Here is a 144,179-nt window from a genome sequence, read left to right on the forward strand (position 1 = left end):
ATTATTGCTGCCCAGTACATGCTTGTAAGCTTTGGGAGGCCATAGGCTGAATATTGTCAATCTCTGTGTTCCTAGCTCAATTCCCTGATATCAACAATTGCTGTTGTGGAATAGAAGAATAAGTGGATCAAATTGACAAACTATCCTTGTGATGAAAATAATCAGGACTGAAAATGACCTATCTGGCAATTTTGATAATAATAACTGCATTGGACTGTTGTTTTGGCAACTTAGTTCATTAAAAAACTTTTTTTTTTAAGTTTTATGTTTCACTGAAGTCAAATTACCCATCTTAGGTCTGTTATATGGATCTCCAAATATGTCTTACTTATACCAGGCAATACTGTAGGACTCTTTTATGTCCTTTTCCTTAACATTATTTTTCAGTTAAATATTTCATTAATTCAGACTAATGCTTTTCTCATTCTCAAGATTGATGTAATCAGCTTTCCTTTTCACGTGTATATGCTTTGGATGATGACAATAACTCAAATGTAGTGGGTATACTGTGCTAAGCAATTTATTATTTTGGTACTATAATTGTCCCCATTTTGCAGATAAGAAAACTAAGACTTAAAGAGGGACAGTAACTTTCCTAAGTTCTTGCAAAAACAGAGTGAGCAAATAGCTACAAGCTGGGATGCAAACCCAGCCACATGCCTGTCTGACTCCAGATCCAAATGTACACACTCCAACTGCCTCTGTCAATGAAGAGTGTAATTTTAGCTCATGCACTTTTCAGGAACTTCATAATTATAATTAGAAGCCTTGGGGGTATTTTCTTGGATAACAGCTATGGGAAAGGCTTGGGCATGAAAAAAACATCAAATATTAACAAAACACAAATTACATCAGAAAACATTCATTATGCATCTTAGTATCTTGGGGACATAGGAAGTAGTCACATTAGGTAAATGTGAATGTGGCAATGCAATAGGCTTTGAATATATGCACTGTCATTAACTGTCATTATTTTATTTAAATCACCTTTAGTAGCACTCCAAATCATCTGTAGAATGAGAGAGTTTAGCTTTCAGCTGGGCTTTGGTGAGAAACACAAGAGTCTACGTACCATTGCTGCATTCAGTCTTTGCACGCACTTCCCAAATGTCTAATGAGATTCCTCTTCTGAACCTGGAGAGGAGGCCCGTTTCATTTCAGGGGACTTCAGAATCAGCTTCTCTGCTCCTGTCCCGATCGCCTCTCATCTTTCTGTTTATATCCAAATATTCTTTGACATACATTCTACAGTTAGAGACAAAATAATTGGAAATTTGCTTCCAGGCAACATATTGGGATGAATCATTTCAGTTCAACCCATAAACAACTGTCAATGACAAGTTCCTTGCCTGGAAAGGTAACCAACAGGAGGGAAAAGAAAAGTACAGGAGAGCAGGTGAAAAGTGAACTTTAAACACTTTACAACTTTGTTTAAGGTCCGATCTGTTTACTTTCTCCTAGGCAGGGCACACGGAAGGAAATGACACATGCCAGACAACTGCCACTAAATTCCTGCTGTACCTTCTTAAGTTGGAGCCTCACCATTTACCAGTGAAATATGCATTATTATTATTTTTCCTCATTTTCCTCATGAACAAGCAGATTCTGGAAGGTTAAGTGAATTGTTCAAGATCTCACTGAGTTAGGATCAATCTCAGATTGAACCGAATGCAAAACTCACACTCTTTTCCAGCACAATGTCCCCCTAGCACAGAACAAAATCAAGTGTCTCTAGTGGTAACTAGGCAGCCCTGTTTCAGATTAGTTATGCCAAGGTTCTTTCTTCTTTTTTCCTTCTTTTTCTTCTTTTCTACAGGATAGACTTTGTATAAAACAGCGTGATTTCCTGGAGGCTTGTTAATTTTAGCATCACGGAATTTTTTTAGTCAATGTGATGGCTTGTTTATCGATATACCCTTCCTTTTCCTGGCAAAAGGAAGGCACTCGGCAGCATTTGTTGATTGAAAGACTAGCTGTGATAGTATTACTTTTGTCTGTTTTCTAAGTAGGTATTCTGGGTCTTCAGATATGCATGGAATTTTCTGTAGAATCATAAGATGCAGAGGCTGGAAGAAGCCTCAAAGAATATTTGAGCAATCCCTCATTGATAGATAAAAAACTGAGACCCAGAAAGGCTAAGAGAACCATCCAAGATCACATGCATGCTTATCACATTGTTGGGACAGCTACCCAGTGCTCTTTTCTGGCCTGCTCTTCAGAGCATCACTGTACAACCTCTTCTTTTGGCATTTTCCTTGATGAGGTGAGTTCTAAAATAGTGTACAACTCCATTTTTTCATCCTGTATTGTCCCATGTGTTCTCATTTGTCCTTCTGATGGAGTATAGTTGAATGGTGGCCCCCTAAAATACACATCCACATCCTAATCTCTAGAACCTGTGAACATCAATTGATTTGGAAGAAAGGTATTTGAAGTTGTAGTTAAGTTGAGATCTGGATATGATGAGGTCATCCTGGATTAGCTGGGCAGATCTAGAGCCAGTGGCAAGTCTCTTTATCTCAAGGGCAGAAGCTGACTGAAGAGAACGCAAAGGGGAAGACGAGGTGAAGATGGAGGTGGAGATTGGGACGGTGTGGCCACAAGCCAAAGAAGGCAGGCAGTGCAGACCACCACCAGAAGCTAGAAGAGGCAAGAGAAGATTCAAGAGCCCCTGGAGAAGGTGTAACACCTTGACATCTGACTTCTGGCCTCTCAGACTGTGCTAGAATAGATTTCTGTGTTCAGTGACCCAGTCTGTGATAATTTGTTGGAGCAGCCGCAGGAAATACACGGGGAAGAGCTGATATTCCAGCACTGGCATTATATAAATAACATCATAGGATGGATGTCCTTTCTATCATTCCCGACTAGACACACGCCAAGGGATGTGGGTTTCTGCTGGTGGGAGGAGACAGCTGAAGGGCCTCAGGGAAAGATGAATGTTTTTGTGTGTAATACAGACAAGCAATAATGATCTTTCCACAAAAAACAGGGATTTTATTTAAAAAAAAAAAATCCCCCAAAGAAAAGTTGGGAACATGAGGTCAAATGAAGTGAAGGACTGAGAGAAGGAGAGACCATTCCTTGCTTTGTGTTCAGTCCCTTTGAACTTGGTGTCCTCACACGGCTTACTGGCTACCAGTGAGCCCTTCTCATTGAGCTCCTCCCCTCACTTGTCCTAATTCTTCTCCAACCTCTGTCTCACCTCTTCAGGGCTTATTCCCTAGGCCTAACTCCCACCCCCAGATTAATTTGTTGCAAGGAGAAAAGGCTCATTATAACTCTCTGTTGTGTGTGTGTGTGCTCAGCCGCGTCTGACACTTTGTGACCCCATGGACTGTAGCCCGCCAGGCTCCTGTGTCTGTGGAATTTTCCTTGGCAAGAATATTGCAGCAGGTTGCCGTTTCCCACTCCCTCCGTACCCAGGGATTGAACCAGTTTCTCTTGTGTCTCCTGCACTGGCAGGTGGATTCTTTACCCCTGTGCCACCTGGGAAGCTCCTAACTCATCATTTCTCTGTTTTAGTAATATTAATCCCCACCCCACTCCCCAACTGTTTGTTTTATTTTTGACTGCACTGTAGGCCACGAGGGGTCTCTGACCAGAAGTCAAACCCATACCCCTGCAGTGGAAGCTTGGAGTCTTAGCCACTTGACCACCAGGGAAGTCCCAATAACACTTATCTTTTGCTACTCATCTTAGGTCTTAACTTCAGGAAAAAAGTCAGTGGGGATTTCATGCAGGTTCCATGAAATGGGGGAGACCTTAGGAGAGAGGAACATTCCTCCTTTCCTTCCTGTCATACTCCATCAAGTTCAGCCAAGTTCATGAGCAGCATTCTGTGTAGGTATTTTCCTAAAGTCCGAGATGTATTGGGAGAAGAAATCCTAAAAATAGAAGGAAAGAAACTCTTCCATCATGGCTGCATTTTTCTCATGAGTTCTATAAGTGGTATAATGTTGCTTTACTTCCTGTAGAGCCTTCTACTAATAGTTGGACATGATTTTCTTTTCTCTCATTCCATTACTTAACCTTTCTGTGCCTCAATTTCCTCTACTGGAAAGTAAGTAATAATAGTACTTTCCTCATAAATTTGTTGTGAGAGTGAAATGTGTTAATCTGAGTAAAGCTTTTAGAGCAGTGCATGAGACACAATGATAACTCAATAAACGTTGATGTTATTAAGTTGCTAAGTCATGTCCGACTCTCTGCGACCCCTCAGACTGTAGCCTGCCAAGTTTCTCTTTCCATGGGATTTCCCAGGCAAGAATACTGAAGTAGGTTGTCATTTCTTTCTCCAGGGAATCATCTCAACCCAGGGATTGAACCCACACCTCTTACATTGACAGGTGGATTCTTTACCACTGAGCCTTAAGGGAAGCTTGGACTATGAATGTTAGCTATCATTATTTATTAGAAAGAAATGTCTCTGGTTCTTGACTTCTATGAGGATGGATCACCCCTACATATGCCCAAACTTTTGATCAATTTCTTAATTCTTTTGGTGGTATCTTTGCCTAGTGACAGCCATTATTCCAGTTTCCTTGATTGTGGGGAGCTAGACTATGAAAAATACATGGGCATGAAGGATGTGGTATCTTCCTCACACTCCCATTAGAGAAATGGAGACACTGACTTGGGTAAGTATGTCTGCCTTGTGGTCTCAAACTTCCCCTCAAGTGAGCTGGTCTGAGGACTAGACTGGATGTCAGGAGGGAGCAAGCCAGTTTTGATTCTCCCAGTAAGCTCAGTCCTCTAACCTAGTCTGGGTCACTAATAAAGTTGATAGCTTTGTTTATTGGTTGACCCTTTTGTCTTCTTATTGATTCAATACTTCTTATTTGTTGAAGACCCTTGAAAACATCAACATGGCTATCATTGTTCAGGAAAACCTAGGGCAGAATGGATGGAATGTTTTATTTATTCCTTTGTTTAGCAGTACACAGGATCTTCCCTGAGGCCCACAGTATCTAGTTCCCTGACCAGGAATGGAACCCAAGGTCCCTGCATTGAGAGCATGGAGTCTCAACCACTGGACCACCAGGCAAGTCACTGGAGTCTTACTTAAGGAAAAAAAAACTCTGTCTAAGTATGTACCTCAAGTGCTTCTTGGTGTTGGAAGCAGAGTACAAGGTTAGAACCCATGCTCCCCTCTACGTCTAATTCACCCACTGAACTAACTTGCTCTCTTGTCTTTCGAAAACTTTATAAAGTCAATCAGTGATGAAAGAACATCAGAAGTCACTTCTTCAAACCAATGTGCTCACCGGACAGAAGGCTTTAAGTATGTACCAACGATTCCTTACTGCAGAAAAAGAAAGTTGTGCAGCGGAAGGATCATAAACAGATTTTTATTCTTGAGCAAGCAAAATGAAAATTCAGCAAACAAGTTGAAGAATCAAGATAAAGACCTCAGAGATGAAATGGGGACACAAACTGTATAACAATGAACATATAACAAAATCCTCCCAACATTCAGGCAGTTGCCCTGGTCCTGTGGTGAGTCAGAGTGAGCAAAATTCTCCTTTAAAAGAAAGTGTTCATGCTTGTAGGAATACGAACATCTTGCATCTACGTACTACTTTATACTGCACAAAATGCCTTCACATCCGTTTCCTTATGTGAGTTTTATATGAACTATATGATGTTTGTAAAGGATTATAACAAATGTTGGGAAAGGACACTCTGAGAGGTGAAAAAAAAATCATCTGACTTATAACTGGCCAGATGATAGGTGTCTAATCCAATAACAATTGACAGTTCTCTGTCTTTTATCACATTACTCTTTCTACCACTTTTGGTGATGGTTGGAAAAATACTTAAGCTACTTTTTTTTTTTTAACTGTCTTGGAGACTATGACTGCCAACTCTTATGACATTGATAAAAAAAAACTTTTCATTGTTTACCATTTTTGAAAACACATGAATTCTTCTACCAGTGCCTAAATTCAAAGGACTTCCTTCTATTGGTTTATTAATGAGAGACTTGATTTACTCCTTTTTATATAGTGGTTCAGAATAGGAGGATTGTCTGCTTAATTATACTCAAGGGTGTTATAAAGAATGGTTCCATTGTTAAGGGTAGAAAATGTATGACTAGAAACATAAAACTTGAAGGCTTAAAATGAATTAGCTGTGGGTTTTATCACAGAAATAATCTTGTTTTTAGGATTTACACTGGAGTCCTCAGGTGTGGGTTAGTAAAGAAATTAACACAGTACTTACATCACAAATGTACATGTATTTTAGAAAGTAGTGGTCAATGCTTACCTCATTGTTGGTAAATGGATGTCACCAGCAGGTTGGGCTGGAACTTCACCTATCAAAATATTGAGACATGTTTCCCCCACTTAGTATTTGACTATTATCTTCTGCTTGCTTGCTCCCTGGGGCAAAATTCCAGAGGATACAGTGTTCTGTGGTAGTGGCTGGCAGTATCTGACAAGGGTTTTCTGAATCTGTCCTTGGTAAAGTCATCTGACAGTTTATCGTTCTTCTGCTCAGGTCTTTCATTTCTGAATTTCTTTTTCTTAGCTTTCTGGTCTCTAATAGCGAGTTGGGGCAACTGATTTTTAAGGCTTGTTTCCTGGTCTCATTTCTATAATCTCTATTTCCTAGACCTAAGTTTCCTTCCCTATCTTCATATTGCATTAATATATCTACTCTAGTCAAGGTTGTGGTCTGTAATTGTCTCTGAAAGTTATCACTACAGCAACTCCTGAAGCATTTCTTCGTTCCATCAGCTCAGCTGAGATGCTCTCTGATCACCACCGACTCATCTTAAGTTTTCGTTCGTTCTTTTTTTTTTTAAATTTTATTTTATTTTTAAACTTTACACTACTGTATTGGTTTTGCCAAATATCAAAATAAATCTGCCACAGGTATACATGTGTTCCCCATCCTGAACACTCCTCCCTCCTCCCTCCCCATACCATCCCTCTAAGTTTTCGTTCTTTCTGAATGGCTGTTCTTTTGCCACATTTGGAGGTGAAATGGACTGCTCAATTCCTGCTGAAATGAAAGCTGGTGATGCTTATCTGTTTCCATCCCCAACCTCCCAAGCCTACTCGTTTCCTTCTTCTAGATGCAGTCTGCTATTACTCAAATCATGCTCCTTTGCTTTTGTGGCACCTTCCATTCATAACATTTTTTAAGAATAAGGTGAAAGTGAAAGTTGCTCAATCATGTCTGACTCTTTGTGACCCCATGGACTATAATCCATGAAATTCTCTAGGTCAGAATACTGGACTAAGTAGCCTTTTCCTCCTTTAGGGGATCTTACCAACCCAGAAATCTAACCAGGTCTCCTGCGTTGCAGGCAGATTCTTTACTAGCTGAACCACAAGTGAAACCTAAGAATACTGGAGTGGGAAGCCTATCCCTTCTCGAGTGGATCTTCCTGACCCAGGAATCCAACCGGCATCTCCTGCACTGCAGGCATATTCTTTACCAACTGAGCTATCAGGGAAGCCCTTTTAGAGCAACTTCAATGATAAGATACCATGGGATTTTATCTTAATAATAGCTTAGCAATCAAGGGTATTGATAAGACTTTGTAATAGTCAATGAATGTAATAACTTTTTAACTGGTACATTTGGTACAGACATCACAGAAAAAAGTCCTGGAAGATTATTTTGCCCTTGGGGCACAGATGTTTAGGTATACTTCAGTATTATTTTCCACTTCTTCAGCAATAGAATTCTCGAATTTTAGTCAGGCAAATGGCTGCCCAAAATAAAAACTGTAAAACTGTAATTCCCAGCTTCTCTTGCAGCTAGGTTTGCTATACACTTTGATTTGCCAAATTCTGGGCAATGGGATGTAAATGGTAGTAGTGTGAAACATTTCTGGGAAGTTTTGCTAAAGAAAGAGGATATACTCTTTTCCTTATTTTTTTTTACCTTCCAGATGGCTGGAATGCAGACGTGATGGCTGGAGATAGAGTAATTATGTTGGTTCATGAGGTAAGTTTAAGGATCAAGGGCACTTCTTACTAATAAGATAAAAGAAGTTTGGGTCCCTGACAACTTGGGGAACTAGATCAACATTGTCCTCTCTACTTGAGATTTGCCTTGACAAAAAAATAAGCTTTTCTTGTTTAAGCTACTATTATTTTGAGATTTATTTCTTTTGCAGCTAATCATAATATTAATAATGATGTTTACACAGGTGTAGTGGGTTGAATTATTATTGTTTAGTGGCTAAGTTGTGCCTGACTCTTTTGTGATCCCATAGACCAAGGGACCTGGCAGGCTACATGTCTGTGGGATTTCCCAGGCAAGAATACTGGAGTGGGTTGTCATTCCCTTCTCCAGAGGATCTTCCCAACCCAGGGATCGAACTCACAACTGCATTGGCAGGTGAATTCTTCACTGCTGAGCCACTAGGGAAGCCCAGTAGGTTGAACTGTATCCCCTCAAAAGATATTCATATATCCAAGTCCCACCCACAGTTCCTATGAATGTGACCTTATTTTGAAAATAGGGTTTTTGTAGATATAATCAAATTACAGATCTTGAGAAGAGATTGTTTTGGATTAAGTTGAGCCCTAAATCCCATGATGTGTCCTTATAAGAGAAAGGAGAGGAGACTTGGGACACAAAGACACAGGGAAGGGGGCCAGTACAGACAGAGGCAGACACTGGAGTTATACTGCCACAAGACAAGGAAAGCCAGGAGCCACTGGGAGCTGGAAGAGGCAAAAAGGATTTTCCCCTAGAGTCTGCTGATAGGGTGAGAATGCATTTCTGTTGTTTTAAGTTGCCAAATTTGTAGGATTTGTTATGACAGTCCTGAGAAATTAATACAAAGGACAAGGATTAAAAAAAATTGAATTCAATTTTATTTTTTGTTGAGGGACCACTGGTTTATAACATTATGTTTCATGCAATACATTTTTTTGAATGAACAAATTGGAGGTTCATCCAAGTCATAAAATGAAATTTAAACACAGACCTGATGATTTCTTCTTGAACACTGTGTTTATGCCAGACTTGAAAGAAGTCATTAAAACCATTAATCTGTCATTTAGAAAAAAGTCATTTTCTCCCTTAGTGTATTTATCCTTACTGGGATTCTTCCTATTAGCCCATCAAAAATCCATTGTACTTATATGTAGGTATAAGTGTGTCTTTGAAGAATTATCAACTGGCTAATGTTCATCAATGAAAATCAAATTAACAGCTTTCACTTAAAATGATACTGCCTTTTTTGGGCACTGGATGAAGTGTTTCACTCTCTTCAGAAGGAACTCAGGCTCTATAGTAACTAGAAACAACAGTTAGGTTTGGTAGTGAAGAGAATGGTTACGAATATCATGTATTAATTTTACAGGATGGCAAACACTATATGAAGAGTCAGTTATTAGAAGAAACAGGCTTTCCAGCTGGCGCAGTGGTAAAGAATCTGTCTGTCAATGCAGGAGACGCAGGTTTGATCCCTGGGTTAGGAAGATCCCCTGGAGTAGGAAATGGCAACCCCCTGCTCCAGTATTCTTGCCTGGAAAATTCCATGGACAGAGGAGCCTGGTGGGCCACAATCCATGGGGTTGCAAAGAGTTGGATATGACTGAGTGACTGAGCACAGACAGACTTTAAAAGAAACGGGATAGCTGAATACTAACATGCTAATAAGTATATTGAACTGATTTGCCACTGGTAGGGATGAAACTTAGGTGCTCTGTGTGCTTGTGTTTTACAAATACGTGCTTTGTTTTCATAAACACTTTATTATTCCACCAACTAGAGACTCAATAGTTTGTGAGAAGTCTACTCTCAAAGTGTCACCTGTAGGGTTAGGGAGGAAGACTTGCTCCCCTGTTAACTGGGATGAACTGCATCTCATAAACCTTTCTCTTCTCCTTTCCCCACTACCTGTGATTTCCTATGGCATTTAGTATATGTGTGTGTGTTAGTCCCTCAGTCATGTCTGACTCTGTGTGACCCATGGACTGTAGCCCGCCAGACTCCTTCATCCACGGGATTCTCCAGGCAAGAATACTGGAATTTAGTATGTATTAGATTATAATACATATTTTTTCAGTTGTACAGCAAAGTGATTCAGTTATATATATAAACATTCTATATATACTATATGTAATCAGATCAGATCAGATCAGTCGCTCAGTCGTGTCCGACTCTTTGCGACCCTATGAATCGCAGCACACCAGGCCTCCCTGTCCATCACCAACTCCCGGAGTTCACTGAGACTCACGTCCATTGAGTCAGTGATGCCATCCAGCCATCTCATCCTCTGTCGTCCCCTTCTCCTCCTGCCCCCAATCCCTCCCAGCATCAGAGTCTTTTCCAATGAGTCAGCTCTTCACATGAGGTGGCCAAAGTACTGGAGTTTCAGCTTTAGCATCATTCCTTCCAAAGAACACCCAGGGCTGATCTCCTCTAGAATGCACTGGTTGGATCTCCTTGTGGTCCAAGGGACTTTCAAGAGTCTTCTCCAACACCACAGTTCAAAAGCATCAATTCTTCTCGCTCAGCCTTCTTCACAGTCCAACTCTCACATCCATACATGACCACAGGAAAAACCATAGCCTTGACTAGACGGACCTTTGTTGGCAAAATAATGTCTCTGCTTAAATAAGTTAAACATAAGCTATATAGAAAACACATATATAAACTGAATATATATATATATATATATGTATGTATGCATATATGTGTGTGCATGCTCAGTAACTCAGTTGTGTCTGGCTCTTTGTGACCGCATGGATTGTAGCCTGCCAGGCTCCTCTGTCCATGGGATTTCCTAGGCAAGAATACTGGAGTGTGTTGCCGTTTCTTTCTCTAGGGCATCTTCCCAACTGGTATTGAACCCACATCTCCTGTTTCTCCTGCATTGGCAGGTGGATTCTTTACCACTTTGTTGCCTGGAAAGCCAAATATATATATATATATATATATATATATATTTGCAGCATTATATATATATATATATATATGCTGCTACTGCTGCTAAGTCGCTTCAGTCGTGTCTGACTCTGTGTGACCCCATAGATGACAGCCCACCAGGCTCCCCCATCCCTGGGATTCTCCAGGCAAGAACACTGGAGTGGGTTGCCATTTCCTTCTCCAATGCATGAAAGTGAAAAGTGAAAGTGAAGTCGCTCAGTCGTGTCCGACTCTTAGCGACCCCATGGACTGCAGCCTACCAGGCTCCTCCGTCCATGGAATTTTCCAGGCAAGAGTACTGGAGTGGGTTTGGGATAAAATAAATAACCTACAAGGACCTACTGTATAGCCCAGGGAACTCTGCTCAATATTTTGTAATAACCTATAAGGGAAAGAGATTCTTTTAAGAGATTCCCTTATAGGTTATTACAAAATATTGAGCAGAGTTCCCTGGGCTATACAGTAGGTCCTTGTTGGTTATTTATTTTATCTCAAACTCCTAATTTATCCCTCTCTGTCTTTCCCCTTTGATAATACAGTGTTGTAAACCAATGATACTTCAGCAACAGCAAAAAAACTGCAACCAAAGATAAGGTTATACAGGAACAGCAGCACCACGGGAAACACCCCCAGACTGGAAACTACCCAAATGCCTATCAACAGTAGAGTAGATGAATTAATTGTACATTCACACAACAAAACATGATATGGTAATGGGAATAAATAATCTATAACTACATACAACAATATGTGAAAACAGTTAAAAACAAGATACTTAATAAATGGAGCCATTCACACACACACACTCAAAGAATATAATATATGTTTTAAAATAAAACTTGAATGCTTCAATGATGTGACCCCTGTCTCTCAGCCTGACCCCTCTCTCCCACCCCAGGTTGCAGCAGTCATAAGCACCGTTCTTCAGGTCCCTGAACGAACCTGACTCTCTCCCATGCTGTTCCCTCTGCCTGGAACACTCTTTCTGGTGAGCTCCTATTTATCCTTTAAGTCTCAGCTTGTGTACAGTATCCTCACAGATAGGCATTTACTTCGTGGCACTTATTATAACTTCTAATAGTTTAGTTTACTTTTTAAATCGTCTTTGTTTTCTTGTTAAATGTTTGCTTTTTGCTTCATAATCTCCTTAAAAGAAGGGACTATGGCTCTTGGTCTGTATTCTTTACATCCCCTTTATATTAGCAGGCACTTAGCAAATGTTTGTTGAATGAATGAATGAAAACAACAGTTTTAACAAGGATTCTGGATATACCTTAATAGCTCAAACTGTAACTTTAGACCAAGGAAATAGCTGCAGTCATAATAAGAAAAATATAGGTTGATGATATAAGAAGAACCATGTTTCTCAGTTCTGGCTGGTCATTAAAATCACCTAAGGAACTTTGATAAAATGATGATGTCCAGACCCCATTCCAAGGGTCTGGAATGGGCTTGAACATCAATATTTTTACAAATTCTGATTCTGCTATGTGACCAAGGACAGAAAAACCACTGGTGCAGATTCTGGTAACTGGTAATAGGACATACTTTTTCTTCTGATATCTCGTTTCATTTTATTGCTATTAATAATTTCATTCTAAGTATTCTGAACAAATTTGACAATAATTGAAAGGAAGAAAGCTAAAATATAAATCATAATATTTGGTTAGTTATCTTGACGTAAATATCTGCAGTGCATTTTGTGCTGTGAAATATGATAACACCTTACCTTAAGAATTAATAACATTATACATTGGATTAAAAAAGAGTAACTTTGGTGACTGTTCTTATAAGCAGTAATGTAAGCCCAAACTCTGGGAAAACGAGGGTTAGAAAGGTCTACCTTATCTTTTGTTATTTATTCAAGAAACTAATGTCAGTTGGAGAAGGAAAATACCCAATTCTATCTTCCAATAAACAGAGCCTAAGGCATTTATTCCTACACAGTGAGATATTATTGATACCATGCAGGAACTTCCTAGCTCTCACTATACAGATGTTCTGGCGAAATAAACACGATGGTTAGGTAGGAAACATGCTGTGCTGAGAAAAGAGGAATGTGCTCTGGTGGAGAAATGTGAAAAATGAGGACTCTTCTGAGCAAGAAGCAAGAGTTCTGCCTAAGGGGCCCTATCTATCATATCCTCCCTGGCCTACAGTGGCCACTCATTTGCAATTTCTGAATAAATGGACTTTTGTGCCTGATAAACTTGACTTTCTGGCTCAATCCTAACTGTGACTTTGAAAAAATTCCTTTATCTCTTGAGTGATTATTTCTTCATCTGTCAGCTAGAAATAAACTTTTAAATTACAAGAGTGGTTGTATCAGCCGGTAGGGTAGATTGAATCATTGGCCTAATTTCTTCACCTCTCCGTATCCCCGCATCCTTTGCCCTGTAATCCTGCAGTTAGTTTCTCTCCATTTGAACTCAGTCATATGTCTGGCTTTGGTCTATGAGATGTGACATAAGCAGGGGCTAAAAAGGTGCTGATGCTCCTGTGTTGCCATCTTGCTTCTGTGCCGCTGATATGAAAAGAACTTCCCTCCGGTGGCTGCTGCTCCTTCAGCCTGAGTTCCAGGATTGCATGGATCCACGCAGATGACTGGAGCCGAGCCCGAGACATGGAGCTCAGCCTGGGCAGAACCACAGCTCTGGGCAGAGGCACCTCCTTAGCCCCACCCTGAAGTGAAGCTGCACTGTTTCCTGGCAAATCTGCGAGTCAAAATTCTATGCTGCGTATCCTATGCCGCCGAGATCCTATAGCTGTGTGATGCAGGAATACGTAACTAATATACCAAGTTTTACCAGAGAGCAGACAGACGGAAGCAAAAGTTCTAGTGTGGCCCCTTTTAAATAAAGAGACTTAATAACTTAGCACAATCTTAGGGAAACCGGAATGAGGGAACAGGTAGGGGAAGGAGGAAGCACAAACAATACACTTATAAGAGTGTATTTATATCATGATTATGTATGTATATCATGATTAATTAATGGTCATTATCATTATTTATATACTTTCAGGGGAACTGATGGAAATCTTTCAGTTTCAAAGATAATTCATGGAAAAGCAGGTCTTTACAGTCCGCTGTTTTCAAAAGTGAAAATCTTGCTTTGGGACATTAGGAAAGTGAGCACTGGCTGTTTTCTCTCTCTTCTTTTACTTTGAGGTATTCCAGTTTTTTTGCCTTGCTGATTTTGTAGATCTGTTTCTACATAAGGTCGCTGGAGGCTCTGCCAGCATTTTATAAGTGAAGCAGAAGCCTGATGTTTATATTGTACTATAACTGCAAAATGAAATATTTGACAAAGTAAGAACTTTGGGTGATGTTGGAAAGCTAATGTTTTCTCTCTTATCTCTGTACTGAAATTTAGTTGTTGTTGTTCAATCGCTCAGTCATGTCCAACTGTTTGCGACACCATGGACTGCAGCATGCCAAGCTTCCCTGTCCTTCATCATCTCCCAGAGCTTGCTCAAACTCATGTCCATTGAGTCGGTGATGCCATCCAACCATTTCATCTTCTGTCATTCCCTTCTCCTGACTTCAGTCTTTCCCAGCATCAGGGTCTTTTCCAATGAGTTGGTAATTTAGTAGAGGTGAGATTTAGGCTAGTGGTCGGAGATGAAGAATTGTATAGGTAATTTCTCCAGAGCACTAGAATTGGTGAACTTACAATTGGTACTTAGCAGAGTCACAATATCCAGGAATGTGATGATAAAACCAGGAAGAAGCTGGATGAAAATGTTTGTGGTAAAGAACACATTGATAAGCACACTTGTTTAGACTGAATATTCCTGCTGCTAAGGTAGATCTGGGCCTCCCTGGTGGCTCAGCAGTAAAGAATCTGCCTGCAATGCAGGAGACATGTGTTTGATACCTGGGTCAGGAAGATCCCCTGGAGAAGGAAATGGCAACCCACTCCAGTATTCTTGCCTGAAAAATCTCATGGACAGAGGAACATGGCAGGCTACAGTCCATGGGGTTGCAAAAGAGTTGGACATGACAGCAACTAAATAACAACAAAGGAAGATCTAATTTAGTGTTTCTTTCTCACTAGCAGGGTTTTGAATAAAGAAGGTGTTTGAAATACTAAAATCTGAATACATATGTTTGAAGACAAAGATGTCTGCTTTGGGGAAGAATTAACAATATTGCTGTGGGGCTGATTAACTAAAGAACAGATGTTACACAAGGCTAGAGTAAATGGGAGAAAATGAAGACATTTAAGGGCCAGATGGATGTTTGACCTGTATTGCTGGTCACACACCAGTTTCTTAAAAAGTCCCACCCCACAGTAAACTTTCCAATTGTTGAAAAACAAATGCAGTACAAGAGTGTTACATCTTGTATACCAAAGGATAAAGATAATACTTATTTACTGACATTTATGGATAATATAATCCTTAGAGTGCTTAAATTAAATGTTAAAGTTAATCCTTTTTACATAGTAAACCTTATCAGAATTGGATGAGAGGACTCAAGGCTAAAGCAAAGTCTTGGACACTAAATTAATATCATTTTCAAGAGTTTCTTAAAATGAATAACCTGAAAAAGGGAAATAAAACTTTCCACAGGATGCATGCCTCTGGGGCTTATTTTGAATAGAAATTCTTTATTAGCAGCTACTTGAGAAAGTATATAAAGTGTGCAAACTAGGTATTCATGTTTATTTGAATCCTTTTTTTCTTCAAAGATTTTAAAATGTCTTTTTTCTTTTATATTTATTCTGACTCACTGCTAATGTTATGAATAATTTAAGTCCTGGTAAAGCGCTAATTCCAGAGTGAGAAGGTAACTTGTAAAGAGCTGGGGCTTAGAGGTAGTTAGCTGATTAAATGTCAGTACAAAGTGGTGGCGAGTGAATGATCTTCAGGTCACCTCTGTGGAAATGTCCTACTGATGTGGACAAAACCACTGTTCTCCCTGCCAGCAAACTGGTAGGGACAGGGTTGCTCATCTGGGCTTTGGGGACCTGGGGCTGGGTGTGTGGGAGTGACTGTCCCAAAGTCGCAGGCCATGATGCCGTGGGACCCTGGGGTCAAGGGCGGAACAGGAAGTAAAGAACTGGTAAACTGGTAAAGCCGTCATGTAAGGGAGCTGGCAGAGAATGAAAACGCAGAGCTGCAGAGAATTGATGGGTGTGGATCCGACAACAGCAAAACTGAATAAACAAGTTTGAAAGGTCGGGGCTTGAAAAAAGTTTTTAGAGGCTGTGATTGTGGCTGAGCCTGCTTCAGGTAGTCAAGCAGGAGTGCTGGACTGCAAGGTGCCAACAAGCTTCCTCAAGCCTTCCTCTCTCTGTTGATTAGTCAAAAACACTTGGAAAGAAGGATGCGAATAGTCAATTAGGTGGCTACTCCCTGCTTCGAATCTGCAGCGCCCTTCATTGATAGACACACGCTTGCCTTGGGAGCAACTTTCTTTCAATATAGCCAAAGCAAATGTTTTGAAATAAGAGTGAAAATAGAGACTGTGAAAGATTTCACATTCAAATGCTAAAATTTGTGACTTTTATGAGTCCCCCATCTCCTCTCCAAGCTACTACATGCCTTTTTAAATCTTGCTCTGGAAGAAGAAGAGCCTGCAGTTTGGGGGTCCCTGATTCTCTCTAGTTAGGAGAGACGTGCAACCAGAGAAGCAAGGCTAGGGACTGTCAAAGCAAGCATGGCAGCAACTGTGACCACAATGACCCCTGTGCACGCTGCCAAGGCCAAAGTCACTGTTAGAACTAGGGCCTCATCCGAGGAATCTATCTTTGCTTTTTAAAAATGTGTATGTGTTTCAGCTCAGGGCATTTGATTTCAGAACAGAAATAGATTGATGTGAAGCTAAAATGGTAAACACTGTAGTAATGTGGTAAATCAGCTGAACTTTATTTCATCCCTTTGGAGTCATTTTGATGCCTAAACGGATGCAGGGGTGACATTCCAAATGCTCAGCAGAGTCTATGACGTGGGCACGGCTGTCAGAAGAGATTGCTGCTTGCGTCAGCAGGGCCCAGGGGCTCCCTGCTCTCCTGGCACTACCTCTGCAGGATGAAGATGGGGTGGGCAGGAGGGCTGGGGGCAGTGTCAGAGGTGCCCAGGGCAGGGAGATGACACTGTCGGGGCTCAGAGCGTCAACTGTTTACCAATCAATGTAGAAGTATTTCCAATTTGTATCAACAGGTTGGCTTTGCAGGCTGAGTATTAATTCTTCCTCTTGGAGGTGGCTTGCTGGCTTGTTTTCAGCTTGTGTCATTTTAATGACCTCCCTTGGCTCTTCAGGGGCTTCCCTTGTGGCTCAGCTGGTAAAGAATCTGCCTGCAATACGGGAGACCTGGGTTTGATCCCTGGGTTTGGAAGATCCCCTGGAGAAGGGAAAGGCTACCTACTCCAGTATTCTGGCCTGGAGAATTTCATGGACTATATAGCCCATGGGGTCACAAAGAGTCAGATGTGACTGAGCGATTTTCATTTTCACTTCCACTTTGGCTCTTCAGAATTGCCCTCATCTGGACTGGTTATGCCCCCATTGCCACAACTCGGGTTGTTTTTGTCGGCTTACGAATAGTGTTTCTTAATTTATTCTATGATTTTGGGATTGGTCAGGTTGACGCCTTGTAGTTAGTTGTAGAGAGGGTTGAAAAGCTAACATATCCAAAATGTTTTGAGATCTTCAGATGGTCATTTGGAACCAAATGTAAAGGGAAACTTTTCAAATTCGGATTCTTCTCACAAAGTCTAGCTCCCCACAGAGTGACTTTTGTGAGGAGCTGAGAGAGTGCTAACTGCCAACATGTGTTTCTGTTGAAATGTATTTGCTAATGTAAACAACTTATGCCTGCCTGTGACACCCAGGACCATCACGTGAGGCTTACATGCTCCTTGGAGAATGCTGCTCTCTCACAGAGATTAATACATGTAAATCTGTAACTCATATTTCTGTGCTTACATGTGTCTCATGCAATTAAAGCAAAAGACAACTTTGTTCATGAGGCCAGCACTCAGAAAACTTTAACATTTGATGGTTAGAAACAGAAGGGAAAAAAAATCCATGAAAAATAGGGGGAAAATTCGGAAAAGATGAATTAAATGATAAGGGTAATTTCTGATTCTTTTATTTTGAATCTATTTACTGTGACATTATTTTTTTAATGTAAAATTTGTTTTTCAAGGAGTAGCTTTGCTAATGCTAGGGAATGAAATGGCTTAGAAGCTCTTTTATTTTTTAATTTATTTTAATTAGGGGATAATTACTTAGCAATATTGTGATGTTTTTGCCATACATCAACATGAATCTGCCACAGTGAGTACATGTGTTCTGCCCCATCCTGAACCCCCCACCCACCTCCCCACCTCCACCCCACCACTCTAGGTTGTCCCAGAGCACTGGCTTTGGGTGCCCTGCTTCATCCATCGAACTCGAACTGATCGTCTATTTTACATATGGTAATGTATATGTTTCAAGGCTATTCTCTCTAATCATCCCACCCTTGCCTTCTCCCACTGAGTCCAAAAGTCTGTTCTAGGAGCTCTTTTAGATGCTTAACTAGATACATCTTAACTCTTGGACTAACAGAATGTTCTTAGGCAATGGTTCTCAAACTCCAGCGTTTGCCAGAATCACCGGGGAGCTTCCTAAGACACGGCTTGCTCGGCTTCCTTCACTGGGCTTTTGCTTTAGTAGATCTGGGGTAGGGTCTGAGGCTCTACATCTCTAACTAGTTCCTAGATAATGAGGTTGCTGCTGGTCTCCAGGACTGCACTTTGAGAACCAGTGAAAGGCAGAGGTTATCAAGCTCGATGCACAGCCGAATGACCTGGAAAGCTTTGAACCAAAGCTCAAGTTGGAGCTCCATTCCCAGGCCTTCTGATTTGATTAGTTTGGGGCGTGTCCTAGGGAAATGGTAATGTTTAGAAACTCTTCGGGGATGATAATGTTCAGCTGGTGCTGGAAACCACAGCCTAAAGATTAATCACTAGCATGCGGTTTGTTACTGGATGATTTTGCCAGAATATTCAATGATTTTGAATCTAGGAGTAATATTTGCACTCTACACATAACCAGCTAAACTTTTTTTTTTTTTGAAGCAACTATAAAATTTGGTGGAAGCCAAATTTATTTTCAAAATGTGTTACACTCACATCACAATTAGCAGCTCCTTTCAAATAATGACAGTTCCTTCTGAATTCAGGTGTGAGGAGAAGGGTTGAGCCTGGGGTCTTACTCCCTTTTGCTTACATCACCCCCTTCCGCCCCACCCTCATCTCCAGTTTCTGAGCTGCCTTCTATTTTTTCAACCTTTTGTTCAAAGGTCAGTAGGCGGACTGCTGGAGCTGTCCTCCAGATAGTAGGTGGTGTAACTAGGAAAAGCAAGAATGGCCACAAAGGAACTCGCAGGCACCCCCTAGGGGTGGGGGTGATTTATTTACGGGGCAGTGGTGTGGGAGTCAAATGACAAAGTTGAGATTCTTACCACTGTCTCAGCCTAATGGATCTGTGATCATTGGAAGATCATTTAATCCTATTAAACTTCACTTTTCTTAATTATAAAATAGGGAGAACATCTATCTCTTGTGAGTTTGTTTCAAGGATTAAATAAAATGGTAGGGACAGGACCTTGATCTCCTTGGCCACTGACACCAAAGCTGCTAAGATAATGCCTTCACATAGAAGGCACTTGATGAGTGGTGATCATATTAAAACAAACTTCTTAAAGTACAAAGTACTAAATAAAAAGAATTACCCTGAGGGAACATACTTTCTAGCCTCAAGCTCTCTGTTTTCCTTTGCTCTTTGGCCTACATCCTCTTTGGCCTGGATTCAGCTTTACAGGCATTGAGTGTTTACAGTCAGATGATGGAAGCAACAGTTGATATGAATGCATTCTTTCTTGTTGGAGTAAACATCTGATTATTATCACATTTCATTTCTCAAATATTCTTTCAATAAAGAGTACAAAATATAGCCTGTTGACACTGTTCCTTTTCCAGAACTTCAGAGGTAATTCTTTCTTTGGTTAGGAAAGAGTTGTTAGCTGAAGTTAGGAATGGAAGTTCTGGGTTTTATTTATTCCTAACAGTACTGTAGTACCTCATGCTTTATAAATAACCTTTATTAACTTAACATTGGCACGCCTCAGGTTACCAGTGATAATTATGCCAAAATACATCTTTCTCTCTTCTAATAACAATTTTTCTGTTTTGTTATACACAAGGGCGGATAGAGTAGGATCAATCTGATCAAACGAGTTAGGGTAGGAGTAGAGATGTCTCATTTGTTGAATTACGTGATTGTAAGAATGGAAGTGAGCTGGATTCGGTTGTCAGGGCAGCAGCCTTCGTGTGCTCAGCAAAGGACATCATTGACTATTTCGGTTGAACAAGTTTTACCACGGCATATAAAGTTCCTTGGTTAATGAAAACTTGTATAATATTATCAGAGCCAAGAAGATAGATGTGTGCATACATGTAAAATTTAGGAGAAAAAATCCTACTTATAATCTTACTTTATAAATTATTTCATAAGGCAGGTTATGTGTTGATGCCTTTGTGCAAAGCTGACATGTAGATTCCACCTCTTTACTTTTTCTAAGTAGTCAATATTAAATGAGAAATTATTACATCATAGTTACTTATAATTTTTACACAAAGTAGTTTTGAAAAGATAGAACGTTTCTATTATCATATAGGTAAATGCTATGACATGATATTTTCTTGTATTGGTACAAACAAACTCCTCCAAAAACAACTTGGAAAGGAAATCCAAGATTTTACAAAACAATTAGAAATTTCTAGCTTTCCCAAAGCAGGAAATCTCAGAGAAAGCTCCTTTCCCCTACCCTCAAGCCCCTCCACCCCCTCCTTCACCCAGTCTGGATTTCACAGGCAACAGCTTTTTTTTTTTTTTTTTTTTTTGCAGTTGTAAAGTTAGCCTTCAAATATAAACGGAGGTCCTGGGCTCCATTACTGTTTCTGGCCAGAAAACTAGAGTCAGTGTTATCTCTAAGTTTGTGAAATTCAGAAAAAAACAGCTCTGTGGTGGCAGGGCTAGAATTTTATAGCCCGGGTAAGGAATGCCATTGAAGTTGTCAGACTCATAAACTTAAAATGTTTAGATCTTTTGGAGGGAGGGAGCATGGTGTGATGGTGGAAGTAAGGAACGCCAAATGTACAGGACAATGTTTTATTCCTAAGACTCTCGAACATTTTTACACCTTAAGATCGTGTCTTCCAGCCTCAGTTTCTCCACTCACAAAATGAAATAATTATGAGAAATTAACATACCTTTGCTTAAGGTCTTAAGGTCTCAGATTAGATGCTACTTTCTCTTTGGACGCCACCTTCTTTGAACCTCTGATTTTTGGTTTGCTGCCTAATTTTTGAAAACCCAACCCCTGACATCCCTCCTTAAACTCAGAGATTGCTTACCACACGATTCCATGTTTGCTTTTTTACTTCTTTCCCTATTCCACCTCGTCAACAACACAACCATCCCCCATCCCCTCAGATTATAAACTCTGATCTAAAACTGAATTCTCACTGCTATCACTGCAATGCCTAACCCTGTGTCTAGACAGTGGGATACCCAGTGAATGTTTATTCACAGAATAAGGGGAAGAAAGGACAGATATTCTTCTTAGTGCCCAAGGACAAGTCTAATGATGTAATTGTTACAAGATTAAACAAATTCTTTTTTTGCATGTGTATGTTTGTGTGGGTGGCAAGTGAAACAGTCCTATTAGCATGGCTCCAGAAGAAAAGAGAAGGTCATGTTGGTGAATGGTGCTTAACAGCCAAAATGATTCATGGAGGTATGTATGCTTGGCACACACTTGCTGCTGGCATGATGGGCAGGGCACAGCTGCTGTGGGAAACTTTCTCCCTGCTGGATGGACAGGCCCTACTCATGAAAGGAGGGAAACTCTCTTCTGTTCTACATTCATACAGAAACACACTATATGGCATGAAGGGATTGAACAACTTGGGCTACTTTAAGTTAGCTGAGTTAGCCAGTCAATAATGCTAATGTTTATTGAGCATTTATTATGCACAGGTGCCAAGTTGCTTCAGTGGTGTCCAACTCTCTGCAGTCTTATGGACTGTAGCTCGATTCTCCAGACAAGAATACTAGAGTGGGTTGCCATGCGCTCCCGCAGGGGATCTTCCCAACCCAGGGATTGAACCTACGCCTCCTGCATTGGCAAGTGGGTTCTTTACCACTTGTGCCACCTGGGCTTCATTATATCCAGATACTTTACTAGGCACTTACATGATTAATTCAACTAACCCTCAGGACAGAGATTATTATGATGTCTCTTTTAGAGATTTTTTTAAGACACAAAGAGCTGATGTAAATTGCCTAAGTTCATCTAACCAGAAAATGCAAGAGGCAGGCTTCAAACTCAGATGGTCAGTCTCTGAAAGTGTGGTATCTTCTTGCAGTCCCAACTCTGGGGAACAGGGCTCTCAGCTTAGAGGCTAGGAGGGCCAGTTGTTCTATCAATCAACCAACCAAGCAGTCAGCCTCGGACTACATCCTGGTGCTGGCAGAATTATCAAAACAATGCGCGTCAAGCCCCTGCCCTAACAGCTTTGTGGTTATGTAATTCAGGAGCATTCTTAGAAAACATTTCAAGACAGGGTGTAATTATGTGCATATTTGCATGGTGTGAGGGGAATCTTCTTGCCCAGATACTGAGAATCACTGCTGCCCTTCTAGGGGTGAGTTCTGAGGGAAAAGCATTCTTTGACCTACACACATCCCTCATCTGAAACAAGCTGAATTGTGACCACCTAAGGCATCCCTTCTGCTCCTTTGAGGAAAAGGGCGCTGGCAGGACTGGCTTGATTATTCCTGAGGCAGAGGAGGGTGCTTTATGTGACGAGAAGGATCAAAATGATAATAATGACAACAGAGAAAACTAGCATTTATTGAACACGTGTGTGTCATGCGCTGCTCTAATATGTATCTACTCACTCACAGTCCTTGTAGGTACTGCTATTATTTATATTTTGCAAATGACCCAACTGTGGCACACACAGAGAAAGCGATTTTGGTATTACAAGGCAAAGTCTCAACTTATATTTGTTTTGCCTTAGCAGTCATATAGTTCTTACTGTGTGCCAGAGACTGTTTCAAACACTTCACATATATTAACACAGTCAGAGACTGTTTCAAGCCCTTCATATATATTAACACATTTAATCCTCCTGAGACACCTATTTCACACAAAAGGAAACTGAGGCAGAGGGTGATTAAGTCGTTTTGTTGAAAACACTCAACCTAGTGATCCTTTTTTTTAAACCTTTTTTTAAAAATTAACTTTTATAGGAGTATAGTTGCTTTATAACTTTGAGTTAGTTTCTACTGTACAGTAAAATGAATCAGCTATACGTGTACATTTATCCCCTCTTTTTTGGATTTTTTTTCTCATTTAGGTCACCACAGAGCATTAAGTAGAGTTCCCTGTGCTATAAAGTAAGTTCTTATTAATTACTTATTTTATATGCAGTACCAATAGTGCATACGTGTCAATCACAATCTCCCAATTCATCCGACCCCCTCTCTCCCCCTTGGCGTCCATGTGTTTTTTCTCTACCTCTGTGCCTTTATTTCTGTTTTGCAAATACACAACCTAGTTGTTCTAACCATCAGCCTGATTGATGTAAAAACCTGATCTTGTGACCATTATTCTCTTCAGCCTCTGCTGTATTTTCTTTCATGACTTCCCAAGACTGCCTGGGTTTTCTGATCTGAAGAACGACATCAACAGTAACACCTATCTTATAGGATTAAATGTGATGGCTTATGAGAAGCTTTAGCACTGGGCCCAGCACATTGGAAAAGTTCAATACATGTGAATTTAGAATGTGACCAGACTTTATACATTTTTATTTACTTTGGAATTAGAACGAGATTCCAGCATTTTTCTCTTATTAGCTGGGTAGCTTGGACAATGTACTGAACTTGTCTATACCTCAGTGTCCTCTTCTGCAGAATGGAGGAGATCATTTTATTTAATTTGTTATCCCAGAGATTGTTGTGAAGATGAAATGAGACAATCTTATTTAAAGGGCAGAGCTCTGTGGCAAGTGCTCAATTAGTGTTTGCATCTTATTAGGAGAAGGAAGGGGATGGAGCCAGGAGGGACACAAAGAATGTTTACTGTGGAGACTTCATGGCATCGTTAAATATGGGTGACTCAGTGTCAGGCCCCTGAGTGGGGTCAAGAGAACTGTTTGTCAGGAAGACCTGATCTGCCATCATCTTCTCAGGACACTGGGAAGCCTATGTGCAGGATCCTAAGCCACGCAGCCCTGGGTTCGAGTCTGCTTTGTGTGGCTCTGGCAAGTGATTTAATTGCTGTAAGCCTCCGATTCCTCATCTATGCAATGGGGATAATATCACTGCCCTCATGGAGTTGTCAGAAGGATTAACTGAGATATTGTATGTAATTTACTTGGCACAGTGCCTGGCAAATAATCAACTCCCTGTAAAGGTAACTATCAGCGCTACTAAAAGTTGTCATGGAGGGTGAAAAAACACAGCCTCATGACTTACACAATCGTGTAATCATTTCTGACTAATACGTGACTGCTCCCATGCTCCTAAGGACTTTTATTACGCGGTTAGGCCATTGGCTGTCCCTGCTACAAGTTTGGCCTTGTAGTCATAGTCAGGGGAATTTTAGAACTGGGAAAATAATGGGTAGAGTAGAAGAAAATTATAGAGATTGCTTGATTTGATTGTTTGCTTTAATAAATCAGAAAAGTGAGTTCATAGCTTTTAAGGGACATGTTCAAGATCAGAATGCTTTTCGGTCAGTAAGACCAGAACCTGTGTCTTCTGATCTCATACCTAAAAATCTCATTGAAGTTATCAAACCACCTTAAAGTTGCAAGTCACCTCAATTTTATATCGCTGTGGTAAGAGGTGCCAAATGCAGCTGTAATCTCTTTAAAAGGGTTAGGATGGCGAGTGAGGCATTGAGGAGAATCTGATTTCCTGAGTTTTTGTTTATTGAGGACTTATGATCCCACAAATGAAAATTTTATGTGTATGGTTAGGACAAATGTAGAGACCTCACTCAGGATATGTAAGACATCATTAACAGCAAACAATCAGAAACAAACAAAACCCCCCAGAGTCAACCAAAAACCATTTCAAAATAGCAGGAGATTCTCTTAGATTTGAATGCTGTTTTTACCAATCTCAAGAAAAAAGTTATACATTACCAAATGAACTATATCACTTGAAATTAGATAATGATTGTTTCTACATGGGAAATCTATGTCTTGCTTTCAATTTTTTTTTAATTCATAGAAAGTTTTATCAATTAGATAAGTTGATTCTTTCTGTGTTTAAAATAATTCAGAAATAGAGAATTGAGCAGATGATATATTAATTTATCTGGATTGAGTAGGTGTCATCTATGAGATGGGGCTTCCCAGGTTGCACTAGAGGTAAAGAACCTGCCAGCCAACGCAGGAGACACAGGTTCGATCCCTGGGTCAGGAAGATCCCTTGGAGGAGGTCACGGCAACCCACTCCAGTATTCTTGCCTGGAGAATCCCATGGACAGAGGAGCCCACTGGTGGGCTACAGTCCATAGAGTCGCAGAGTCAGACGCGACTGAAGTGACTAAGCACACTTGCATACATCTATGAGATAATTGCTAAGTCTAAAATTCGTTTTACTTTTTGAAATAAATATTTTTTTCACCAGTATTACTAATATTTCATCTATAGAGAAATCACATGGTATCTTGTACAGTAAAAGGAAGAATAATAAAATAGATAAGAAAAAGCCATGCAGCCATGCTCTCATGCAATGTCATTTAGAGTAATCCTTTATAGTTTAAATACCATGATTGTTTAGCTGAATGGTATGTGCCATTAACTGAAGAGCTTAACAGCATACAAATGAATTTTTCTCTCAAATAAGAGAAAAGTAGCTGTCCTCAGTAGAGTGTGCACCCTCAAAGTACCATCAGGGCCCAGACCCTATCATCCTGCCTTATCCTCTGTCCAGAGTCTGGCATCTGTTCATTAAAATCGGTTTCTCTTTTTCCATGGTCATAGAATTGCAGCTGAGATGTGGCTTTCTGGGTAGAGGCTGAATTTCCTGGTCTCTCTTGTGGCTGGACGTGGTCATGTGATGTAGCTCTTGCCAGTGAAAAGGGAGAAGCTATCCCCCCAGCGACCTAAGAGGGAGACTCTGATTCTGACCGTCCACCTTTCTCCCTTCCGGCTTTGTCTGGATGGGGATAGCTAGAGTGACTTTGGAAGCCACACAACAAAGATTACAGAGTCACCGTGAGCCCAAATCCTTGGCTGATTGGAGCAAAATAGCCCATCGACAAAGCCTTCACCTCAATCCATTACACAAGAGAGAAGTAATCTGCCTTCTAAGTCACCAAGTTTGGATTTTCTTTGTTGCAGCTTCTTAACCTCTCTCAGGGCCACCTTGTGGTCCAAGGTGGCTGCTTGGGTCATCTGTGTGTGGCAGTTCCAGTCGTTGCTAGGTAGGAAGAGGGAAGGCAGGATGACAAACCTGTCCCATCTTAGTCAGGTCCTTTCTGCAGGTTTCCACTTAGCCACTCACCAGGCAGAACTTTGCCCCTTGGTCATACCTAGTTGAAAGGATGCTGGGAAACATAATCTTTATTTGCTGGGGGTGGGGAGCAGGGGTGGGGAGGGGAGGGGGGAAATACGCCAGGTGAAAATCAGAGTTGTATTCTGAAGAAGGATATTGAGGATAAACAGCTTCCATTTTCTGCCACAGATGCATTTTTCATCTTCCAGTGAAAAGGTAGACTCTAATCACCCCACTGATCAGATGGCCTTAATTATTTGACTCTGGAAATTATCAATGAGCAATGTAATTATTCCGATTAGAAATTATGCTCTTCATAGTGATCGCTTGCTCTGTGTGAGGGTATGTGCGTGTGTGAGAGTATAAGCATTTGTGGGAAGAGAGATGGTGGGGTTTGGCAGTGGTAATAAAGCTGACAAGGCCCGTGCTCTCGCATGATGCTTTTTGTTCGCAGAGAAAATTACAGTTCCTCCAGGACTCAGAGAATGTCATCTTTCTCCCAGAGCTGGAGATGTTACAGATGCTACAGCTTACCCTTGGGACTTGGCCTGCCAAAGGGATCTTACTCAGTTGATGAAATATGTTTCTGGATGGCTGTTTGTAGTGTGTTACATTGTAGAGCAGTCGCTCTCTTCTTTTGCAATTTATATTGTTAAGCCCTCAAACAAACTCAGTGTAGGGATTTTCTAACTGGCTTCCAGACCCATATTTAATGTTGCCATATACAAGATGTTTGACAGTGCCCTTACAATGTAACATAGCTACTGGATGGTATGTATTCGTGCTCTGGACAGTGGCAAGAACCTCAAATTTCCCATCATGTAGGATGTCTTTCTTGGAATTGCTGTGAGTAATATTAATCCAAATAAATTCCTTGTATACATTCAGCCCAATTTTGATTAGAACTGGGTATGATTCATTTCAACCTCAGATTTAGTGTCCTCTCCCTTTATTACTATAGTGACAGCTTGAGATTGGTAAATGGAGAGAGAATTGAGAAATGTGCTCTTAACTGTTGCTTTCAAACTATCACTAAACAAGACAGTTTCATCATCTTTTCATATCTCCTAAGTATTAAAGTGGGAGAAGGCAATGGCACCCCACTCCAGTACTCTTGCCTGGAAAATCCTGTGGACAGAGGAGCCTGGTGGGCTGCAGTCCATGGGGTCGCTAAGAGTCGGACACGACTGAGCGACTTCACTCTCACTTTTCACTTTCATGCATTGGAGAAGGAAATGGCAACCCACTCCAGTGTTCTTGCCTGGAGAATCCCAGGGACAGGGGAGCCTGGTGGGCTACCATCTATGGGGTTGCCCAGAGTCGGACACGACTGAAGCGACTTAGCAGCAAGTATTAAAGTGACACACACTACTCTTAGTATGCCCAAGAGTGTGTGATTTCTCTAATGGGGGGCAGAGAACATTTCTGTTTCTCATGGAATGATATTTATTTATTAAAGGTAATGTTTCTTTTAATCACTAATTAGTTCTTAACACTTGTCTTAAGAGCAAGTGCTTGAAAAATATCAGTAATATATTCATGAGGCTAAGTCACTCTGGAAGAGTCTTCGTAAGCAAATTCTGAGCTTGCGGCTCCTATTGCTAGGATTGGCTGATGACTTAGTGGTTCAGAAATGGGGTTGCAGTTTTGGTGGAGCAAGAGCCTCATTATTACAGCAAAGTGTGAGAAAAGAGTTGTAGTTAAGTTGGGGGATGAAGGAGGAAGCTCTGTCAGAACTGACTCTTCAGGGCTGGATCTGTGGCCGAGAAAGCTGGCTGTCTTCCGACATCTGCTTTCCCTTGTTTCTGTAGTAGTAGCAGAACTTTTAGCTGGGCTTCCCTGGCAGCTAGGTGTGCATTGGTGATGGTGTTCTAGCCAGTAAGATATTAACAAGAGTGCTGTGTGCAACTTGGCGATTTATCCTTAAAGGGAGAGGCCACACCTTTTTCTCTTTCTCTCCCTGCTGGCTGCAGTGGGGTGGGGGGTCTGCAGGTGAAGCAGCTACAACTGAGCAACAGGCAAGAAGGAGCCAGGGTTCCTGGCACCAGGGACCTGTCACACCTGCTGGATCGCTGGGACTGGCAGTTGAGAGAAAAGTAAACATCCGTCTTGAGACACTGTTAGGTTAGGTCTGTCTACTACAAAATGCAGCCAATATACCAGGAATACAAGGAGTGTAGTCCTTCCACTGCTGCGCCCCCCACGCCTCATAGTCCAGTTCCAGGTTCAACCACTTTCAGTAGAGCTGAGCTTGCTTACTCCCTCCTTATTCCCACCAGAGACTTCCCCTGGGGTTGGCATCTCTTTCTGTCCAGTGGTGGGTGGTGTTGAGTCCTAGTCCACACCTGTATTTTCCTCCTGCTAACCAAGAGAAAGCCATCCCAGGTTTCTGGAGATGATGAGAAGATTTACAAGGCAAACATCTCTGGTCTCGAGTGGATTTCATAATCCCTTCCAAGACTGATATTTTCCTCCTCATAATCCCCTGAGTCTCTCTTAGTCTGTGGTAGAAAGTACTGACCTCCAGAACCTCTACTTTTTAACAAAGATGCTCTGCTCCTACTTTCGTTTTCCAAAGTTTATTCTTTCTCAGTGTGATATCTAGCACAGTAAAGAATCTACTCTAGTTATCACATGCGGGCATTGAAGACACAATGGAAAAAAGTTTAATGAGAAAAAAAAGACAGAAATTTTATTTGTATCACATGTACATGATGTGGTCACATCTACCTGATTGTTCTGACCACAAAGCCTGTTTCTGTACTGAAATTTCACTCTTTCTGTTTTTGCACACAGAGAAGTGCAAGAAGTTGTGTCTTGGTGGAAGGGGATTCAGGTCTCAGAAGACTGGAGAACTCATCTAGGCGGGCTGTTTACTGGTAGGACCCTCTGATTCTCAATTTTCCTGGTCAGATGGGACGTTAATATTTTCTGTGAGTGCCTCAGTATTCTCACTCTATGAGAAACCCATGGTGATAACATGGGTAAAAGGGCCTTGAAAATCATTAAATCCTATGTCACCGCGAGTTGGAACGAGTCTCCGTGAATTTGCTCTTGCTGGCCTCTGGTGGAGGTGTTTTGTTAATGCTCAACCACAGATGGGAACTTGGACTACATTTCCACAGACACTGTAAGCTCATCTCTCAATAATTCATACATGTTTATTCTCTTTCCTAGGTAATCTTCCACTTTCCCCATCCCCACCAGCAGGTGTCTAGACAATGTCTTCAAGCTACTTCTTAGTTTTGTCTATGGAAGAAGATCTTACAGATCCAGCTCTTCAAAAAGTGATAAACTTTAATCCAGTGGCACATCAGCATTATAGGCACTGATTTCTGGGGTTAAGTATAGTTACTGTCCTTTGAAGGCAAGCTTCTGTTTCCTTTGAAGAAAGCAGCTCGTGTTGGTCTGCTCCTCTGTGTCTGCATCCTTATTCCCTGCTTCCCTCTTTTACAGCACTGGTTACCTAGTACCGTCATTATGGGCTCACACTGAAGGGCAGCAGGTGTTAAGCTTTGTCTCTTGGTACTCAGTATCAGGTGGCTCAGCGGTAAAGAACCCACCTTCCAAGGCATCAGATGCAAGAGATGCAGTTTTGATCCCTGGGTCAGGAAGATCCCCTGGAAAAGGAAATGGCAAGCCACTCTAGTATTCTTGCCTGGGAAATCCCATAGACAGAGGAGCCTGGCGGGCCACAGTCCATGGGATTGCAAAGAGGCTAAAACGACTGAGTACCTGAGCACATACACACACTCAGTACTGTACCAGGAACACAGTAGTTTCTCATTCCATGGATATTGAATGAATAAAGGTAAATTGCTTAAGTATGTCAGGGGTGTAATAGGGGATGATGTTTGAATGTTTGGTGATTAAACGGCACTGAGTCAGTCTCACCTATATTGCTGCAATTGAGACCTTAGAAGTTTAGCATCATGGGAGAGGCATATGTGTTAGAGGAAAAAAGTAAATGAAATAAGTTGCTGTCCTTGGAGCAGAAAATATAGCATGGAGAACAGAGGTAAACGTCTGTGGAAAAGTAGTTTGGGAACTTGGAACGGGTCTGGTGTTGCCTCAAGCTTGCTGCTGCAGCTCTGGGAAATCTCTTGTTCAGAACCATACACTTCAGGCTCTGTAAATAAATCACTGAGAATTATTTATTCCTGCTGTGTCTGTAGGCCTTTTTTTTTTTTTTTTTTTGCCACCATATAGGAAGAGCAGACTCCTTTAGAAAAAGACATTCATATCTTTCTCAAATATTTTAACAAATGATCATCTCAGAAGAATTCATTTTTTTTTTTAACCAGACAAAACTTAGGATGCCTTATCTATTATAAGTTGCTTTGGGGATAATAATGTTGTGCTGTAACTTCCTTTATTTGATGATTCTTCCACGTAAGTCAAAGAAGAATGTTTAGGTGCCAAGTCATAAAAGAAAAACCCTTTCAAGCAGGGATCTCAGTGGGTACATGAAAGTGAACAACCAAGGGAAGCGTTCATTAAGGGTCATGTTCTAGTAGAATCAGAGAAAACTGGCTTTAATTCTTCTCTCCCCTCACCCAGTTCCACAGTGTCACCAGGTTGAAAAACACAGAGAAAGGGAGATTAATCATTAGTAAAAACACACCCTTTGGCCCATCCCCCGACCTTCTGAAATTTGAGTGAGTAAAAAATATGTTACATTTAATCAGAGTGGTTGATATTTTTCCATTAATGTACAACCCCCTTTTCCTTTCTCTGATGCCTTTTGAAGAGGGAAAAGGTAATTCTTTGACTCCAATCACATCTAGTCAACCTGTATCCTCTCTTTCCCTTCGCAATCTCTAGGGTGTATTTTGGAGGAGAATCGACCCCCACACACTGTTCAGGCATTCACTATATTCTTTACTTTTAGATACTATTGGCTTCAGAAACCAATCTCAATTATGACTCAGTTATGTTAGAAAGGACTGTACTATGGTTTAGATCTTTTTCAGGCTTCCTCCACAAACTTGCAAATGTAGGCTAAAGGATATGTTCTTTTTTTGTATTATTATTTTTTAAAATTTATTGGACAATAGTTGATTTACAATGTCAGTTAGTTTCTGCTTTGGACATTTTACTGTGCCATTTTTTTTTTAGTAGTTGATATCTAAATTGGCTAAAAGTTTCTTCATTCTAGTAAGGGTATTTAATTTGTTTTATCCCTCTCTCTGACTCGTTTCTTTGTTTCTTCCTTTCTACTTTCTTTTCTTCCTTCTTCCTTCATTTTCTCTCTTCTTTCTTTTCTTCCTCCATTGTTCTCCTCTCTTCAGATTCTCAGAACTTGTATTAGATGTTAGGAATTCAAAAACTGATAAGAAAAAAAAAATCCTACCTCTTAGGAAATGTGTAACTCTCCCTACATTGCTAATTCCCTGGCAGTGGGTGAGTGTCCTTGGGAGAGTGCAATAGTACCCGGGAAGGAAGACCAGAGAAAGCCTTACTGCCAGGGCTGGAGGTGGGAGGTTCCCTACAGAGGTAGAAGAACCTGAATCTGAAAGGAATTCTCTAGGAAGATTTTAAAAGGGTGAAATAGAAAAGATATTCCATGGAGAGGAAGCAGCAAACTCAAAGGTAAAAAAGAAAACGAGAAGTTTGGGAAAATGAAAATTGAAATAAACATGGAGGTTGGTGAGAGATGTGGGCCAGACGGTCTGGTAAGTTCTGCCAAGGAGTCTAGACTGTAAGCGTTTGGAGCCACTGATAACTTTTTGAAGTAGAGGGACCTGCCTGACTGGAGGGTTAAAGTTGAAGGGGAAAGGAAGAGAGGGGATAGAGTAAAACAGCAAAGGAATACTGTAATAGTCCAGGCAAACATTTACAAAGGCACAAAGGCAATGAGCAAAGGGGAAAACGAGGAGATGAACCTGCAGCACGTTTGCGGGCCACTGGACAGGGTGGGGGAGTGACGTGAAACTTGAGGGAGAGAGAGGAGTCTTCGCGTCTAGCCAGTTTTCTGTCTTGTAACCTGGCACTGTTCCTTGAGCTGGGTAACACCAGGGGTGGAAGTTTTGGGGGGAGGAAAGATGATGAATTCTTGGCACCAAGGCACCATTTTGCCAGTGGAAACTGATGTTAGGAAAATAAGGGAAGATAGTTAAATCAACGCAAAAATTCTGATTTGTTGGTGGGGAGGTCATTAGGTGGGAAAACCATACAGCCAAAAGTATCTTCATAGACTATGAGATGAGTAAGGGGCTCAGGGAAGGACAACAAATTCAGCGTTCAGGCAATGATAATCTAATTACAAAACTGACAAAAATTTCTGATACTGTTAAATGCTTCTGATACTGCAACTCAAAACTAATAGAAAAGAAACAACTGGAAATAACTCATCAGGAGCAGATTAGGAAAAGGAATTGTAAAAATGCATCTCTAGTCAGTGCTTTGTATCTGGGTGAAAGTATTCGTTAGGGATTAGAGTTAAAACAGCAACAGGATGAATTTTATTAATATATTTCAAAAATATTTTCAGAAGATAAGCAAGCTTTATGCCTTGAGTGCATGTGTGCATGCTAAGTCCCCTCAGTCGTGTCCAACTCTTTGCAACCTCATGGACTACAGCCCACCAGGCTCTTCCATCCATGGGATTCTCCAGACAAGAATACTGGAGTGGGATTCCATTTCCTTCTGTATTTTATGACCTACCTTCCCCAAATTAAATGAATTGTGCATTGCAAATCTCCTTTTTCTCTTGCCATTTCAACTACTAGAAAATGACTTGGTTCTATTGTCTTTAAACTTCATTTCAGGGGTAAAAAGAGCTCTTGATTTACAAAAGACTATGATTATTCAGAAAGAAATGGCAACCCACTCCAGTCTTCTCTCTTGGATAATCCCATGGACAGAAGGCCTTGGCAGGGCCAAGTCCATAGGGTCGCAGAGTCGGACACGACAGAAGCAACTTAGCACATGAGTACTGAAGATACAAAAACATATTAATAGTATTGTTACACCATCAGTAGCTGAGGACCTACAATCTACCCTTGAAAAACTCCAAAGAATTTTAGATTTGAGCACCTATAGGGCTGCATTCAGGCTAGAGGAATTATTTAACTAATTGGGCATCTCTCCAGAAGCTGGTTACCAAATTGCATTGGGTTCTTGCTGAACTAGCAGTTATTTCACAAGGATCTTCACTGGTGCTTATTTGCATGTGTGGAATTCCTGTTCAGAGGTTATTTTTCTGAGCTGGTTAGTTGCGTCAGATTACAAATTGACTCTGTTTGCTGTGAACAGAAACCTATTTACAATGCAAATCTTCCAAGGCACTTTACTGGTTAAATTAAATTATCCAATAATTGTTTTTTTCTATTCTTATATTAAAAAAAGGTCATGTCTATAAAGTATTTTCCTTTTTAGATTTCAAGTTGTGAAGTAACAATGCAGACTGCCTTGAAATCTTTGGAAGTTTAAATTTGTCTCTAGAAATTAAGTATAGAAATAAATATTACCAGAACTAATTTTAATTGATTTTTAAAAGAAATAAGATGTAATAAAAACCCATTTACATACCCAATAAGAAGCAGATTTATCTAAATAATGATTTTGATTCTTGTTAAATTAGGTCACTTTCTGATATTTTTGTTCATGGAATTTTTGCTTTTTCAATGAACAGAACTCCTTTTACATTAGGCATTAATATGAATTAAATATTACTTCATCATAGACATGCTAATGATTTTTTTTCTTTTGGCAAACAGACACCAGGTTTATTTCTTAGACTGTGCTATTAATTTTGTGTCATCATAGAAGGTAGCCCAGTTTTATTTTGAGATTGGTTTATTTTCCCTGGACATTTGGGATGAATAGCTCAGCATAACAAATTATTCTATATGCTCTAGTTTCAAGCATTTAAAGTGGAATCCAAGTTTTAGCATCAGGAACCAATTAAATGATAGTTAGATCTGACTGAAAAATTAATGGTCCAGAACAGAAACTGTGTAGTTTTTTTTTTCTTTTTTTTTCAGTCCCCCCCTCCCTTGGATTTCTGTTTTAAATAAAAATCTGGATGGTTCCCAATAAAACACAAAGCCTCAGTAGGAAAAAAAAAAAAAGAATGAATTGATATAAACTGAGCCACACCCAGGCTTAAAAATCACTTAATGATGATTACATTCTTAGTCTGCTATTAAACACAAGGTGTTTATCAGCCTTCATGGGCTGTTAAGACTTTGGCTATAAAACACACAGCAGTGTGATGAAGAAGTGAAACGGTCCTGTGGTTCTTTATGGCGAGTATGATTTGCTGTTTAGAAATGATTATTCTGTAGTTATGTCATCTGGTATGACTGCGGTTAACATTTGATTTTTGCCATAGAAATCAATCAGACTATGTTAATATTGTGTCCTAATGGTAAATAAATCAGGAGTCAAAAATGTTGATGTTCAGCCTGCTAACTTAAAACTTGTTAAAGTGCCTTGACAGAGCGGGGTGGCCTTGGACTATATGCTGGTGAGAGGGTTCAGTCTTGAACGTGTGGCTTCTGCTTCAAGCACCCTACACAGAAAGCCAGTGTGGCACCTTTAATCTGGCTCTAATTCAAATTTATCAGTAATCACTTAGCCGGCTCGACTTATCCTGTCAGTTGCGTTGCCAAAAAAGATTTCATGGGTAGCAGTATCAGAAGCATTTTTGTAATTAAATTATTGTCGCTTTACTGGAAAATCTCCTTACATTTGCAAGGGCTGGATTTGTTCTTGTTCCCCTCAGCCCCTACTTGACTCATAGTCTACCAGAGCGCTTTGGGCTGTGTGTCTTTCCAGCTTAATGGCCTCCTTACCACAATATTCATTTTGGTTGCGTTACTCTAGCCATCATTTTCCAGAGACAGTCAAAATCCCTCAAAGATGACAGAAGTCATTTGATCGTGGAGAGCAAGAAATAAAAAGAGCAACGATAATTTCTATAGGACCTTTTCATGGGTTTTTAAGAGAAGAGATTCTGCGATAGGAACAGAGTCTGCGTTTCCAATCCAAGATACACAGTTTTAACATATTTCCTGAGGGAATTAAAGAGCATATTTATGATATAAAAAGCGCCGTCCCCTGACCACCACTCCCTCCTCTGAGTTCTCATATATCTTATCACTTTTCACACACAGGATTGTAATTATGAGCTTACATATATGTCCTTTCCAAAACATCTTAGCTCCTTTGGGACTTACTGCGTTAGTTACATCTGCCCCAGTGAGAATTCCCTGACCCATAGCAGGCACTCACTCTGTATGCATTTTAGAAAATCATTTGGCCACGCTGCAAGGTGTGTGAGACCTTACTTCCTGGACCAGAGATTGAGCCTGTATCCTTTGCGCTAGCAGTGCTGAGTCTTAACCACTGGACTGTCAGTGAAGTCTCCATGTGCACGTTAACGAGTGGATGAAAATCCCCATTCTGGTCCTTGACTCCTATGCTGCAGATTCAGATCTATTCCTTGTCCTTCCTCAGCCCTGCTCTGCACCTCAGAGAAGCTAATCCCAGCAGGCTGCATCTCCAGCTCTCAAACTGTCTTCCTTCTGGCTTCAGATAGTGGCGGGAGCCTGGAGGGCAGGAGGAAGGGAGCAGACGGAGTATGTTCTGCAATGGGTGGCTGCCCAGCCTTTGGACTCCAGCCCCTGCTGCACAGGCTGCAGTGAGTCCAGCTTCTTCCGGGTGACGCCTACTTCAGGCCCCTGGTAATACAGCTGCTTCTTTTGTTCCTGCAGCTCATGGGGTGGCTTCCTGCTTTTTGCTCATTTCTGGGTTGTTTGACTTTCTCCAGTTTGGTTTGTCAGCAATTCCACCTGTGTAATTAATTCCTTGCATTAAATTCCCTCTGTTTTCAATCCTTAGAGTGTGTTCAGTACTGTACTCTGATGAAGAATTGAAATTATACTTCCTGACCTCAAAGCTGCTTAGTAAAGAAGGATTACCATGTACTCTAGAGGTGCATTACTGTCCAGGATCTTGGCTTACACTGCAGAGCCTCCAAAATGGGACTCCACCAAGGGGAGAGTCAGAGTTCCTATGGAATCTGATGCCCCTAATTTCTGAAAATGCCTGATCCTTGCATGTTTCTGTGATTCCCTGGCTTTTGCCTCCTACTTGGAGCTATTGCAGCACTTTGTGGCATATCCTTGGGCTTCCCAGGTAGCTCTAGTGGTAAAGAACCCACCTGTCAATCAGGAGATGTAAGAGAAGCTGGTTCGATCCCCAGGTTGGGAAGATGCCCTGGAGGAGGGCATGGCAACCCACTCCAGTATTCATACCTGGAGAATCTCATGGACAGAGGAGCCTGGCTGGCTACAGTCCACAGGGTCGCACGGAGTCAGACACGACTCAAGTGAGTTAGCACACATGCACACATGGCATATTTTTCCTCCCTGATGTGAAAGCACAACCCCAATTTAACTCAGTTACTTGGTAAAATAGGAGCAGGGCCATGGTTCCTAGAGCTACTGATAGCAGTTCTTATTTAGAGAGAAAAGACAAGAGATTCTGACAGGGTACTGTCTGACCTGGTTCTGAAGGTGGGAAAGGTTTGAATCTGTTTTACCATGCATCTTTTAATTTTTACCACACTCTAATTGGATAGCTACTGGGATAGGCAAATTGAGTGGCCAAATTCTCTTAGCATCTTCAGACTTTGGCGCTTTAAAATACCTTGCACGTTTTCACAGTGAGCTGGAGAATTCAAAGGTACATAGGTTCATTTTCTCCCTTCTCTCATCTTTATAACTCTTCTTTGATAGTACTTCACTGAGGGATGGGAAAGAAAGGGAATCTAGCTGACATCGAATTATGAATATTGGTTTAAGTTATTAACAAGCTTGTATTTCACATGCACAGCTCACCCATAAAAGCCACTGGATTTTCCAATGAGTTAGTTTCATATCTACAAGAATGAGGGATTTCATCAAGGATCTGTCCTTATTTTCTTCTATGGATTTGGCCTTGCAGCCAGGCAATGGTCAAATGATCAGCTGTCTATTGTTGGGAAGGAAGTCCTCTAATGTACAAATCAGTGAACTTCAGTAGCAAGTCTAATTTTTCCCAGACATTATCCTGTTTAGTCAGAACAGCAAAATACTTTTGAGGGGGAGAAAACTGTTATCTGTGAGTTTAATCGGGCCTAATAACAACAGCAAAAAATTTACCTAACTGGACTGAATACTTTCCACAAGAATTTAAAGACGCTAGAGCTAGAAAGGATCTCAGAAATCTTTTGATCCAATGTTTTTATTTTGCACATAAGAAAACTCAGGCTCAGACAGGTTAAGAACAGCTGGCGAGTAGCAGAATGGAGATTAAAATTTGAAATTGTTCTTGTCTTGTTACCTTTCAGCCAAATGTATTACCTGTCAGTTTGTATACCTTAGCTTTCAACCTGATTCTCCTTCTTGTATTTAGACATTAAAACTATCAGATCTGGCCCAGATGTATTATGAAAGACCGTCAAAAGTGCACATAGAATTTGAAGATGAGTTACAGGGCATGGATGTCCTTGACCATGGGAAGGAGGGAAGAAATGCAAAGGAAATGGGATAAGAGGGGGTGTTGAGGCCCTACTCTTTGCTAGACATGAGGGGACCACTTTATGTTATGGTAGGTGGTACTGTGATGGTGTGTGTGATCAGTGATGGTGGAGTGTGCAGAAGATGAGAGATACTTGGCAATCCGTAAATGAATAAGTGTTGCTCTGAAGTCGGGGCTGTGTTTAACAGGAATATAGGAATAGCCAAAGCAAACAATGACCAAGTTTGTTGTTCCTCATCTTGTCAAATAGCTATGTACCTTCTAGGGAAATATATTAACTCTCAGGTTGTTAAAATATCCTATTCTGTATACCTTCTCCAGCACTTAATATTATAACAATAATTTGTAATTATTTATGTTTGAATATCTTTTTATCCACTAACTTGATACATCTTCTCATTAGGGAAAGGCAATTTGTTATATGTATAAGGAAACAAATAAATGTTTGAGATAAAAGCTACTGCTATTGTTTCAGAGTAGTGTTTTGCTGTTTTTTTTTTTTTTTTAACATTAAAAACTCTAGTATTACCACATCATATGGTGAACTGTTTATGGTTAAATTTTCACATGTCTTTCTATGCTATAGGCCTATTAAGTATTCTATTCTCATTCAATCAAAGCTCTTCACTGAAAATAAATGTCATTATGTTATAATGAGTTTCAGTATCTGCTCACCTTATCTGGATTTTGGAGGGTGAGTTGGCTATGAAGGATTCAGTAACTCTTTATACTTCTCTTGAGACACTAATTACTCATTAAATTTTCTTTTTTATCCTTTTTGCTGTATTTTAAAAATTCCAAAGATGAAGATTTTTGAAAAATGAGAAATTAGTGGAAATGCCTGAGAGTATTTCTTTAAAGTGAATATTGCCTAGAGCCAAAGGTGGAGACAGATAACACAAACTTTTCTGTCTTTATTTCAACTGGTTGTAAGTAAGATCAGATTGAAATTGGGTATTCCAAGTTTCATCCCGAAGCAAATTTCTATAGTTGCGTTATAAGCCCCTGAAAAACGGGGTTTATGATGAAATGTTGAAAGACTCTCAACTTTAGGACAAGGCACAACTATAATTTTACAGGCATTAGGCGCCTAAAATAACTTTGTACGAAGATTACTCTGGGATTTGTCCCCCATTTTGTAGAAAATGCTTAATGTTGAACTATATTTTATGCACACAAAATGACTTATTTCATAAGACAAGGAGCTCAAGGATTTTCATTCCAATATTCAACAACACTATTACTAAAGGGACCTCTCCTTCTGCTCTCGTAATTGAGTGATCTTAAGTGATATTTAAAAGAAAATATCATTCTGCTAAACTTATATGCACAGTTGATATGTGGCAGAGTAATTTAAAATTTTCAAGTAGAATGTATTCTGACCATGTTTTCAGTATGTCATGGAACTGAATTAATGGATCATAATAATGTCTTAATAGTCTGTTCTATAGCAGCAAAAGAAACAAGTTTTTATTGTTGTTTTTGTGGAGCAATAATAGCTGAAGAGCTCACATTTGAGTGTACAGTGTAATGATAATAAAAACCTTTTTGTCAAATGGAAAATCCCTAGTGATGGACAGTCCTTGCCTATCTTCATTGTTAATTCATTATCTTTCTCCTTAAATGTAGATAAACCCAAGTCCTACTCCTGATATCTTTCCCTTCTTTCTTTGTATCTTCTCCTCCCACCTCTATGTAGATGACTTCAAATTCAGATTCCTAGTCCCATCTTCATCTCCAATTGCAGGACGCTTTCTTCTCTCTCTAGTCTTTATTTGGATGAATTGGGAATATTTAAAAATTCTTCTTGGAAATCCAACTCATCATTTCTCTTTATCTCTTTCCACTGACTTTTCCTTCAAGTTTACATATGTTAAATATACAACGTTTTAAAATAATTTTTTTAATGGCACCACCATCTTCCAAGTTGTCCCAAATCAAAACCCCACCATGTTTCTTGAGAGCCTCCTTTTATTCTTGCCCATCCCACAACCACCCCACTTCTGCCAATTAAATAAGTTTCAACATTTATATATTCACACCAAAATTTTATATTTATTTTCCTTTTTACTGCTAGTATTCATGTTGAGAAATGTACTGCTTCTTGTCTAGACTATTATAATAGCCTCTTCAACTCCAGTCTTCTCTCTTACTCTGCGGGCAAGTGACATGCACGCTCATATTATCTTGAGGATTGCCAGCTTCTGATTGAATTAGGTACCACTCACTCAGCCTGATTCCACAGGTCAGACCGAAAAAAAAAAAAAAAGCCCCCATTTGCATCATGATTTTACCTTATATTTCCCCAATGAAAATGGACTTGCTTTCATGACTTTACTTTCCTGTTCTCATTCTCTGGTTCACATTCTTTTCTCAGTGTGAAGCAACCTCCCTCCAACTTATCAAAATTGTACATCAGATGCTATTTCCTTCATAGAAGCTTTTTCAACTTCTTCTGACAGAATGGATGAAAATCAGCCTTTCTTAGAGCTCCCTATGGCCTTGAAATCTGCATGTCATATTTCATTTGGTTAAAGGTCATACTTTATATGATTTTAGTTCTCTCAAATGGGTTGAAAAATTTGTTTTAAGGCCCAGAGTATAATCTATTGTGGTTTAAAAATATGTTTTCTACTGTTGTTGATGATATTGTTCAAATTTTAAAAACTCTTACTGATTTTTTTGTCTACTAATTCTATAATCTTACTGAGAAAGGATTTTTGAAATCCCTAACCATACTTGTGGATTTTTCTATTTCTTCTTTCAGTCCTATCAGTTTTTGCCTGTGTATTTAAAGCTCTGTAATTAAATGCCTGCACATTCAGTGTTGCTCTTTCTTCTTGGTGTATTTTAACCTTTCAGCATTATTGACAGCTCCCCTTTATCTTAGTAATATTCCTTGTACCACCATCTACTTTGGCTCATTAGTATAACTGCCCCAGCATTCTTTTGATTAGTGTTTATATAGCTCTTCTCATTTTTTTACTTTTAAGAGGCATGGTTCTTTTACTGCACATCTTTTGGTCTTGCTTTTTAAAATCCCAATGTGACAATCTCTGTCTTTTATTTGTAATCTGTAGAGTATTTACATTTAATGCAGTCATCAATAAGCCTGAAATTAAATCTACTGTCTTGCTCTTTGTTTTATTGTTTCTATCTGTTGTTTGTTCTTTTTTCTCTTTTCTTTTGCATTGATTTTTTAAATGATTCTATTTTGACACAACTATTAGTAATATTGGCTTGTTACATATGCTTTTTTGTTTGTTTGTTTTAGAGACTGTTTTAGAGCTTACTGTATAGACATCCTACCAAAGTGTATCTCTACATAACATTTTGCTACTTCACATGGAACGTTAGGAACCTTGTAATGGTATATATTTGTTTCTTCCTTCCTATACTTTGTGCTATTGTCATAAATTTTATTTCTGCTCATGTTATAACTTCTAGAATGATTTTGCTTTAGAATGATTTTATCTTTATTTTAAAAGATAATGATTTGCATTATCTTTTAAAATGAATAAAAATAAGGAAATTTTCTTTTATATTTTTCCTAATTCTTCCTGTTTTGATTCTTTTAATTTCTTTGAAGATCCAAATTTCCATCAGATCTAATCGTAGCATATGCCTTTGCCTGGGAATGGTGTGTGGTGTTCTGTCTTCTCACAATAGAAGGTGGCTTTTCTTCTGCCTTCCTCCAGAAGCAGAGGGTCTTTGCCTGGGAGCGTGGCTTTTCTACTCCTTTCTCAGAGCCTTAGGCTTTTGCTTCATATGGGAGAAGGATCTGAGATACAGTAAGGCTTCATGCCTTTCCCTACCAAGAAGGGCTTTCTCAGATCCTCTGTTATGCTCCAATCTTTGTTATGAGGATGGAGATACATGGAAAAGATCTGGAGAATGAATGTGTGCTGTTTGGGTCTGGATCTCCCAAGCAGTTTAAATTATCCTTTTAGCACACCATTGACCTTTAAAAATTTGTAAACATTTGTGTTTTTCTTCCACATTTACATTGACAGATGCTTTTTTCCTCCTGTACTCTGCCAAAGATGAAGTGGTTCATGCATTCCAATTCTCTTCAGAGGAGCTTATCACTATTTCAAATTCAGTTCATCTGAGTGTCTTGTAACTTTGTGAATTTAGCTCTCTCCTGGGCTCAAGAAGAGTTATGGTATTGTAGGTTATCTGTGGTTTTTTTTTCTCTTGCTCTTAGAGAAGGCGTAATCTCATGTGGCTTTCTCAGTTCTAAGAGGAATACAACTCCTTGTCATGTGATTTTAGTATTTGAGTGTGGACTAGGAGTTAGCTTTCTTAGCAAACTTGAAGTACTAATATAAAAAATAAAGAGTCCTAAAATTATTTTTTTAAAAATACTGATTTGTACTGAAAGATCAGAATTGATACCCAATTCTATGAGTACTGGAGTATAAAACATATCTCTATAGTAATAAAACAATTCATTATGTTGTAATCATTTTCTCCTTTAACTAAAAGACCATACCTGGAATCTATAGTAACTTTTTTCAAGTTGATGAAGATTAAACCTATTAATGTCATGGAATATTTGATATGCTATCATTTACATTTAACACTTCCAATTAATTTGGAAGAATAGAAAATACTTGAAATTCAGAACAGCATTTACTGCTTAAATGATATTTGGTGATGAATTGTAATGCATGGATACAGGAGAACAGGATTTTTTCCCAAAGGCTTTAATTTGGTTTCTCCTTTACCTATAAGTAAGAGAACATTATTCATTGTGGTAAATTTTGAAATGGTCCCCCCAAATGATATTTATGTCTTAATCCCTAGAACCTGTAAATGTTACCTTTTTGGAAAAATTGTTTTTGTAGATGTGATTAGTTAAGGGTCTTGAAATGAGAAGATTATCCTGAATTATCTCAGTTGGCCCTAAGCATCATCACAAATGTTCTTATGAGAGAAGCAGAGGGAGATTAGACACACAGAAGAGAAGGTCATGTGAAGACTGAGGTAGAGAGTAGAGTGATACAGGATGGAATGGGAATCCTGGTGACCATCAGAAGCTGCAAGAGGCAAGCAGCAGATTCCCCCAGAGCTTTCAGAGGCCGGGAGGCCCTGCTGCATTTGATTTTAGCCCAATGAAATTGATTTTAGACTTCTTGCTTCCAGAACTCAAAGAGAATAAACTCCTGTTGTTTTAAGCCACCAAGTCTGGTAATTTCTTACAGTGACTGTCAGAAACTAATACATTCATCTTAGTCTTGTCTTCACAGAGGGAATTTTAACTTCTTCCCATCTTAGTATTTGAAATGTCATTTGATGAAAGTCAGCTGTAGGAGTATGTATTTACTATGATCTGCACTCAAAATTGCCATTGATTTTTAGCTTTCACGTGGTTAATTTTTTTTTAGTAATAAAGCAAAAAGAAATTTATACCTGGTCTGGGATGACGTTGTACAAATTTACAGATTACTTGACTGAGTTATTAGTTGGCAGATTTTTGGATGCTTCATCCATCTTGATTGGAATTCATGCTAGTGGTGATATAGTCACATATTTGAGGCGCCAAGCAAAAATGACCGAGCGGTTCCTCAGGTATTATTGATTGTCAAATAGTTTGATACCCCTTCTGGGGTACCCTGAGCTTCACCACAGGTGTGTGGTTGGGCTTTATTTACATGTTCAGATGTCTTTCAGTCAGTTTACAAGTCCATTCATGAGAGTGGAAGACAAAAAGTATTTGATTTTGCAGACTGTCCAATGAAAATGAAAGAATAAATGGAACTTTCTAGAAATGCATTAAAAGTTTGCCTAAGAAAATGATGAATTTATTGTATTTTTATTCTCCAAGACTTGTCTATGTGTTTCCATTGTAATTTCTAGCCTTTTATCCTGCTTTATTTATTTATTTTTTTGGTGCATAGTACTCATCATCTTCTATCACACTGTATAACCATTTTCCATTGTATCATTTATCTGTCTCCTCCAATTAGAATATAAGATCCAAGAGGGCAGGATGTTTTGTTCAATGATGTATCCAAGTGCCTAAAACAGTGTCTGGAACTTAGTAGGCCCTTAATAAATATTTGCATAGTGAATGAAGAAATGACTGGCTGTACAGCTAATAGTTTCATGCCAGATAGGTGTTAGATGCTAACCAAACATTTTAAAGAAATTCAAAGAAAATAGGAAAGTACTTTTTTTTTATTTTTTAAAAATACTCTCTTTAATCATCTATCTTCAGTTCCGTTCAGTTCAGTTGCTCAGTCGTGTCCGACTCTTGGCGACCCTATGAATCGCAGCACGCCAGGCCTCCCTGTCCATCACCAACTCCCGGAGTTCACTCAGACTCACGTCCATCGAGTCAGTGATGCCATCTAGCCATCTCATCCTCTGTCGACCCCTTCTCCTCCTGCCCCCAATCCCTCCCAGCATCAGAGTCTTTTCCAATGAGTCAACTCTTCGCATGAAATGGCCAAAGCACTGGAGTTTCAGCTTGAGCATCATTCCTTCCAAAGAACACCCAGGGCTGATCTCCTTCAGAATGGACTGGTTGGATCTCCTTGCAGTCCAAGGGACTCTCAAGAGTCTTCAGCACCACAGTTCAAAAGCATCAATTCTTCGGTGCTCAGCTTTCTTTATAGTCCAACTCTCACATCCATACATGACCACAGGAAAAACCATAGCCTTGACTAGACGGACCTTTGTTGGCAAAGAAATATCTCTGCTTTTGAATATGCTATCTAGGTTGGTCATAACTTTTCTTCCAAGGAGTAAGCGTCTTTTAATTTCATGGCTGCAGTCACCATCTGTAGTGATTTTGGAGCCCAAAAAAATAAAGTCTGACACTGTTTCCACTGTTTTCCCATCTATTTCCCATGAACTGATGGGAATCATTTATCTTAGAGTTTCAAAAAGTCTTCCTTGTCCCCAGTTTTTCCCGAGAAACTAAAATTCAGTTACCTATGGGATTCCCAGGATCTGACCTTTGTATACTTGTATGATAACTCCTCCTACCACTCTTGGCACACCTCACAATGCTTTAGCCACCTCCGTCTTCTTTCTGATCCCTTTTCCCACCTTAGAATGTTTGCCATTATCCATCCTTTGCCTTGATCCCAGATACTGAGCCTCCAGATCTTTCATGACTGTCCCTATCATGTCATACATCACCTCTTCAGAGAAGACCTCCTATGATCCCTTAAGGCTATAGTTCTTAACTGGGTGGTTTTGTTCCCCAAGAGACATTGGGCCATTTTGTTTGTCATAATTTGAGAGGACGGTTGTGCTATTGCCATCTAATGGGAAGATACTAGGATGTTGCCAATATTCTATGATGCACAGGACAGCCCCCTCCTCCCACACCCCTCACACACACACCTTTCCCCGCTCCACCCGCCAAGACACAACAGAAAGTTATTTGGACTACGCAGTTGAGTGTTCCAAGTTTAGGAACCACCCCCTACTCTCTCTAACATTAATTACTTTCTTGCCATCAATGTTGTGTTAATCCTCCTCATAGCAATTGCTGAGAGTCAAAATAACCTTATTAATTTATTCACTTTTTTTAAACCATCTGTTTACTCACCTAGAATGTGAGTTCTAGGAATGCAAGGTCCTTATTCACACAATATTCCCAATGCCTGGAACTAGCTTCTCATAGACAGCCACGTATTTATTCCCTAGGTGAATAAATAAGCATAGCTGTTTTCCTTCCCACTTCACATTATTGGTGTCTCTTAGCCAGTTGTCTTTTTATTTGCCTAAAATTTTGAGATGGCTGTACTTTTCAGTATGACCCCTCTTTCCCTGTAATTATAAGCATTTTCCTTAACATCTATGGAGGTCATATTGTGTGTTAGTCACTCAGTTATGTCTGACTCTGTGACCGCATGGACTGTAGCCCACCAAGCTCTTCTGTCCATGGGATTCTCCAGGCAAGAATACTGAAGTGGGTTGCCATGACCTTCTCTAGGGGATCTTCCTGACCCAGGGATTGAGTCCAGGTCTCTGGCACTGCAGGCGAATTCTTTACCATTTGAGCTACCTGGGAAGCCCATTTGAGCTACCTTGGAGGTCATATTGGATATAGTTAAAAATCACAGACTCTAAACTCAGAATACTTGGGCTCAATAGGCTTTTATTACATACTCGTTTTGTGCAAACCTACTTGGAAAAGTTACGTTATTAGCTCTTGGAAAAGTTATTTTATCTTTGTGGTCTTTGGGTTTCCTTCAACAGAAGATAATACCAGTGTCTCCTCATAGAGTTGCTTTGAAGATTAAGCAACTGGATAATTCACAGGAAGCACTTGGGACAGGAAGCACACATATATTTGTTGTTATTATTATTTTTATTATTTTGTGGTCAAACACATGAAATTTACCATTGCAACCATTTTAAAGTGTACAGTTCAATGGCATTAAGTACAGTCACATCGTTATACAACTGTTGTTATTATATTTATCCTCTGAACTTGTTTTTGATTTTTTTAGGCTTTTCTTTATGAATGGCTCCTACTTTAGTTCTAGTATGTGAAGATGGATCCTACTTATGTTGGTGTAATCAGTTCTCCTATGATTCTTAGTGTATGTATCATACACCTAACTGCTTTGTAAGCTTAATGGTGCACATTTGTGCATTGTATTCACCAAGTTATCTGCCAGGTATTCAGTCTTTCAAAGTACTTTCCTAGTAACATTACAAGAATTCTAGAACACGTTTTTTTCTTGAGTAAGGAGAATATCTGCAGTAAGTACGTGTAAATTTCTCACCACCTTCGAATTGATGGCAACAAGTCACAGAAGATGAATATCTGGTTTGATAATCCTAAAATAGAGGCTTAATAGCAAGTCCTGAAAGTAAAGATTTGATTATAGAGATTAGAAGAATAGAAATTGGGTTTTATAGCAATTGAGTAACTATTAAGAATACTTCAAACACCTTGAAAGAGTCCTTAAGATACCATAGTTTAAAACAAGATCTGGATATGGGCTGAGGATTTTTCCAAAGGAAAAAAAATCTCACTCACTTAATTAAGCAACTTTTAAAAATTGTCAGTACACCCTTTTAAATACAGTCTCTCAGGGTTGTAAAAGAACAAATTACATGGGCAAATTAGTGCTGAGGGCTACGCAGGAATGAAGGTGTTTCTCCACCATCATGTTTGGATTATATTAAAAATGCAATTCTAATCGCTGAACAATTTTTCAAAGGTTGTTGGTCGATTAGTGACCTTTAATGAAAGCTTTTCAAGAGGTTAGATTTGTTGGGAAACATTTATTAAGTGAAATTTTGCAATGTAAATTTTACGACCTCTATTCATGAAATGTCCTGAGGTAATTGAAAGGTTAGACATGTAGTTACCTGAATTACAGTTTTAAAAATGAGTGTGTGCAGCCTGGCAAGACATTTTTACACACGCAGGTTTGTTATGACCTTGGAACACAGGTGTGGCACATTTTAAAAAAAGCCTCATTAGGCTGGAACATATAGCTTCCAATGGAGAAATGAGTAGTAGTCTGTGAGAGAGTAGAAAATTCAACTGACAATTTACCCAAGGATCCACAGAGCGCTGGTGGCCAATCATAGCTGGATCCCAGGTCATCTGAACCCAAACCAATGACATATCCTTTTCCTCAGACCCTTCTCATCAGTTACCAGGATCCTGGGAGCCCAGACTTCTTGAAGTTGCAGACTGTCTTTCCTGCCAGCCTGTGACTGGCTGGTTGTAGCTTCAGGGCAACCAGTGACCTTTTGATGGAGCACACCTTGGTCCACCTGCCTGAGGATTTCTTCTTTTCAGTTTGATCTGTGGGAGAATTTTATGAGCTAAAAATCCATCAGTGTCTCCATTTACCAAGTTATTATTTGATGGTTCTACAATCTAACCGTCTCAAAATTGCCCTCAACTGAAACCTGGCACACATCTTGACAATCCCAGATGAAATTTTTTAATTGAAAATGGTTGCTGACTTTTGATTTACATGTGAAAAGAACAATGCACAAGCCCCATGATTCAGATCTTTGGCTTGCTTCTCAGATGACTGACTGTCAGTTATAACCACATGGTACTCCTGCTTTCTGCATGGCTAGTAAATATCATGGGTTCAGGGCACTTAGGGTCTGGGAGAAACCTTCCAAATGCAGTTTGGTTCATACTTCTGTTCAGCATTTCATAGGCAGATCTGAGACTCAAGTGGTATAGGATTATGTGATGGGAAAATGAGGATTAGTGTGTTGGCATAATAGGGGTGGATTTTTAAATGATTGAAGAATGTGAAGTGGAGATGGCAAAATAGGAGCTCACATTTCTTGGTATTATTGGCTGAACATTTGTTTAAGGACAATCTTGGACCTATACAGAAATATGAAGTAGAGAAAATTTGTTCTTCTTCCCCATTCCAAGCTTTTATATGTCCTTCCCTACTCCTTCCTGTCTTTCCTTTTTTCCTATCTCCTGTCCCCAGAGATTTCATGTTTGAGTCACTGTCATTAAGGAGTTTATTTTAACTTTGCAAGGAGCGAAGGATTTTAAGAATATTTTTGGTATGTTGAAGCACATATTTTATAGTCTTAGCATCTAGGGATAAGACAAATCTTGCCTAAGATGACCACTTTTTGAAAATGAAACTATCATTTCATTTTATCTAGCTTCCAACTGCAATGATGAGAAAAAGATAGTCATGAAACGTATACAAGTTTGTGAAATTAACAGAGTATTGAATTTTGCACTGAAAAACAGTATTGGTGGCTATATTTAAAATGCAACTTTGCATAGCATTTATAAAAATAGAAACCAATAATTAAATACATCATTTAAAAATTTAAGCCTAGTTTTAAACATTACATACCTTCAATGGAATATAACTGGGACAGACCAAAAAGATTTTTTTTCTTACTTTTAAAGTAACTTGGGACAGTTTTTAGAGGGTTTAGGATATGGCATGAATATTTTAGGAATCAAAAACATTAATATGAATTCTATCTTCTCTATCTTTTCTCTCCTGCCTTAGGAATGTGAACTATCTAAATGCAATGCTCAAAAGCAGAGAAAAAGTAAGAAAATTGTGCTTCTCCACCAGCAAAACCACCTTCCCCAAATAACTGAAGTTGTTACTATAGACAGGAAATATAAATGTCCAAGTGACTACTTTCTTGGTAAGATTGAAAGCTTTCTTTTTTCTTAAATACTACAAACATTTCTGGAAGATCAGTTAAAAATTAATTATCACTCATGTAAAAGTTTAGATTTAAGAAAAGTCATTCATTTGGGTTAGTAAAATTTCTTTTACTGATTCAATTAATTGGTAGATAGATGCCCACTTATTATGTTGCTCTAAAACAAACACTTATAAAATGTCAATTAGATACATGTCTATATTTTATACTCAATCTAGCCTCTCTTTAGTAAATAAAGCATGATTGAGATTTCATCAAAGTGGTAAATGGAGATTCTCTGTGGTCAATCTTATGTACCTATGTTTGCCAGGTTTTTCCCCTTGTTCCTGTTGCATCCTGCCTTTGAGAAACCATTTCTTCAGATTTAATTTCATGTCTGCCTAGGTGAGTGTTTTCTGGGACAATAGATTCTTGAGTGGCCTGGGGGCCCTCCATTAAATGCCACTTTGTAAGAGACTTTCTTTGGTCACTGGACTAGACTCTCGAGTTATTAAAGCCTGCAGATGGCTGGCTGGTGCAATGTAATTAAACTACAGCAAATTGAATGTAGGTGCTAAAGCTATGTTTGAAATTTATGGGTGTGCTTTTGCTTTATTTGTTTTTCAAGGAAGGTGGCTCACCCCTCCGGTGAATGCCTGGCTGGCCATTTTTGATGAGTCAGAATTACCCTTGACTGGTTCACCCCAAAGGAGAGTCTGGCTTCTCTGAACATGGTGAAAAGTAAATATGGTACTTAAAGTGAGATACCATCTTTCAGCCAAATCAAGATGCTTCTGTTTCTGAACAATTCATTGGATGTACACTTAGATGATAAAAACTTATTATAATGTGTCACTAAAAAGCTTATTTTAATATGTCACTAAAAGACAATTATGCTTATTTCACAAAATTTATATAATCTTGTGAACAGGACATTTAAAGTCCTGTCACTACATTCTTCCATTGATACTAATAACAGGTGGTGGATTCTATAAGGAATTTAATTTTCACACATTTGATGTATAGGGGTTTTTGGTGAATTTTACTAGGGGAATTTATCATCACTAACCAAAAGAAATTACAAGGGCTTTGGGGGTGAGTTCTATAGTTTAATGTATGCCGTGGTACAATGCAGATAGAACCTGAAAACTTAAACTCCAAGCCTAGTGGGTGTGAAAGCCTCGGGTCCAGTGGGCCAGTGGGCCAGCTTCGGCTTGCCTTCGCAGCAGATGAATGTTATGAGGAGAGTGCTCTCAAGTGCATAACAGCCACGCACAAGGAGGACATACAAGTGGTTATGGCACCCTTGAGAGGTGTGATCCTTGAGATGTGAGCCTGGGACTCGTCTTGGGTGTTGATTGCTCCTGGACCACTGGCGGGATGACTCTACTGGCAGTTGGAGCTCTTCTTGATGGTAGCCAAAAATAATTTCAGCTCACGAGGCAGGTTTATTTTGACCAGACGCTACAACCGGATGGTCAGCCGGGATGCCTACAGCTGTTCATCAGATGTACAGTAAGGGGGGAGAATGCTCTGATTTCCTAGGACCTTTTCTGTTCATAACTGCAAGAATGAGAGGAAGAATTGACCTCATAGTCATGGCACATTTATATGTTTGGAGTGTGAGAACTGCTTATGGGGGCAGATGGGTATATTACCTGACCTCTTCTCCTGAACCTGACAAAACTCCAAGAGGGACCTGTTTGAGAAGATAAGTGACATTGTTAAGATCACTTTAAAATGAATCTTTATGCTTGCCCCAAATTATTTCTTTCCAGGATGCTGAGAAAGCTGTCAATCCAGATTTTCTTGGAGTCTATGAAACTCCCTGCTCTTTTGATATTTTTGGAGGATAGATGCATTTCCTTATGCCCGTTGTATATTTTTTGGTTTGTAATTGACACTACCCTCAGCACCTCTGCTGTTCTTTTAGGCCGCATTAGATCTCGGTTCTTTATTTTTTGTGCTCTAGGGCAGAAATGCATCCACATAAAGCAGTATATTAGGAAGAGAAAGAAGCTAGCTCTTTCATTAAGTGATGCCTCTCTCTTGATGTTACCTTCTTTCATCTAATAACCAGATTTGGCAGTAGGCTAGTGTGGGTTAAAGTGCAGGTTTCTGTTGCTGCCTCCAAGTCTCTAACATACGGACTAGAGAAGTTACTTCAAAGCTCTAGATCTTGTCAGATTTCCATCAAGGCTGCAGAAGAAGCGTATAACTTTTTAAAACAAACTTTACTTTAGGATACTTTTAGATTTATAGGGAAATTATAAACATAGTATAGAAAATTCTCATATACCCCACATCCTGTTTTATCTATTATTAATATCTTATGTTACTATGGTATATTTGTTTCAATTAATGAGCCAATATTAATATTGGAGTATTAGCTAAACTCCATACTATATTTATAGTGAGAATGAAGTCGCTCAGTTGTGTCCAACTCTTTGCGACCCTATGGACTGTGTCCATCGGATTCTCCAGGCAAGAATACTGGAGTGGGTTGCCACTTCCTTCTCCAGGGGATCTTCCTGACCCAGAGATCGAACCCAGGTCTCCTGCATTGCAGGCAGACGCTTTCCCATCTGAGCCACCAGGGAAGTCTATACTATATTTAGGTTTTCTTAATTTTTACTGATACCCAATTGTCTTTTTTCCAGGATCCCAGCCAGCATACTACCTTACATTTAAGCATCATGTCTCCTGAGACTCCTCTTGGCTGTGACAGTTTTTGAGACGTTTCTTGTTTTTGATGACCTTGACGATTTTGAGGAATACTGGTAGGATATTTTGTAGAACGCTCCTCAGTGGGAATTTGTCTGAATATTTTCTTATGATTAGACTCGGACCATGAGTTTTTGGGATGACGATTACAGAGAAAAGTGCCATTTTCATCACATCATATCAAGGATACATACTGTCAACATGATTTGTCAAGTTTGTCAGGTTTGTTCGCAGTAAAATTACGAATTCCTCCCCTCCTGCTTTTCCTTACTGTATTGTTTGGAAGGAAGTCACTACACACATCTCATCTCAAGGAGATTGTCACCACAGACTAAGAAATTACAGATGTTTAAGGGTGAGTTTTATAGGCTTTATCCATGTCGCAGTATGATGCAGGAATGCGGAGTTATGCTACATCTCCTTGAGAATGGAGGATCTACATAATTTATTTGGCATTCTTCTGCTGAGAGGTTTACTTGTTCTCCCCAATTATTCATGTATTTATGTTAGTATAGGTTTATGGATCGGAGCAGGCAATGGCACCCCACTTCAGTACTCTTGCCTAGAAAATCCCATGGACAGAGGAGCCTGGTGGGCTCCAGTCCACGGGGTCACTAAGAGTCAGACACGGCTGAGTGACTTCACTTTCACTTTTCACTTTCATGCATTGGAGAAGGAAACGGCAACCCACTCCAGTGTTCTTGCCTGGAGAATCCCAGGGAAGGAGGAGCCTGGTGGGCTGCTGTCTATGGGGTCGCACGGAGTCGGACACGACTGAGGCGACTTAGCAGCAGCAGCAGGTTTATGGATATTTATTTTTAACTCTGGGTTATAATTTAAGACTACTTTACTTTGTTTCTTATAATTTTCTAGCTTTGACCGTAGGGGATTCTCTCCATGGGCTCCTGTGTCCCTTTGACATGCTCCTGTCTCTGCGTTGTTTTGAGCACTTCTTTACTTCCTAGAGCTATAAGATGCCCAGGCTCATTTTGCATATTTTCTGCTCCAGTCCTAGAATCAGTCATTTCTCCAAGCAGCGGCTTTTTAATGTATTTAGCACTCTTTCTTGTGTTTGGTGTTTGCAAATAGGTTAATGCTTTTTGCTTGATGGACATTGAAACAGATTTTCTTTTAATACAGAGAAGTTCAAACATACATAAATAGCATAATAAGTCCCCCTTCAGCCATCATTCAGCTTCAACATTATCAACTCATGGCCAATATTATTGTATTTGTATTTTGATCCACTCTCCTTACATTGCAATATCATATCATGTCACCTATAAATATTTAAGCAGTATCTCTAAGTAATAATAATTTAAAAAAATGATAGATAAAATAAAGTTAATGGTAATTTGGTTGGTAGTAGAGTAAAAATGGTGGATCAGACAGTAAAGAATCTGCCAGCAATATGGGAGACCTGAGTTCCATCCCTGAGTTGGGAAGATCCCCTGGAGGAGGGCATGGCAACCCACTCCAGTATTCTTGCCTGGAGAATCCCCATGGATCGAGGAGCCTGGCAGGCTCCTGTCTATGGGGTTGCAAAGAGTTGGACACAACTGAGTGACTAAGCACAGAGTGAAAACGGTAACAATGATTTGATTCTCCTCTGGCACTTGGTGAGGTCTAGGTCCCCTCCCCTTGAACTTGGACATGCTCTGCGGCTATCCTACCACATGGGAGATGCTGTAGCAGCTTCAGGGGCCAGGCTTCAGGCCCTTCACTTTCTGTCTCTTGGAACAATTTTTCTGGGAGTCTTGAACTTCATATAAGCAATTTAACTACCCTGAGACAGCTGTGGTAGAGAGGCATGTGTTAAGTACTCCCGTCCATGGTTCCAACTGAGCTCAGCCTTCTAGCCCTTTCTGCCAAGACACCAGACTTGACAGAAAGGGCAAGAAGTGCATGAAGTCTGGGACCCTCCAGAACAGCCCACCTGCCACTTCAATTGACAATATGTAGAGTAGATAAATCGTCCAGCCTACGTTCAGCTGCTGGATTTCCTAACTCAAAAAATTATGAGATATGATAAAAAGGTTATTGCTTAATGTACTAGGTTTTGAGATAGTTTTCTGGGCAGCAATAGATAACTGAAACCTAGGCTTTTAAAATTTGCACTCCCAGGGTTTATGAGCATCAATCTCCCTGGAGTGTGACTTACTCGTCCCTTAGAAGGTCTCTTTGAGGTTGTATTGATACACTTGTTATGTAAACAGTTTTGAATATTTCTTACCACTGTTTTTAATATAATGTATTTGATTATACACTTATATAATTTAAAAAAAAATGTTCTTTTTGGCTGTGCTGCACAGCATGTGTGGTCTAGTTCCCTGACCAGGGACGGAGCCTACACCTGCATTGGAAGCACAGAGTCTTAACTCCTGGACCAGGAAGTCCCTATAGTTTAAATTTGAATAATTACTATCACTCTCACAAGATTTCTGAAAATGTATCACTTGGTTTTCCCACCTTTGGAGTAATGGCTCCAGCACTTTATTGACTGATGACAGTCTCTTCTTGATGAGTTTGTGCTGATTCTTCCTCAATCCTGAGCACTGGTAGAACAATTAAGTCACCTGGCTCTGGAGTTAGAGTTGAGCTAAAATTTTGGCCTTGTGCCTTAGTGGTGTGACCTTGGGTAAGTCAACTTAATCTAATTCTGTTGCCTCTTATGCAAAATGAAGACGATCGTGGGTACCCTCAAGTGTTGCTGTGGAGGACTGAATTTGGGGAAACACGGACAGAACTTTGTACATTGTCAGCCCTAAGGTTATTAAAGTTATTTAGTTTTCCTGTAAAATATACGAACTCATTTTGGCAAAAGTGCTATTAAAATTCACAGCAATGGAAAGAAAGCCAGCCTCTCTTGGGAGGTGAGATTAGGGAGATTTTTCTGTCTTTGGTGCTTGTTGTGGCTATATTGGGGGCTCAGGGCTTTCATCTTTTAAGGTGAGGTGTGGAGGGTGTGGGGAGAGGCGCTGAGAAGGCTGGTGCATACCTGAAAAAGGATATCAGCAGAAGGAAGCACCGGCTTTCCTACCAGAAGGATGCTTGCCATGCCCATGCTTCTGTGAGGTGCTTGCGAGAGAATTATATGGTCTGCCTTTTGCAGACTGGCAAACTGAAGATGAAAGAGGTTACAACTTGCCCCAGGATCATAGTAGCAGGAATGGAAAAAGAATGGCAGAAATATTCAGCACAGCTTTTTGTTAATGGATTCACTCCAATACTCAGGCCATGCAGGTTCTTTAATTTCCCCCAAACCATGCCCTTAAATGAGGCCTATTTCAGGCAGAGACACTAATCCAGCCCCGAGGTAGAATAATTCCTCCTCAGCACCCTTCTTTGATGTGTAGCTGATACGGAACCGAGTGCCAACATATGTTTGTACAAATATATTGGCAAATGTAAGCAGTCTACTGCTAATTACTACATTCTGAAACTCATGTGAAGTTTGAATGATGCCTCAAGGAAGTGGAATCTAAGAAAATAATATATATATATTTTCAAATGTTCGAAAACATGGGTTAACTGCTTTGTGGTTGAAACTGGAAGACATTCATGAATTATCTTGTCATCTCAAATCTTGGCAATAATATTTTTACTTAAGGCATTCAGGTGAAACCCTTGCTAGCAGAGACTGAAGCGTTTTAGACACTTTTCCAATGAAAACGGGCAGCTTAAATTTAAAAACCTATGATTGCTTAGTATTTTAAAAATGAAAGCAAGAACAATATAGTTGAAACTGATTCTATACAAAACAGAGAATGACACAGAAGAGAAGTCACCAATTAAAAATCATTTATCAGCAAGGAACAAAGTTACCAGTTGCAAACAAAGAGTAGGAAATACTGTGGGAATTTCAGAGTAGCCTGTCCTGCTGAAACTATTCAAATTCAAATCATTTCTGAAGACAGTGCTGGCTTAGCAGAGTTGAGAAGGCCAGATCAGGCCTTTGCCCTCCAACGTGGTGACCCCTTGCTTTAACATTAGTTAAAAAGATGGTGTTGTTATAATTTCACTACATGTTTCAAGCTAAAACATTATTTTAAAATTTGAATTATATGAATACGCTTTAAAATTAATTTTGCTCATTTTAAAGGTTGATTTAATTGGCCATCAAAATATTATTTTCATTTTTAACAGTGGATGTATAGAATTCTTTTGATCAGCTTCTGAATGGCTCAGACTTCAAATAAAGAAATGTAAGACTATTTCCTTTTTATGAGTATGAAGTGTTTGCATTTTCTGGCGATATAGAAAAAACTGTCAGAAACTGAAATGGATATCGAAAGAGAGAAAGCCTAACTGCAAAGGGGGACTTAATCTCTCTTTCTGTGATGAACTGACTTTTGCTGGTCAATTGATATGATGGGGAAATTTAAAATATTTGATCATTGTGCCTAAGTGGAAGGAACAGGTAATGATGCAATTTGATATCCTTAAATCTAGCTTTTTGGATTAAAATTTTTAAATTTGGCTTAGTTCAATGAAGATATCTAAATTGAAAATATAGAAAAATGAAAGTAGTTCTATTTTTTAAAAAATGTAAACAAACTAGTAGAATAACTCTAAGTAATCAGCTAATTAGCCAACTGAGTAAATGGATAAAAACAGTGATTTAGTTTTTTACAAGACCTATATCACTGAAAAGAAATGATGGATTTATATTTAGTATTTAAATATTTGGATTTGCATGGTTGTTTCTACATTTCCCTAGTGTACTTGAATGTAGATTTTCCTCTTAAATGTTGTAAATAATTTTCTGAAACTGTAGTCTCTATTACATTTCCCTTTCTCTGTAGGCAAGGATAGTTAAATAAATGAATTATGTATGTCACTGTACACATACAAAATATTGTGAATGATGTTACCATCACTTTAAAAATGTTTAAATATTCCATTCTCTGACTCCCACCACTTCACTTATTTTTCCAGCTCAGTTGCTCAAGAACACCCACTGAAACAATTCTTCAATGTTGTGGAAACTTCCAATCCATCAAGCCTTCATGCCCTATCCATTAGTCTCCACCTCTCTTCCTCCATCCCCGTCTTCATTTCTTTTCTTGTCCAGCATAAATGTCATGGTCCATCATTATTATTGCTCTCTTGCTAATGCCCTAAACTCCCTTGCTCCTCTTTTTCCCCTTTACATTTGACTGGCAAAAGCTCATCCCTGATTAAACCCAACCATCCCCTTTTGCTGAACACTGGGGAAAAATATTCACGAGGTGAAGTTAACTTATTCAATTTTAAATTCTTGATCTCAAACTTCAAATGGGTTCAAACACAATTCAGAATTTTTTTTTTTCCCTGTTGTTGTTGGGTCCAAGTATTATGTGCTATTGCTTCGATTTGAAAAAAAAAAAAAAAGGATTATTTGTTTTCTGTAACTGATGTGATGTCCCCCTACTAGGTCTCACCTACTTGGTAGCAGAGGCCAAAGTTGGGGAGATGAGTAAGTTAGTAAGTTAGGGGAAACGTGGATATAAAATTTAATCATCTAGATTTCATTGTTTCGGGCAACAATTGGGTATTTGATCTTCCAAGTCTCTTTGCCCTCTAGCTCCTTTTCAAGATAATTCCAAGATATGTGGAACAGCATATTTGATTTTATGATGGAGGACAAGGACATCTCAGCCTCAAACTCTGGACCTCTGGGGAGGAGAGATGTCTTTCCTAGGGAGGAGAGATGTCTTATCTGTATTGATCCTTGGCCTTTTGCACTGGAACCCACTTAGGTACATCTGATCTCTTGTGGCATTTTGGAGATATTGTGTGTGCATCTGTTTGTGAAATCTATTGTTTTAGCTAATAATCTGATTGCCCAGATCTCATGCTTTGTGTTCTCTTTTTCTGTGGTGCCAGGTCTCTGATCAACCAGCCCTCTCAGCACCTTTATATCCACATCTATTTCACATAAACTTTAAGAAACCAGTAGCAATATGTGGAGGCTTCCCAGGCTCAGTCATAAAGAATCAGCCTGCCAATGCAGGAGATGCAGGAGATGTGGGTTCGATCTCTGGGTCTGGAAGATTTCCTGGAGAAAGAAATGCAGCCCACTCCAGGATTCTTGCCTGAGAAATCCCATGGACAGAGGAGCCTGGTGGGCTACAGTCCATGGAGTTGCAAAGAGTAAGACACAACTTAGAGACTGAGCACCACTGAGTACGTGCAACACGTGTGCTCTTGGCTCCATGCAACTCGGACGTGATGCTGAAACAAACGAGGGATTTGTGCCCGTGGTTTGTGTCGGCAGACTCTGCTTGGACAAGCAGTCTGCCATTTATAGTGTTCACCAGTGTTTTCCTGCCTTTCAGAATGTTCCAAAACCTGCCACTACTGAAATCCAGTGTGGAGGGGGAGGAAAGGCAAAGCTTTTGCTCCTACTTTTTCTTCTCCTTTCCATACTCCTGCAGGGCTGGATTGGCTGGGCTTCTCTGTGGAAGGGACTTTTCTTATGCCTTATCTTGAGTGCTCTCTACTGATAGTAAATGTGATGGTCAAGTCAGCCAGGTTGCCTTTGATACAATATTGAGACTTTACGGAACTTAGAAAATCCCTTTTCTCTTGATAAAGTCTAGTTTTCAAACTTGTAGTATTGCTAGAGATTCAACTGAACATTGGTTGTTTTCTTTCTATTCTTATTATAATTGTCCTCATCTTCACCCTTCTATGCCCCTTGACATCTACTCTCCAACTCCCTTGTAGCTGTATGTTGCTGAGTAGAGACACGCATCCATGGAAATGCAACAGAGAAAGGCACGTTAATGTACATCAGCAATTATTATCCTAGTTACACTGCTAAGCTTACTTTTCTATTCTACAAGATGACTATTTTATCTGTCTACTTGCTCCTCAGAGATCTCACTACCCTTCCTCCCTTCCCTACCCTGTTCTCAGCAGAAGACCTCGCCTCATAGATCACAGAGAAAAATTATAGTCTCTGGAGACCTCTCACTGCTAAATCTATAAACAAGCTGCATCTCATTCTTCCTTAGAGAAATGTGGAAGGACAGTCAATTCCTTCATCAAAATCCAGTCCCTCCAGTTTTGCTTGGGATCACATTCCTTCTTGTCTTTTAAAATACTTCAGTCCTTCCTTTATCTTTTACACTGTGAATATCTCTCTTTCTATTGGGTTATTCTCATCAGTATAAAAATAGGCTATGATATTTTTCTTCTTAAAGGAAAAAACCCACTAACCTCATATCTCCCTCCACTCTCAGTCTGCGGCTCTCCCTCATCTCTCATTTCTCTGTCGCTCTCCCTGGCCACATTACTTTGAAAGCAGTTTAACACTGCTATACTTAAAATGGATAACCAACAAAGTCCTACTGTATAACTCAGGGAATTCTGCTGAATGTTATGTGGCAGCCTAGGTGGGAGGGGAGTTTGGGGAAAAATGGATACATGTATATATTTGGCTGAGTCCCTTTGCTGTCCACCTGAGATCATCATAGCACCCTTAATTAGCTGTACTCTAAAATGAAAAGTTAAAAAAAGTAGTTTACAAGTGCTCGCACCCTTTCTCACCTTCTAATCAGTTTTCAGGCCACTGGGATCTGGCTTGCATCTCTACCACTTCACTGAAATTGATCAAATTCAGTGTATAGGTTTTTGTTATCATCTCACTCAATGTCCCAGCAGCATTCTGCAGAGTTGATCAATTTCTTTTTTTGGAAACATTTTTCTGTCTTAGCTTCCATGGGTTCACACTATTCTGGCTTTCTTTTTGCCTCATTAACAATTCAGTCTATATCTCCTTTACTTGCCCTTCCTTTTGACTCAGCCTCTAAATGTTGGAAATCTACAGGACTTGATTCAGCCTTCATTCTTTTTTACACTTCCCTCAAAGGTGATCTCCCCCAACTTCATGACTTCAAAGAACACATTTGCTAGAACTCTTCACATTTGCATCTTCTCTCCAGACTTCTCCGAGTTATAGACTCAAATATTCACACTACTATCTTCTTGATATCTCTATTTGGAGGGATCACAGGCATCTTCAACTTAACACAACTAACACAATTATTGATTTCCAATCCCTCACCCCTCATTAACCCTCTTCAATCTTCCACATCTCACTAATAATGCAATCATCCTTCAGATCCTTAATCTAGAAATCTGGTAGTCTTTCTGGATCTCTTAGCTACCTGTTCTCAGTGTCTTGTGGGTTTCCTGTTCTTGGTGTGTTCTTTAAGCAGTGAAATTTTGTCTTAGCACCGTTTCTCTTTTTATTTGCATGTTTCTCCCTAATCAATTGAACCACTTCTCCTACAGCTTCATTGTCATTGGACGTTGATGATTCTGTATTCCATCTCTAACCCAGGATTTGCTTCTGAAATTGAGATCTGCAGTACTACTTAAATGCTGATAAGAAAAGTGACTTAGTGCTTTTTGGCTTAATATTTCTTGGTTTCTCTTATTTGTTGACTGACTCTCAGTCTTAACTTCTCTGGAGAAAGAGTAATTTGTTTTTTTTGTTTTTTACAAATCATCAGTTTGAATGTGTTTCAAATTAATTGCCATTGTGAAGGATTGAGATAGGGGGCTTAAGAATAAGATGATGGTCATGTAAAAAGAGATTTGAAATAAATAAATATACAGCTCAGTTTAAACATGTGTATTTTACCAGTGGCAGGGGTGCCACTGGTATCAGGGTAGGAGTGGGGCTGAGAAGTTTGAGGGTATAAGGGTTAAGCCCTGTCTTCATTCAAATATCTCATGTAACCATTGAAGTGAGTGCTTTCTTGGGAATCCCACAGTAACATGGCAAGAATGTACACACTCAGGGTCATTAGTAGAGAGAACACCTAACTGGTAAGATGTGTGAGTTATATGTGGGCTTCCCAGGTGGCGCCAGTGGTAAAGAACCCACCTGGCCAATGCAGGAGACACAGATGCAAGTTCAATACCTGGATTGGGAAGATCCCCGGGAGGAGGACATGGCAACCCACTCCAGTATTCTCACCTGGAGAATCTCATGGACAGAGGAGTCTGGTGGGTACAGTCCATAGGGTCTCCAAGAGTCAGACATGACTGAAGCGACTTAGCATGCACTTTGTGAATTATATATATACTGTTGGCCCTCCATATCTGCAAATTTTGAATCCTTGGATTTAACCAACTGCAGACCAAAAAAATATTCTAAAAAGAAAAAAATTCCAGAAAGTTAGCAAAAGCAACACTTGAATTTGCTACACGTGCTAGCAGCTATTTACATAGCATTGACATTGTGTTATGTATCATAAGTAATCTGAAGGTGATATAAAATACACAGGGAGGGCATGTGTAGGTTATATGCAAATACTACACTATTTTGTGTAAGAGACTTGAGCATCTACAGGTTTCGATATCCTTAGGGGTCCTGAAACCCATTCCTTGCAGATACTGAATGGACGGTATAGGTGAAACAATGTCAGTCATATAACCTCAGAATTTTATGTTTGGTGGGACAGCTGAAATGAACTTGACAGTGACTTACCAAATCTAAGCATTTCGTTTTCCTTCATTATCATTGTGTCATGAATATAGTAGTTAATTGTGTAGTTAACTCATGACTGGCTACAGAGTGATCCCTTTCTCTGGCTTCAATCCCATTTAAAATGAGTCTTACCTGCTTATAAAAGGAAAAGCTGCATTTAACATTAATTTTTATAAGTTGAAGCACATCCTAAATAATAGACCTCTTTAATGAAAGAAAATATGAAAAAATGGGGGTCAAGATAAAACATATCTGAGGAATCCTCTTAGTATAAGAATAATATCTACTTCAACAACTTACTTGACAAATAAATATGTATTAGAAAGTAGCAAGCTGTGGTACAAACAACATAAGGCTTAGCCCCAAGAGATCTGGGTTCCAATTCTTGTCCTGATTGTCACTGGTACTATGAATTAAGCAAACCTAAGATTGCCGGAAGAAATACCAATAACCTCAGATATGCAGATGACACCACCCTTATGGCAGAAAGTGAAGAGGAACTCAAAAGCCTCTTGAAAGTGAAAGAGGAGAGTGAAAAAGTTGGCTTAAAACTCAACATTCAGAAAACTAAGATCATGGCATCTGGTCCCATCACTTCATGGGAAATATATGGGGAAACAGTGTCAGACTTTATTTTTCTGGGCTCCAAAATCACTGCAGATGGTGACTGCAGCCATGAAATTAAAAGACGTTTACTCCTTGGAAGGAAAGTTATGACCAACCTAGATAGCATATTCAAAAGCAGGGACATTACTTTGCCAACAAAGGTCCATCTAGTCAAGGCTATGGTTTTTCCAGTGGTCATGTATGGATGTGAGAGTTGGACTATAAAGAAAGCTGAGTGCCGAAGAATTGATGCTTTTGAACTGTGGTGTTGGAGAAGACTCCTGAGAGTCCCTTGGACTGCAAGGAGATCCAACCAGTCCTTCTAAAGGAGATCTGTCCTGGGTGTTCTTTGGAAGGAATGATGCTAAAGCTGAAACTCCAGTACTTTGGCCAACTCATGCGAAGAGTTGACTCATTGGAAAAGACTCTGATGCTGGGAGGGATTGGGGGCAAGAGGAGAAGGGGACGGCAGAGGATGAGATGGCTGGATGGCATCACCGACTCGATGGGCATGAGTTTGAGTGAACTCCAGGAGTTGGTGATGGACAGGGAGGCCTGGCGTGCTGCAATTCATGGGGTTGCAAAGAGTCGGACACGACTGAGCGACTGAACTGAACTGAACACTGCAGAATAACTTTTCCCATTGGTGAGAGAGTTGTACTAGATGATGCCCCAAGAATTTCTACAAGTCTAGAGTTTAATATTTTATTTCCCAAATTTGGATATTCATTGATTGCAAGATGTTTTCAGTTGCACACCTATGTTATAAACCAAGGTGACTGAATGAAGAATTAATGCTAATCCCCAGGAGTGATTTAAAGCTATTTGAAATTGTGATGCATTGATTATCATCTTATTAACTTGAAAGAGATAATGAAACTTCCAGAACCTCTTGATTAACTATAGAGATTAGTTTTTGGGGAATCTAGTCCTAGGTATGGTATCAATATGCATGATCATTGTTTTGGATTTATTACTGAGTTAAGAAATGATTTCAAAAGTCGCGCAACTCCACTGATGTACTTGAAAGAATAATAAACATGTAAGGATGCATTTTGAATTTTGACCCTATCTTTTAATAAGTACATTTGTATTGTTTAAGTCACTTAATTTCTTTGATGTTTAATTTTTTGCATCTTTAAGATGGGGATCATACCTGTTTTGTTAGCATTTTAAGGTGACTGTGCATGAAACTATTTATATAAGAATTCCCTTTGTGAATTGCAAAATGCACAGCAAGTTAATAATTTGAGTTTAATTTTTGCTCTATGGCAGAGAGAAATTATTTTTAATGGCTAGTTTCGAGAAGTAAGCAGTAATATTTTATGAATATCTTTCTGGGTTTGAGACTCTACTACACTAGTAGGAACTCACGTAGAGGCAATATCATTTTCATTTCAGAGGAAAGAGCAATGCCACCTGCTTACTGCGGTATCCATTCGCAGAATAGGGGTGTGTCTGAGGATGGCATTCTCCTCTCTGAGGACTATGGCTGATGCGGTACTGTGGACCATCTGAACAGGTGGTTTCATTTCTTTGGTCTGGTTTCCTTCATCCTGGTTCTACCTCTTACTGGTCATGTGACCTTGTGTATATTACATAACCTTTCTGAATCTCAGTTTTCCTATGCATTAGTTTTGCTCTCTCTCAATATAAGCTATTGTATTTGCTACTCTTACATTATCACTCTCTAAATGCTGTAGGCATACACATCTTCTCAAAAAAGCACATTTAAAGCACCATAGGTAGGTAGGTTTAGTCGCTAAATTGTTTCTGACTCTTTGGGACCCCATGGACTGTAGTCTGCCTGGCTCCTCTGCCCATGGGATTCTCCAGGGAAGAATACTGCAGTGAGTTGCCATTTCCTTCTCCAGGGGATCTTCATAGTTGTCCTTTGTCTCCTTAATTCTGTATTGCCATTGGACATTATTATTTAGGATTAGATTTTACTAAGAGTAACAGAGACCCAGATTATAATGTTCTAGTGAAAGTCACTCAATCATGTCCTTCTCTTTACAACCCCATGGACTATAGCCTTCCAGGCTCCTCTTTCCATGGAATTCTCAGGCAGGAATGCTGGAGTGAGTAGCTATTTCCTTCTCCAGGGTTTCTTCCCAACCCAGGGATTGAACTGAGATCTCTGGCATTGCAGGCGGATTTTTTGTTTGTTTGTTTGTTTTTACCATCTGAGCCAGCAGGAAGCCCATAGTGTCTTAAATAAAACTACAATTTATCTCTTGGACAGGGAAAGGTTTTATAGATAAGTGGTTTAATGTTAATATGGTAAGTCTGTTTCACAAAGTTCTTCAGGATGCAACACCTTCTATGTGATTGCTCTTTTATATGTATTTCCATTACCAAAATCACCTGCTGGCTAAACATACCTGCTCCAGACCCCAGCCATCATGTTCATATTCCAGCTAGCAGGCAGGAGGAAGGGAAAGCAAAAAATTAAAGAAGGTTGCATTATCTATCATTTTAAGGATGGTCCCCCAAAGTGTTGCATGAAACTTGCTCATTGAATGAAATCTAACTACCTAGATATATCTAGAAACAAGGAAGGCTGTGAAATAGTCTTTGCATGTCCATGAAGAGATAACTGGAGAAGGCAATGGCACCCCACTCCAGTACTCTTGCCTGGAAAATCACATGGACGGAGGAGCCTGGTGGGCTGCAGTCCATGGGGTCGCTAGGAGTCGGACACGACTGGGCAACTTCACTTTGGAGGAGGAAATGGCAACCCACTCCAGTGTTCTTGCATTGGAGGAGGAAATGGCAACCCACTCCAGTGTTCTTGCCTGGAGAATCCCATGGACAGAGGAGCATGGTGGGCTGCTGTCTATGGGGTCGCACAGAGTCGGACACGACTGAAGCGACTTAGCAGCAGCAGCAGTAGCAGAAGAGATAATGGGAGAAAAACTAGCTCCTTTGGCATAAGCACAATTACAGAAGCACTTATAATGTGTTCCAGAATATAGAAGCAAATAGTTAAAAGAGGGCATTTTATAATTGTTAGGCTGAGTTTGGCGACTGTTATTATGTGTAATTATCAAAAGGAAGTTACATCTGATTCTGAAGCTTAACTTGCATCCCTGAGTTTTTGTATGGATGTCTTCAATAGGAAGTTTATTTTGGTCTCTGGGAGGCATATATATTGTCTTTAGAAAACACATTACTTGTCTCTAAAATTATTCCCGCCCCCCCCCCCCCCCTCAGGAAAGCCATGATTTTAAAAGGGATCTAATAACTTGGTTCAGGGTGTCAATCAATATAGCACATGAATAACCAGTGGAAAGTCACTATGCTGCCCAAAGTGAAGTTATCCAAGAATGAAATCAGGATGACAACAGCTGAATTGTATCTTTCATCAAACACATGTAAAACAGATCAGAAAGTCATAAATTCCCAGTGCTGGCATAGGTGTTCTTTCTATTGCATGTATAATCTCCAATTTAACAAAGATTAATATATTTTTGTAATTTGACACATCAAAGAGTTAAGTTTTATGTGGCTAAACTAGGTGATAGTTTTAAAATTTATAAGGAATGTCCACTTAGATAATAATGTCATTTTAATTATATTTGCCTAGATTTTCTGTTTTTAACTGGTGATATGTATTTAGCTAATAATTTTAATGGGTCAGGAATTAAATTAGGAATAAAATTTAAATTTTAAATTAGATTTAAAATATCTAATATCTGACACAGTTGTTCTTTAGGTCTGTATGGCCTCGTATGCCAGGAAGGAAGCAATGAGGTACTGTTAATTAAGTGATTCTGATTCTAGCTAGTATGTGCTTCCTTTTATTATCTTTTAATCATCTGCTGTTTCCATTCAGTTGTCTATTCCTTGGGATAACTTATGTTAGAGACTAGTTTGAATATTTAATCTGTTCTTGTTTTTATCTTAAATTTCCTTTTAAATTTTACTTCACAATATTATTAATATTTAATTTATTCATGAGATAAAATGTGTTTGTAATTTTGGCTGTCTGTAATTAATTTTTTTAGACCATTTTCTTTAATTAAAAAATTCCCTCATAGAAATAAGGCATGAAAAGCTTAAAAGGTTATATTTGTTTGTCTTCTATATCTGCAGGAAATTCACTTTGACAGGTATGCTTTCCAATATTGAAAATTTTCTTCATTTTTTAAAAAAAATTTCCAGATCTGCAGAATAGTTACCTTTCAGATTTCAATATTTTAGTACTGTTTTGGGACAATGTATGTTCATTCATTTCAACAGCATGAATTGAAAGGCAGCTTGGTTCCAGGTGCTTTGTCAAGCTTGGAAAACTAGACTAAAATTTGCACCTCCTAATATCAACTGCTTTTAGAGAAACAAAATAGATCATCAATCATTCTGAGAGATCTAAATTAAGGACTTAAGGTATGAAATGGGTGATTAACCAAAATGGAAAGCATAGAAGTATGCTTTTGTTTTAAATGTCTATCCCTATACTGAACTTACATGTGACTTTTCCATCTGTCTATATCACTTATGTGCCAGAAAAGGCGTGGTATGATAGCAAAAATATCCCTTTATGCCAAATTCATTACAAAGACCTATTTGGATATAACTGGGGACCTGTGAAAATCTAGCTCTCTTTTCTTTACCCAAAATCTTTTCTATTTTACAGCATTTTGCCTAAAGAGCAGTATTAAAATTGGAAGAGGTATTCAAATTCCTTGGTTGGGGTAGTGGTGCATTTTCTTCCAAAGTTGAATTACAAAGAAAGTGCTCAATGATCCAGGATAGATATTAATCCTATATACCTCAACTTTGATTAGTCTATTATCTTTCAAAAATCAGTTGAGTAAAACTATTTCCTTAGGACTCTACTGCGTATGAAACATGGAACATCTGAGAAAAAGAGGCATTCAACCTTAATTATATTACAAAAGTAATTTATTGCAAATAATTAAGTTGTGTTGGTATAAATCTTTAGTAGACTTATATAAGTAGGGATTTTTAATGTCACTTTAGTGCAAAATTAAGAATTATGTCATCTCAATACAAAATAAAAAGGTGCTTTTATATCAAAATAAAGGAGCTGAGAGTCACATGACACATGAATGTACATTGTCCTCCATGGCCGGCCTATTGATGAATTTCTTCCTCCTGTTTTTCTTCCTCTGCGGTCAGCCGTGCCATTTTTTTCCGTTCTTTGTCTCCCTTTCTTCTCCTTTGCTTCCTTCTCACTTCCTTGCTCCCTTTCCCTCACCTTTTTGAACATGTCATTTCGTACCCTACCTTACCTTTTCTTGCTGGGACTCCTCAGACCTCTGATGGTTCTGGTGGAAAACAGATTAGTGATTGCTGTAGACTTCACAGGGAAGAGTACATACGTGGGCTGTATGTACATAGTGACGTCAGTTTAGTTCAGTCACTCAGTCGTGTCCGACTCTTTGTGACCCCATGGACTGCAGCACTCCAAGCTTTTCTGTCCATCACCAACTCCAGGAGTTTGCTCAAACTCAGGTCCATTGGATTGGTGATGCCCTCCAACTGTCTCATTCTTAGTGGCTTATAGAATGACAAACGGATGCTTTCCAACTTAGAGGGAAGTCTATAGTGATGAAATGGACTGGCTTCCTTGGGTGAAGAGTTATCATTCACTATGTGCATGTGATCTGAGGTCCTTTGCTTCCCTACTCTTGGGAAACTAATGCTCTCTTCCTGATGGCATGTCAGCGGTCCTAGGACTAGAAGCTCAGATTCTGGCTTTAAGTTTTAAATTATTGTTCCTTGATATATGTGGGTCCAGTTAGGACATTAATCTTTACTCCAGCTCATTTTTTGCACCAGTTGCAGAGGCAGTAGGGATGCCCTGTCTGGTCCTTGTAAATTCTGAAGCACTGCCTGGACCTTTACCAGTTTTGCCCTAAGGACCTGAATCTGTTTCTTCACAACCATACCCTAGTTCTGATTCTCCTGATCGTGGTCATATTTGTATTACTCAGTAACACTGCTCCCTATTTTATTTGAACTTGGCCCTTCAGATCTCCCAATGAGGCACTCATCATGTTCCACTGCTAGTACAGTAAGTGAGGTGGACATTGGGAGGGACATAGGCTCAGAAATCAGACAGACCAGGGTTTGCGTCTGAGCTCTGTACCTTTCTCAGTATATGACCCTGGGCTATTTTTAACTTTAGCTTCCTTGGCTGTAAAATGGGCATAATAGTTGCAATCCCATGGGAACTGTTGTGATAATTATAAGGAATACTCATGTAGATGCTTTCCCCTTGGTCTGACAATAGAGCTCAAGAGAGTGAATTCCCTTTCTCTTCTATGCATGGATGTGTGTGTGTGTACACGTGCAGCATGCATGTATGCTGCTGCTAAGTCACTTCAGTCATGTCCGACTCTATGTGACCCCACAGATGGCAGCCCACCAGGCTCCCCCATCCATGGGATTCTCCAGGCAAGAACACTGGAGTGGGTTGCCATTTCCTTCTCCAATGCATGAAAGTGAAAAGGGAAAGTGAATTTGCTCAGTCATGTCCAACTCTTCGCAACCCCATGGACTGCAGCCCACCAGGCTCCTCTGTCCATGGGATTTTCCAGGCAAGAGTACTGGAGTGGGGTGCCATTGCCTTCTCCGGCATGCATGTATATATGTTTGTATATATGCTGTCCTGATGCTGCTCTTATGTTCTTTTCTATTTCTTGTGCATTAGCTGCCAGTTTTCTGTCTATTCTGATTGCTTGTGTCTTAGATTTAAGAACATAGCCCATTGATTATCAAACTATCAGAAGAAATAGTTTGATTCATATTGGTATGCTTGTCTTATAAATTATCCCAGAATGGAAATATGTCCCCTTTTTCTATTTTGCAACTCTGTAGAGAAAGAAATACATGAAAAATGACCCCAATTTTCTTCCCCACAAGCAACCATTTTCAACTCTTTATCATTTCTTCTAGGATTCCCTCAATATTTCACAATGGTAATAATTTATGATTTTTTTTTGATATATCTGCATCAGTTCAGTCGCTCAGTTGTGTCTGACTCTTTGCGACCCCATGAATCGCAGCATGCCAGGCCTCCCTGTCCATCACCAACTCCCGGAGTTCACCAAGACTCACGTCCATCGAGTCAATAATGCCATCCAGCCATCTCATCCTCTGTCATCCCCTTCTTCTCCTGCCCCCAATCCCTCCCAGCATCAGAGTCTTTTCCAATGAGTCAACTTTTCACATGAGGCGGCCAAAGTACTGGAGTTTCAGCTTTAGCATCATTCCTTCCAAAGAAATCCCAGGGCTGATCTCCTTCAGAATGGACTGGTTGGATCTCCTTGCAGTCCCAGGGACTCTCAAGAGTCTTCTCCAACACCACAGTTCAAAGGCATCAATTCTTCGGCACTCAGCCTTCTTCACAGTCCAACTCTCACATCCATACATGACCACAGGAAAAACCATAGCCTTGACTAGATGAACCTTTGTTGGCAAAGTAATGTCTCTGCTTTTGAATATGCTATCTAGGTTGGTCATAACTTTCCTTTCAAGGAGTAAGCGTCTTTTAATTTCATGGCTGCAGTCACCATCTGCAGTGATTTTGGAGTCCAGAAAAATAAAGTCTGACACTGTTTCCACTGTTTCCCCATCTATTCCCCATGAAGTGATGGGACCAGATGCCATGATCTTCTTTTTCTGAACGTTGAACTTTAAGCCAACTTTTTCACTCTCCTCTTTCACTTTCATCAACAGGCTTTTGAGTTCCTCTTCACTTTCTGCCATAAGGGTGGTGTCATCTGCACATCTGAGGTTATTGATATTTCTCCTGGCAATCTTGATTCCAGCTTGTGTTTCTTCCAGTCTAGCATTTCTCATGATGTACTCTGCATAGAAGTTAAATAAGCAGGGTGACAATACACAGCCTTGACATACTCCTTTTCCTATTTGGAACCAGTCTGTTGTTCCATGTCCAGTTCTAACTGTTGCTTCCTGACCTGCATACAAGTTTCTCAAGAGGCAGATCAGGTGGTCTGGTATTCCTGTCTCTTGAAGAATTTCCCACAGTTTATTGTGATCCACACAGTCAAAGGCTTTGGCATAGTCAATAAAGCAGAAATAGATATTTTTCTGGAACTCTCTTGCTTTTTCTATGATCCAGCGGATGTTGGCAATTTGATCTCTGGTTCCTCTGCCTTTTCTAAAACCAGCTTGAACATCAGGAAATTCACGGTTCACATATTGCTGAAGCCTGGCTTGGAGAATTTTGAGCATTACTTTACTAGTGTGTGAGATGAGTGCAATTGTGCGGTAGTTTGAGCATTCTTTGGCATTGCCTTTCTTTGGGATTGGAATGAAAACTGACCTTTTCCAGTCCTGTGGCCACTGCTGAGTTTTCCAAATTTGCTGGCATATTGAATGCAGCACTTTCACAGCATCATCTTTCAGGATTTGGAATAGCTCAACTGGAATTCCATCACCTCCACTAGCTTTGTTCATAGTGATGCTTTCTAAGCCCCACTTGAAAGATCTTTTTTGTACAGTTCTTCTGTATATTCTTGCCACCTCTTCTTAATATCTTCTGCTTCTGTTAGGTCCATACCATTTCTGTCCTTTATTGTGCCCATCTTTGCATGAAATGTTCCCTTGGTATCTCTAATTTTCTTAAAGAGATCTCTAGTCTTTCCCATTCTGCATAGACATCATTTTTTGACTTTAATTTATAGTAGCTGAGGACTTAACTTTTTAAAACCAGCCCATGCTTCCTTTCCCAGTATTCATCACAGTTTTGGTTAAATCAATATTTGAAAGTGAAAGTGAAAGTGAAAGTTGCTCAGTCATGTCTGACTCTTTGTGAGCCCATGGACTGAATTCTCCAGGCCATAATACTGGAGTGGGTAGCCTTTCCCTTCTCCAGGGGATCTTCCCAACCCAAGGGTCAAACCCATGTCTCCTGAATTGCAGGTGGATTCTTTACCAGCTGAACAACCAGGGAAGCAAAAATTTGGTGTTGTCATTAATTAGGACTTTGTAGATATCGTTCACCTAAGTGAATTAGTCATGTACTATGATTATGTATCCTGTCAAAAACAGTATTTTTCTCTGGAACTATTATTTCCTTAAATAAAAAAAAATGTTTAAAAATGTTTTTCGTTTGTTTAGTTTTCTATGTATCTACTGAGAGTTTTTTTCCAAGTACAGAGTTTTATCCGTCAGCCTCCTGATACCCCACAGTCACATGAATCAGCTGATATACCAATGGCCACTCCTCCATTTGCTTTCATTCTTCCAGATGTGTGTTAATTTTTTCATCCACTGTTTCTTCTGTCTTACTTTCTCATTCCTATGCCTGGCTGGAGCAGGCATATCCTTCTGGCCCCTAGGGTTTGCCCCGCCTCATGGAAACTTAGTGATGACGATTGAGATCCACGTACACAGTTCAATCTGTTCTACTTCCAGTGGTTGCTCTTAGATTGGGATTTCCCTGGTGGCTCAGGTGGTAAAGAATCTGCCTGAAACGCAGGAAATCTGGGTTTGATCCCTGGGTCAGGAAGATCCCCTGGACAAGGACATGGCTACCCAACTCCATTATTCTTGCCTGGAAAATCCCATGGACAGAGCAGCCTGACAGTCCATGGGATTGCAAAGAGTCAGACATGACTGAGTGACTAACACACACAACTTGTGTTCTGTGACCGCCATCTCCGTGCACTCTTTATGCTATTTAGTATGGCTTAGAGTATTTAACTCTCTAGTTTCTTATTGTTGCTGTAAGAAAGAAAATGACCACAAATTTAGTGATATAAAACAACATGAATTCCTCATTTTTCAGTTCTGTAGGTCAAAAGTCTGCAATGGGCTGGCAGAACTGTGTGTCTTCTGGAGGCTCTGGGACAGAATTCATTTCTTCGCCTTTTCTAGCTTGTACAGCCTGCCCACATTCCTTAGCTCATGGCCCCACATCACCCCCACCTCCGATTTTATAGTCAGTTCTCCTTCTCTGACCCTGCTCTTGTATTTCCTTCTTCCACCTTTTAAGAACTCTTGAGATGAATTTGGAGCCATCTGGATGATCCAGGATAACCTATTTCAAGATCCTTAATCACATCTGCAAAGTCCCTTTTGCCATGGAAGGCAACATATTCACAGGGATTATTAGGATGTAGACTCTTTGCAGGACCGTTATTTTGCCTACCACACTTTCTTTTTTTTTTTAATTATTATTATTTTTTTAAAATTTTATTTTATTTTTAAACCTGAAACACTGTATTAGTTTTGCCAAACATCAAAATGATTTCTATATGAGAATTCTGTAAATATTTGAACAAATGTTACGTATCTTCTAAGACTTCTTTTTTTAAGGTTAGCATACAAAAATATCTTTACTTGTTTCATATTTGACATGGCTCCCAGATTTTTCACCCTTCTTGTTGTCCCCATCTGTATTTATTCCCTTTTGTCAATGTCTTTTCTAAGGGTCTGGAACTGAACATAAAGATGAGTTGGCTCAGGAAGATTCAACGAAGGTAACACTTCCCTGCTTCTGGAAACTCTGCTTCTATTAATGCAGCTCAAGATTTCATTATTTTCTTGGGGAGCATTGTTGACTAATATTGATCTTTTCAGCAACGAAAATCCCTTAATCTTTTTCATGTAAACTACTTGTAACGGAGGTTTTTCCCATTCTGTATTTCTGCAGGATTGTTAAATTAAAAACAACAACCACCAAGATGTATTCAGGTCCTATTAGGTGCCGGAAACTGGACACTTAGGTAAGTCAAGTGTCAGCTGCCTAGATGTCCCCAGAGTCCTCCAGCTTGCTTTCAGATTTTAGATAAAAGTGGCATGAACCTTAGCTAAGGAATGGAAGGAATCGCTTCATCCTTCCCAGTACGTTCAGAGTCTTTTGGTGACATTTATGCTGTGTTTGGTCACCTCTGGCTAATCATCTGTTTTCACTAAACTCTCACCCCTCCCTCTCCCCAATCTGATATCTTATCTCTGTGGGGCTGTCAGTTTTCTACATTCTTTTGTCACATGATGGACACCTCAAGTTGCTTCCTTTGTGTTTGACTCTTTGCGACCCCATGGACTGTAGCCCCCCAGGCTCCTATGTCCTTGGAATTCTCCAGGCAAGAGTACTGGGGTGGGTTGCCATGCCCTTCTCCAGGGGATCGTCACCATCCAGGGATCGAACCTGCGTCTCTTATGTCTCCTGCATTGGCGGGTATTCTTTACCACGAGCACCACCTGAGGAGCCCAGTTCCACTGACCCAAGCCTGTATATGTGGACTGTTACTGAAGGTTTGAGGTAACAAAGGGAGATAACATGCAGCCTAGAAAATGATCAACAATAAATATTAGATCTTTTTTTTAAATTTTATTTTATTTTTAAATTTTACATAATTGTATTAGTTTTGCCAAATATTAGATCTGAAAAGTCGCTTTGAGGTTCTTGCCTCTGGAAGCTCTCATATGACCAGTTCTTGGCAAAAAGTCAGGTTTACATCCAGCTTCTTGGCTTCTCCCTTTTCCCTCTCTTCAGGCTGTCAGGCTCCGTCCTCCTTCTCCCATGTTTCCTGCTTCAAAGCAATGTGCCTCTGTTGGAGAATTCACCTTTTGTTTTGAACAAATAAATTATCAAAGTATTTGATGGAATTCGGGCTTCCCTCATAGCTCAGTTGGTAAAGAATCAGCCTGCAATGCAGGAGACCCAGTTTGATTCCTGGGTTGGGAAGATCCGCTGGAGAAGTGATAGGCTACCTGCTCCAGTATTCTTGGGCTTCCCTTGTGGCTCAGCTGGTAAAGAATCCACCTGCAATGCCAGAGACCTGGGTTAGATCCCTGGGTTGGGAGGATCTCCCCCTGGAGAAGAGAAAGGCTACCCACTCCAATATTCTGGAGACCCAGTTTGTAGTACTTTGTTACAATGGTCCCAACAAACTAAAATGGAGCATTTGTCTAAAACAAAGGCTTTATTAATCATTTCTTAATTCCCTGGTCTATTTCTAACCTAAAATGTGGTGGGAAGACACTTAATTTTGATGAGAACATGTTCTGATGGTAAGTAAACTGTTTTTAAATATAAGTTAATGCAATTTGTCAAAACTAAAATTGAAATGCCTTCTAATTAACCAAATAATTGCCCTGAAGAAGAAACTTCAAAGTAGGGGAGAATAAGCAAATATTTATTAATGGGTCTTGTGTTTCCTCTCGGAAGGTTTGTCTGCCTGTAGATGAACTGGATGCTTGTTAGAGTGGACCAGATACAGAAAGTGGAAATGAACACACTGGGGAGGTGGAGGCAGCTCCAACACCTCCCAATCCATTCAGCCGACCTATCCTAAAACACAAAAATTAGCAAGGAAAACTTCTCTTGACTGCACTTCCCCCCCTCTCAGCTTCATTACATAAATAAATGTTTAAAAAGAGGGGTCTATACACTGTGTTCCCTTCATCCTCTTCTTTTTGTTCTTTGCCCTTCTCCAATCTGTCTCCATTCCTTGCTGTTTGGCTGAAACTACTCTTGCCCAGGGCTCAGAGACTGTTTCAGCAACATCTCCCCCTCATCTTACTTCTCCTATAGAGTTGCTTGGTCCTGCTCATCGTTTCCTCCTACTGAAACTCTCCTGGCTTCTACGATCCCGGGCTCTCCTGGTTTTCACCACATCTCTCTGGTTGTGCTTCTATCTTTGCCACCTATTTATCCTCTATCTGGCCTTCCCTGGTAGCTCAGCTGGTAAAGAATCTGCCTGCAATGCAGAAGACCCCAGTTTGATTCCTGGGTTGGGTGATCCCCTGGAGAAGGGATAGGCTACCCACTTCAGTATTCTTGGGCTTCCCTGGTGACTCAGACTTTAAAGAACCCGCCTGCAATGTGGGAGACCTGGATTTGATCCCTGGGTTGGGAAGATCCCCTGGAGAAGGGAACAGCTACCCATTCCAGTATTCTTGCCTGGAGAATCCCATTGACAGGGGAGCCTGGCAGGCTACAGTCCATGGGGTTGCAAAGAGTTGACATGATGAGCAACTTTCACTTTCTCCTCTATCTGCTCTATTTATGTTGCTTTACCCTGGATCTTCTTTTATTATCTTTCTGTACTCTCTCCCTACATTGTCTGATTCAGTTTCATAGCTGCAAATGCTATATTTATATGCTAATAAATCCCAAATTTATGTCTTAACTCAAATCTTTCTTCTGAGCTCCAGACTTTTATATCCAGCTACCTGCCTACTGATCCTTTCCATTTGTGCATCTCATTGTATCTTAAACATATTTTCCAAACTGAATCTTTAATGCCCATGCAATCAATTCTATAAAACCCACTGAAAGTCTAGAACTCAGCCTGCATTCTTCTTGCACTGTTCTTGTCATCCGCTTCTCTCCATCTCTGTTGCTACCGCTTGATTCCAGGCCACTATCACTTACCACTGAATGAATGTAACAGCCTTTGACCAATCTCTCCTCTGCCCCTCTGGCCTTCCTCCTCCTACAATAGTCAGAAAGCAATTTATGTATCAGAATAGGATCATTTCATTCTCCTGCTCAAAACTCTTCTGTGACTTCCTACTGGACCAAGATTAAAATCTAAACACATTCCAGTAACCTCCAGGACATGCATGACTGTGTCCCTGCCTCCCTGTGGAGCGCCGTCTTCCTTTACTCATCGCTTTCCACTGCACAGTCCTCTTGAATTTCTCCAAGAGGCTGAGATTTTTATCTATCTTGAGTCATTTTCACATCTCTCTTCTGCCTGAAATGTTAAGCTAATAGCACGATGTGAAAATAGACAGAGTTAGGCCATATTATGGCTTTTGGCCACTTATTACAGGCTCCTTTTGTGGCAGAGAACCTGGGATGTTCTCGTTGCGCAGATACTTGGGGTTTTATGCTACTGCTGCTAAGTTGCTTCAGTCGTGTCCGACTCTGTGCGACCCCAGAGATGGCAGCCCACCATGCTCCCCCGTCCCTGGGATTCTCCAGGCAAGAACACTGGAGTGGGTTGAATTCTCCAAGGGGTTTTATGTGGCAGAGCCTATGAGGTGGAAGTTTGTTTGTTTACTGATACCTGAGTGTGGACCAGAACTGTAGCTAGGGGGTGCACCTTTGACATTTATGAGTCCTTCTGAGGGTAATTTCATGCAGATTATTGTTTTTTGGAAAGAAAATATGGTGGAAATTCTTTCCACTTATACCATTGATTCCTTTGAGTTTTGTGTGCATTCTGAGGTGAGCTGACTTGGTAGCATATAGGTAAAAAAAAAGATGTTGGAGAAGCTGCTTTGCATGCAAAATAATAAGTAAAAATCAATTGGTATTCCTGAGATCAACATTTTCATTAAAAAAAATAAGAATGCAATTTCAAAATACATATTTTCCAATATCATCACTTTTATTTCAGGTCTTTTATTTCGAGAATATGATATGTATTCCTTTCCCGAATTTCAGACACTCACATGCCAGCTTCAAGATATTTTTGCAATATTTCTTCAGTAATTTTGTTAATATGTGTTTATTTTAAGCTTCATCATAACAATAACACCTGGGAAATTAATTTTGATGTTTTAGGTTGCATCTTTCTATTTATAATGATACAAGTGCATCATCAAAATGAAAAGTGTTCACCTGTGTACCATGTAGAATTAATTATGAATCTTCACAATTTAAGTACCACTTTTAGGAAAAGCTATTATGTACCATTTGTAAAGTCACCCCAACATAGTTGACACCATATCTAATTATGTTTTTATATAAGCTAGGATGAAAAGAATTTTATTTCCTGAGTATGGACCAGTTGAAGACATTAAAGATATTATGGGAAGCATGTAGCCAGGATAAAATTAAAATTTGTCTTGTGTAATAGGAAAGATGTAAAATCCATCTATGAATAGAAAGGGATGTGGTTTACTGTGGTACATCCATCTCTCTATATTAATGTTTATGTTTTGAGCTTTACTCCATTGATGCCAGTTTGTGAAAGGGACTGGTCACTTCCCTTTGGCAGTAAGAGACTCTGAGTCCATCTTCAGTCTTTACAAATGATGAACTATTAAATATAGCACATATGCAGATGAACCCAAATTCCCATGCACAAATCTCCATATAAAAATGAAAGTTACTTTTCAAAAGAATGATGGATGGCTGACTATTTATTATTCCTTGGTCCTCCTTTTCATGAACTACACCTATTTGTTACTCAGGCAATATGGTTAGGTTGGGACCTTGGTAATAGAACAGATCAAAATTAATTGGACTACATGGGAATTGAATGGAAGACCAACTTTGACCTCATTAGCACAATGTTGTAGTCAGCTAAGGTGGTCAAATCCAACAATCATGGGAACACTCGAAGGAAAAACTCATTTTAAGGGGAAATTGAGTGTATGGTTATCACAGTATTCAGCTCTGTAGATAGAAGATTAAAAATACAATTGTAAAAATATCAGAGAGCACATAATTAAGTTGGATTTTTAGCTCAGCATTGTTTCTGTTTCTCATTTTGTAGTCAGTGGTAAGAAGATGCTTAGGAAAGAACTACTAATTTGCCATGGTGTTATTAACAGACAGTCACATAGAATGATACAGTAGCTGTTAGAAAATGGTCACTCTATAAGCATCCTTGAAGTTATGCTAATTGTATGGTGCTCAGTGCAGTTCAGTTCAGTTGCTCAGTTGTGTCTGACTCTTTGAGACCCCATGGACTGCAGCATGCCAGGCTTCCCTGTCCATTACCAATACCCAGAGCCTATTCAAACTCATGTATATCACGTTGGTGGTGCCATCCAACCACCTCATCTCCTGTTGTCCCCCTCTCCTCCTGCCTTCAGTCTTTCCCAGCATTGGGGTCTTTTCCAATGAGTCGGTTCTTCACATCAGGTGGCCAAAGTATTGGAGTTTCAGCTTCAGCATCAGTCCTTCCAGTGAATATTCAGGACTGATTTCCTTTAGGATGGACTGGTTGGACCTCCTTGCAGTCCAAGGGACTCTCAAGAGTCTTCTCCAACACCACAGTTCAAAAGCATCAATTCTTTGGCACTCACCTTTCTTTATAGTCCAGTGCTCACATCCATACATGACTAGTGAAAAAACAATAGCTTTGGCTGGACGGACCTCAGTTGGCAAGGTAATGTCTCTGCTTTTTAATATGCTGTCTAGGTTGGTCATAACTTTTCTTCCAAGGAGCAAGCATTTTTTAATTTCATGGCTGGAGTCACCATCTGCAGTGATTTTGGATCCCCCCCAAAAAATGTCTGTCACCATTTCCACTGTTTCCCCATCTATCTGCCATGAAGTGATGGGACCAGATGCCATGATCTTAGTTTTCTGAATGTTGAGTTTTAAGCCAACTTTTTCACTCTCCTCTTTCACTTTCATCAAGAGACTCTTTAGTTATTCTTTGATTTCTGCCATAAGGGTGGTGCCATCCTCATATATGAAGTTATTGGTATTTCTCCCAGCAGTCTTGATTCCAGCTCATGCTTCATCCAGCCCAGCGTTTCTCATGATGTACTTTGCATATAAGTTAAATAGGTAGGGTGACAGTATATAGCCTTGACATATTCCTTTTCCTGTTTGGATCCAGTCTGTTGTTCCATGTCCATTTCTAACTGTTGCTTCTTGACCTGCATACAGATTTCTCAGGAGGCAGGTAAGGTGGTCTGGTATTCCCATCTCTTGAAGAATTTTTCACAGTTTGTTGTGATCTACACATTTAAAGGCTTTGGCATAGTCAATAAAGAAGAAGTGGATGTTTTTCTGGAAGTCCCTTGCTTATCCTATGATCCAGTGGATGTTGGCAGTTTGATCTCTAGTTTCTCTGCCTTTTCTAAATCGAGCTTGAACATCTGGAAGTTCACAGTTCATGTACTGTTGAAGCCTGGCTTGGGGAATTTTGAGCATTACTTTACTAGTGTGTGAGATGAGTGCAATTGTGCGGTAGTTTGAGCATCCTTTGGCATTGCCTTTCTTTGGGACTGGAATGAAAACTGACCTTTTCCAGTCCTGTGGCCACTGCTGAGTTTTCCAGATTTGCTGGCGTATTGAGTGCAGCACTTTCACAGCATCATCTTTTAGGATTTGAAATAGCTCAACTGGAATTCCATCACCGCCATAGCTTTGTTCATTGTGATGCTTCCTAAGGCCCCCTTGACTTCTCAGTCCAGGATGTCTGGCTCTACGTGAGTGATCACACCATCATGATTATCTGGGTCATGAAGATCTTTTTTGTATAATTCTTCTGTGTATTCCTGCCACCTCTTCTTAATGTCTTCTTCTTCTCTTAGGTCCATACCATTTCTGTCCTTTATTGTGCCCATCTTTGTATGAAATATTCCCGTGGTATCTCTAATTTTCTTGAAGTGATCTTTAGTCTTTCCCATTCTATTGTTTTCTTCTATTTCTTTACATTGATCGCTGAGGAAGTCTTTCTTATCTCTCTTTGCTATTCTTTGGAACTCTGCATTCAAATGGTTGTATCTTCCCTTTTCTCCATTGTCTTTAGCTTCTCTTCTTTTCATAGCTATTTGTAAGGCCTCCTCAGACAATCATTTTGCCTTTTTGTATTTCTCTTTCTTAGGGATGGTCTTGATCACTGCCTCCTGTACAATGTCATGAACCTCTGTCCATAGTTCTTCAGGAACTTTGTCTATCAGATCTAATCCCTTGAATCTGCTTGTCACTTCCACTGTATAAACATAAGGAATTTGATTTAGGTCATGCCTGAATGGTCTAGTGGTTTTCTCCACTTTCTTCAATTTAAGCCTGAATTTGGCAATAAGGAGTTCATGATCTGAGCTACAGTCAGCTCCCGGTCTTGTTTTTGCTGACTGTATGGAGCTTCTCCATCTTTGGCTGCAAAGAGCATCATCAATCTGATTTTCATATTGACCATCTGGTTATGTACATGTGTAGAGTCTTCTCTTGTGTTGTTGGAAGAGGTTATTCGCTATAACCAGTGCATTCTCTTGGGAAAACTCTGTTAACCTGTGCCTGCTTTGTTTTGTACTCCAAGGCCAAATTGGCCTGTTACTCCAGATAGCTCTTGACTTCCTACATTTGCATTCCAGTCCCCTATAATGAAGAGGACATCCTTTTTGGATGTTAGTTCTAGAAGGTCTTGTAGGTCTTCATACAACTTCAGCTTCTTCCAAAGTGGACATTCAGGGGTCCAGTGCAACTGTTGGAGACATGTAATAAGCTAATCTTTCTTGGGTGCAGTGACTGGATACTATAGCTACTATTGCTTGCCACTTAAGCAAAGAGACCATGTTCAATGAGAAGGTTAGGGCTAGGATTTCCAAAGCAATAGACTAGAGAGGCAGTGAAGGCAGTTTTTATTCAGGAACAGGGCACACATATATGATCGCCTGTGGGATATTATCTCTCTGGCCACTTTTGTAGATGCAAGAAATAGCATTAGTGCAAAACAATCAAAGGACAACTCTCTATGTAGTTCTTTAAAATTTTTTATTGAAATATATTGTTGATTTACAATACTGTGTTAGTTTCAGGTATATCAGTTCAGTTCGGTTGCTCAGTCATGTCCGATTCTTTGCGACCCCATGAATCGCAGCACGCCAGGCCTCCCTGTCCATCACCAACTCCTGGAGTTCACTCAGACTCACATCCATCGAGTCAATAATGCCATCCAGCCATCTCATCCTCTGTCGTCCCCTTCTCCTCCTGCCCCCAATCCTTCCCAGCATCAGAGTCTTTTCCAACGAGTCAACTCTTCCCATGAGATGACCAAAGTACTGGAGTTTCAGCTTCAGCATCATTCCCTCCAAAGAAATCCCAGGGCTGATCTCCTTCAGAATGGACTGGTTGGATCTCCTTGCAGTCCCAGGGACTCTCAAGAGTCTTCTCCAACACCACAGTTCAAAGGCATCAATTCTTCAGCGCTCAGCTTTCTTTGCAGTCCAACTCTCACATCCATACATGACCACTGGAAAAACCATAGCCTTGACTAGACGGACCTTTGTTGGCAAAGTAATGTCTCTGCTTTTGAATATGCTATCTAGGTTGGTCATAACTTTCCTTCCAAGGAGTAAGTGTCTTTTAATTTCATGGCTGCAGTCACCATCTGCAGTGATTTTGGAGCCCCCCCAAATAAAGTCTGACACTGTTTCCACTGTTTCACCATCTATTTCCCATGAAGTGATGGGACTGGATGCCATGATCTTTTTCTGAGTGTTGAGCTTTAGGCCAACTTTTTCAGTCTCCACTTTCACTTTCCTCAAGAGGCTTTTGAGTTCCTCTTCACTTTCTGCCATAAGGGTGGTGTCATCTGCATATCTGAGGTTATTGATATTTCTCTCGGCAATCTTGATTCCAGCTTGTGCTTCTTCCAGCCCAGTGTTTCTCATGATGTACTCTGCATACATATCTATATAGTTATAATTACACATATAATATAGTTATACATATATTATACACTCAGGTATATAGCAGAGTGTATAGTATAGGTATAACTGTATTATATGTGTAATTATAACTATATAGATATGCATCTATATATATATATTCTTTTTAGATTATTTTCCATTATATATTATTATAATGTATTAGGTATAGTTCCCTGGGCTATACAGTAGGTCTTTGTTGGTTATTTATTTTATATAAAGCATAAAATATGTAAAATATGTAAAATATAAAAGTAGTATATGTATATTTAATCCCAAACTCCTAATTTGTCTCTTCCACACTCCCTATATATTTCTGATCACATCTGAAAACCATTTTTCTCTTTAAACTAAAGACAAGGAGCTTAAATTTTTTCCTTCCCCCTTTCTCTTTGTTTCTCCTATTGTTCTCATTAAAGACATTTTCTTCACACTTGTTTTCCACAAATGATTTGATTGTTGAACTCTTTATTTTGTCTTGACCTTGAGTTTCTTGTTTGGTAGCTGTGAGTTTGTTTTAATGATACTCAGCTGGTACCAGACATTCCTGTTCCTAGTCTAGACTGAACTTTTGAATAAGGTATGATTTGAAGGGCAGCTCCTACAGCCCTCCAAATATTGTGTCCTTAAAATTAAATTGTTAGAGACTAATTAACTTATCTATTCGGTTATTATTAATTGAGCAACTAACACATGTTAAGTATTGTGATAGGTACTTAAAATTAAATGGTGTGCAAAAACAGACAAAATGTATTTCATAGCACTTGCAGTAATGCAATAGTAGTTATAACAATTATCTTTTGAATTTTGCACTTCTGAACTTAGAATGAGGATTTTAAAGTAAATATCTCCTGGACTAAATACCAAGACTCTAGCTGTTAGTGGTTTAGAGGGGATTTGACTTCAAGCTTAGAGGAAGGCTGTAGAAACAGCTTTAGACTTAGTCACTTGAGAGGCAGGACACAGGATAAGAGGAAATGCCATTTTGCTTACAGCACTGATGTGAGGAGGTGCAAAGCTGGTGAGGGTGTTCTGGGAACCAAGTTCATATATTGAGAGATAAGAGAAAGCTAGAGTCTTCATTCATTTGCCTTTCTTTGCTCATTATTATTCTGGAATGCATAGGAATTAGATGTCCGGGTTTCTAAAAATTCATCTCAGTTGCTCTGGTTTAGTCATTAACCTTGTTATCTGTGTTGCAGTTAATCTGCTATGGCTTTTCATGTTTTTATGTGTATTTCTCAAAATTGACAGTATGACTGTTTACATGTCATTAATGAATCCAGTAATCATGTATGGATGTGAGAGTTGGACTATAAAGAAAGCTGAGTGCTGAAGAATTGATGTTTTTGAACTGTGGTGTTGGAGAAGACTCTTTTGAGAGTCCCTTGGACTGCAAGGAGGTCCAACCAGTCCATCCTAAAGGAAATCAGTCCTGAATATTCACTGGAAGGACTGATGCTGAAGCTGAAACTCCAATACTTTGGCCACCTGATAGGAAGAACTGACTCTTTGGAAAAGACCCTGATGCTGGGAAAGATTGAAGTGGGGAGGAGAAGGGGACAACAGAAGATGAGATGGTTGGATGGCATCACCAACTTGATGGACATGAGTTGGAGTAGGCTCTGGGAGTTGGTAATAGACAGAGAAGCCTGGTGTCCTGCAGTCCATGGGGTTGCAAAGAGTCAGACATGACTAAGCAACTGAACTGAAACTGAATGAATATATTAGAAAACTATATGATGTTACCTTCCAAAGGGTATAAAATCATTATACTAAAAGGATTTGAATTAAATTTTTATTTTTTTAAAGTTATGAAAGTATGATAACACATTTACAAGAGACTCTGAAAATACAGAACTAGGTTACATATAGTCTTACTATATATTACAATTTTTTTAAGTAGATAAATTAAGATTTTTAACTGGGTTTCAATGTCAAACTCTCAAACAATAATAGAATGAATATACAAAGAAGTAGAAGGATATAAGAGACCTGAAAAGCTTTGTGAATCAATTCAACATAATTAAGATTTATACAATTTTCACACAGTGCTGGGTACAAATTCTTGGTATAGTCTGTATCCTTGATTGTATCCTTGAAGGATACAGTCAAGCTCCCATAGACTGTAAACTAGGAGACACTGGAATATACCCAGGGACATAAAGCAAGGTACAAACATTTCATGGTCTAAAGGTATTGAAATCATAGAGTCTGTTTTCTTATCACTGTGAAATTATGTTAGAAATCAATATAAAAATATATTTGAAAATAACTTGCCTATTTTCAAGCTCAATGTGACATTTACCAAGAGAGAGCTTCGACTTAGCCACCAAAAGCCTCAGTAAAATTAGACTGAAAAAAACAGAGTGATTGCAGAGAAGAAAACATTTATATGAGAAATTAGTATCCAATGAGAAATTAATATTAAAAATGGCCAGTGTGTGCGTTCCCAGTTGCTTCAGTCGTGTCTGACTCTTTGTGACCCTATGGATTGGAGCCAGCCAGGCTTCTCTCTCCTTGGGATTCTCCAGGCAAGAATACTGGAGTGGGTTGAGGTGCCCTCTTGCAGGCGATCTTCCTAACCCAGGGCCTGAACCCATGTCTTCTGCATTGCAGGCAGATTCTTTACTGCTAAGCCACCAGGGAAGCCCCAATGTTGTTTAAGATACTTCAAACAAAATCCTATATATTTGGAAGTTAAATGTCCACTTTTAAATAATGGCTGTGTCTAAGAAGCCATAACAAGGAAAATTAGAATATATTTGTAATAGAATAAAAATGAAAAGAGAATTTACCAGAGTTTGTTGCATGCAGCTGAGGGTGCTCACGGAGAAGGCAATGGCACCCCACTCCAGTACTCTTGCCTGGAAAATCCTATGGACGGAGGAGCCTGGAAGGCTGCAGTCCATAGGGTCACTGAAGGTCGGATACGACTGAGCGACTTCACTTTCACTTTTCACTTTCACGCATTGGAGAAGGCAATGGCAACCCACTCCAGTGTTCTTGCCTGGAGAATCCCAGGGATGGGGAGCCTGGTGGGCTGCTGTCTATGGGGTCGCACAAAGTCGGACACAACTGAAGTGACTTAGCAGCAGCAGCAGCAGCAGCAGCAGAGGCTGCTCAATGCAATTAAATACAATGTGGAGTCTTTAATAAAGTATGAAAGCAAATAATGGACACTAGCATACAATTTTGTGAAATTTGAACAAAGACTGTACTTTAGTTAATCCCTGGAGAAGGGAAGGGTTGCCTACGCCAATATTCTTGCCTGGAGAGTCCCATGGACAGAGGCTCCTGGTGGGCTACAGTCCATGGGGTCTCAAAGAGTCAGACATGACTGAGCAACTAACATACTTTCACAATAAAAGGATTTGAATTAGAGTTTGAAAAGCTATCAGTTTACTCATCATTCTTGATCCCAAGAGATGTTGTATGCTTACCTCAAATATTTACTTCTTTTTATGCCAATATCTAAATAAAGCAGAGGATAGAGAACCATATGTTCTGTATGTTCATCCAAATATTTTCATATGAGAACAACAGATTGTTTGCTCACTTTTATAAAAGCACAGTTGCTTGACATTATATATTCTTTTGATTAAGATTATATAACCTTAATAATATATTATCTTATTATATGATTTTGGAGCTTAACACAATTTATACTGTGTCCTACTAATTAAAATGGTTACTTCCTCTAATCTAAGGAGCAAGTACTCTGAATCCATTCACACTGATATTATAATCATAGTAAAGCTTAATAGTAATCCTTTGCCATATTCAAATTCAAGGCCTTCATCTCCAACTCATCTCATTCCACAAAACCCCTCTGGTTTGAAATTCTGCCTCTCTCCTTTCTCCCACATCTAATCAATGACTAGGTTTTGTCAACTGAACCACAGAAATGTTTCTCGTGCTCATCAATTCATGTCCATCATCTCTGACACTGCCTTTATGTCACTCCTTATTTCTTCTCAACCAGAAAATTGCAAACCTTCCACCCACTTCCTTTGTCTTCAGTGTACTTCTGTGAGCCTGACCCGTCTAGAGTTCAGCTCTGATTGTGACTTTTTCTAGCTGAAAAGATTTCAGGCACAGTGGAGATATTGACATCAGAATCAAGTCCAAGTATTGGGCTTGCATTTTTGGCCTTCTACAATCCAGCCACAAGTTATCTTTCCAGTGTTAGCTTCCATTACAAGCTCCCCTTCCTGTGTTTCCGTACTCGGTTCCAACCTAATGTCCAGAAATTTATCCACAAGATTCCTTCTGTCTGACATCCCTCTCCTGTACTGATCTTCAAATTCCTGACCCATTCTTCATAAATGCTACCTTCCAAGCATGTTTTCCCATCCTCCAGCCAGAAGACATTTCCTCTGTCTCTCTACATGTTGTATTGGAGTTGTTAAAGTTCCTCTCTTGTGTTAGTTGTATGTATTCATGCCTGTATTAACCAGATGAAGGTACGTAAAGCTGTCTTTATTGAATTCAATTTGATAATATCTTGTTGAGAATTTTTGCATTTATGCTTATGAGAAATATTGGTCTATAGTTTTCCTTTCTTGTAATGTCTTTCTCTGGTTTTGGTATTAGGGTAATGCTGATCTTAGAATGTGTTTGGAATGTATCTGCTTCTACTTTCTGGAAAAAATTATTCGAGTAGAGAGGATACTTCCAAATACCTAAAATGGAAGCTTAAGTTGTTGGTTCTAGATATTTCTTCTCTTCTAATGGCATGGTTAATTTCTCATAATGCATGTGAAAGTTATCATAAGACAACATATTTCTGAAGTTGGCAAGTGTACTTTGTTCTTCTTTGTATTCTCCCAGGGAAGAATCTACAAATCAGCATTTTCCAAATCTCAGTCATTCCCATTTTGTCTTCATATTTTTCCATAGTCTCGTGCCACTTATTATGATAATATTTTTAGAGAGCATCACTTTTTAAATAAACATCTTGAAATGGACTCTCTTAAGTACAACTAAGCTAAAAATGAAAATCTAACCTCGTAAATAAAGGTTGTCTTGAAAAATAAATATTAAACTATTAAAATGAAAATGTTGATGGATACTGTCTAAAGTCATCTCAAGTACCAACAGTGATCTTCATGGTATGCTTTTGGAAACACTAAAACAATTGTTAGTCAAAGAGGATGCAAATGTGTTTCAAAGTTCTTTCCAGTGTTTGGAAATTTTTTCACATAAAAGGTAACATACAGTGACTTTAAAAGAATGTTTGCTTTAATGTGAAGGGAAAAAGTATTTGATTTGTAGTCAGAAGACTTGGATTTAAGTGCTCTGTTTTTCTACTTGCTGCGTAATACAGAAAGTCATGTAGATCCTCATTGGTAGAATAAATGTTATCCACGTGACTGTGTTGTTAGATTTAAATAAGCTACCACCATGCTTTAAATTTTTCTTATTTTATGGAGATATGATTCTGAATACATATGCCTGTGTCTATGTCTATCCTATATAATGTAGAATTCAAGGTTTACCAGAGATCAATTATTTTAGCAATATTTGTGCAACTTTTTCTTTTGAAATACCCATTCAGAGTCATAGAGTTCTGAACTACCAAAGAAGATTCATATTAGTGAAAAATTTTAAATCAGAATTTATGGAGAAAAGAATTTGGAGGAATTTGTTAATTTGGAAAAATATTTCTCTTTGAGATTTCCTTAAAGGTTAAAAGACTTATTCTTTTTTCTGGGTGTTTACAGTTAGAGTATGATAGTGAATTGTATCTACTATTTTGATAAGTCAAGCCAATATGGCCTTATCCATTCTTTTTTCTATTTGTCAAGTTTCTTTCACTTATTCTTTTTTTTTTTATTGCCAAAATTTTCCAGACAGTTATTTCAGAATTGCATACAAACACGATGATGAACAATTGTTTGGTGCCATTGAAAAAAAATTTCCTAAAGGATTGTTTCACCCATTAAATGAATTATTGGTTTCTGAGCCACTATACTAAGTAGTTGGAATAAGAGCCAAAGTAAGTTAACAAATTGCTAATGAACCAAATGGGAGTACATCTTAAGATAAAATTTCTCTTAAGATACAGTTTCTTGAAGCATTTTATAAGGATTAAGTTTTTTAAAAAGCTACATTTGGGAAATGATTTAGTAAAGCAATGTTAGAAGCTTTGTGGTCACTGAAGCAAAGGGCTCAATCTTTGGATTCAATGGCAATCATAGTTTTTTTGTGGACACAGTCAAGTCTGTATTTTGAAGCATAAATAATGAATAAATAAATTTAATTTTTTACACAGCCTAATTTAATAGTGCATACACTTGACATGAATAGTAGATATAATCTGTCTACATAGATAATCAAAAGTCTGAAAACTACACTTTCAGTGAACATGTACCCTTTGAGCAATACTAATAATGAAGACTGGGAGCCAGGTCCTGTGATATTTATGCAACTGCTAAACTCTCACTGAAGTCAATGGGGCTTGCTTACGTAAGGGCTGCAAGCCTTAGCCTCCAGAGATTAAAGGGGGAAAAAAAATCCTTAAACTCTTTCAACATTAATATTGCCTGTAAGGAATCCAGCCATGATCTAAGCCATGGAGCTTTTTGAACCTAGCAAGTAGAAGGGTAAACAATAAACACCAGTTATTTTAAGAACGATCTAATCAGAGTTCAATGAGAAGCAATATTATATTTGATCTCTAAAGTATTAATACTTGTATATCATGGTTAGACATTTTTATGTAGCCCATTATCCAAACAATGGCTTACGTATGTGATATTTAATAAATCAAGGTTCCATGGCCATGGGACTGAGTGGGAGTGGAAATGAAGCACCTTCTCCCTCCATTTTTTTTTTTTTTCTTCCTCAGGTGCAATTCTGTGTTAATATAAGAGAAGTGTGGCCTTCCTTCTCATAGGACTAGAAGTGAGATAATCCCTGTGTAAGAAATCAGTAAGTACGGTCTGCTTAATCTAGTCCCAGTGTGAAACTGTTGACATTTGTTCTTTTTTCTCCCATTATGTGACTGGGCCTGTTTTGTGCTGGATTAGGCACAAATCTCCTATGCAGCACATTTGGCATGTTACTAGTAGTTTAACTTCATTAATAATGTATGAAGAAAATGTAATCCACGACAAGGAAGGAAAGAAAAGTATTTTTTTTTTTTTTTGCTTCTCTCAAATCCTTTGGAATGAGTAATTATTCAACATTTTATATTTGATGTTACATTGTACAATTGAACTCCAGTAATGATATTTAAAAAAGAAACTTTGGCAAATGAGGTCCCAAAACACACCTTTTAAAATTTTAAAGGTGATTTACCAATGGCCAGAGCTTGTTAAACATAGGAGGAAATTAAATATTTATTCAGCTTATTTCATTTTCAGGGTGATAAACACTCTTTCTGAGTCATCCCCAATAACAAGAATTTCCACCAGCAAAGTCATTATCAGACTATCAAGATAGGGGAGTGCTAAATAAGATGAGATCGTATAAACAAATAAGAACACATGCAGATTTGCATAGAATTGCAAAATGATCATTTCTGATTGAAATGTTTTTAGCTAAATGAGTTTGGCTTCTTCGAACAAAATTGTGCCCAAAGATAAGCCCCTCGCCGCTACTGCTGCTGTTACTGCTGTTTTTTTTATGTTTTCTAAGCTGCTTTTTAAAAGATGAAAATGGAACTATATTTGGAACAATGCTTTCTGTTTTTCCATACTATTGATATTTGTGGAAAGTCACAAAATGGCCCAAGGAAGCTAAGCTCACCCCAAGCAGTGGTCACTTACAAGTACTTTTGTACTCTGTACTCCTGTCACATTTGAGCGATCAGAGCAACAGCTGGGGAGACTTTCTCAACAAAGATGAGTGTCAGATAATCCTGATGAGATTCCACATCCAACATCTTTTGTAATTATGTCACATTCAGCTGTAATGGAATAATTCAAGCTGAAAGGACAAGCTTTGATCCTTTCTTAAACCTTTCCCTGTGGACTGGCTATCTAAAAGATTTAAAGATATTTCTGTTACAAGATCTAGTGTTTCCTCAGAGAAGTCATGCTCCTGAAGCATCGTGATCCACAAGAACAATATCAAGTTTGCCAAACGCATTTCTGAGAGCATCTTTTTCTGGGTGGGAGGGGTATATTGGATGAAGATGTCAATAATACATTATTCTTTCATTTTTATCAAGACTATCAAGATTCATTGTCTTATTCTGTCATCTTAACAGGCAGACAGAAAAGTCATTTAAATACATTGTGGAAACATGTCATTGCACATTTCAAGCATATGTGCAAATTCATGCCTATGGTTATGAAATTACACTTTAAGAAATAATAACCTAGTGAAATACTATAGTACAGAATTAAAAAATAAAAGGTCATTAGAATACTAACTAGTTTAAGCTCCAAACTTATTTATAGGAACTTTTGTGCAAAATATTGATATTTTGCTTTTATTAGACTTTTGCATTATACTAATCAAACTGACAAAGTTTTCAAGTTCTAATTTAATACAAGATTTTGTTTAATAATATAGATTAGTCATGTTAAAATCACATATTTTTGCTTATACTCATCCCATTTCTAAGTTATTTAAATTTTTTTTATGTTTCCTTCTTACGCTGTAATTGTTTTTTTCCAACTTTCTCTGTTTCTTTTTCCATCTTTCTCTGTTTCTTTTTCCTTTCTAATCTCAATTTTTTTTTTTCTGAGACTAAATTACTGACAACAGGAAAAGAATTGATAGGGAAGAAAATATAGACTTTCATTTTGGCTTGAAGAAAATTCTTACTAAAATAAAAAACAGTGTTAGAGAATAAGCTTTTTCTTTGAATGTCATTTTTTTTTAATTTTATTTTATTTTTAAACTTAACATAACTGTATTAGATTTGCCAAATATCAAAATGAATCCGCCACAGGTATACATGTGTTCCCCATCCTGAACCCTCCTCCCTCCTCCCTCCCCATTCCATCCCTCTGGGTCGTCCCAGTGCACCAGCCCCAAGCATCCAGTATCGTGCATCGAACCTGGACTGGCAACTCATTTCATACATGATATTTTACATGTTTCAATGCCATTCTCCCAAATCTTCCCACCCTCTCCCTCTCCCACAGAGTGCATAAGACTGTTCTATACATCAGTGTCTCTTTTGAATGTCATTTTTAAAGAATGACTTTATATAACTCATGATGATTTGACTGCTCTTTGATTTACTGAGCAAAGAAAAGATGATCAATGCATGAACATCCCCAAGTGAAAATCAACGTATGATTTGGTAGAAATGCAAAGAGGCTAATTGGCAGGACTAAGTGGTACAAATATTAAACAAATTTTGCCTGAACTAATGAAGTAACCTTTAATTCATGTATTAAAAGTCCTCTGAAAGATTGTCTTTTCCCACAGAGCGCTTCCTCTCTGCTCCCGTTAGAAATAACACATGATCCTATTGCTAAATGCAACGTGCTATGCCCTAAATAAAACATGCATGTCTTTAGTTTATACATTAATGTGTTTTTATTTTATGTATTTATATGTATATGTACACACATATGAAGAATAATTATAGATATGCTTTTATTTTGGTTAGGTCTTTAACTGTTTGTTTGATTTAAGCTTAACTTTCTCAAGTCTCATTATCATCACTTTGTCGATGAGGAAACCAAGTGGTTAGTGGACTTAGAAAGGTAGGAGACAAAACTGGGATAGAAACTGGAACTTCTATCTGTAAGTTTGACACACTTTCTGGAGAACTACAGTTTTAGTTTTCTTTTTCTGATTTGGTGGGTGGTATTGTGATAAGAATAAGTGATATGTAGCTATTCAAGACCATACATTTTCCCCCTTACATGTTACTTTTAATTTGAAAATTCACAATGAAGTATTTTCTGAGATCTAAATTTCTTTTTAACAATGTGTGTCATCTCCTTTAAAAAACGTAGGCTGAGGAAAATGAAAATTGTGCTCTCTGTGACTCACCAAAAACACTGAAAGGAACAGACTGGGAGTTGTCATTCTTGCCTTTATGCACAACGTTTAGATTCTGACTCTATGGTCATGTACTCAAAAGATTTTTGAATATTTGCTTGAGTGCAACTCAATTTTCTCCTTTTTTTGTCATGATTGTCATAAATAGGAATGAGCTATTTATAGTAAAACAACAAACTGGTTTTTGAACAAGTGAACAATTTGAAATACCAAAAACTTGATCACTGCCAGCGTCTTTCTTGCTGGGTAAATATAACCAAGACCAGTAAATATTTTCCTAACAGATAAAAAGTTTGGTGGACTGACATCTTAAATTTCTACCTCATGTCCACCAAATATAGCCTTACAATCTTTTTTCTTAAAATATTTATCGTCCATCTCCAAATTGCTGCCTGCATTTTCATACTAAAATTGAAGACAGGTCACATCCCTAGTGAATCCACCAAGTGAGCATTCTTGCAAATTTTAAGTGTTTAATATTACTTAATTCTTTGGATGAAAAATTCAACAATACAAAACCCATATCATGTGCTTTTAGGTTTTTGTGAAAAAATAGAAAGTACATGAATGAAATTTGATCTTTTATTTGTATTACTCATACTTTCTTGATATTTTTCCAATTCAGTACCCTCAATTTTTTTGTGTGTGTGTGGGAAAATCCCTAGTATTTTAGCCTTTAAAATAAATTACTGACCAGAAAACTCGAACTTTCTGCTCCTTGAATCTTGTTCAGATCTTAATGCTTTGTGTGTGAAGCATAAAACACTTACTTTCTTCATTTAATCACCGTTTGAATACAGGGATGCACTCCAGAGGAGACAGTTGTTGGTTTTAGGGCAATTTCTCCATAACTAATGATACAGCATTTTTAATTTTAAAATATGGTTAGAGAAAAATAATTTTGTATTGGAACAACTTTTTATTTAAGAGACTGTATATCTAAAGATCAGTTTCAGTCATAAGAAACAAAATAGCTTATTTCACATATATGGAGGCTCACTCTAGAAAAACAAGTCTATTTCTTATTCTGTGAATATGCGCACAGATATACACACATATATTTCTTTTCACATTATTTTTAAACAGCATGTTAAAAAACACTTATTATCTCCAAATATAGTAAAAAGTAGAACAAATAGTACTATAATCCCCAGTGTACTCATCACAACTTCAGTAATTATCATGACAATCTCATTTCATCTACCCCATTGGATTATTTTGAAGTAAATTCAGACATACTGTCATTCCATCTGTATATCCTTTTGTATATATCTCTAAAAGTAGTCATTCTTCCTTAAATATGTAAAGCAATCCATTAACACGTAGGATGATTAACCATAATTCTTCAAATATCACATTTAAAAGACAGACTTTTCACATTTAATGAGCCATCGTTACCTTCTTGGTTATTCCTTATCTTTTCCTTTAAATTCTCAAGAGTTGATAAAATTAATTTCCTTTCTCAAAGCCACATAGTGTGAAACAGTGGTTGAGAGTATGGATTTGAAAAATTAGAGGTCAAGTCCATGATTTGCTGTTTATTGGCTGTGTGACTTGGGGCACATCAGTAAGCCTCAGTTCCCTCATCTATAAAAATGGGAATAATAATGTCAGTATCAAAGGATTTATATATATGTATACATATACATATATATATATATATAAATGCTTAGTTTAGTGCCTGGTATATAGTGAGTTCTTAGTAATTACGAACTATTTTTAAAGAAGTCAGAGTTGGAATTTGAACCCATGTCTGTCATATCGCAAGGCCCATGAACTTTCCACCATGCTTAGTGAGCACAGCAAGAACACTGGCAGCACACCAGCCTGGACACTCTATAAAGAGCATTTAATGTGTGTTTATTAAGAGTCTACTCCTTGATAGCCCCAAACTTTCCATCACCATTGGCAGGCTAGTGACTAGAATTCTCCCGTTGTGGCGATCGCTAGCCGCAGGACACAGCTGAGCCTCAACAGGTGGCCCTGAAGGTGAGTGGGGCCAGCACGGGCACACAGGAAAACGTGGCAGAACAAAGTGGGGGCAGGCGGGACTGGGAGTGAGCCACAAGACCCGAGAAGCACTCCCTCCACCCCCACCAAGGGCGAGTTGCCACGGCCCGCATTCTACATTCATCAGCTTCTTACAGAGAGCTGTGATTCTGGGCCACTTCCATGATGTAGATGCCGTAAGAGTGAGGCTGTGTGGATTTATGCTCACAATCACAGTTCTTGTGCCTTCCAACTTTGTATTTTTTTAATGTCAAGAAATATTCCAGACTAGATTTGGTCAAACCAGAGAATACAAATCAAGTTTTGAGAGTGATTGGATGCTGACGTGTTACAGGTTCATAAAGAATTGAAATGGAACTCTGTCACAAAGCTAGAAGCTTTAGAAGATTGGGCCAAAGAGTATACAACTAATATTTATTAAGTACGTAAAATGGGTTAGGAACTGAGAGGCAGAAAAAAGACTATGTTTCCCTTTAGCTCTTGCTTTGGTAAGGATTGATAGCTTCAGCTGGAGAAGGAAATGGCAACCCACTCCAGTATTCCTGCCTGGGAAATCCCATGAACAGAGGAGGCTGGCAGGCTCCAGTCTGTGGGCTTGAAAGAGTTGGACATGACTTAGCGACTAAACCACCACCATCACCTACAACTTAAGCAGGAGACTTCTGTTGAGTTTATGTTATTGTTAACGTTTAATGCTTCCATTCCTTAAATTTCTCCATGATTACGTAAGCCCATTGTCCTCTATTTGCTTCAGAAATAAGTGAGAAAGCTTAATATCTCCTTTCATTAATTCAATGAACATTTTTTGAGCACCTACTATATTCCAGATACTTTTCTAGGCACTGGGACCATGGCAGTGAACAAAACATACAAAATCTCTCCCCTCACAGAACTTATATTCTAGTGCGGAGATAGAAAATAAATAAGAAAAAATATAAAGCACGCTAGCAAAAAATTCTAGGGAAACATAAAGCTGGCAAGGGGTTGGAAGTGTTGGGGGGAATTATGCAAATTTAGACAAGGCAGACAGGGAAGATGTTCCTGAGAAGGTGGTTTAGGAATAAAGATCTGAAGGAAGTGGGAGGATGACCATGTTGATATCTGGATATGAGTGTTTCTAGGCGAAGGGGACAGCAATTGAAGAGACCCTCAGGCAGATTGTGACTGGCTTGTTGGAAGAATGATGGGGAGGCCATTGTGCCCTGAGAGAATTAGGAAGGGCAGCAAAGGAGAATGTGTACGTACAGATTGTGTAGGGACTTGCTGGCCAGAGTGAGGATGTTGGCTGTTAGGCTGAGTGAGTTGAGAAGTGATTGTAGGGTCTGAACAGTGAGAGGAATGATCCCACTGGGGCAGCAATACAATCAATCCTGATGATGCGTACAAAACAGAGGATTAATTAGGACAATGCCTGACACACAGCAAAGATCATAAAGTATAAACTGTTATTGTTAATTTTATAACTCATGGTCTTTACTGTTTGTGTTTGTCAAATGAATTGAGAGGGAGACTCACTGAATGAGAAATAATCACTCATTTTACTGAAATGAATACATAGAAATGATTAAGCCTGCTATATAGTTTTCTTTTATTTATGAAGTGATGATCTACAGAGAGTCAGCTTGAGAGGAAAATTCTTTGTGGCTGTGGTCTATCTCCTGAGAAACTTTAGGATTAAAATTTTTATTTTGGATGCTTAAGTTTCTGAGCTTTGGATTAGCTATAAGTAGTTAAAAAAAACCCCAACATAAACTGTGTCTAGGGAGACCAGAGTCCAGTATACCTTTAGGATATTAAAAAAAAATCTATCATTTAAAATGTATTCCTTGACAAATTAAGCAATATGTAAATGTACTCATGCTAGTTATTCACAATGAATGATGTAGCTTTAAATTAAAATATTAGAATATGGTTTTCTCTATTATTCTGCTCTGTAGAAATACTTTTTTGCTGTATGTTCTAATGGCAAATATTAGAGAACATTTCTTTTAGTGGGTGTTATTTTTTAAGAATTCTAGATTGGATGGTGATGATAAATTTTGAATATATAGAACATTCCAGAGAAATTATTATTTATTATTGAGTTAAAGTTTATAGTGCAACAATAAGAAAAGAAGATATTTTGGTGAACAGTTTAATGAACCTGTGTTTTCTATAAATTTTATTTAATAATTTTATCAAACTTTTAAATTTCTCTCTCTTTCAACATGAACAGACTTATAAAAGTTTTGGAACTCATTTCCTAAGAATATATCTGTATATTTGTATTTGATATATACCTATATATCAGATTGGATTTCCCAGGTGACTCAGTGGTAAAGAATCCTCCTGCCAATGCAGGAGACCAAGAGGTGTGGGTTCAATTTCTGGGTCAGGAAGATCTCCTGGAGGAGGAAATGGCAACCTGCTCCAGTATTCTTGCCTGGAAAATCCCATGGACAGAGGAGCCTGGTGGGCTGTCCATAGGGTGGCAAAGAGTTGGACACAACTGAGGGACTAAGCATGACAATGTATCACATTTTTTACCTTTTTTGTAACAAATTTATATTAAGAAAAGGTGGATATTAATCATTAGAAGCAATAGTTTTCTAAGAGAATATTCCCCACAGATCTTTACTATATTATCTATTTTGTTTGGCATGTGAAACTGTCTGTGAAATTCAAGGATTTTATTTAGGAACTTCTTGTCAACCTTTTCTTTCTTGATATTTCCTGCACCTACTTAACTTCCAACTGTCAGTTGCTTTTCAGTACAGCCCCAATTTAATAAACTTCCATTTCCTAGACTTCACTTGAAGGTAGATGTTACATGTAGATGTAGAAAGAATCAGAACTTTAAAACTATAAATGAGGCGAACATTTAAAAAACACACTATTTGTTAGTGTCTGTCAGTATTTGTTCATGAATACATGTTTTACTCCTTCAAAAACTGGTATTTTTTCCTGTTGGAAAGAAAAATGTACTTTGCAAATATAAAACCATTTACAGCCACTGATAAAAAATTAGCTTCTTATTCTTTCTAACTTGCAACAATTTAAAGAAAACAAATAATAGATATATTCTTGGGGAAAAAAAGTAATGGAATGAGAAGGGAAAGTATAATTTAAAAGATTCAATTAAAAGTATCAAATATAAATTCTTTATGAATGATTTAAAATTATGGAATTTACTGCTGAACCTTGACAGAGAAGCTCAAAACACAGTAGAGATCAACCCAATTGTATCAGTGCTTCTTGACTTCTGGAGTGCATAGGAATTTCCTGAATAAATTGATAAAAATATAGCTCCTTGGCACACCACCAGGGACTCTGATTTACTTGGTTTCCAACAGGGCCTGTGCAGGAAACACATTTAAGAAGCACCCCAGATGATTTGAAAGAGGTCCTGGGATCACAATGTTATGTTCTCCTATTTCAACTGGTCTTGTTTCAGCTCACCTGGATTTTGTCCTTAGAGTTGTAATTTAAAATTTGTTCTCTTCCCATAGCAACAATTATAAATTGATTTCCTTCATTCTTAGCACATAGCTTTACTTTTCAATTTTAGTAAAAGAAAATACCAAGCAATGCACATTTTTGCAAGAAAAAATATAATGCAAACTATTGAAAGACATCAGAATGCCTATGGGGATGGGGGACTCTTTCATATTTAAAAATGATTATGTACCATACTAAAAACTAAAGATAGCAAAGAATTTAACTGTTCATTGTTCAGTTATCTATCTGCAAAGCAATTAGCAAAATAATATTTGAGAGAAAAAAACCCATGTTCTAATAGCTATGAAATGGATTCAGAAAGGCACTAGTTAGCGTGGTGTGGCAATAATCTAAATATGAACTGCTGAAATACCTGAATAGGGTGGTGGCAAGGGAAAGGAATGGCAGAGCAAAGTCAGTAGACTATTGTGTTTGGATGGATGTTTGTGGCAAGGAAATTAAAAAAACAAAAACAGTTTAAAAGTTAAGGGAGGGTTCTATTTCTGGTAATAGATTGGCTAAGATCACTTGAAGCAATTGCTCAACTAAAAAAATGCTGGATAAATTTTAAAGAAATTCTTAAAGCATAAACAAGTTGGCAAGTCTTAAGGAATTTTCAGATCAAAATGTACAATTTTTCTCTCCTGCCATGACCTCCAATCCATTGATCCTAGCAACATTTCAATGTCCTTCATTCCCACGATATCACCATTCTCCTCTTTAATCACTTGAATTCCACAGGCAATTGTTATGACTCACTCGTATATTCCTTGACAATTTTGCCCTTCTTGGGCTTCATGGTAGCTGGCTTGATGAAACTGTAGCTAAATCCAAGTTTCTGCTTCTCTCCACTTGTACTTGTTTCACTGAACATGGCTGTTGCAAAACATAAGACACACAACCATATTGAATAGTATCACTTTACATTTAATGTTACTAAACAAACGTTCTTTCCCAGGTGGTCTGTTCACCCACATGCCTAAGTGACTCTTTCACACCTTTCTTTTCAAAATTCTAACACTTCTTCCCCAATGTTCAATCCTAGCAGATGACCTTCTCTTTTTAATGAGACATTTAGAACAATCAGAAGAGAATTTCCAGAGATCTTCAACATCATGTCTGCTCATCAGCATTATATTCCCATATATTGCCTTTCCACCTGAATGAAATATCTGTGCTCTTGTTGAAAGCCCATCCCTCCACATGTGCAGGAGGTGCTATCCCATCTCACTTACTCAGTGCTCCAGCAATGTCTCCTCTCTGCTGCTTTCAGCGTCAAATATGCATGCCACTGCATTATTCCCTTCATCATACAACAATACTGTTATTTCTCCCATCTAAAACAACAACAACAAACTTTTATTGATCCAGTTCCCCTCCCATTTACCATGTTTTTTTTCACACCCTTTGCAAAAAAGCTCATTGAAGGAGTTGTGTATACTCCTTGTCTTCAATTCCATTTCTCTCATTCTCTCTTTGCTGACTTTACTTATTTTTTTTAAAGATTTTTTTATGTGGACTATTTTTAAAAGTCTTTATTGAATTTGTTACAATATTTTTTCTGGTTTTTTTTTTTTTTTTTTTTTGGCCCCAAGTCATGTGGGATCTTAACTCCTTGACCAGGGATCAACTCACAGCCCCTGCATTAGAAGGCCAAGTCCTAACCACTGGATGCCAGGGATGTCCCTCTTAACCCACTTTAATTAACTAGTCTTCCATGCCACTCCACCAAGGTAAGCAATGACCTTCAGTTTGCTAAATCAAAAAATCTGTTATCAGTCTTCATCTTCCTTGACCTATTAGTAATATTTATATGTTGGATATTCCCATCTCTTTAATATATATCGGCCTTTGGCTTCCAGGATTTCACATTCTCCTGGTTTCCCCTCTGCTTTGCTTCTCCCTCCTTCTCTATCTTCTTCAGTGACTCCTCCTCTTCTTTCTTACAATTTAGATTTGGAGAGAGTACCCTAGAACTCCATCTTTAGTTCTTTTCTCTCTTTACAGTCACTCCCTTGATGAACTATTTTAAGACTTCCAAATACCAGCTGTATGTTAATGACCCCCATATTATATCTTCAACTTGATCTCTCTTCAATTGGCTACCCAGCATTTCCGCTTTAGATATCTAACAGATATTTCAAAATCAGTGTGTTCAAAATATTCTGAAACCCCTCATGTATGCTGTGCCGTGTTTAGTCACTCAGTCGTGTCTGACTCTTTGTAACCCTGTGGGCTATAGCCTGCCAGGCTCCTCCATCCATGGGATTCTCCAGGCAAGAATACTGGAGTGGGTTGCCATGCCCTCCTCCAGGGGATCCTCCCAGCCCAGAGATCAAACCCAGGTCTCTTGCATTGCAGGTGGATTCTTTACCATCTGAGCCACCAGGGAAGCCCAAGAATACTGGAGTGGGCAGCCTATCCCTTCTCCAAGGGATCTTCCTGACCCAAGAGTCAAACGAGGGTCTCCTGCATCACAGGTGGATTCTTTACCAGCTGAGCTACCAGGGAAGCCCAGTACTGTCAAACAAACAATAAAACAAAGTTGCCTCGGTTGATGACAACTCCGTTTATCAGTTGCTCAGGCCCCAATCTTGGTGCAATTTTTAACTCTTCTCTAACTCTCATATTCCACATCTAACACTTCATTAAATTATGTTGGCTATACTTCTAAAATACATCCAAAATCTACTTTCTTTTCATCACTACTATAGCTAATATCCTGATGCAAGAGAGTATCATCCCTTGATTGGGTTAATACCTCAGAAACCTGATTGAGCTTCCTGTTTTTTACAGTGTCCTACCTTACAGTGTTTTTAACAACAGAAAAAAAAAATCCTTTAAACCACATATCAAATTATATCTCATCTTGGCATCTCTTCTAGGCTACCAAGTTTTACCCAGATGCTCCAAGATTTCTGAGGGACTTGAAGAAGATTTGGAATCTTTGTGAACCCCATTAGTTATGAGTTAATTACTTTGGTCTCTTTTGTGTGTAGCCCCTAAGAGTGTAGATTTTGAGGACAGCCAGGCCTGAGTATGAGTCCTATGTCTGTTCTCACTGGACAGATGAACTTCAGCAAGTTTTTTTAACTTCTCCATATTTTCCTTAGCTGATTCATTCAGAGGACTGTGTGGTTGAGTGTGGAATTTGGAGCCAGACTATAGGGCTATAAGCAAACTTTTAACTTCTCTGAGCTATAAAGATAGGAATAAGACCATTATCTACCCCATGGGATTGTATTAAGGATTCACTGAGTTAGTTTATAGAAAGAGCTTAGAACACTGTCTGGCACATACTAAGGGTTGAAGAGCTAGCTAGTAATTGGCTATTAATATGAATTCACCCACTGAAAGAGTATTTATATGTCAATTACACTGTTCTAGGCATAATATTTCCTACATCATGAGGGATATTATAGATAAATACCCATAAATGAGATAACACTTGTTAAGTTTTAATACCATAACTAATGCATTGCAGGACCTTAATAAATGTTAGCTACTATAATAATCACTGCAGATGGTGACTGCAGCCATGAAATTAAAAGACACTTACTCCTTGAAAGAAAAGTTATGCCCAACCTGCTGCTACGTCGCTTCAGTCGTGTCCGACTCTGTGCGACCCCATGGACGGCAGCCTTCCAGGCTCCTCTGTTCATGGGATTCTCCAGGCAAGAACACTGGAGTGGGTTGCCATTGCCTTCTCCCATGACCAACCTAGACAGCATATTAAAAAGCAGAGACATTACTTTGTCAACAAAGGTCCATCTAGTCAAGGCTATGGTTTTTCCAGTAGTCATGTATGGATATGAGAGTTGGACTATAAAGAAAGTTGAGTGTCGAAGAATTAATGCTTTTGAACTGTGGTGTTGGAGAAGACTCTTGAGCGTCCCTTAGACTTCAAGGAGATCCAACCAATCCATCTTAAAGGAGATCAATCCTGAATGTTCACTGGAAGGACTAATGTTGAAGCTGAAACGTCAATATTTTGGCCACCTGATGCAAAGAACTGACTCATTGGAAAAAACCCTGATGCTAAGAAAGATTGAAGGCAGGAGACAGGGATGACAGAGGAAGAGATGGTTGGATGGCATCATCGATTTGATGGACATGAGTTTGAGTAAGCTCTGGGAGTTGGTGACGGACAGGGAAGCCTGGTGTGCTGCAGTCCATAGGGCTGCAAAGAGTCGGACATGACTGAGCAACTGAACTGAACTGGACTGACAGTATTAATCACAAATACTGATAATTTTTTAGGAGCTTAGTCATAAAAAAGGTGGCATAGTCCAAGCTGTTTGATAGTAATCAGGTGATAGTTGGTGGGGAACTGCAAATGGCACAGTGGAGAGTATATTCAAAGAGCATCTAGTTCTACTTCTCTGAGGCTTCCATCCTTCCACTCTGAGGGGGCAGTATTCAACCTGGATGGCAGCTTGGTTTCCCTGAACCATCTGATCTGTTCTAGAGTTGAATTGTGCCCCCAGTCTCATGGATGACTTATGTAGTCATCAGTTTATTTATTTATTTATTTATTTACTATTTCTGAAAAATTTCCACCCAAAGATTTATACTTTCCTTATCCTGTTTTCTTGTCAGCTATCTTCACTCAGGGGGGAGTCTAGCAAGGCAAGAAAGCTGCAGACTTCTCAAGTTCCCCAAAAGATCATCCTCACAGTAGTGAAAAATGTAAAATTCACTGAATATTTTGTAGAAGGCAAAAGAGGGACTTAGTCCATGACATATTCTAGCACAAACCATTGTAAAGCTTCATAGTGGTGAACCTTGCTCCCCCAAGTCCCTCAGAGCTCTGTTGCCATCCAGGGTCTCCTCTCTCACTCTTTACTGCCACCTCCATCCAGATCACCTCTCCACTTCAGGGTCCCCCAATAGTTTGGAAAACAATTGCATGTCTTCTGGCTTATACTCTCAAACTCATGTGTAGACATTCATCGAAGTGCTCAATTGATTGATGGTCTTCCAATAACATATTTCATCCAGTCTAGAGGGGATTAGGGGATTCAAGGTTATAGATAGTAAAGTATTTCCTTATTATATTTGATTATTATGCCTGGCAACATCCATTCCTTTATTTATTTGTTTATTGAACAGGTACTTATGAATGCAGCCTTTAGTCTAAGCAATTTCAGGTTTGGGTTTTAGGAATACAATGGGAATCCCTAACCTCATGGCTAAAAGATGATAGGTAATACACACCTATTTCTCACGTTTGTGTAGTGTTGAAAAGATTTTAAAGTAGAGTACTCAAAATACAGTTCTTAAGAGACACACCATTAAAGAGCCTTCTCAGAGTCGGACTTAGATTTTCAGCAAACTGTTATCACACTCCAATCCTCTCACTGAACTCAAAGATCAGAGTGAGAACTCGCAGGGTATGGTGATAGAGAGAAGTGGGTGGAAGGTGTGTCTCTGAATAACATCCAGGACCAACACCTCTTTGGGGTCACTTTTCTCATGAAAATAGCCATAATAGAAAAAGCTAACTGAAATGATGAATGGATGAAGAGGGTGAGTCATGGTTACCAAGAATAAAAGTGCTGAGTTGTTGATGAGGTACAGAAATAATTAGTAACACATTTAAAATTGCTGACATTTCCTAACCATTTTCAGCTGGTCCTTTGGTGTGCATTGTGGGGAACTTGGTAATTGGAACTCATTTCATATTAAGTAGGATCTAAAGTATTCTTTTGCTGGGTCTAATCCTTTCTCTTGTTTTTGGACACTTTTTTGATGGATAAAAAGAGGAAGGGAAAGGAGAGAGTTGTGCAAGGGGAAACCCTTCCTCAGTGCAGAAAAGAGAGAAGACAAAAATAGATAACTTTCAATGATATATATTCATCTGTAGTGCAGACCAAACTTCTTGCTTAAAAATTATAAAGTTGGTCATGTTTCTAAGACAGCTTGCTTCCATATCCAGGCCAAAAAAAAAAAAAAAAAAGCAACATAGAGAAACCCAAAGGTGGTGACAATCTAAAGGATCTATTTGTTTGATCTTCAAGTGGAAACCTATATAAAAATAAGGAACAATGTCACAAAATCTGCTAGAACAAAAGCTGTTCATCTCTAACCAACAAGCTATTTTACACACATATTCTCTTGATTATGTTCTAGATCCTCAGTCTTAAATATGATTCAATACATATATGAACAATGAGTTAATGAGTTGAAATGAAAGATCTACAACCAATAATTTGTCATGCTCATTTAATTGGTCTGAGAGAGTGTGGACCCAGAAATATCATTCCATGAATCTGTGACACCGTCTTAATGAACTGAGAAGATAAAGTGACTCCAGCCTTTAAATAAAAATGTTCAAAGTTTCCTTTTTTTTAGTCTATTAGAGGATAAAATATTGATTTCTCTTCAGTGGTTGGATACTCTACTAGAGACAAAAAGGGGGGAAAAAAGGCCAATTGAAAAAAAAGTCTTTCTTAGTTTTACTTAAGCTTATTCTCTTTTGGCTGTTGTCTATAGTCCTCTGCATTCCTAAGTCACACTGGTTATTTATACTCAAGAAATCAAAGCCATTGTTTTCAGTGACTTTATATCTTTTGCAAAAGTTTGGTTGACATAGGTTTTTGCACACAAAATCAGAGGTTTAGCTGATATTTGTTTTACAGATACTCTAGGCACTGTATGAGAACTCTGAGATGGGTCCTTAAAACTCATTTGTTGACCCAAGGGAGATCTTGAATAGGTAAGGAAATACTATTTCCATGTTGACCCACTGACTTCTGGGTTTGTAACTTGGGCCTCTGTAGTGAATATTTGTTGATTTTTGGCATCTCCTATCCAATTACCCCACCTCTAGTAACATATTTTTGATGTTCATTTAGGGATCAATGTTCGCCCCATTTTGAGTTTATCCACTTAGAACTTACTCCATTCTAGGTGTGTGGTTTGCAAGTTCAGACTTAACTCAGAGTTTTGCCTTTCCCAGGCCACAGTGCTTAGCATGAGCACATGACCCAGTCTGAGACAGTAAGATACCAAAAGAATTTTGCAGATGATTGTGGAAATTTCTTCTTGCAGGACTTAAATCTGAAAGGATAAAGTCAACAAGATAAAGGCAGAGCTGAGTAATGTAGGAAAATTTCATCCTGATGACATTGCCTGAGCTTTGAATCCAGACATATTCCAAACCAGTCCTGTCCCTAGACTTCTCAGTTACAGGAACCAATATGTGTCCTTTTTGTTTAAGCCACATTTAGGCTGGGTTTTATGTCATGTGTCACTAGAGCAAAAAAGTTCTCAATTGGTACAGTTTTTTTTTAACCTCCACTACAAACTTGAGTGAATCTGTGTTTGGTTGCTGGGCTTGTACACACAGATCCAGTGCTTTCAGCTTACCCAGGTAGGTTGTACTCACAGAGATGTGTTCCAATGTTGTTTCTTTGCTCAGATGATGTATTTTTCGCATCAGTCCCTGGGTTGAGAAGATTCCCTGGAGGAGGGCATGGCAACCCATTCCAGTATTCTTGCCTGGAGAATCTCAGGGACAGAGGAGCCTGGTAGGCTACAGTCTGTAAGGTTGTAAAGAGTCGGACATGACTGAGGTGACTTAGCATGCATGCATATTTTTTATGTAAAGAATTTTCTACATAAAGTTTTATAATAGTGTCATATGTTGAGTTGTGTGCACCCTACCAAATCCATATGCTGATGTCCTGAATCCCAGTACCTCAGTGTGATCTTATTTGAAGAAGTGTCTTTCGAGAGGTAATGTGTTAATATGAAGTCATTAGGATAGCCCCTAATCCAGTACGAGTGGTAGCATTATAAAAAGGGAGACATTATAAAAATTTGGAGATAGACACAAAGACATGGAGAAGGCCATGGGAAGAGATAGAGAAAAGATAACCATTAACAAGCCAGGGAGAGAGGCTTGAGACAGATCCTTCCCTCACAGGCCTTATGGAACCAACCTGCTGACACCTTGACTTCAGACTTCCAGCTTCCAAAACTGTGAGACCATGAATCTGTTGTTTAAACCACCCACTTTTTGTTACGTTTTTATGGCAACCTTATGAAGCACAAACTGGAATCAAGATTGCCGGGAGAAATATCAATAATCTCAGATATGCAGATGACACCACCCTTATGGCAGAAAGTGAAGAAAAACTAAAGAGCCTCTTGATGAAAGTGAAAGAGGAGAGTGAAGAATTTGGCTTAAAGCTCAACATTCAGAAAACTAAGATTATGGCATCTGGTCCCATCACTTCATGGGAAATAGATGGGGAAACAGTGGAAACAGTGGCTGACTTTATTTTTTTGGGCTCCAAAATCACTGCAGATGGTGATTGCAGCCATGAAATTAAAAGATGTTAGCTCCTTGGAAGGAAAGTCATGACCAATCTAGATAGCATATTAAAAAGCAGAGACGTTACTTTGTCAACAAAGGTTCATCTAGTCAAAGCTATAGTTTTTCCAGTGGTCATGTATGGGTGTGAGAGTTGGACTATAAAGAAAGCTAAGTGCCGAAGAATTGATGCTTTTGAACTGTGATGTTGGAGAAGACTCTTGAGAGTCCCTTGGACTACAAGGAGATCCACCCAGTCCATCCTAAAGAAAATCACTCCTGGGTGTTCATTGGAAGGACTGATGTTGAAACTGAAACTCAAATACTTTGGCCACCTGATGCGAAGAGCTGACTCATTTGAAAAGACCCTGATGCTGGGAAAGATTGAGGGCAGGAGGAGAAGGGGACAACAGAGGATGAGACAGTTGGATGGCATCACCGACTTGATGGACATGGGTTTGGGTGGACTCTGGGAGTTAGTGATGGACAGGGAGGCCTGGTGTGCTGCGGTTCATGGGATCACAAAGGGTCAGACACAACTGAGTGACTGAACTGAACTGACCGAACTGAATGAACTAATCCAAAGTGTGAATAGAGCTTGCTTTGAAACTTGAGTGACATAAGTTTAAAAAGTGTAATTTTATTTGTTCTAGTCTGGCATAACTTTTAACCACAAGTTGTTGCTATTTGTAGAGCTAGAAATGGATTAAAGAAGCACTTAGGAAAATCAAGGGTGGCAGAGTTATCAACTGAATTACAGTGAGAGATGAAAGGTATTTAATATTCAAAGTTGATTTTAGGGATGATTGCTTTTGGGAAGAAAATGAATGGTCCATAGTTTTAGCACCCGTGACAATTTCTATGTTTCTGTATTTTGATGCTGCTGCTGCTGCTAAGTCGTTTCAGTCGTGTCCGACTCTGTGCGACCCCATAGATGGCAGCCCACCAGGCTCCCCCGTCCCTGGGATTCTCCAGGCAAGAACACTGGAGTGGGTTGCTGTTTCCTTCTCCAATGCATGAAAGTGAAAAGTGAAAGTGAAGTCACTCAGTCGTGTCTGACTCTAGCGACCCCATGGACTGCAGCCTACCAGGCTTCTCCATTGATGGGATTTTCCAGGCAAGAGTACTGGAGTCGGGTGCCATTGCCTTCTCTGATACTTTGATGAGAGACTTAGAAAATTATTGTGATGTGATATGATATGGCATTTCATGCTCCCTTAAAAATTTTTCACATTTATCATTTGCAAATTCTTCAATTAAAAAAGTTTCAGAATAATCCCAGTATTTGCAAATTTTCATTGCTGCCTTCCTTTAAAGTTTGTCATGAAATAGTCAGTTAAAATTAATAAACTTTCATTAATTGCAGTTGTCCTAAAAGCAATTAATTTCTTCTATGGAACTACATAGATAAACTACTAAAATCCAAGTTAAATTTTTAATGTAAACAAAACTTTTAAAATTCTGAATTCCCAACCAAAGGTCTAAAGTCAGAGATTGGCTAATTTTATGAAAGAAAACAAAATTGTAATAAAGGAGTATCCTTGTTTTTCATACATATGTTAGGTAAATACAGACTATCCCAGACTTACAATAGTTCAACTTACAATTTTTTTTTTAACTTTACCATGGTGTGAAAGCAATACACATCCAGTAGAAATTGAACTTTGAATTTTGATCTTTTTCTGGTCTAGTGATATGCATATGATGCTTTCGTGGTACTGGGCAGGGCAGTTGAAGCTCTCAGTCAGCCATATGATCAAGAGGGTAAACAATCAATACATTTACATCCATTCTGTCTGCATACAACTATTCTGTTTTTTCATCTTCAGTAGAGTATTCAATAACTTGGGCTTCCCTGGTGGCTCAGATGGTAAAGAATCTGCCTGCAATGTAGGAGACCTGGGTTCGATCCCTGGGATGGGAAGATTCCCTGGAGGAGGGACTGACTCTCTCCTCCAGTATTCTTGCCTGGAAAATCCCACAGACAGAGGAGTCTGGTGAGCTACAGTCAATGGAGTTGCAAAGAGTCAGACATGACTGAGCAACTAACACTTTCATTCAATAAATTACATGAAATACTCAACACTTGATTATAAAATGTTTTTTGTTTGATTATTTTACTCAATTATAAGCTAAAGTAAGCATTCTGAGCACATTTAAGGTAGGCTCAGTGGTGATGTTTGGTAAGTTAAGTGTTTTAAATGCATTTTCCACTTAAAATATTTTCAGTTTATGATGTTTATGAGGACACAACCCTATGGTAAATCAAAGAAGATCATATATATCTCCACACAAATGCACAGGTAGACACGCACACACACATGCATGGAACATTATATAAGATCTGTTTTAAAATGAGCGTATTTGAAAGGTCAAAGGAAAAGGGATGTTTCATCTCAGATTACATATGGTACCTTCAAACTAAGTGGGTAATTTTTAAGTAGGCTAGTCCATGGAAACCATGCACAGATATAAACTCTTCCTTCCAAGTGATTACATATAATGACTTCATCAATTCTGCATTGTTTTCTTAAACTCCTGCACATTTTACAGTGTCTGTCTTGGTGTTGGATGAGGGAGCAAAGAGAATACTGTTTTAGAGAAATGTTACATTTCTCCTAGTTCATGACAGAGGGTGATAGAGATAAAGAATATATACATGTCCTTTTGCTCCCCCTTTTCAAATAGCAAAATCCGACCTATGAGCAAAAATTGATTTTTTAAACTAAAAGAAGTTATTGTTTGCCATTTCCATATGAACTGCAGGATATTACCACAGTTTCAATTGATATTACACACAATTGATACTACATTTATAGGAGTGTTTCATCTAAAATCTTTGTGGAAATTCTTAGGAAAAAGAACTTAGGCCAATAGACAATGAAATGCTTTTCATTTTTTCACATCTGCAAATTTCGAGAGAAAAGTTTTCAACATGATGTGATTTAGTTTTCTCTATCACTTTTTCTATTCCATGGCTTGAGGCTTGTCATTTTCAAACATTTTGCATTGTTTTCAAAGATCCGTATTAGAAGAAGTCTAACTAGAGAAGGCAGAATTGTCCAGGTGAGAAGCATAACCATATCATTAACCAATTTTTTAAATTTTATTTTTAAACTGTTATGTACCTTATTCCCTGCATGATATTGGCCTGATCACTTAGTATTTTAAATATGTCTTTTTATTAATAAAAGAAAAAATAACAATGTCCTCCCCCACTTCTCATACTTTTGTTTTACTCCAGGGACCATGCAACTTTATAAAGCATATGTTTTTGCTGTTGTTCAGCCATTAAGTTGTGTCTGACTCTTTTGTGACCCCATGGACTATAGCCTACCAGGCTCCTCTGTCCATGGAATTTTCCAGGCAAGAATACTGGAGCGGGTTGCCATTTCCTTCTCCAGGGGATCTTCTTGAACCAGGGATCAAACCTGTGTCACCTGCGTTGGCAGGCGGATTTCTTACCAACGAGCCACCAGGGAAGTCCTCATAAAACATATCAGTTAAGTTCAGTTGAGTTCAGTCGCTCAGTCATGTCTGACTCTTTGTGACCCCATGAATTGCAGCACACCAGGCCTCCCTGTCCATCACCAACTCCTGGAGTTCACTCAGACTCACGTCCATTGAGTTGGTGATGCCATCCAGCCATCTCATCCTCTGTCGTCTCCTTCTCCTCCTGCCCCCAATCCCTCCCAGCATCAGAGTCTTTTCCAATGAGTCAACTCTTTGCATGAGGTGGCCAAAGTACTGGAGTTTCAGCTTTAGCATCAGTCCTTTCAAAGAACACCCAGGACTGATCTCCTTTAGAATGGACTGGTTGGATCTCCTTGCAGTCCAAGGGACTCTCAAGAGTCTTCTCCAACACCACGGTTCAAAAGCATCAATTCTTTGGCACTCAGCTTTCTTCACAGTCCAACTCTCACATCCATACATGACCACAGGAAAAACGATAGCCTTGACTACACGGACCTTTGTTGGCAAAGTAATGTCTCTGCTTTTGAATATGCTGTCTAGGTTGGTCATAACTTTCCTTCCAAAGAGTAAGCATCTTTTAATTTCATGGCTGCAAACATATAGCCTGTATTAAATACACACAACAAGAACAAGAACAAGTCTACTTTATTCTTGCTCTAGAAATTTCTAAGTCTGTCTAAAGAAAAGTTTCTATACAGAACACTAGATATCCACCAAAGTTTTTTCCATCTGAATACTATTTCTTTTTGGTATACTGTGTGTGTTTTGTGGATGTGTGCACCCGCTGTGAACTTGGGTTATGGAAGCAGACATCAAAAGGTCAAACAATTGCCATATTTTTTCATTCTATTAACATATTCTAATAATCACTTTTTTCGAAGATACTCTATTGCTCTTAGTTTTATTGATCTTGATTTTTCCCACTACTTTTCTTCCCAATTAAAGATAGGTGGAATTCTGATTCTATTTTATATCTTCTCTTCATTTTTGAGATTTTTACTGCCAGAAAAGACATTTATCTTATCCAGCTGCAAACTTAAATAAGCTCTCCATTTCTCTAGGTCACTGATGGCAAATGTTAAACAAATTTACATTTGGGATTTTCTATTCATTTCCTACCCGGTTGACACTGAGCCAGTGATAACCACTTGTTAGCTGTGCAGCTGTGGATCACTTGGGTGACCCAGACTGTTTCCAGTTCGTTGATGACTCTATCATGCAGGGCCACATCAAAAGCCTTGCTAAAGTCATAAGAGATGCTGTCTGCCAGTACCCCTCCATGTTCTAAGAGCTCCTTCCTTTGAAGTGAAAAATGCTTACACTGTGGCCGATCTAGGTGCTAAATACAATTTTTATTTAGCATAAGTTTCTGTAAAATGGAACTTGAGAATCTTGTAAAAGTAAAGGTGGGGTGCATTTTCTCTTTCTGGTCACTTGGGACTTATTCTGCAGCATTGTCTCATATGGAAACCTGTTTTCTCTCTTTCTCTCTTTTTAACTTTTTATTTTATATTGGCATATAGCTGATGAACAATATTGTGTAGGTCTCTGGTGTCCGACAAAGTGAGTCAGGTATACATAAACATATGTGCATTTTTTCAAATTCTTTTCCCTTCTAGATTATTACAGAATTTTGAGCAGAGTCTTTGTGCTATACAGTGGGTCTTTGTTGGCTATACATTTTAAATAGCAACATATACATGTCTATCCCCAAATCTATAACTATCCTTGCCCCCTCTGCCTCTATGGTAATCAAAAGTTCATTCTCTAAGTGAAACGAGTCCATTTCTGTTTCATAAATAAGTTCATTTCTATCATTATTTTTAAGATTCCAAAATAAGAGACATCACACAATATTTGTTTTTCTCTGTCTGACTTACTTCACTCAGTATGACAATCTCTAGGTCCATCCATGTTGCTGTAAATGGCATTATTTTGTTCTCTTTTTATGGCTGAGTAATATACCACTTTATGGAGAAGGCGATGGCACCCCACTCCAGTACTGTTGCTTGGAAAATCCCATGGATGGAGGAACCTGGTAGGCTGTAGTCCATGGGGTCGCTAAGAGTCGAACACGACTGAGCGACTTCACTTTCACTTTTCACTTTCATGCATTGGAGAAGGAAATGGCAACCCACTCCAGTGTTCTTGCCTGGAGAATCCCAGGGACGGTGGAGCCTGATGGGCTGCCGTCTATGGGGTCGCACAGAGTCAGACATGACTGAAGCGACTTAGCAGTAGCAGATACCACTATATGTACGTACCATATCTTCTTTATCCATTCATCTATCAGTGGACATTTAGGCTGCTTCCATGTCTTGGCTTTTGTAAACAGTGCTGCAGTGAACGCTGGGGCTCTGTATCTTTTCAGACCATGTTTCCTTCAGCTCAGTTTCTTTTCAAGCTCTCAGGAACCTGTAGATTCTATTTTTTATATTTTTAAATTATTAAAATGATTAAACTGTGACTTATAGATCACTAAACTGATTAAAATGAACCATTAACTTTCGCCCTAGCAGAATGACAACTTCCATCAGTCAATGCATGGATGCTGACTGATTGCCAGGATACTGGGTCCTATTGTTATTTAGCATCCAAAGCTTGTTACATGTTCTCAGGCAAGATCCTTTACTTCTGTCTCAACTTCTTTACCTACAAAATGGTGATAACATCTGTTTTAACTAATGTGAAGGGATTTTCCACTATCCAATGAAATAAAAAAAATATATATAATATAAATATATGTATATAATAAATATACCAAATTGAACTGATTATCAATAAATTAAATTTTTATTGATATGAATTAAATTATGAACAAATGAAAAGAATTATTTTGCTAATTCCAGTTAAAAACTACTTTCCTCCAAACCCTCTAAATTTCTTTTGTGAATTCAAAATTGTCTTGGAGAACCAAAGAACTGATATTTTGATGTTCTCAGTTCAGTTCAGTCACTCAGTCATGTCCAACTCTTTGTGACCCCATGAATTGCAGCATGCCAGGCTTCCCTGTCCATCACCAACTCCCAGAACTTGCTCAAATTCATGTCCATTGAGTCAGTGATGCCATCCAACCATCTCATCCTCTGTCGTCCCCTTCTCCTCCTGCCCTCAATCTTTTCCAGCAACAGGGTCTTTTCCAGTGAGTCACTTCTTCTCATCAGGTGGCCAGAGTATTGGGGTTTCAGCTTCAGCATCAAGCTTCATCATTCATCCTTCCAATGAATATTCAGGACTGATTTCCTTTAGGATGGACAGGTTGGATCTCCTTGAAGTCCAAGGGACTCTCAAGAGTCTTCTCCAACACAGCAGTTCAAAAGCATCAATTCTTTGGCGCTTAGCTTTCTTTATAGTCCAACTCTCACATCCATATAAGACTACTGGAAAAACCATAGCTTTGACTAGATGAACCTTTGTCAGCAAAGTAATGTCTCTGCTTTTTAATATGCTGTCTAGGTTGGTCATAATTTTTCTTCCAAGGAGCAAACGTCTTTTAATTTCATGGCTGCAATCACCATCTGCAGTCATTTTGGAGCCCAAGAAAATAAAGTCTTTCACTGTTTCCATTATTTCCCCATATATTTGCCATGAAGTGATGGGACTGGATGCCATGATCTTAGTTTTCTGAATATTGAGTTTTAAGCCAGAGTTTTCACTTTCTTTCACCAAGAAGCTCTTCATTTCCTCTTCACTTTCTGCCATAAGGGTGGTATCATCTGCATATCTGAGGTTATTGATATTTATCTTGGCAATCTTGATTCCAGCTTGTGTTTCATTCAGTCCAGCATTTCTCATGATGTACTTTGGATATAAGTTAAATAAGTAGGGTGACAATATACAGCCTTAATGTACTCCTTTCCCAATTTGGAACCAGTCTGTTGTTCCATGTCCGGTTCTAACTGCTGCTTCTTGACTTGCATACAGATTTCTCAGGAGGAGGTAAGGTGGTCTGTCATCTCTTGAAGAATTTTCCACATTCTTGAATTCTTGATGAATTCTCCCATTTCTTTAAGAATTAAGACAAAGGACAATAAAATCAAATTGTACTTCTATTAAGAAGATGTATGTAAAATTAAATGTTTTTGTATAAACTAAAAAAATAAATAAGTCACAGGTATATAAGGTATAGCCCAAGGATTATGGGGCTTCCCTGGTGGCTCAGATGATAAAGAAACTGCCTGTGATGTAGGAGACCCAGGTTCAATCCTAGGTTTTCCCAGGTGGTGCTAGTGGTAAAGAATGAGTAGACTTAAGAGATGCAGTTTCAATCCCTGGATTGGGAAGATCTCCCGGAAGGGGTCATGGCAACCCACTTCAGTATTCTTGCCTAGAGAATCCCATGGACAGAGGAGCCTGACAGGCTATAATCCATAGGGTCATAAAGGGTTGGACACAGCATGCAAGGAGTATAGTCAGTCTTTTATAATAACTTAGTATGTGTGTGTGTACTTAGTCGCTCAGTCATGTCCAACTCTTTGTGACCCTTTGGACTGTAGCCAGCCAGGCTCCTTTGTTCATGGGAATTCACCAGGCAAGAATACTAGAGTGGGTTGCCATGCCCTCTTCCAGAGGCTCTTCCCAACCCAGGGGTCAAACCCAGGTCTCCTGCATTGCAGGTAGATTCTTTACCATTATAAAACTATTGAATTGCTATACTCTACACCTTAAATTTGGAGAAGGCAATGGCACCCCACTCCAGTACTCTTGCCTAGAAAATCCCATGGGCAGAGGAGCCTGGTAGGCTGCAGTCCATGGGGTCGCTAAGAGTCAGACACGACTGAGAGACTTCACTTTTACTTTTCACTTTCATGCATTGGAGAAGGAAATGGCAACCCACTCCAGTGTTCTTGCCTAGAGAATCCCAGGGACGGGGGAGTCTGGTGGGCTGCCATCTATGGGGTCACATAGAGTTGGACACGACTGAAGTGACTTAGCAGCAGCAACAGCACACCTTAAATTAATGCAATAAGTCAACTTTACTTCAATTAAAGAAGAAATGAAATGTATATGTATTATTAAATTGTGGTCTGAAAAGTTTTAACTTGTGTTGTTATCTAGTCAAAGCAATGTGTGTACCCATCAATGTGTGTGTACATCCAGAGAACACATTTCCTTTAGGTAATTACAAAGCACAAATTAACGTTATTGTTCAGGTCTCATTTATTTCCCAACATCACCTTGGAAGAAGTTACTTTTAGAATAGGAGGAGGGCAATTGAGGGACGGTAGAATTATATTTTTATTTTCTTATGACCTTTCCTACTATTTATATTGCAAGTTGCCTAAACTACTAGTGATAGGAATTTTTTTGGAGAAGTGAAAGTGTGGGGATTGGACAAGCTAGTGGGACTTCTACAATTTCACCCTTTAAGTGTGCTACCTACTTTAAAAATGAAAAATCAGACTTTCCTATAACTCTCAGAACTCTTTATATGCTGAAGAAACATGCTTGGTATCAGCCTAGAATTTGTTTTTCTATATTTATATGAGTCTTACATTTTGCTTGAAGGTTGGCTTCTTCTTTGAAAATTTATTGCATTTTTTTCATCCAGTACAATTTTTCTGAAACTGCCACCATCTCTATTCATGGATCTGGAAGTGAAAATGTTGTAAGACCTACAATGGTCACCATCAAATTTATTTTATATGGGGAAGTTGAAACAGAAACTTAAGATTCATAATTACTTCTGAAATAATTTCTTCCTTTGAGTACTGTTAGTTTTTTCTAAATGCTTATTTATAAATGCCATCATACTATCAGATAGCCAGTACTCATAAATGATATAAATAACTTTAAAGGCACTATTAAATTGTTTATTTTCTATTTCAGAGGAATAATTCATAACTGATTATTCCAACAAGGAACTAAGTGAACAGAGTAACATTTACAGTAACATGAAATGCTGTGATGCTGCCTCCCACGGGCTTAGCAGCCAACAATGTTAATTATGGTTCACCTTAGAATTTTTTGGGTAGAGTTTCATAATTTAGTGTAATACATGGCAGAATAGAAATGAGATAAATAAGCACTTTCCTGGTTCATGAAATTTATTTCTCATCTCATCTTGTAGCACTGGTAAAGAATGTGCTTACAATCATTATAAACATCAAATAATCTGAAGCAATGGTAAAGATTTAAAGATTTCCTGAGCGTCCAAAAACGTAATAGTTGAGCATCTGTAATAGTCATAGCTCTGGGTGATATAATAATGTATGTAAACAGATTAAAATGTCTTTGCACCTGGAGCCTTTATAATTTAAAGTTGGGTGATGAAGGAGACAGGTAGATGACAAAAAAACAGAGCGCTGATAATGAATCTATTTTCTTCATAGATATGTCATGATGATTTCTTTTTTTTGAGTGGAGAACATTGCGAGCAAACTGTAAGATAGGTCAGTGCCAGACACAACCTCTATCCTATCACCGAGTTCCCACCATCACTAAGCAGAGAAATGATACTAGGATTATGGTCATTATTTTAAAACATTTTTTTTTCCCCTAATTACTGACTGAGTAATTAGAGGGAAAATTGTTTCCCTTGGTTTCCTTCCAGATGCTGAGGCTGGTCACTAAGCAGGGTCCTGAGAGATGGACAGGGATCCAAAGGCCATCACACTGCCCCCAGCTTCACCTTTGCCTCTTGTTTGCAGTGCTCAGATTGCCATCAATGAAAACTGAGATTGACATTTGGAGAGCCTAAACATGGCACCTCTATGTGACCTGGCTTCCTCCACAGCAAGGCAGTCACAGGGTCGTTAAATTTCTTGCATCATTGCCCATGGCTCCAAGTCCAAGTTTTCCAAGTAACAAGGAGGAAATCTGGGTCTCCTTTTCTGAACTAGTCTTGAAAGTCATGTGGTGTCACTTCCACTACATTTGTTTGGTTGTAACTCACTAGCCCAACCAGATTCAAGGGGAGGGGACATAGACTCCACTTTCAGAGAGTCACATTGTATATGAGTAAGTGGGATAGAAAATATTGTCATGACCATTTTCGGAGAATACAGCCTATAGCAGAGCTTATGTTGGAGAAGGCAATGGCACCCCACTCCAGTACTCTTGCCTGGGAAATCCCATGGATAGAGGAGCCTGGTGGGTTGCGTTCCATGGGGTCGCGAAGAGTCAGACACGACTGAGCGGCTTCACTTTCACTTTTCACTTTCATGCATTGGAAATGGCAACCCACTCCAGTGTTCTTGCCTGGAGAATCCCAGGGATGGTGGAGCCTGATGGGCTGCCTTCTATGGGTTTGCACAGTCGGACACAACTGAAGCGACTTAGCAGCAGCAGCAGCAGCAGAGCTTATGTAACTTTTCCTTTTATAGCCAGTCACTTCTGAGGTAATCTTTTTAAATGTCCCTAAATTTAATTATTAACATATACTGGTGAATCCCAAATTTACATCTCTAGTCCTGACTTCTGCCCTGAGTTCTACATATGAATATTCAATTCTCTACTCGAACAGTAGCAACCCTTGCTCTCTCCACACCCAAGTCCTGATAATTAAAAATGTTCCTTAGGGGCAAAATTATTCCCAGGTGAAAGCCATTGGTCTAAAGTTATTTTGATTGATTGGTAAAAGGTTCTATTTACTAATATTAAAAAGTTTAAATGGTAGCTTGCTTGCTTTGCTTAAAGTTCGTTTCTTTGGTTGTTTCAAATCCATAAACGCACTTTAATGGAGAATTGATTTCAGAGTCCTGCTGGTAACTACAGTTTTTAAAAATGACTGTTGCTGGTATGATTTTCCTGGCTGCTATGAATGAAGCCACTGGATAAGAGAAAGAACTGCGCACTGTTATAATTAGTGTGTCTGTTTTAAACTGCATATCATTTTACAGAGTTTTGACCCATGGGCTTTGAAAACAAAAGAAAGACTAGGATTAAGAATTCAGCAATGAGTTGTAGAATACTTTTGTCAAGGTAAATTAATCTTTCTTTCATGTTAATCCTTTTGCTTCACTCCATTCTCATTGAGCTTTCATAGAAAATTTCCTACATGTTTGTGTTATCCATACTATCTTTCTTTAATTGTAAAATTCACAAGGTAAAGAAAATCAGTTTTCATGCTATTTTTCAAAACACCAGGCACCATGCTTCAGAATTATTTTTGTTGCTTCTGCTGATGATAATGATGGCACTATATAACCACATGCCAGGCATAAATAGTGAAATGGCAATTATATCTGCATACAATAGAATGGCTCTCCGGCTGTTTTTAGCTTCACTGGAGTCCTCTGCAATCAGATAAAACTGTGTGCAGAGTGGCCCTGAGAAGCTCCTTGCTTCTGGAGCAATTCTGGAAAGAATCGATGTATTTATTTTAAACGTTAGAGTCAGAAGAAAGTCTTCTCTCATTATTCACTAGAAAAGTGCTTCCTGCTTCCATATTAAAGGAGAAATAGAACTGTTTTAATTTAGTGATTTTTTTCATGGTTTTCTAGGGGTAGAGTTTCCATTTCTTTCTGAAGCTAAAATTAACAAAGCAAATTTCTACTGTGTACATTACTTACAAATGTGAATTATATGTATAATATAACATACTATATATGAAACTGATATATATATATATATTTTTTTTTTTCCTTATTAGCTGGATGTGACTTTAGTCATGTTACTTAATATTTTTTACATAGTGATGATAATGGGATTTACCCTAAATAATTTGTTTTGAATATAGTATGAATATAATATATAGGTACTTATATTATTAGTGGGCTTCCTTGGTGACTCAGAAGGTAAAGAGTCTACCTGCAATGCAGGAGACCTGGGTTTGATCCCTGGGTTTGACGATCCTCTGGAAAAGCGAACAACTACCCACTCCAGTATTCTCGCCTGGAGAATTCCATGGACAGAGGAGTCTGGAGGGCTACAGGCCATGGGGTTGGAAAGAGTCAGACATGACTGAGCTAGAATATTGTACACAACAATGCTGTGTACAATATTCCTAGCTGTTCTTAGGCTAGGTACAATAAACCTAGCTATTGTTAGGCAACCATGGGAGAGAATAAGAAGGAGGGCATGGAGGGAAGGCTCCCCTAGATGGGTGGTGAGGGAATGCCTCTTTGGGAAAGTGGCATCAGAGTTGTGACTGGAGGGCTGGTGGGACTTAGACTGTTCCAGGCTTCCCTATGTAAAGGAAGCATACAGGTGAGATACAGCTGCCTGCCTAAATGTAGATAGCATGCTTGCCAGTGTCTTGCTTCTCCATATCCCTTTTGCCAACACACAAGGCAAAGGAGTTTCAAAATCACGCTGACGCTTTTTCACTGATTGACTTAATTACGGACCAACCGCAAGTGGAGAAGACCTCGAGACCACTGACTTTTACTTAGGTCTTGAATTAGTTTGAGTTAGGGTTCAAAGATGTCGTTTGGGACGTGAAAATGAAATCAGGGATGTGTAATAACAAAACCAGTAATTTAGAACTAGGCTAAGCCTGACAAAATTCTCTCCTTGCTGGCAGCTGCAGCTGTCTGGGTCTCTAGAGGTGCATTGTACTAACTGAAGTGTGACTTTTTAATTTTAAACCAAGAAAAACAAAACAACTCCACTGTCTTTGGTTTTTTTTTAAAGTTAATTTTTTAAAAATGAAAATAAAAATAATGTGTGCATGAAATGTACAGAAAGTTATGAGAACTAAAACTTACCCTCTCTTTTTCAGGCCCCTACTTCTGTTCCCAGTAATCTCTTCAAAGAAGGTAACCATTGAGGCTTCATATGTATTCTTTTGTAGAAAAATATAGTTGCATCTATCAGCACAGATACTATATCTATGCGTGTGTGTGTGTGTGTGTGTGTGTGTGTATATATATATATATATATGTATTATTTAAAGTTTTTACAAATATGGTTGAACTGTAGTATAAAAGTTGGTATATATGTTACTTTTTCAGGGAGGCCTGGCATGCTGCGATTCATGGGGTCACAAAGAGTCAGACACAACTGAATGACTGATCTGATCTGATCTGATAGAAATGAACTTTTTAAATGGCTACATAATGTCATTTTTACATGGCTAATAATGTTTCATGATGATTTCACAATATATTTACATGTTTTAATTGAAGCTTTTTTTTCTTTCTTTTTTTTTGGCCACATGGAGAGGCTTGCAGGATCTCATTCCTTGATGGGGGATTGAACCTGTGTCATGGAAGAAAAAGCGCTGAGTCCCAACTGTTAGACCACCAGGGAACTCCCTTTCACAATATGCTTGACCATAATAATATGCTTGACCATTAATAAGCCTTTGAGTTATTTTCCTGCTTAGTCTTACTATACATAAGCCTGAAAAGAACATCTTAATCAATGGGAACTTAATTTTTTCAGTAGAGTCAGCTCCTAATAATGGAAATGTTTAGAAAAAAGATATTTATTTATTGCTGATTTTGAACATTATTACTAAATTGCACTAAAAAATTTACACCTATTAAAATTCCTATCAAAAGGGTCAGAACTCACTGTGGCATTAACAATGGATATTACAACCCTTAAAAAGTGTGTCAGTCTGATAGATGAAAACTTATATGTGTTTTACATTTCTTAAGTTGTGAATCAGATTGAGAATCTTTTTGCACATTGACCATTTTGTTTCTATATCTGAAGATCTGCCTATTTATGTTAATTGATCATTTTTCTATTAGTTCCCCCCCCCCCACCTCCTTTGGACTTTTCCTTGCCAACTTGTACAAACATTATGTAAATTAGAAAATTAACTCTTTATCAAAATAGTTAAAACTCTTTTTCTTTCCCTTTACCATTAATCTTTTAGCTCTGTTTATATTTTTTGGCATTTTCCTTTACAGTTTCTTAGTTTTGTGTCATGTTGAGGAAGGCCTTTCACATTACAAAATTAAAGAAGTATTTCCCCATGCTTTTTCTTAATTCTTTTATGGTTTCATTTTGTAATTCAAAATCTTTGATCCATCTGGAATTTATTTTGACACAAGGAGTAATTTTCTTTTCAAAATGATGAGGCAGTTGTCACCACACTATTTATTGAATAATATGTAAGTGACTCATTATTATTTTAGTGAAGTGTGTTGGCTCAGATTTTGGAATCAGAGAACTAAATCCAAACCTTGGTGTGGTTATTCTTACTTGGTCTTTAATGTATGATTAATACTTCAGGGTCACAATGTCTTGTGTGAAATCATTGTCATTGCCAAATTGTTTCCCTAGAGATTTCAGAACATTGAAGATCCACCTGCATCCCCAGGGTTGAACCTACTAACTGGTAGGCTTGCATGCCTGCTAAGTCGCTTCAGTCGTGTCCGACTCTGCGTGACGCTATAAACTGTAGCCCATCAAGCTCCTCTGTCCATGGGATTCTCTAGGCAAGAACACTGGAGTGAGTTGCCATTCCCTCCTGCCAGAGGATCTTCCCAACCCAGGGATTGAACTCCTTTCTCTTATATCCCCTACATTGGCAGGCAGGTTCTTTACCGCTAGCGCCACCTGGGAGGCTTACATAGTGCCAAGTCATGGTGTGGACGGGGAGGCCTGCCGTGCTGCAGTTCACGCGGTCGCAAAGTGTGGGACATGACTGAGCGACTAAACTGAACTGAAGTCATGGTGGTTGTCATCTCTTCTTTCTAGCATCCATCAAGTTACCCTATTTTATCAGGTCTCTGGTTGTTGATGTACTTAGATTTCTTTCAAACCTGAATGGTCTTCATTCTCAGATAATCTCAGCTCTCCACTCTTTCAGTGACTTTTGAATGCCTCTCCCAGAGCAGGACAGCTTTCTCGGTTCTCCTGAGCCTATCTCCTGGTCCCAGTGGGACCACCGGGAACTTTGCACAACTATCTCAGACCCTTTGACTTGGAATTTCCCTGGTGGCTCAGAGGTTAAAACGTCTGCTTGGAATGCTGGAGACCTGGGTTCGATCCCTGGGTCGGGAAGATCCCCTGGAGAAGGAAATGGCAACCCACTCCACTACTCTTTCCTGGAGAATCCCATGGAGGGAGGAGCCAGGTAGGCTACAGTCCATGGGGTCACAAAGAGTTGGACATGACTGAGCAACTTCACAGGGTCTTTATTCTGGTGTCCTCTGTGCAAAGCCCAGGGAGGGGATAGGGTGGAGGGGGTTCTGGAATTCTCTTTGAGGCTTTCGGGCTCCCTGTCTCCACCCACAGAGGCCTTCCCTGCTCAGCTCACTGACCATATCTGCAGGCTCCAGGCCTCCTCTTGTTATCAGCCCTCCTCTAGTTCAGACTCCCAGAGCAGCTCAAACACCATTGTTCCATGTTCTATCTCCCTCCTAGTGGCAAACTTCATCTAGTCCAGGGTTGGTGGGTAGGAAAAACTAGTTCTGACTGGAAAATACCTATCATTCCAGATCTTTTTGTCTTAGGCCTGGATTTCAGTCATTAAAGCTCCAAAGCCAAGGATCGCGCTCTTTTGTTCTCTTCTCCAAAGTGTCAACCCTACCCTAAGACCAAGGATATCTCAAAGAATTTGAATAGGGAAGGGACACAGATTAAGAAAGCATTACTGAGGAGAGAGCACATTAGTTAATATATTACAATATGATTCCTCTGTGTTATTAATTGTATTTAACACCATAGAGAAAGCCAACTATGAAGACTTAGAAACGGAAGATTAAGCAAAACAATTTTTTTTTGCAATTTTAGGGGTTTCATAATCACCTATATAGAAAATGCCAACATAGGAAGTTTGCTGAGTTTGATGGACATTAGCTAAATGAAGGTTCTATATTCTCTGCTAAGTGTGCTTCATTATTAGCTGTTCCTGTCTTGTCTTGCCTCCCAAAGATTTACATTTTTATAACTAACACCTTGTCCACAGAAAATCTCTCAGTCCTAATAGAAAAGCCCCTAGATATTCATTTGCATGATATATTCTCCCTTTGCCAAGAAATTGTCTATAAAAATGTTCACATCTGGGTCTAAATAAACAACCCTCTCCATAATTTTATAAGACTCTGGAACTCTCCCAATGTTCAAAATAGCATGGTCTCTTATTGTTAGGGGAAGCACGCTGACTGAAATCGCCCACCCTGGCCAGGCTCCCTAGTAACCATTTGCATGAGTTGTTTTATGACAAGAGGTCCTGGTAAGGAACATGGAACTAATAAGCCACCACCAACCAGAAGAGTTTGGGAAAGGTCAAAAGGAGACACCACGTGTCAGACCACCTCCCAGAATCCCTCTCGCTAGCATCCATCTTGGCTGAGCAATGCGTGCACCACCAGGAAGGACTTTTGAGTCAGAATGATTGGCCAGAGATAGCCCGGAAACTAATTCCATCACCATAAAACCCTAGACTGTGAGCCATGTAGCAGAGCAGTTCTCCCGGGTTCCCTTACCCTTCTGCTTTCTGTTCAGATGGCAGAGACTTTTTTCCAGTTAAGTCTCTTGCCTTGTCAGCACGTGTCTCCTTGGACAATTCTTTTCTGAGTGTTAGACAAGAGCCCACTCTTGGGCCCCTGGAGGGAGGCCCCCTTTCCTACAATATTATCATCTAAAATTTTTGTTAAGAAAATGCAATTTGCAGTGGGTCTGATTTATTCTTAATTACTCAGATTTATTTTCTCTTTTGTATTTTGAATAGTCTAGATTCTGGCAGTAATGAATTTCATATGAGGTAACATTTTGTTGCTTATCAAAATAATTTGCAAGAACAAACTAAGGCTTTAAAATTGAATACAAAACATTTAAAATCACTCTATAGGGCATCAAGGATTTTCACTTAGAATTATTCTGAACTATGAAATGCAGTTTCATAGTTTTTGACTGCTTGAAAATATCTTGGTCACTAAAAGTAAGGTTTGTTTTAGGTTTCCCAAAGCCAAGAATATTTTAGCACAAAGTTCCACCAACAATTTTGGCAGTAGGTCTATATAATTCTTGGGGTTAAATGTGGATTACTAATTACAGTTATAGCTACTAAATTGTTTCCAGTGGGTTTATTTCATATTCAAAGGTGCCCCAGAGGAGGAATCTTTTATCTATAAAGCTGTCATAGATAAGCAGCATAGTCAAAACACTCTCTCCGATGAAAATTTATTTTTAACTTGAAAGAACATATCATGCTGACCACCCACTCACTGATTGTGCATTTTACTGGCACATGGAATCATTGCTGCAAAATTAACTAAATCACTTTTGCTAGGAATTCAAGGTAAGCTAAGTCCATTTGGGATCTTGTCCAAGAAAATCTATTTAGTGTAAACACTAGAGAAGAACATTTGAAAACTTTTCACCTATATGTGGAGTCTTGGTAGACAGGGAGCCTAAGGACAGCATCATGGCAAGTTCCCAGTAAGGTAATTCAATTTGTTAAATTAAATAATTAAATATATTCCTCTCGTGCCTTGGGGTAGTAAGGAGGAGGTGGGGACGTAGAAAAAAAAGAACACAGTAAAAATTGGTGCTTATTTTAGAGTCTGGTTGATTATGCTTTAACGGCAGGTCATACATTAATCCAAGGAAGTTTTGCAATTGAGGAAAACTGTTAAAGAGAGAAGACTCATTTTTCATTACAAATTCATTCATGTTGTGAAAGAAAAGGACATTGTATGAAGTTTGGATTTGGAGAAACCAGGATCAGAATTATGTTACCAGTTACCTATAATCAGATTGTGGCCTTTTTGTACAACAATGATATTGATACTGGCACTCAAATTGACAGTGCTTGAGAATTAACTAAAATTTCTCATATGGCAGGGAGCACACACATGTGCATACACACATACACTATGGAAAGTTTCCATGAAACTTTAAATTTGGTTCTTGGTGTCTCGTTTATTCTTAACAAGTGGAGTAAATAGGTAAAAATAACATCATTTAAGGAGGCAAAGAAATATTTAGAAAAGGAACTGAAAAATGATGTTTTAGCTATTTGTGCCTAGACAGGAAAACATTTAAGCTTAAAAAAATTGATGGTCAAATGAGAATTGCTTAATTTCTGTAGTTCAGTTAAGGAATTCAGGAAACAAAAAGGCAAAATGTATAGTGTTAGTATTTTGGTGGAATTTCTGAGTAACAAATGTGTATATTCTGTTTGCAAAAATAGAAAAGCTAATGGTGACAATTTTTAAAAAAATTTTCTCTAATATTTTTAGCTTCTTCTTAAAAATTAATGTTGTTAAATTTATAGAGTCAAGAAAATGACAAACTCATCATAACAGATTTACAGTGAAAAATAGTGATTGCCTTACTATTTAAAATCCCAAGAAAATTTTTCTGCTTTCGGCTGCAATTTTGACAAAGAAAGTGACTACAGAAATTATAGTCCATCAGTCAGTTAGTCCTTTGTTACTCTTAAAAAAAAATGCTTCTTGGCTGATTCATGTACAAATTCTGATACAAAAAGTATATCAATTAGTAGGCTTAACTATCTTTTTTGTAGAACTTGGAAATTGTGATGAGAAAAGTCCACTACTGTGGATTCAGATCAGATCACATCAGTCACTCAGTCGTGTCCGACTCTTTGCGACCCCATGAATTGCAGCATGCCAGGCCTCCCTGTCCATCACCAACTCCCGGAGTTCACTCAGACTCACGTCCATCAATGCTATCCAGCCATCTCATCCTCTGTTGTCCCCTTCTCCTCCTGCCCCCAATCCCTCCCAGCATCAGAGTCTTTTCCAATGAGTCAGCTCTTCGCATGAGGTGGCCAAAGTATTGGAGTTTCAGCTTTAGTGTCAGTCCTTCCAATGAACACCCAGTGCTGATCTCCTTTAGGATGGACTGGTTGAATCTCCTTGCAGTCCAAGGGACTCTCAAGAGTCTTCTCCAACACCACAGTTCAAAAGCATCAATTCTTCGGCACTCAGCCTTCTTCACAGTCCAACTCTCACATCCATACATGACCACAGGAAAAACCATAGCCTTGACTAGACAGACCTTTGTTGGCAAAGTAATGTCTCTGCTTTTGAATTTGCTATCTAGGTTGGTCATAACTTTCCTTCCAAGGAGTTAGCATCTTTTAATTTCATGGCTGCAGTCACCATCTGTGGACTCAGCAATGTCCAATTCTTTTGCGACCCCATGGACTGTAGCCTGACGCCTCCTCTGTGCATGGAATTCTCCAGGAAAGAATACTGGAGTGGGTTGCCCTTCCCTTCTCTAGGGGATCTCCCTGATCCAGGGGTTGGACCTGGATCTCCTGCATTGCAGGCAGATTCTTCACTGTCTGAGCCATCATGATGAGAAAAAATTTCCCCCAAATCATCTTCTTGTAAACCATAAAATAATAGAAGTTTGATTTATTTTGTATAATATATTTTTGGAGTGAATTAGTATATAGAATGTAACTTACCTATCTGTGGAAGGGCAGGGAAGAGAATTCATAAAAAAGTTTATTGGCAACCAAGCTGAGGAGACTTGGCAATACATTTGGGCCAAATTCACCTTCCATGTAATTCACTATGAGAATTCAAGTTACATAGGGCAGCAATTATACACAGAGGAACAGATAAGTGTACTCCTAACTTGACATTTTTATCATTTCTCCCACCACACACACTCTTTTAAGTAGTTTTTTGCAGGTTTACCAGTGAGAACTATATGTATTTGAATATGTTCAATGAAATATTTAGTTATGATAGTAAGTAAATAAAGTTGTTGATATCTGCCTTGCTTGAATATCTCCCTTCTCTGATTTTCACAACCATTCCACAGGCTTCTGTTCATTTAAAGTTAACTTCACTTTCTAGAAGTGTGTTTGCTATTTAAAATGCAGAAAACCTTTAACAGAGAAAAAGTTTAGGGAAACAAATAGGAAGAGTATAAGGAGTGAATGAAGTAGTGAACTCTACCGACTGGGTTGGATAAGTGCTGCACAGGATACCAGGTATTATCAGCCCTCCAGGATCCCACAGTCAGATGAGACACAGCAATGCAAATGATACATTTTTATGGTATGTGAAAAGATAGAAGTATTAATAAAGTGCTACGGAAACAAGGAATGGCAGCTGCACGGGCACAGGAGGGCCGAGGGGAGCTACTCCACATTCAAGGTCAGGAGGGGCGCCCGTGAGGACATACCCCACATCCAAGGTAAGGAGCAGCAGCTGCGCTTTGCTGGAGCAGCAGCTGTGCTTTGCTGGAGCAGCTAGGAAGAGATACCCCACGTCCAAGGTAAGAGAAACCCAAGTAAGATGGTAGGTGTTGCAAGAGGGCATCAGAGGGCAGACACAGTGAAACCATAATCACAGAAAACTAGCCAATCTAATCACACTAGGACCACAGCCTTACCTAACTCAGTGAAACTAAGCCATGCCCATGGGGCCACCCAAGATGGACGGGTATGGTGGACAGGTCTGACAGAATGCAGTCCGCTGGAGAAGGGAATGGAAAACCACTTCAGTATTCTTGCCTTGAGTACCCCATGAACAGTATGAAAAGGCAAAATGATAGGATACTGAAAGAGGAACGCTCCAGGTCGGTAAGTGCCCAATATGCTATTGGAGATCAGTGGAGAAATAACTCCAGAAAGAATGAAGGGATGGAGCCAAAGCAAAAACAATACCCAGTTGTGGATGTGACTGGTGATAGAAGCAAGGTCTGATGCTGTAAAGAGCAATATTGCATAGGAACCTGGAATGTTAGGTCCATGAATCAAGGCAAATTGGAAGTGGTCAAACAAGAGATGGCGAGAGTGAATGTCTACATTCTAGGAATCAGTGAACTCAAATGGACTGGAATGGGTGAATTTAACTCAGATAACCATTATGTCTACTAAAGTGGGCAGGAATCCCTTAGGAGAAATGGAGTGGCCATCATGGTCAACAAAAGAGTCTGAAATGTAGTACTTGGATGCAATCTCAAAAACGACAGAATGATCTCTGTTCGTTTCCAAGGCAAACCATTCAATATAATGGTAATCCAAGCCTATGCCTCAACCAGTAACACTGAAGAAGCTGAAGTTGAACGGTTCTATGAAGACCTCCAAGACCTTTTAGAACTGACACACAAAAAGATGTCCTTTTCATTATAGGGGACTGGAATGCAAAAGTAGGAAGTCAAAAAACACCTGGAGTAGCAGGCAAATTTGGCCTTAGAATAAAGAATGAAACAGGGCAAATGCTAATAGAGTTTTGCCAAGGGAACGCACTGGTTATAGCAAACACCCTCTTCCAACAACACAAGAGAAGACTCTACACATGGACATCACCAGATGGTCAACACCGAAATCAGGTTGATTATATTCTTTGCAGCTAAAGATGGAGAAGCTCTATACAGTCAGCAAAAATGACTGGGAGCTGACTGTGGCTCAGATCATGAACTCCTTATTGCCAAATTCAGACTTAAATTGAAGAAAGTAGGGAAAACCACTAGACCATTCAGGTATGACCTAAATCAAATCCTTTATGATTATACAGTGGAAGTGAGAAATAGATTTAAGGGACTAGATCTGAATGATAGAGAGCCTGATACACTATGGACAGAGGTTCGTGACATTGTACAGGAGACAGGGATCAAGACCATCCCCAAGAAAAAGAAATGCAAAAAAGCAAAATGGCTGTCTGAGGAGGCCATACAGATAGCTGTGAAAAGAAGAGAAGCAAAAAGCAAAGGAGAAAAGGAAAGATATAAGCATCTGAATGCAGAGTTCCAAAGAATGGCAAGGAGAGATAAGAAAGCCTTCCTCAGTGATCAATACAAAGAAATAGAGGAAAACAACAGAATGGGAAAGACTAGATCTCTTAAAAAAAAAATTAGAGATACCAAGGGAACATTTCATGCAAAGATGGGCTCGATAAAGGACAGAAATGGTAGGGACCTAACAGAAGCAGAAGATATTAAGAGGAGGTGGCAAGAATACACAGAAGAATGTACAAAAAAGATCTTCATGACCCAGATAATCACGATGGTGTGATCACTCACCTAGAGCCAGATATCCTAGAATGTAAAGGCAAGTGGGCCTTAGAAAGCATCACTACAAACAAAGCTAGTGGAGGTGATGGAATTCCAGTTGAGCTATTTCAGATCCAGAAAGATGATGCTGTGAAAGTGCTGCACTCAATATACCAGCATATTTGGAAAACTCAGCAGTGGCCACAGGATTGGAAAAGGTCAGTTTTCATTCCAATCCCAAAGAAAGGCAATACCAAAGAATGCTCAAACTACAGCCCAATTGCACTCATCTCGCACGCTAGTAAAGTAATGCTCAAAATTCTCCAAGCCAGGCTTCAGCAATATGTGAACCATGAACTTCCAGATATTCAAGCTGGTTTTAGAAAAGGTAGAGGAACAAGAGATCAAATTGCCAACCTTTGCTGGATCATGGAAAAAGCAAAAAACATCTTTTTCTGCTTTATTGACTATGCCAAAGCCATTGACTGTGTGGATCACAATAAACTGTGGAAAATTCTGAAAGAGATGGGAATACCAGACCACCTGACCTGCCTCTTGAGAAACCTATATGCAGGTCAGGAAGTAATAGTTAGAACTGGACATGGAACAACAGACTGGTTCCAAATAGGAAAAGGAGTACGTCAAGGCTGTATATTGTCACCCTGCTTATTTAACTTATATGCAAAGTACATCATGAGAAACACTGGACTGGATGAAGCACAAGCTGGAATCAAGATTGCAGGGAGAAATATCAAAAACCTCAGATATGCAGATGACACCACCCTTATGGCAGAAAGCAAAGAAGAACTAAAGAGCCTGTTGATGAAAGTGAAAGAGGAGAGTGAAGAAGTTGGCTTAAAGCTCAACATAGAGAAAACGAAGATCATGGCATCTGGTCCCATCACTTCATGGGAAATAGATGGGGAAACAGTGGAAACAGTGTCAGACTTTATTTTTGGGGGCTCCAAAATCACTGCAGAATGTGATTTTAGCCATGAAATTAAAAGACGCTTACTCCTTGGAAGGAAAGTTATGACCAACCTAGATAGCATATTCAAAAGCAGAGACATTACTTTGCCAACAAAGGTCCGTCTAGTCAAGGCTATGGTTTTTCCAGTGGTCATGTATGGATGTGAAAGTTGGACTGTGAAGAAAGCTGAGCACCAAAGAATTGATGCTGTTGAACTGTGGTGTTGGAGAAGACTCTTGAGAGTCCCTTGGACTGCAAGGAGATCCAACCAGTCCATTCTGAAGGAGATCAGTCCTGGGTGTTCATTGGAAGGACTGATGCCTAAGCTGAAACTGCAATACAATGGCCACCTCATGTGAAGAGTTGACTCATTGGAAAAGACCCTGATGCTGGGAGGGATTGTGGGCAGGAGGAGAAGGGGACGACAGAGGATGAGATGGCTGGATGGCATCACCAACTCGATGGATATAAGTTTGAGTGAACTGCAGAAGTTGGTGATGGACAGGGAGGCCTGGTGTGCTGCGGTTCATGGGGTCACAAAGAGTCGGAAACGAGTGAGCGACTGAACGGAAACATGAAATAGGGAGTGAGAGTTCTGAATTGGTCGTGCTTGGGTTTGGGTTCAGAGGGGAGAAAGTCAGAGCAGAAGATGCTTCAGCTAATTTTGAAGAATGAGTAGAATTTTCTGGAAAGAATGTTTGGGGAAGAGCATTCTGGGCAGAGGGAAGTATATGAGCAAATGGATAATGGCAGGGAAGTTTGCCATGTGTGGAAGGGATTCCCGAGGGTGTGAACATATAGAGCGTCAAGTGTGAAGTGATGGAGAGAGGCCTGGTGCACTGAGTGCTGGAGGTGGGGCAGACAGGGGCCTGAAAGGCTGGAAGAGGCCTCATGAGGAACTTCCATGCTCAGTGTTTTTTTTATTTTTACTCTATCTTCTCTTTTTTTTTAAACCGATTTTGGGTCATGGATCCCTTAGAACAATGGTTTGTAAACTTTATTACATATGAGAATCACATAATTAAAAAATAATTTTAATTATTTTTTAAATTAGGGGATTAAAAAATAATCCAGAAGCCCAGCCACACCTCATGAAATATCTGGGAATGAGACTCAGGCTCCAGGCCTCTATATTATTAAAAAAAAATAAAACACACCAGATGGCTTCTGTGTAAAACAGTGTTTATCAAATTTGTGATCCCAGGATCAGTAGCATTGATATCAGTTGAGAACTTGTTAGAAATGTAAATTCTCAGGCTCAAATCCAGACTACCAAATTCATGGTGGGTCCCAGCAATAAGTTTTAACAGGCTCTCCAGGTGATTTTGGTGAATGCTAAAAGTTGAGAATCACTGCCACGGGAATCTGATAAAAGCTGTTAATGTGCTTCCCAGAAAAATGTACTACTTGTTTAATTTCAAATATAATATTAGACAATGTATGGAAACCCTCTCTAGTCCTGTTCCAATTTCTTTCTTGAAAGTCTGGAATCCAGGTTAAGAATTCCTTCTCTAGACAGCAAGAGATGCTAACTATTTTTAAGTAAAAGTGAGACGTAATGGATGTTGGTAGTAGAATGATGGCTATTTTAGTATAAAGAATGGAGTGAAATGGGGAGAGTCTGGCATCAACCAGCTCACCTGGGAACTTATAGGATTATAAAATAAAATAGGACGTGGTGACACATAAGTTGTGTGGGTTGGTGGAGAGAGATTGGCAAATAATTCCAAGTTTCTAACTTGAGCTTGGAGTGAATGAAGTCTTTATCTGGGAAAGAGATAATAAAAAGAGAAGGGTTGGAGGCAAATAATGATGATTATTGGACGCAAATGAGGAAATGTACTAAAAATAGGCCTGAAATTTAGTTGGGGGTATAGACTGTGGATTATTATATTGGCCTATAAACAAGTAGGTATAGATTGAGATTTCTTAACCTCTCACTATTGACATTTTGGACCGGCTAATTCTTTGTTTCAGAAGGCTGTCCTGTGAACTGTAGGATGTTTAGGAGCAGTCCTGTCCTCTACCCAATGGGTGACAGTAACCAGCACCTCCTGCAGTTCTAACAACCCTAAAATGTCTCCAGGCCTTTCTTCATATCTCCTGGCAGCAGTCAAAGATCTGTTAAGAACCACTCGTGCAGATGAAACCTGGACAGTGGGTGAGAGTGTTATTGACTGAGAGGATGTATGGATGTGAGGAGAGTTGGACCATAAAGAAAGCTGAGTGCTGAAGAATTGATGCTTTTGAGCTGTGGTGTTGGAGAAGGATCTTGAGAGTCCTTTGGATTGCAAAGAGAGCAAACTAGTCAATCCTAAAGGAAATCAGTCCTGAATATTCATTGGAAGGACTGATGCTGAAGCTGAAACTCCAACACTTTGGCCACATGATGCGAAGAACTGCCTCATTGGAAAAGACCCTGATGCTGGGAAGGATTGAAGGCAGGAAGACAAGGGGATGACAGAGGATGAGAGATGGTTGGATGGCATCACTGACCTGATGGACCTGAGTTTGAGCAAGCCCTGGGAGTTGGTGATGGACAGGGAAGCCTGGGTGTGCTACAGACCATGGGGTTGCAAAGAGTCAGACATGACTAAGCGGCTGAACTGAACTGAGGGGAGGGGCTGGTGATAGAAGAGAACCCAGCAAGAGTTGAAAACAAGTTCACAAGTTTGGAAGAAAGTGGCATCAAGGGAGCCGAGAAAGGGCCGAGTTCCCGGAAGAAGGTGGTGGGATGCCAGATACTACCCAGGAGGAAGAGGATTGAGAAGAGGTATTTGTGTTTGGTGATTTGTGTGTTGTTGTAAAATAGATTCAACAGAGACTTACTGAATCCCTCAAAGTGATGCTTGCTGTAGCCTGTGGAACAGTAAATGAGAAAAAGTAGAGAATATCAGTTTAGATCACTGAGAGGTTGGTTAGGAAAAGACAGAGGAGAAAGAGGGAGAAAGAATAGAGAGATGGCTGATTTTAGGGGAGAGAGGTTTGTAAACATGCTGAACTGAGAGGAAAATATCAGTAATTTCAAGTAAACATAGGGTTTTAGGCAGACCCAGAGTCTCTTCTTCACAAAGAGCTCAAAATATGAATAACATTAATTATGAAGGAGAGTGTGATAATATAAATTATAGCAACAACACACTGAATAATTACAAGTACAGATGTCCCTTTAAAAATAATTTATTAATTGCAACAAGACAAGATTGGTAAACAGGAGGATGTATTTCATCTATCATACAATAATGTCTCGTTTATGTGATTTTGGCTCTGGCCTGGGTAACCTTAATAATAGTGATGATTTTCTTTTTTAGGCTACTTTCTTCATCCTTTTCTTTAGATTCTCCATAGCCAACATGCGGAGAAGGCAATGGCAACCCCACTCCAGTACTCTTGCCTGGAAAATCCTATGGACGGAGGAGCCTGGTGGGCTGCAGTCCATGGGGTTGCTAAGAGTCGGGCACTACTGAGCGACTTCACTTTCACTTTTCACTTTCATGCATTGGAGAAGGAAATGGCAACCCAATCCAGTGCTCTTGCCTGGAGAATCCCAGGGACCGGGGAGCCTGGTGGGCTGCCGCCTATGGGGTCGCACAGAGTCGGACACGACTGAAGTGACTTAGCAGCAGCCAACGTGAGGGCAAAAGACTCACACCCTGGAGTGAACAAGTCTTATTTTGTTTGCCTTGGGTCTGGGACCACTTTTACAGTAACATCTCTTCAAGGAAAAATCAAGAGAGAAAAAAGCTTTATTGTGTTAGTTTGTCAGTAACTTTCTTGTACAAACATTGTCTGTATATGAAGAAATCATTGTCCTAAGCATTTTAACGTGTGTGTGTGTGTGTGTGTGTGTGCATGTATGCACGTGTATTGCTTCAGTTTCTGGATTCCCATCATGGCTGTACAACTTAGCCAATGGCCTGGGCATTCTTATTTATTCTTTCCAGATTTCAAGTCCATCATCTGCACAATGAGCAAGTGGGATTCGATAAGCTCTGAGGTTGTTTCTGGCTTTAAAATTCTATAATTACATGATTTCCGTTCTGCATTATCTTTGTTTGGTAAGAGCTTGCCTTAATCTGATCCATTCCTGAGTAAAATCTCTCAGATTGACTTGAAGCTCCAATTTTTACCCTAGTTCTCACATCTTTTTGTTTATTAGGGCATAAGTAATGAGTTCTGAACACTTAAGAACTTTTCCCGAGTTCACAGAGGTAGCTCTTCAGGGGTATAGGCAGAGTGAGAAGGAAAATTAAGGTTTCCCAGTTCTCCACTGCTGTATTTACATCCAGGAGAACAAGTCACTCATGAAAAATGTAGATTCTTTGCATAGCTGTCCTCTCCTCAAGAGATCTGAATGCATTTCCCAAATGTATTGAATGAATCCTTTCCTTCTGAATTCCATTTGTAAACAACTGGATTGGTAGGTTTTAAGCACATTAATAGAGGGATATGTGAGTTTGTTTCTACCGCTAGATACCCTAACTGTGATAAAAGGAATCAACCATTTGTAAGAGTGACTCGAGTCCCCAGAGATTGCATTTACAGTTAGTAATGGTTTGTGTTAACACTCTTAATTTTTAGACATCCACTGTTTGTGTTTATTTAGCTCCCAGTTTTGAATGTTAGAAACTATAATAATAAACTCATCTTAAATTCCCTCACTCTTGTGACTGATACTCAGTAGGTGGGAAGGATTATCACAGGGGAGTGACTGGCTAGACAATGGATTGTCCTAAATAACCAAGTTTTTCTTGGGATTAAGAGTGGGCAAAGTTTCACTCCTGTCTTGGAACTTTTATTTAATTTTTTTCTTTCTTTTCAACCTAAGATATAAATTCCATTCCTACATCAAGCTAAACATATAGCAATGAAGGCTCTCACTTTTTTTTTTTTTTAAGGTAGTGGTTGTCGTTCTTTGCAGGACAGCCTATCCACTGAAATTAAGCAAAATGTTTTTAATTATACGAATTTGTCCCTCACAACACACTGACTCAAGTATTATAATTATGCAAACTGAGTCCAATGTGTTAGTAGGCTAATGTTCACATGACAGATTAGATATCAGATTGCTTTGACTTATTAGACATTGAGAACAAACTAGTGTTTACCAGTGGGGAGAGGGATACAGGGAGGGTCATCAGGGGGGGAGGGAGGGGAAGTGTTATTATGGAATTATATGAAATCATGTGGGTGAAACTTTTGAAAATTGTAAAGTACTATCCAATTTGAAGGGAATCCCTGGTGGCTCAGTGGTAAAGAATCCACCTGCAATACAGGAGATTGCCACAATGTAGGAAACAAGGGTTCAATATCTGGGTTGGGAAGATCCCCCGGAGAAGGAAATGGCAATCCACTCCAGTATTCTTGCCTGGGAAATTCCAAGGACAGAGGAGCCTGCCAGGCTACAGTCCATAGGGTTGCAATACAGACTTAGAGAATAAACCACCACCACCATCCAATTTAAAACATCCTTTTGGGCTTCCCTCATGGTTTAGTGATTAAGAATCCACCTTGCAAGGCAAAGGACATTGGTTGGATCCCTCGTCCGAGAAGATCTCACGACCGGGAAGATCCCACATGCCGTGGAACAACTAAGCCTTTGCACCACAACTACTGAGCCCACATACTGCAACTACTGAAGCCCACGTGCCTTAGAGTCTGGGCTCAGCAACAAGAGAAGCCAAGGCAACGAGAAGCCTAAACACAACGACGGGTCACCCCTGCTCACCGCAATTAGAGAAAGCCAGCATGCAGCAACAAAGATCCAGCACAGCCAAAAATTAAAATAAATAAATCCTAAAAAACTAAAGAATCTTTTATTCAATAATTAAAAAAAAAAAAGAAATAGGATTGCTTTTACATAGGAAAAAAAGAAAGCTCTGAAAGTGTTTTCCACTCCATCCTTTGAGAAGGGGAAAGTGGGAGGAAGAAAGGAGAGAAGAATTGAGGAAAGGTACCTAGAAGTGAAGATGGATTAAAGAGATGTTTGCACCCACTGAGAGATAATGATTTAAAGGTGCCCAAGAAGAATGAGGGATGTGTTTGTACGTATCAAACACTGTGAGACCAAGATTTGAGTGGATACTACTCTTGACCTAGCTTTTATTGCCTTTGTTCAGTTCTATGGTTGTTACCTATCAACACTGGCTTAAGTCATAATTTTTGGAGAATTACTTATCAACATTATGTTTTGTGTCAAGGTTTTCTGTGAAATCTGGGATATTCTAATATCTGGAGGATGCACCAGTATATCAAGGCAATAGCAAACCACTTCAGTATTCTTGCTTTGAGAACCCCATGAACAGTATGAAAAGGCAAAAAGATAGGACACTGAAAGATGAACTCCCCAGGTCGGTAGGTTCCCAAGATGCTATTGGAGATCAGTGGAGAAATAACTCCAGAAAGAATGAAGAGACGGAGCCAAAGAAAAAACAGCACCCAGCTGTGGATGTGACTAGTGATGGAAGTAAAGTCCAATGCTGTAAAGAGCGATATTGCATAGGAACCTAGACTGTTAGGTCCATGAATCAAGGCAAATTGGGAGTGGTCAAACAGGAGATGGCAAGAGTGAACGTCAACATTTTAGGAATCAGTGAACTAAAATGGACTGGAATGGGTGATTTAACTCAGATGACCATTATATCTACAACTGTGGGCAGGAATCCCTTAGAAGAAATGGAGTAGCCATCATAGTTAACAAAAGAGTCTGAAAAGCAGTGCCTGGATGCAATCTCAGAAATGACAGAATGATTTCTGTTCGTTTCCAAGGCAAGCCATTCAATATCACAGTAATCCAAGTCTATGTCCTGATGAGTAATGCTGAAGAAGTAGAAGTTAAACGGTTCTATGAAGACCTACTAGACCTTCTAGACCTAACAACCAAAATAGATGTCCTTTTCATTATAGGGGACTGGAATGCAAAAGTAGGAAGTCAAGAGCTCTCTGGAATAACAGACAAATTTGACCTTGAAGTACAAAACTTAGCAGGTCAAAGTCTAACAGAGTTTTGCCAAGAGAACACATGGGTCATAGCAAACACCCTCTTCCAACAACACAAGAGAAGATGCTACACATGGACATTACCAGATGGTCAATACTGTAATCAGATTGATTATATTCTTTGCAGTCAAAGATGGAGAAGCTCTATACAGTCAGCAAAAACAAGACCTGGAACTGACTGTGCCTCAGATCATGAACTCCTTACTGCCAAATTCAGACTGAAATTGAAGAAAGTAGGGAAAACCACTAGACCATTCAGGTATGACCTAAATCAAATCCCTTATGATTATACAGGGGAAGTGACAAACAGATTCAAGGGATTAGATCTGATAGACAGAGTGCCTGAAGAACTATGGATGGAGGTTCGTGACATTGTACAGGAGGCAGTGATCAAGACCATCCCGAAGAAAAAGAAATGCAAAAAGGCAAAATGGTTGTCTGAGGAGGCCTTACAAATAGCTGTGAAAAGAAGAGAAGCAAAAAGCAAAGGAGAAAAGGAAAGATATAAACATCTGAATGCAGAGTTCCAAAGAATAGCAAGGAGAGAGAAGAAAGCCTTCCTCAGCAATCAGTGCAAAGAAATAGAGGAAAATAATAGAATGGGAAAGACTAGAGATGTCTTTAAGAGAATTAGAGATACCAAGGGAACATTTCTTGTAAAAGTGGGCACAATAAAGGACAGAAATCATATGGACCTAACAGAAGCAGAAGATATTAAGAAGAGGTGGCAGGAATACACAGAAGAACTATACAAAAAAGATCTTCATGACCCAGATAATCACGATGGTGTAATCACTGATGTAGAGCCAGACATCCTGGATTGCGAAGTCAGGTGGGCCTTAGAAAGCATCACTATGGAACAAAGCTAGTGGAGGTGATGGAATTCCAGTTGAGCTATTTCAAATCCTGAAAGATGATGCTGTGAATGTGCTGCACTCAGTATGCCAGCAAATCTGGAAAACTCAGCAGTGGCCACAGGACTGGAAAAGGTCAGTTTTCATTCCAATCCCAAAGAAAGGCAATGCCAAAGAATGTTCAAACTACCACACAATTCACGCATATCACAAGCTAGCAAAGTAATACCAAGAAGTTTTCAAGCAAGGCTTCAAAAGTACATGAACTGTGAACTTCCAGATGTTCAAGCTGGATTTAAAAAAGGCAGAGAAACCAGAGATCAAACTGTCAACATCCACTGGATCATAGGAAAAGCAAGAGAGTTCCAGAAAAACATCAACTCTGCTTTATTGACTATGCCAAAGTTTTTGGCTGTGTGGATCACAACAAACTGGGAAATTCCTCAAGAGATGGGAATACCAGATCAGATCATCTGACCTGCCTCCTGAGAAATCTGTATGCATGTCAAGAAGCAACAGTTAGAACTGGACATGGAACAACAGACTGGTTCCAAATCGGGAAAGCAACACGTCAAGGCTATATGTTGTCACCCTGCTTATTTAACTTATGTGAAGAGTACATCATGAGAAATTCTGGACTGGATAAAGCCCAAACTGGAATTAAGATTGCCAGGAGAAATATCAATAACCTCAGATATGCAGATGTCATCACTCTTATGGCAGAAAACGAAGAAGAAGTGAAGAGCCTCTTGATGAAAGTGAAAGAGGAGAGTGAAAAAGTTGGCTTAAAGCTCAACATTCAGAAAACTAAGATCATAGCATCTGATCCCATCACTTTATGGCAGATAGATGGTGAAACAGTGGAAACAGTGGCAGACTTTATTTTCTTGGGCTCCAAAATCACTGCAGATGGTGACTGCAGCCATGAAATTAAAAGATGCTTGCTCCTTGGAAGAAAAGTTATGACTAACCTAGATAGCATATTAAAAAGCAGAGACATTACCTTGCCAACAAAGGTCTGTGTAGTCAAAGCTATGGTTTTTCCAGTAGTCATGTATGGATGTGAGAGTTGGACTATAAAGAAAGCTGAGCGCCAAAGACTTGATGCTCTTGAACTGTAGTGTTGGAGAAGACTCTTGAGAGTCCTTTGGACAGCAAGGAGATCCAACGAGTCCATCCTAAAGGAGATCAGTTCTGAATATTCATTGGAAGGACTGATGCTGAAGCTGAAACTACAATACTCTGGCCACCTGATGCGAAGAAGTGACTCACTGGAAAAGACCCCAATGCTGGGAAAGAATGAAGGTCAGAGGAGAAGGGGATGTCAGAGGATGAGATGGTTGGATGGCATCACCAACTCAATGGACATGAGTTTGAGTAAACTCCGTGAGTTGGTGATGCACAGGGAGGCCTGGCGTGCTGTGGTCGGTGGGGTTGCAAAGGGTCGGACATGAATACCGACTGCACTGAACTGAACCAGCATAACCACAGTTCTGCTCCTTCTCTGTTGTACAAAAGATCTGGGAGTGCTCTTTGTCAGCACACTTTGTTTTTCTTCTTATGGCCTTCTTATTTATCATTTTTTCCTTCTCTCTCTTTTTTTTTAAATCTAAAATACTTTTTCTTTTTTTGGTCCAAGTCCCACATATTCTTCAAAACACAATTCCAGATTTATGTTCTACATAAAGCCTTTGATGGCTAAACTGCATAGATATCTTTGCCTTATGATTATCATTATTACTTTTACCTCTTGAGCCCTGATGTATTCAGTTCCTACCAGCAAATTTTCATAGTCTTCCAGAGGGTCTACTGGTTTCACAAAACTATCTTTGGATTTCCCAAGTTAGGACTGATTTTCTTGCTTCTTGATCATTTCCTGGAATATCCGGGCCCCAAATATTCAATACTTCCGAAATGAATCATGCTGAAGATTGTGGAAAGATTAAAAAAAAAAAAAATCATCCTGAAGCTCTTCTGGCAAAAAGTCAATTGGAATTTATGACAAATGTCAGTAGCTGAGGACAAGATATGGGTGTTGTTCCCAGATACGAAGGGGCGATGACACCAACACAGAGAAATGTGAGGCATTGTTCTGTCTTCTTAACAGTCCGTGTATAATCCTAAATGATACACGGGGGCTGGCATAATGTGCTCTGTCTGATTCCAGAGATATCTCGGGCTTATTTAACAATGCTACCATAGAACAACATTAGCATACTAATCTATACTCCTGGCTGCAAACCACATTCCTAGGTATCTTTTAACTAGAAGGATAGAGACACTTGCCCTACATAACCAGGATAATAGTTAGCATGATGGCCTAGGATTTTAAGTGGGGCAGTATCAAGAGGAAATCTTATGGATTTAAATCATTTTTTCCTCTTCTAAGGTTCTTACCAGCAACACACTCAGTGAAAAAAAAAATCCTCTGAAGTTTAAATATCTTTCGTTTCCCTTGCTTGTGCCGCAATATCACTCCTGTGCACTTCAGTGAGCTTGAAAATTGCCAAAGAAAGACACAGCTTCCCCACCCCCCAGCTCCTAAACTACTCTGTTTATAGTCAGTTTGCCTCCCTGGATCTTATGTTTTAACACATGCTGTAGTGTTCAGATTGCAAACACAGCGGAGGGATGTTTAAATCCTAAAAACAAACTGTTTTCATTGCAATGTGCAAAACAGCATTCCACGAAGACATTTCAATTAATATTAGCTGAGTGAGGGGAGTCCTCTCTCTGTGGCCTGTTCAGTGTTTGGTCTTTCTCTGCTGAGACTGCCAACCAGGGTGCTGCCAATTAATGCCAGCTGTGATCTATTGTTTGCTTCTGACACCTGGGAAGTCCCAGATCATCAGAATCCTGCAAACAGCAGCTGGCTTAGTGGAGGCTGCCAGACTTCTGGGATTCTGAGATCTCTCAGCAAAGGTAGGGGGCCGTCTTGTTTTAGTTAAGGGAATAGTCCGGAATAGCCGGTTTAAAATTCAAGATGACTTACATTAAACAACAACCCCCAAATTTCGGGAGGATCAGCCCAAACCTATAAGCCTCATATTTACCTCTAGGCACCCCCTAAGGGCAGTCTTTTAAAAAATAAACAAAATGTTCCTAATCCTTTCTTATAAAGTCCCAACGAGTCCTTGTTGTGTTGTGAAGGTATCCAGGACTTTGTGTATCTCTGAGAGGTTCTGAGTTTGTGCTAGAATTTAATTTTATATATGTTGAAAAACATGTATGTCCTCTTTGATCGACAATGCTTCCCATTCCTAGGCTCCTTCTGATTTTCTTTCTGACAACACTTCAGAGCTTAGTATGCACCAGACACTAAGCCTTTTACAAGTTTTATAATTTCATTTATCTTTAACCAGCATGTGTCAATGTAGTGGTTACTCAGGTGGATGGAAGTCAGTCAGGTGCAAGGGTTTCTTTTCTCACTTTCACATAGCCTTTCTTGTTCTTAAACTAGAATCATGTTTTATTTGAACTTGGGTTCGCTTTAAGGAAGAACTTGAGCAGGTTATATTTCATGACTGTGTTTCACTGTGGTAGAGTTGTTGGGCAGGTTGTCTATTCCTTTTTTTGGTGGTGGAAGGGGATTTCTGATGTTTCCTCATAGGCTTCTTGAATTATAAATGCCATGAGTTCAGAAACTGCCTGTCTGTATCACAATTGTGCCTGCCCTACAATTGGTAAACCTTCAAAGAGCCCTGTAAGAATAGCAGGTAATACCAGAGCGTACTCCTGGGAGACAGAATGCTGAAAAGGCTGGGTATTGGCCAGATAGCTCTGACCCTGACATAGGACAAGGTGTTTTGTCTCCTGATGCCTTCTTTTCACTTGGATGAAGTTTCTGAATCCTTTTCATATGAAGTGAAAGAGAGTGAAAGTGTTAGTCGCTCAGTCAGTCTGACTCTTCGCGACTCCATGGTCTATCCGTGGAATTTTCCAGGCAAGAATACTGGAGTGGGTCGCCATTCCCTTCTCCAGGGCATCTTCCCAACCCAGGGACTGAACCCGGGTCTCCTGCATTGCAGGCAGATTCTTCACCGTCTGAACCACCAGGGAAGTCCCTTTTCATATGGATCCCCTTCAAAGCTGGCTAGTAGCCCTCCTTCTATTCTGGGTTCCTAGGCCACCATCCTGGAGACTGCCGATTGTATTCAGTACACAGTTACTTTCTAGTGTAGATCACTGGAGGCTGAGATGCAGCCATTTGCACTTGATTTATTCAGTACATGATTCCATGTCTCAAGAAGTGAAAATCCAGTGAAATAAGCCACCGCTCTAGCTCTCATTAACAACTTGATACAAATCCACTCAAAATGCTCACTCTTAAAGTCACAGGGTGATGATGATAACTTGATTTGTTTGCTGAGGTCTGTTAGTTCAATTGGGTAACTATAAATAGAATCTATGAACAGCTTCCAAATAATACTCTGTCTTATAAATCAATCTAAAACTTACAAAGGAGTTGAGAAATTTGCTTTACATTAATGAAATGCACAGATAAAGATGAGTGCACTTCTAGGTTCACTGTGCAAGATCGCAGAATTATTGCACATATTTCTTTGAAGTAAGGTGTGTAAAATAAAGAAAATGAGAAAGAAAAGATATTCTAGGTTAGTTCTTCCAGACAGATAATGATCAGTTTTTAATTTATATGAGATATTTGATATATTTTATCTTGACCCACTTGTTTAGAAATCTAGGGTCAGAACCCTCTCTGACCCAGGCTCAGAGGACTTGCTGAACCAAAGAATATGTGTTGGCAGTGAGCCAGGCCACTTTATTCAGAGTTTGATCCAGGGCAGAATTAAAACCATACTTTGTTCTGCCCCTCCTCCACACCGTTATTCAGGACTGGAGAGTTTGCTTCTATAAACAAAAGGCCATCATCACTTCTCCCTTTGCTCTTTAGATCTTTGGAAGTCAAGTCGATTCACAGAGGCCCCAGACATAATTTTTATACCCTAAAGAACAAGTCAGAAGTAGCTCCACTCCCCCTAACCCTTCTTGATGCTCTTAGGTCTAGAAGAAGTCTCAGCATCACATAACATCTGTACCAGAAAACTCTCCTTATATTTACCATAATTGTTCTGTGTTGGTGATTTTCTTCTGCTGCACTTTATTACATAAATTGGAACACTATTGCTGCTGCTGCTGCTGCTAAGTCACTTCGGTCACGTCCGACTCTGTGAGACCCCATAGATGGCAGCCCACCAGGCCCCTCTGTCCCTGGGACTCTCCAGGCAAGAATACAGGAGTGGGTTGCCATTTCCTTCTCCAGTGCATGCATGCATGTCAAGTTGCCTCAGTCGTATCCGACTCTGTGTGACCCCATAGATGGCAGCCCACCAGGCTCCTCCGTCCACAGGATTCTCTAGGCAAGAATACTGGAGTGGGTTGCCATTTCCTTCTCCAGGAACACTATTACTGCTGCTGCTGCTAAGTCGCTTCAGTCATGTCCAACTCTGTGCGACTCCATAGATGGCAGCCCACCAGGCTCCCCTGTCCCTGGGATTCTCCAGGCAAGAACACTGGAGTGGGGGGTGCCATTGCCTTCTCCAATGCATGAAAGTGAAAAGTGAAAGTGAAGTCGCTCAGTTGTGCCTGATTCTTTGCGATCCCATGGACTGCAGCCTACCAGGCTCCTCCATCCATGAGATTTTCCAGGCTAGAGTACTGGAGTGGGGTGCCATTGCCTTCTCCAAGGAACACTATTCCTCTTAAGCAAATCAAATAGCCACAGTACTAAGTACTAAGGTAAATGTGGCTTGATGCATATTTTTGTGGTGAAAGATCTGTCAGGGGCAAGAATAACACCTTGGGATGCTAGCCAAGCAAAATCTTAAGACCTTTCTGGTTTTGACCACTTCTAGGGAGTCACTGCTGCTGCTGCTGCTGCTAAGTCGCTTCAGTCGTGTCCTGGCTTCTTGAAATAAAACAAAGGTGTCTGATACCTGATAGGAATTACTGAGCATGTCAAACACAGGTTAAAGATACAGTTTGACTTTAACTTATAAAAAGCTGTGCAGGGACTAGAGGTAAGCTTAGAATATGGTTATTTTTAACTGAAAATGTAATGACTTTCTTTTTGAAGATGCTGATACAGCTTCTGACACTGTTGGTGATGAGTGGCGTGTAACAGCCGTTTCAGCTCTGAGGCTATCAAATAGTGAAAGGGAATCTTCTAAATACAAATCCCAGGACAGCAGAACAGCTCTTAGCGGTCCTCCTTTTCCTAAGTAAGTTGGAGGTGAGGAGCTAAAAGTTTTGGGGAGAAACTGCCGCCTAAAGGGTGAGGCAAGGAGGCAAATCCCAAGGAAGACAATTTAAAGGTTAAGTCACACAGTTTGAATTTGATACAATGTGGGGAATTCATGTTTGATTCTAATTTATACTAATTTCTTCTAACAGCCTTTCTCTTTAACAGAGAGAACAGTTTGGATGGAGGAAATAGAGCAATGAGAGTGCAGTCTCTCAGTGAGTCTAAAAGGCAAGTTCTGTAATCAAAAAGAGGATGTTAGCGGGGGGCCTAATCATATGTTTTCTTAAACCAAACTCTTTTTTTCCTTTTCATTAGGCTTTCTTGAGGCATTCAGCTAATTAATGATAATAAATAGTTATTGGGTACCACTAATATTCTAAATCCTCCAGTGACATACATGTGGAAAGAAAGAGGACCAATAGATAAATTTAGGAAGTGTGTGTGTGTGTGTGTGTGTGAGCAATATGCCTTAGAACTGGGAATTATGGCTGTGAACTCAGAAGACCTCCATGAAAGATGGGATGGCTTAGAAACAGATGGAAGCTTCACTTTGTGTGCTTGTGTCAAAAGCTCCTCATACATAATAGGTGTAAGAATGGTCATTTCCACATCTGTATTTGGACTTTGGTCCCATTCCTTAAATCAGAGTTATAAATCCTGTGAGGCTGGATTAGTCTTATTTTATGGATGGTTATAAAAGAGAAAGGCTGTCCTTTGGCTTTACTTAAGTAAAAACAAGAAACCTTTACAAAATGGAGATGTGGGAAGGGCTGTTCAGAGGGTATGATTCCCTACTTTTGGTACCCTACAACCTAAGAGACATCTTGGGTTTGCCCATGTTACCTAGAGAGAGGGATGAAGGGGTCTCATTGAAGCAGGGGAGAGTAAATAGAGCTTAGTCTTTGGGGCCAGGCAGCTCTGAATTTGAATTCCTCTTCCATGATAGCTAGCTGTGTGGCTTTGGACATGTTACTTAACTTCTCTGACCCCCAGGTTAATTTTTAAAATGGAGATAATACACAGATTACAGAATTGTCTGGGGCACTAGGGAAAATTATGTAAAGTGCATAATATATGGCACTAAATAATTGTTATTATTGACATTATTGTTTGATGGCAAAGCTGAACAGGCCTCAGAAACCACCATTAGACAGCCCTCGTGAGATCACGATGGGGACTCTCTTGTGAAGAAGCACATGTTGACTAAAGCCTGTGAGAGGAATCATGGTGGATTCTTTAATGGCACAGGGTCTAACTTCTCACAGGTTAGACTCCATCTGGTCTCTGTCATTGATATGTGTTGATTGCATCTGGTGGTCTTCCTTTTCCCATGAGAGAATCTTATCTCTAGGATAAAACTTACCTGGTTTATCAAAAATGCCCGTGCTTCAAGTTTGATTTCATCTGGTCACTTGTAGATTCCCCCTTTGCTTTGTGACACTCCCTGACTTAATGGGAGATCTCCCTCTCAGATTCACTCAGATTATAGGGTGGCCTGCTAATTTAAAAGTAATTTCACAACTGCAAGTTTGAGGACTCATATATAACATGGTGACTAGCATTAACAACACTATTGTATAATTAAAATTGCTAAGAGAATAGAGCTTACATGTTCTCACCAAAAAAAAAAAAAAAAGAAAAAGTGACTTGTATGAGGTGATGGACGTATTAATGTACTTGA

At 39.3% G+C, this 144,179-nt stretch overlaps 1 long non-coding RNA gene across 1 annotated transcript; it reads left to right on the plus strand.

Annotated features, from left to right (window-relative positions):
* Positions 1–26,636: 26,636 nt before the first annotated feature.
* Positions 26,637–118,963, plus strand: LOC129657178 (uncharacterized). The gene is made up of 8 exons (XR_008716583.1): positions 26,637–26,701; positions 49,012–49,156; positions 49,488–49,561; positions 72,628–72,700; positions 88,183–88,265; positions 116,427–116,508; positions 118,250–118,286; positions 118,691–118,963. It is a non-coding gene; the product is annotated as an uncharacterized LOC129657178 (long non-coding RNA).
* Positions 118,964–144,179: the final 25,216 nt, after the last annotated feature.

Source organism: Bubalus kerabau, chromosome 7 (assembly GCF_029407905.1).
Source record: "Bubalus kerabau isolate K-KA32 ecotype Philippines breed swamp buffalo chromosome 7, PCC_UOA_SB_1v2, whole genome shotgun sequence".
Lineage (NCBI taxonomy): Eukaryota > Metazoa > Chordata > Mammalia > Artiodactyla > Bovidae > Bubalus > Bubalus kerabau.